This window comes from Oculina patagonica, chromosome 8 (assembly GCF_052425735.1).
Source record: "Oculina patagonica isolate OP01 chromosome 8, crgOcupat, whole genome shotgun sequence".
Taxonomy (NCBI): Eukaryota; Metazoa; Cnidaria; class Anthozoa; order Scleractinia; family Oculinidae; genus Oculina; species Oculina patagonica.
In genome coordinates this window covers 12,949,079-13,093,257 of record NC_135765.1, presented here as the reverse complement: position 1 = coordinate 13,093,257, position 144,179 = coordinate 12,949,079, and the positions used below count along the sequence as shown (strand labels likewise).

The 144,179-nt window shown below is 39.0% G+C and overlaps 5 protein-coding genes across 11 annotated transcripts in view; 2 read left to right on the top strand and 3 right to left on the bottom strand.

Annotated features, from left to right (window-relative positions):
• The window catches only part of LOC144663850 (multidrug resistance-associated protein 1-like), a 26,064-nt gene extending 9,486 nt beyond the window's left edge, over positions 1–16,578 (bottom strand). The window contains exons 1-18 of one of the 2 annotated variants that reach the window (XM_078524921.1): positions 16,507–16,578; positions 13,792–14,114; positions 12,816–12,924; positions 12,673–12,734; positions 11,915–12,046; positions 11,296–11,541; positions 9,159–9,336; positions 7,843–8,097; positions 7,333–7,398; positions 6,553–6,690; positions 5,996–6,136; positions 5,384–5,471; positions 5,028–5,100; positions 4,019–4,145; positions 2,651–2,827; positions 1,797–1,964; positions 1,594–1,677; positions 26–116 (exon numbers count right to left, since the gene is read on the bottom strand). In XM_078524921.1, the coding sequence (XP_078381047.1) occupies positions 26–116; positions 1,594–1,677; positions 1,797–1,964; positions 2,651–2,827; positions 4,019–4,145; positions 5,028–5,100; positions 5,384–5,471; positions 5,996–6,136; positions 6,553–6,690; positions 7,333–7,398; positions 7,843–8,097; positions 9,159–9,336; positions 11,296–11,541; positions 11,915–12,046; positions 12,673–12,734; positions 12,816–12,924; positions 13,792–14,057 (2,401 nt within the window). In that variant the 5' untranslated portion in view covers positions 14,058–14,114; positions 16,507–16,578. The remainder of the gene's footprint in view (positions 1–25; positions 117–1,593; positions 1,678–1,796; positions 1,965–2,650; positions 2,828–4,018; positions 4,146–5,027; positions 5,101–5,383; positions 5,472–5,995; positions 6,137–6,552; positions 6,691–7,332; positions 7,399–7,842; positions 8,098–9,158; positions 9,337–11,295; positions 11,542–11,914; positions 12,047–12,672; positions 12,735–12,815; positions 12,925–13,791; positions 14,115–16,506) is intronic. The other variant, XM_078524922.1, reaches the window with a different exon arrangement.
• Positions 16,579–34,094: 17,516 nt separating this feature from the next.
• Positions 34,095–72,285, bottom strand: LOC144663860 (uncharacterized). Of its 5 annotated transcripts, XM_078524933.1 has the most exons (21): positions 72,182–72,285; positions 65,599–65,701; positions 63,865–63,929; positions 62,569–62,681; positions 59,762–59,830; positions 57,875–58,015; positions 53,769–53,800; positions 53,233–53,327; positions 52,292–52,412; positions 51,496–51,599; positions 49,705–49,945; positions 47,414–47,561; positions 46,677–46,763; positions 45,628–45,792; positions 42,813–42,981; positions 42,280–42,407; positions 40,987–41,136; positions 39,046–39,207; positions 36,749–36,827; positions 35,171–35,276; positions 34,095–34,475 (listed from the first exon to the last, which is right to left on the bottom strand). In XM_078524933.1, the coding sequence occupies exons 2-21, from the start codon at positions 65,673–65,675 to the stop codon at positions 34,370–34,372; spliced, it is 2,358 nt and encodes a 785-aa protein (XP_078381059.1). In that variant the 5' UTR covers positions 65,676–65,701; positions 72,182–72,285; the 3' UTR covers positions 34,095–34,369. The 5 variants fall into 5 exon arrangements, with proteins under 5 accessions (XP_078381059.1, XP_078381061.1, XP_078381063.1 ...); XM_078524935.1 differs by lacking the exons at positions 62,569–62,681; positions 65,599–65,701; XM_078524937.1 differs by lacking the exons at positions 63,865–63,929; positions 65,599–65,701; positions 72,182–72,285 and adding an exon at positions 69,516–69,521.
• A 930-nt stretch (positions 72,286–73,215) lies between these two features.
• On the top strand, positions 73,216–89,307 carry LOC144663117 (vesicular inhibitory amino acid transporter-like). Its single transcript, XM_078524054.1, has 2 exons — positions 73,216–73,324; positions 87,897–89,307. The coding sequence occupies exon 2, from the start codon at positions 87,985–87,987 to the stop codon at positions 89,305–89,307; it is 1,323 nt and encodes a 440-aa protein (XP_078380180.1). The 5' UTR covers positions 73,216–73,324; positions 87,897–87,984.
• A 549-nt stretch (positions 89,308–89,856) lies between these two features.
• Positions 89,857–115,760, bottom strand: LOC144663849 (multidrug resistance-associated protein 1-like). Of its 2 annotated transcripts, XM_078524918.1 has the most exons (28): positions 115,648–115,760; positions 114,178–114,509; positions 113,608–113,716; positions 113,457–113,518; positions 112,554–112,685; positions 111,643–111,891; positions 110,691–110,868; positions 109,585–109,839; positions 108,428–108,493; positions 107,974–108,111; positions 106,885–107,025; positions 105,592–105,679; positions 104,837–104,909; positions 103,946–104,072; positions 103,336–103,512; positions 102,114–102,281; positions 101,927–102,010; positions 101,062–101,152; positions 99,942–100,198; positions 99,189–99,701; positions 97,289–97,488; positions 96,474–96,600; positions 95,581–95,682; positions 94,295–94,441; positions 93,687–93,845; positions 92,782–92,948; positions 92,104–92,298; positions 89,857–91,950 (listed from the first exon to the last, which is right to left on the bottom strand). In XM_078524918.1, exons 2-28 carry the CDS (start codon positions 114,441–114,443, stop codon positions 91,842–91,844), a joined length of 4,380 nt encoding a protein of 1,459 aa, XP_078381044.1. In that variant the 5' UTR covers positions 114,444–114,509; positions 115,648–115,760; the 3' UTR covers positions 89,857–91,841. The 2 variants fall into 2 exon arrangements, with proteins under 2 accessions (XP_078381044.1, XP_078381045.1); XM_078524919.1 differs by lacking the exons at positions 113,608–113,716; positions 115,648–115,760 and having other exon boundaries at positions 89,858–91,950; positions 114,178–114,312.
• Positions 115,761–116,081: 321 nt separating this feature from the next.
• LOC144663846 (multidrug resistance-associated protein 1-like) lies at positions 116,082–143,923 on the top strand. The gene is made up of 28 exons (XM_078524910.1): positions 116,082–116,378; positions 120,357–120,694; positions 121,463–121,583; positions 121,804–121,865; positions 122,213–122,344; positions 123,096–123,302; positions 124,181–124,364; positions 124,994–125,248; positions 125,539–125,604; positions 125,977–126,114; positions 127,096–127,236; positions 127,612–127,699; positions 128,291–128,366; positions 129,178–129,304; positions 129,954–130,130; positions 131,098–131,265; positions 131,977–132,060; positions 132,626–132,722; positions 133,152–133,792; positions 134,750–135,262; positions 136,417–136,616; positions 137,301–137,427; positions 138,263–138,364; positions 138,736–138,882; positions 139,378–139,536; positions 139,886–140,052; positions 140,660–140,854; positions 142,209–143,923. The coding sequence occupies exons 2-28, from the start codon at positions 120,426–120,428 to the stop codon at positions 142,315–142,317; spliced, it is 4,752 nt and encodes a 1,583-aa protein (XP_078381036.1). The 5' UTR covers positions 116,082–116,378; positions 120,357–120,425; the 3' UTR covers positions 142,318–143,923.
• Positions 143,924–144,179: the final 256 nt, after the last annotated feature.

The window sequence follows — 144,179 nt, the reverse complement described above, 5'->3', positions numbered from 1 at the left end:
ATCGGTACCAAAAACTGCTACAAACCATTCTCCTCGGGATTCTGTTCAGATCCGAACGTCTTCAGGAACTCAGAAAATGCTCCTTCATTTTGAAGAAGTTCCGTGTATGTTCCAACCTATTAAATCAACAGATAAGTACTATCTTAACTGGATACCAAAGCACATGAACAACAAATACCACGCACGTGTTTAGATACTTGGGCTTTGCAGCTATCCACTGGTGATTATCACGTGAAAATTGTCCACAAGAGATTCCCCGCATGACTAATTTTAACCAATACACATATCTTTTTAGTAGAAACTCAGTTGTGTTCTATTGGAAATCCGCGAATCTGATTGGTTCTCTCATTGTTTTCTATTCACTGTTATATAATAACCTGAATTCTACGCGCATTTTGATTGGTTCTTACCTATGATCTATTAGAGTACAGACGCGTAGATGACGTCACGCGGTGGTGTGACTCGCGCGCGTGATCAGAGTTCATAGTCCAAATCAGAGTTTTATTATACAAAACAAATAGATTCCATTTTGCCGTGCGTCTGTTCAGTTATAGATCACAGAAGACGTCAAAATGTGGTAAGAACAACAGTGACCCACTCGCTTAGCGGCTCGTGGGCCACTTTTTTGTTCTTTAATACCACATTTTGACGTCATCTGTGATCTATAACTGAACAGACGCACGGAAAATGGAATCTATTTGTTAAACAGAACAAAATCGCGCGCTCGTTGCTCTTATATTAAAAAGGGAAAATTATTCGTCATTTTTCGCTTAAAAATACAGAGTGGTAGATTTTGGACTGCAATCCTTTTGAAGTTCTCCTAAAACATAAGACTAGAAGCCCGAGTTTTCTTTGAGCGATTGTCAACTCGGCTGTGTTGACTATTCGCCCAACACAGCCACTTTTTTTTTCTTTTTTTGTTCTTTAATACCACATTTTGACGTCATCTGTGATCTATAACTGAACAGACGCACGGCAAAATGGAATCCATTTGTTAAACAGAACAAAATCGCGCGCTCGTTGCTCTTATATTAAAAAGGGAAAATTATTCGTCATTTTTCGCTTAAAAATACATAGGGTGGTAGGTTTTGGACTGCAATCCTTTTGAAATTCTCTTAAAACATAAGACTAGAAGCCCGAGTTTTCTTTGAGCGATTGTCAACTCGGCTGTGTTGACTATTCGCCCAAAGAAAACACGGGCTCGTAATCTAATATTATTGTTCATTAGACCTTTTAGTGTGTAGGGCCACTGTATATTTTGACGAGACTTGCAGTATTTTGGCGAGCCCGAAGAACGAGTGAAAATACTAATGACGAGTAAAAAAGGATGGCGATACTTCACACTAAAATGTCTAACAAGAGGTTTACTATCCAACGTTAATTTCTTTTCCCGAAATGCTGGCTTTCCAACGTGTTTGAAACATTCGCGCGCTCAAGAGGAATTAGGAACCGGTTAAACCGGTTTTGTAGAGTACAAATATCATTCCCCACCCCACACAATTCACTTTAAAACTAAATGGTCGCACACTATGGCTCCGTTCACAGACTTAAAGTTAGAAGCGTCTAAGTTAACCTAAGCTTCAAAAAACGTACCTCTGATATTCTTCCATCTTGCAAAACAATGATCTGGTCCACTTGAGGAAGGAATCCGACCCCATGGGTAACAAAAATACGAGTCTGAGGAACAAGATGCGAAATCAATCGGGGGCACCCCCAAAAAAAACCCGGCCAACTCAAAACACAAGATCAGAAACAAATTATGTTAAATTAAATACCAAACACTTATTGGATCATACCTTCTTTCTAAGCTTTCCTCTTGGTCCTATGACTTTGTCAAAGATGTGTTTTCCCACATGTGAATCCACAGCACTGAGTGGATCATCCAACAGGTAGACATCAGCATCAAAATACATGGCTCGTGCCAGGCTGATACGTTGTTTTTGACCTCCACTCAGGTTAATACCCTAGATGTCAAAAATAAACCAGTTAAAGACAAACGTGTTAAGCACGTAAACCCATTTGACCAGTTCATAGTTTGCAGCTACTTTGCCTTGTTGGCGAGTCGGTTCGGCGGTGCGTCGTTTCGTTGAGTCGTCAGTTCGTGAACGGAGTTCGTTGGCCCTTTGTTTTCTTGGTTTGTTTAATTTTCGCTTCGTCGGTTCGTTGGTACGTCGGTCCATGGTACGTCGGCCCGTCGGTTGGGTAATTTCTGGTTGGTTGGTCGGTTGTCTTTGTGCTTCATTTCGTCGGATTCGTCTTTCGCTGGTCTGTTTGCTCGTCAGTTCTTCGGTAAGTTGACCCCTCCATGCATTGTTTTCTTTGCAGTCGGATTATTATGTGGCTAAATAGAAATTAGACTTCGCGAGACTCGAACACTAAATGTAAGTCTGCCGCTCTTGGGGATGGTGGAACGCATAGGCACTGCATTCAAACGGAATGAACGTACAGTTTGCATTTACGAGTAGTTTCTCTATTTTTTTGTCTCTGTAAGAATGTGGATTGTTTCGTATTTCCACCGATTCTGTAAACGTAACCGGTGCCTGGTGGTTGCCATGGATATCTGCGCATTATGCCTGAATCAAGGGTGGCTTGTGTTCTAGTTTAAATATGAGTACGTTTAATTAGCCTTTCAATTAAATTTTAATTGTACCTTTTCACCAATCTCGGTCATATCTCCCCCAGGCAAAATATCTAAGTCCGTCCTCAAAGCACAGTTACTGATTGTCTTACAGTAACGTTTTGGATCAAAACTCCTTCCAAACAGAATGTTATCCCTGAGAGTAGCATTCTGTATCCAGGCTTGTTGAGGGACATAAGCCACAGAACCCTGACAAAAAAATGCCACGTGAAATAAACGGATTGATTATTATACATGTATATTGTAGACACTATCTGTCTTTTTATTGGCTAATGACCTACAGTTAATTTTCGGAGTGATCAGCGCAGATTACAGATTATTCACTAGTCTGCTAGTAGATTAGTGAATGATCTGTAGGTTGCGAGCGCAATGCATGATTTTCAAGGGTGATGTCAAGTTGCCAGATGGTGAGTGACATCGTGCGAAGTAAAAATTTGGCTCGTCGATTCACTTCTTCAGCCAAGCAAGACATTGAAAAACTACTGGACGACAAAGATTCGGAAACACATTAAGATCGATAAACGTTGCGAAAGAACTGTTCCACGATTTCCTTGAGAAAAATATTCAGAAGCCAGATGACAAAAAGAATTAGCACAAGTGTTTGTCGGTATTTTCGTTAAACCAACGTATAATAAAACAATCGCCTAAATGAAATTATTGCGTTAAATGGTATTACTTAAGGCCAGTTTACACAGGCAATTTTTATGTGACAATTATTAAGTCAAAATTGTTATTTGCTCGTATAGACGAGTAAATTGGCCAATTTTTATGCGATAAATATATTTGCTGAGAAGCTGGCTTGTTAGCTTTTATGTGACAAAATTAATAAAAGTTGTCCCATTCGAAAAATTGTTCGTGTAGACGACCCGTCACATAAAATGTAAATATTGCGACGGCATTGGTGGTCCCCAATCTCCCACTGGCCACTGCGCACGCCTTGTTTCTGTACATCTCTGCTGACCAAAGTCATTACTGGCGCACTAAACTTTGAACTGTTGACAAATAATTGTTGTGTCATCTACACGATCAAATATATTTGTCACGTAAAAATTGCCCGTGTAAACCCGGCTTCATTCCCTTGAAAAATGTACAAGCTGCTAGGGACCTTAAAAAATTGTAGGTAAAGTGGGATTTGAATGTGATCAAAGAGCCTAACATGATAGGTGCAAAACAAACCGAAAAGTGCAGGAAACGTCATGTGACTCAATACGCGGTCGCCTATGTCTTTGTTTTTATTTGGTTCTCACCTTATTCAAGCGAACAAGTTTGCCTGTTATCAGCATCACCACAAGTGAAGATGCCTTTTTTGAGATGATCAAATACTCGACTCATAGACTACCTGAATTCGTTGTACAAGAGTCACTTTCTACATCATCTTACCTTGACATAAACTTTGCCCGACAGCTTCTCTGTTTCACCAAGAAGTGCAGAAAGCAGAGTGGTCTTTCCACATCCAACCTGACCAACCACGGCAACCAGGGAACCACGTGGAATATTTATATTGATGCTACAACGAATTATGTCGAAAGCGAAAAGTGTTAGGCCCGGTTCAGACGCCGTACTTTCCATAAGCCGAACTCAATTCGAATTTGGACCGACCCAAATTGACAAAAGTACGCCTCTTGATTCAGACGCCGTACTTTTTGGCCGTTCCGAGGCCGTTCCTAATACAGTTCCAATAATTGAGGTAAACTGCTGGCAAAATACATTATAATAATTTATAAATTAGGGTCGGCACATGAAAAGTACGGCGTCTGAATCAAAGCCGTTCCAAAGGCGTTCCACAGGCGAAATTCTCGGCCAAGCCAGGCGGGAAGAACGGGTGAGCCGTTTCAAATTGAAATAGCCGTTCTAATTTGATTCAGACGCCGATCTTTTCATGTACGTAATTCAAGGAATTAGGTTCGGCACATAAAAAGATCGGCGTCTGAACCGGGCCTTATTTTTTAAAACAAGAAAAGAAAAACAGATGGGGCAAGGGATAGCTAAATTAAAACAGAATGATCAGTCGAAGCTGCTACTCTTTCTTGCCTTTTGCCTAGAGAAGGAAAATGGCAATACGAGATATTAAACACAACAACCATTCATTTTTTTTTAATATTTATAACGATTTGTAGCAAAAATAATTATAATGCCTAAAAACCGTCAATAACACCATTTACCAGCTCACTTTGGCGTTGTTGTCTGCCTTACCTTTGCGCCCTTAGCTACCTAGCTGGAGCACTCAGATTTCAATGCTGCAACCCCCAGAAATCCCTTATCCTAACCCTATCCCAGGTCCTTTTGGACATCATTTTTATTGCTCCCTCTAATGAGCAGAGGAACCCAACGGCTACCACTAACCCTGCCCAATGATCTGTTCCTTTTTCCTTTGTAAGGAGAAACTTACTTTTGTAAGATAGGACTTTCCTTTTTGTCCCAACTGAAAGATCCGTCTTCGACATGAATGGCTTGCGAACTGACTATAAGGCACAGAAAAGAAGGTTAATTAACAACTATTCACCGATCAGTGGAGGTGGCTAGTGGTGGATGCTTCCCAAACCACGAATTCAGTCAACGAGAATACGAAAATGGCCTATGTTGTGATGTCATGTGTTACTATATGAAGAAAAGAATGACAAGTGGTGTTCATAAAAAACGTAATAAAAAAGAGAAGTAAAAAAGGGAAAAAATATCGGACAGAAATCTCTAAGGACAATACAAATTTCCCCGGCAAATGCCCAATGCATTTTTTTTGGAACTTACTATGCTCAGGCATTGTTTTTTCAACATTGTTTGGATCCAGCTCCTCCAGATTCAGAAAATTACTGAGCCTGTTAACAGACACCTGACCCTATAAACAGAAAACAAATACCGTGAGATAGGTAACTTTTACTGCCGCCGAAGTGCAAGAGTTAACATATTAAAGGATTGTGCTTTGGACACTTCTAGAGTTTATGTCTATATAATAAAAAAGAACATTTATTGTTTTTGCCACTCGAACATAAAATTGATATCTTCTCGTCACCGTGTAATATCCTCTATGTCTACGTAAACGAGGCAGCCTTAGGTGGAGTTTCATCCATGAGTTCAAGGCTGCTCAGTGGTTTTGGGACAAACAGCACTAAGGGCAATTATAATGTTTAGTGCACTGGACTCCGAGTCGAGCAGTCTGGGTTCAAGCCCTGACCAGGATCAATGAGTTGTGTGCTTGGGCAAGATACACATGTAGTTTACTCACACAGTATCCCTCTCTTCCCAGGTGTAGAGAACTAATGAGCATACCAGCCAATTAAATGCTTGGGGTAATGCTTTTTTCCCCAGTGTACTAACCATACATGTAAAGCCACCTATCGTTCACTTAAAACTAAAACGGACCTGTATCATACTGATGATGACATTTGGAAACATGGTTATAGGATATCTCAAGATATTGAACAGTGACAGAGCCACAAATGCCTTGTTAGCTGTCAGTTCATTTCCAGTAAGGACGTATATAGCAAATGTTGCCAGGGCAACCTGAAATAAAAATGATATCAAATGATCATGTTAATCTTGGAAATAGAGAAACATAATATCTTTTGAACATTTTATTTCAATAGTTCAGATGAAAATGCAAAGTCAAACCCTGCTAGCAAGTCTCTTTTGCAGTTTAACATCTTGAGGCGGAAAGTAAAGAAGACTGGGTTTAGACTTGTAACGATTCATATTGGACATGCGTTAGCGTTACTACTAAGGGACCAAACAACTTTCGCGCGTGAAACACCGGTTACTTTCGACCGCGATCGTGTACAGCGTTAGATCAAACATCGTTACGAGTCAGAGCAATACAATAGGTCCTGTTTTGCAATTTACACCATCTTAAAATAAAAGAAAACCTAAGAAAGGAACAAAAAAAATTAGACTAAACTAAATGAGAACAAGGATAAGCTTACCATGAATGGGGCACATGTGAAGGTAAAGGCGAATGATGCATTTAAGTATGCAGCATTCCTTAGTTGTCGTAATTCACGCTGGCGGATTTCAGATACTTTGCTCATAAAGGACTTTTCCCAAGCATACAGTTTAAGGACCTGAAAAAAGAAAAAACTCAGGTTGATACAAAGCATACAAGTGAAAATACCCATGTGCTGATTTTTTTAAGTAGTATTTACCTCGCATAATTTCACAGTCTCCTTGACGGTGCAGAGGCATTGCTGCAATACTCTGTAGAAACAAACTCTGATTGAGCTAGTTTGATTGTACATGTATCTCGTGCGTCCACTGATGAATTTTAACCTTCGACAATTTAAATGAAAGCTAGTGAACTGTATTTCCATGTTGCAATGTGTTTTTTCTTCGATATTGTGGAAATCAGTTTTTGTTGTGTGTATTTGTGTAAGATACGTCTATCTCTTTCCATCGAGATCTCAAAAAGGTTTCTTTTAATCTTAAAACGAGAATACCACCTACTTGAAATTTTAATGGTGGGCCCCGTGCAGTGGAAGTGTGTATGGACATACGGACGGGGGTACATGTACAGTACTTACCGTTGTACAGACGGACAATCACGTGATATTTGAATTTTTTAGCGTGATGGGTTTACCTTATTTTCTTAGGTGTGGGACCTCCGCTATACAATGTGTTTATCCCCAGACACATCCTTCATGGTTAACAAGTTCTGTACATGTATGAGCAATAATTTCAGTACTCTATACTCTTTTCATCAACTGTACCTTAATTCCACTTAAGATTTCGTTCACCATTTTAATGCGCGCATCTTTTGCCTCCATTTGTTTTACCTGCGAGTGATTCAAGAATGCCATGTGTTAAGCTGGTCTGTGCACTGTACGGAAATGCATGTGCCCTGCAAAATGACAAAACTGACCTCCCCACCAATTCAGAGGGACATGCAGAATTGCAAGGTCCCCCAATTGCATGTGTCAAAGCTCATATTCCCTTTTATTATCATGGCTCTTTTTCACCTTTGTATCCACAATTTTTTACAGTAAGTGAAGGGTGCATGAAACAATCCTCCTCATTGTCCTAGACTAACTGATAGTCTGATCCCAGTTTATTAGAATTGAACCCCACAAAAATGACTCTAGCACAGTAATAACTGGCCCTTAGCTTGTAGAGAGTGATCGTTATGGGTGTGTGTGTGTGTCGTGGGGGGGGGGGGGGGAGGGGGGCAATAAGAGGAAAGTGTATGGATCAGTGGCATATGGTGGGTGACATTATCTTACCTGCAACTTTCGAGCTATTCTGCTGACAACAAGGTTGAGAGGAATTAACAAAACTAATACTCCCACACCTGCCAGAATGGATGGACCCATTGTATCGTACAAAAAATACAATGCAATCACTATGACTAAAGGTGATGACCACAGGACGTTAACGTAAGTCGTGAGGTCCATTAGACGCTGTGCATCCACTGACATCAGGTTAACCATCTCCCCGGCTGTGGATTCTGTCCGTGCACTACTGTTCAGTGCAAGTGCCTAAAGGTTCAAGTGACGTACATTGTACAAAATAAAAATGACTAGTGTAATGACAAAGCAATGAGTGAAGGGACAGTGGCCAAAAAATGTTGAGCATTCTGAAATTCTATAGCCTTTAACTGACTGAGTAGAAGGGCCCAGGACAGCAAAATATTTGATTCAAGGTCATGGCATATGGACCGAGTGTGGCAAGGTCAGTGCAACACGATCGAGAGCCAAATATTTTCCCATCCATGCTGACCATGTCACTAAGAATTGTACCATTAGTTATACTACCTTTATTGACCTTGGTTTGTTGGGAAGTTGTGAAAATGTAATGATGAATATTTTGAATTATGCATGCAGAATTTAATGAATTGTTGATGTGTTCCATCCAGCCCTACACATGTCAGCTTGCAGCGTCACTTTTCTATATGATTATGAGGGGATTGGTGCTGTTCAGTGGTCTTATAATATCCATTGCTGTGGTTTTGAATCTGGGCAGTAAAGCACTTTTTTATGTCGCTAGCTGATCAAGTGGAGTTAATAAGCTGCATGGATGAAGCATTTGGAGGTGCAGGGATGGCAAAGCAATGTTGTGAGAGCCTCTTGCCAATGCAGCCTGAGTTCAAATTGCCTTGTCGCTCCTCTTTGTGGCATGGGTAAATAAACTATCCATTGTGGAGGTTCTTAAAAATAATAGGAAAATCTGTGGACTGTCTAGTAAATGTTTGTTTGGGACAAAAAGATGTGGCCATAAAAATGGAAGAAAAAAGGGGAGACAGCTTACAGTCCAACTTATTCATAAAGGAGCTATGTCAAGGACAATGCATTTTGAAAAACTTTTTGGCATTTTTTTTCAAGTTTGTCATTCGTAGTCTTTCTTAATCTTTGTCAGTTGAAAAGATCCTTGTTTATTTTCGGCCTTTTATTTCTCTGTTGGTGTTTTTCTGTGCTAGAAAACTATTATCTTGAGGTTTCCCTCAATTTGAAAGTAATCAGAAATTGAAATGTCCGTCCTACAAACCGTGACATAGCTCATTTAATTCAGTCTTTCAGTGAGTCGTATAAGTATAGTGTACCTTTGCATAAACCATTCCAATGATTGCAGTTCGTATCCTCATTCCAAGGACAAAAACAATCTGCCAATACTGGTGGATTATGGTAGACATACAAACTGATACAAGGAACATAGAAACAGCATAAACATATCCCTTCCACGTCTCTTGAGTACTGTCTTGTGTATAGGAGATCAACAGGCTGCAAATGACAAAACAGACAATGGGTCAAAGGAAACAACACATGCTTAAAACATGTGTACCGTTCTGGTCATTTGATTAAAGTATTAACTTATTCTCAGATACACGCCGGGCCAGCAGAGCGCTCGAAGCTGCATCCACGGAATAACGTTTTGCTGTTTTATCCGATAGAGCTCAAACTTTGCACAATGATAGAACTTTTTATCCCAAACAATCGTATGATTTTTGTTTTTTGAATTTAACGGTTTTTGGCGGGAAAATGACGTCATAGTGCCAAAGTCAAATTTTCATTTCCCAGTTATGGCACAAAAAGTACATTACTCTGAAAGAACTCATTGAGATAAAGTGAAATGCGAAAAAAATATTGAAAAAGCTCAATCCGCCTTGAATATATAAGGTTTGGAAATTTGAATTTTCCGCCATTTGTGACCCTCCACGGGAAAACAGTGACAAACACAAAAATTAAAGCTTTTATCTACCGTTTCCCGGCCGTTTCCGAACCAAACTAACCGTCAGTGTTATGATCAAATCAACTATGAAAATGAGCGTAAGAAATATTCCTTTAACTTACTTAAACTTTGTCTGGAAGAAACAAAGAAAGACTTATTTACAAATGCCCATTAAGTTTCAACTTCTTAGTTGCTCTTTGCCTTCTCACTATAACATTCCATAACATTCAACAATTTTCGGCTCACAAAAACTAGTAGCTAATAAAAATATAAAGTCGTTTCCTCATATTTTCGTTTTCGCAAAGGAATGGTAGGTTAAGAACAACACGATCTTTCTTTATAAAGTAGACTGGACACGCTTTTAGTGCTCGCTCGCACGCCTAGTGTGTTGTGGTGAACACACTAGGTCAGCACAACACGCAAGGCGTGCGAGCACAACACACTAGGCGTGCGAGCACAACACACTAGGCATGCGAGCGAGCACACCTAGTGTGCTTGACATGCTTTTTTGTACGGCTACGCACGCTTTATTGTGTTTAGTGTGTCCTGTAAAACAAAGGCTTTACTAATGAGGCAAGTTTCAGAACACGCTTTAAGCGTGCTAAAATCGAAATCTATTGTTTTAGAGTGGAAGCGTGCTGTGAGCGTGCTATCACCTTTGTCCCTGTTTTCCCGTGGAGGGTCACATTTTGTTACTATTTTTAGAAAAACAAAAATCATACGATTGTTTGGGATAAAAAGTTCTATCATTGTGCAAAGTTTGAGCTCTATCGGATAAAACAGCAAAAAGTTATTCCGAGGGTGCAGCTTCGAGCGCTCTGCTGGCCCGGCATGATAACAACTATTTAGTATATGCACAAATCATATTTTTTATGAGCAAAACATGTCTGCAGAGGGCTATGTCGTGGTGTAACAATTTTCTCACATTGCTGGCCTATACGGTAATCATTTTAGGAACATCAAACATTATAGATATGTAATGCGTGCAGAGATACAATGCGCCATGATGTTCACGTAGCTGTAATCCTTTGCACACGTTACAGGCCTATAATTATAAAGTAATATCTAGCAACATAGGCATGTAATGCGTGCAGAGATGCAATGCACCATGATGTTCACATAGCTGTAATCCTTTGCACACGTTACAGGTCCATAATTATAAAGTAACATCTAGCAACATAGGCATGTAATGCGTGCAGAGATGCAATGCACCATGATGTTAATGTAGCTGTAATCCTTCGCACACGTTACAGGTCTATAATCATACATACATAGGGAACAATGCATCCAGAAGCAAGTCTATGTAGCTACAATTATATTCCCATATTGTAGACCTATGATACTCAGTAATTAACATTGCCAGAGCTTGAAAAAAAGGTAAATTTCAGCCACTAAGCCTTAGCGAATACAGACTTTACATGTAGTTATTGCTCATACTTGGCAAAACAAGAATCTTTAATGTAAAAGCCCACCACAAGGAGAGAAAACAAAAGGTGAAAATATTTTCTTACTTCATCAACTGTGGCTGAAGAAACTGAATTACGTCATATATAAGTTTCAGCAGCATTCCAATCAGGAACTGAGGCCCAAACTGGTGCGCCATCGCTCTGAGTAACGACGCTTTCTTCTTTGTTTTCTTGCCCTGTTTCTTTTCAGGCTTCTTTGAAACAAATCCCACTTTTGTTTCATCATTTTCTTCTACATTTAACTTTGCCGTCTCCTGTTCTTGCTGCTCCTCCAAGGGGCATCTTTTTCCACTGCAAGTTTATAAAAAGACATTTTTTCTCTTAATGTGGCTAAATGTAATATAGGCAAGGTTAACAGTGGTCACACCATCCCCAACCCCTTTATACTAATAAAGGGGTGCCTTTTTTGTCCTAATGGTATATAAAAGGGCAAGGGGTTGGACCATGGTCCAAACCCCTCCCTTCCACCCACCCCCCCCCCCCCACCACCACCACCCTCCAGGCCAGCAAGCACCTAGGCCACAAGCTACATGTAGATGGTTTTAGGGAAGTTAACTGCAGGATAAACGATTGTGAAGGAGACCAGTAAAAAAAATCAAGTTACAGTGAAATGGTTACAATTACTCATAAAAATAAATACACAGTCATTAAAACATAACATTACATTGCACATCGCTCTTCCTCTTTGGCCCAATTCTCCATAAACTTGGGAACAATAGTCAGTGACTTATTACTTTTGCCTAATGCCCACAAATCATCATCCACCAAAGGCCTCTTAAATCCTTGATAAATCAACCTGTAATTAAACAAAAGTATTAATATAATTATATCACTTAACATGCATGGGTGTTTTGGAAGAGTGTGTGTGTGTGTGTTGTGTGTGTAAGGGGGGGGGGGGGGGGGGGTGTCCTTTCCCTCCATTGAACACTGTAATTTTACTCCAATTTCTCAGACTCAACCCTACCCTTAGGCTATTTTTAAACCAATTTCTGTTTCCCTCGGAAGTTTGAAAATTCAGGATTCCTGACTGTTGATGTTTCACATAGTTTCTGCATTTCTCAGTTGCTGGAGCCGTTGATTGTTTTAAACCACTAGCTCATGTTAAAAAAGCATGTGTAACTAATTATAAGCTGCACATATGTATTGTGTACAGTACAAGTAACTTAAGTGTTCAGTGACCTCAGTAATGCAATTAAACTCAGCTAGCCTTGGCTGACTAAAGAACTCAAGTCAACTTTCAATTTGTTAAAACCTGTTGAAAACCCTTTGGAAATTCCCCTTTGGAAAGCTGGTTTTGGGCTGGGTGATTTGACAACCAGTTTCACTCATTTACAAAGTTTGATAAGACATACATGTATTTTTGCACGGAGGGCCACAAATTATATTTTGCTAAATATACTCTATAAATACTACCAAACATACCCATTAAGCCACCAAAAAGTCAGTTTTGAGAAGATGTTGGCCTTTTCCTCAGGACATTGGCCCTGTTGTAAGACAAGTAAAATATGAGTTGAACAAGAAGATCAGTCAGGACATATAATTATAATAATTAAAATACATGTTACCCTGTTTGCAACATCTCTTTCAACAGGAGCCTCAGGAAAGAACTTTAAATCAACTTCTGAATTGACCAATGCTGCTGTCAATTCAACATTATGCTCCAACTCTTCATCCCTAGAAATAAAAAAGTAACAAAATATGAATGCATATTTGTCAACCCTTCAAAATAAAACTCCAACAGCTTTTAAGCTGTCACTTGCCAAACAAGCCACTTCTGATTACCCCCCCCCCCCAACCCCAACGCTTTGTGTTAAAAAAAAATCCCCCATCTCCTCTTCTCCAAATCTGAGAAGTAAAATCCACCAAAATATAAGCCGCATTCAGTTGCCATGGCATTAACGGACACCCTTTGAACCACTAGACGTCCATCTACTGGAGGCTTTATAGGAAGTGTTTGCACATGTGGCTGAGATCCTGACAAAGTATTGGCTAACAAAAGGTGCCCACCAAATGGAGGTGTACACTGACAGAGATTCAACTTTATTATATGCAGGGCAGTAATGTTTTACTGGGTACCAAACCACCCGTAGATTTTATAAGCCACTGAGCTTTGGTTTCTTGTGTCGTTTGTTGTTAGCAAGCAGGTTTATTAGTGACAAAAAAGAATTACAAGACATTGCAGTGTCAGATTCAAGTCAAAGTTAGGGATGTTTTGGGTACTTTAATACGTGTAATTGAGTACATGTATTATGTGAGATTGGATTTCAGTACAACTACTTGAACTTTCTGCAAAGGTCACTGGTATTACATGTATTTCGTAAAACAGACTCGGATTATATATTCGGAAACACAATGAAATCAACATTAATTATCTGAGCTACAAAGGGCATTACAATTCAGGTGCATAGAATATACAAATTTTATGTTCTCGTGGCCAAAAATATATCTCATGAGTGAGATATTATTTTTGCCACTTGAACAAAAAATTCATATCTTCTCACCACCATGAAATATTCCCTATAACTATGTACATGTACTTACTCTTCATGGGTCATGTCATCTTTCAGCGGCACTACACATGTGCTAGGAATGTATCCTTTTTCCCCACTGCCGACATGCTTTACATAAAGCCACCAGTCCACATCCCTCCCTAGCACCTCAAACTTCTCTCCTCTTTTAACAGACAGCTGGGCAGACACATCAGGGGCAGTGTCGACAGCCTCTTGAGTTTCGAGATCATCGTCCTGATTGGGGTCATGAACAGACACTGCTATAACAAGCAGATCCTTTTTGGTCTGTTCTCCCATCGTCGCAGTCTGTTTAATAGTACACCATTACAGCCACTTCTCTTCAACAAAAACCTACTGTACAATTTGTATAAAAGACATTTTACCCACTTTCAGTGTTAGGTGCATAGCGGCTTTCTGTCGACATCCATCTTTCGACATGCTAACTGAACAAACAACACGGATCAAACTCGGCCAATCACAGCTTACTAGCATGACCTTCTGACCTTGTGGGCCCATTTGCATGAAACCAACAACAGTATTCATCGGTTGATTGGCTCATTTTAACAGCACGTTGAAAGAGGATGTTGAAAGATTGATGTAGAAAGGTAGTTAATATGCAATCAACACTGAAAGTGGGTGTAAGACAATCAGGTATGATTGTGGCTTACACAAAAACAAAATGATACTATAATGATATGATGGAGAGGTACATTGAAAATAAACTGACGCAATGTCCAGAATCTGGACGTTTGTCATAAGCCAAGAAAGCCTTGGGAAAGATTTCTGCACAGCCCCCTACATTAACTATTTATGCTGTCGCAGTGATCTTGGTATCCCCCAATTTTAGGTACCCCCGTACCAAGATCCCTAGTGATCTTGGTATCCCCTCAGGGGATGCCAAGATCACTAACAGCGTTGAATACAGCAGACTGGGGCAAGTGAAGCAACCCACAATTCCATTCAAAAACCATTTTGCTTTATCAGAATGCTTTGTCTTCATAAATTTAATCGTTCTTAGCAAACAGTATTGACGACTTCGCAAATATTCGCAAAGCTAAACAACCGTTTGATTCAAGTCCGCGTAATTATTCTTAAAACCTGTTAACACCGAACCACGCGCCGAAATCCCTTATACCGGCTAACCTTTAATATTTCAAACATAAAAAGCGCATTGTAAGAGCTTCCAACTTGCTCGGTGAATGAACATTTAAGAAAAAATGCGAACATGATCAAGAAACTGACAAAGGACTGTCACGCAATATTGCAACTCGATATGAATGCGATCGCCAGGCGTGAAAACTGACCTCTCGAGTCTGTGAACTTATCTCTTTTGTTTGTATTGTTATCAGCAAAAGGTTTTATTGCAGGTAAGGGTAAGTAAATACTGGGTTAACTTAATGACTTTTACCTTGTGATTTCGAGTTTCTATTGCGTGACAGTCCTTTGTCGGTTTCTTGATCAAGCATTTTCGCATGTGAAATTTTCATCCACCGAGCAAATTGGAATCTCTTACAATCGTTTATGTTTGAAATATTAACCTGCCTTGAAAAGTTTATCGATAAGCACCATGTGCGTGTTTATAGTATAAAGGATTCCGGCGCGTGGTTCGGCTTTTAGAATAATTGCGCGGACTAGAATCAAACCGACAAGCGGTTTGTTTTCCTTTGCCAATATCTTCAAAGACGCTAATATTGTTTGCTAAGAACGATTAAATTTACGAACAAAGCTTTGTGATAAAGCAAAATGGTCTTTGAGTGGAATTTTGGTTTGCTTCACTTGCCCCAGTCTGCTGTATTCGACGCTGTTAGTGATCTTGGCATCCCCTGAGGGGATACCAAGATCACTAGGGATCTTGGTACGGGGGTACCTAAAATTGGGGGATACCAAGATCACTGCGACAATGCAACTATTTCATACTATCACTATAGTTACATAAACAGCAATCATGAAAAGAACGAATCAGTCAGAAAATTGTATGCATGTAATTAATGAAGGGTCCTGTGCGGAAATCTTGCCAAGCCTTGTGTCAGGCCTTCTCCCCTCCCTCTTACATTTGTACCTTCCCTTCCCACCTCCCCTCAGGAAGGCCTGATACTCAGTGGTTAGCATACATGTCAATTAGATGATAACAGATCTGACTGCAAATTTAGGCGACAAGGGTAATTCAATGTATTAATTTTCGTATCCAGTAGGGCTGTACAGCACGAAAGTTAATTACGACAAACTGATGAGTCACGCTTTCTCAACAGGCTTGTCTCACCATGTACATGTATATCCATCACGATCGACCGCGTGAGAACTTGATCAAAATCTAAATTATATGCAAACTTATTACCAACAGAGACATATTGGACCTTTGTAAAACATATCAACAAATCAATTCAATGCAATGTAAACATCATAGACATAATTTGCAAAAGAATCTGCGGCATCGCAGATTATATTCACAATGTAAGTTCACATCTATGCAAATCCAACCATGATTTCTTTTCAACCGGTCAGTTTGTCAGGCGAAAGGTTAACAATTTTGGACTCAGGGTTACGATTTAACCAGTCTATTATTGATATCATTGACAGCAATTGAGAAGATAACATTGCACCGCTCAATTTTATGTTATGCAGATTTCTAGCGGCGATTAGCAGAGAGCTATGTTCGCGAAAGCACGAACATCTCACAAATGATTAGTTACAAGACGTCTTCGCGAAACTAGAATCGTCTGTTGATCTGCATTTAGGCAATACTAACCTTTTCAGCGCTTAAAACTGTCCAAAACCACTTCAATAGCCGGGACCTTTCGGCACAAGAGCTCGAATGGAGTGTTCTGTTTTGATTGGAGGGACTGGGTTTAGTGTATTGGCGGGAAGAGCCTCGCGCGTCACGCAATCTCCGATATATTATTTATTTATTTCGGATAGCATTACCAAGCATTTCTTCTGACCATGCGAGACTTCATATTTTTTTTTTTTTTTTTTTTCATACATGAAGTTAACTTCACACTTAAACTTTATTTAAGTTAAAAAAAGTTAACTCCAAGAAGAATCGAACCCGGGTCGTCGGTTTTCCAAGCGGGAATCATCCCCACTAGGCCACCGATAGAAATCCAGTCCTTAATGGGGGTCCACGGACCGGGAGTAGGGCTTTCCACAAGTTGCTCGGCAACTTTTCAGGATTCGAGCAACTTTTTTCCCCTTCGAGCAACTTGTTGCATTTTGGGCAATTTCCAGACCGAAGATCTCCGAAGGTTATCCGAGTGTTGTTCAGACGGAGTCCACTAGGAAGTCGAGTAATATTTATTAAAGTTGGACAAAAATCAATTTCCAGAATAATTTAAATCCTATTGCGTTATTTCCTACCCTTAATAAAAGGTAAAGATGTAAGTAATTATCCGTGTTAACACCAACAACAATTTCTTATCAGAGTCTGAGAAAATGAATTTCAAAGTTTACAAGGTAGGGGCAAAATCTCACGTGTAGCCATTTTGTAAATTCGTCTTAAGCGATTCAGTGGAATTCAGCGGAACTTCAAAATGTGTTTTCGATGTGTGGTGTTGTTAGAAAAGATTTCTTTTGATAAGATATTTGAAGCAGTAACAAAAAAGTTTGCAATAAGGTGGAAATAATTCTGGTACAACAATTTCTTATCATGATCAGAGTCTGAGAAAATGATATTTAAAGTTCACAAGCTATGGGCAAAAGCTTACATCTTTTAAGCGATTCAGTGGAATTCAGCGGAACTTCAAAATGTGTTTTCGATGTGTGGTGTTGTTAGAAAAGATTTCTTTCGATAAGATATTTGAAGCAGTAACACAAAAGCTTGCAATCAGGTGGAAATAGTTTTGGTACAAAATTTTGTCCAATAACTACTCGAAGTCCTGGCGGATTTCCTCTTCAAAGGCAATACCAACGTTTCCGAAGATTTACGAAGTTTGCCGAAGAATTCCGAATAACATCTGAAGACGTTTCAACTTTCTGCTCTTTCTGCATTAAAAAACTACAAAACTCGTCAGCAAACATGACGTCATCGATATCTTCACGATTTTTCTCAGTTAAAGAAATCCTTGTTATTTAACAAATTTTCCCCTTAATATGTTATTAAGTTACTTCTTTTGCTGTAAAATTGCATAAAACTGATAGAAATCTTACCCTCAAAGCGAAATTAGCATATATTTAGAGAAATTATCTTGATTAGAAGCAGCGTTTTGGATTTTTTGGAGCAACTTTCGAGCAACTTTTATTATCAGAAGCAACTTTTTTGGATTTTTGGAGCAACTTTTGAGCAACTTTATGAGAAATTACGGGCAACATTTTGGGAAATCTCGAGCAACTTGTGGAAAGCCCTAACCGGGGGCAGTGTTTTCGGGTCACCCGTTGTTGTACGACCGCTCTCATGTGGTTTTGATAGCTCAGTGGTAGAGCATTGGGAGCAAACAGGAGCAAAGGAACTAGCCACACCCCTCACTAAGTTATATAACTCCTGCATCTCCAGTGGAAAGTGGTCAAGTGAATGGAAAAGGGGAGAATGGACACCTGTCTTAAGAAAGACGATCCACGCGACAAAGAAAACTACAGACCGGTTACAGTCCTTTCTGCTGTGGACAAAATCTTTGAGCAGCTGATTAGCAAACAAATCACCTCTCAATTCGAAAGTCGCCTATCAGATTGCATTACCGCTTACCGCAAATCTCATAGCTCCGAGACAACCCTTGTCTCCCTGGTGGAACAATGGAAACTTGCGAGGGACGGGCACCAATGTGTAGCTGTATTATCTACGGATATGTCAAAAGCATTTGACTCACTCCACCCGCGACTCATGCTTAACAAGTTAAGAGCCTATGGTTTTGAGGAAAACACCGTCAATCTTCTACGCTCGTATCTGTTTTACATTCTGATGACGAAGATGAAACCGGCGAGGACTACTTAAATGAGAAGTTCACTCCAGAATGGCCATGTATTTTCTTTACGCCAATAAAAAGTTTATACAAAGATATGCTATCCACCAAAATTTCAGCCTCCAACGTGCGCTATAACCCTACGAAATCTGAACGCCGCCATCTTGGAGCTGGTAATGTATGCGTAACGTCAAAGGGCTCAGCCTGAAGTTTGGCGGGGAAATTTAAATACTCGAAACTCCTTATTTCTTTGTAGTGGCTTTTGTTTGTCAAAATGCCTGTTTGTGCAGAACCATTTTGCTCACACAGAGCTCCAAGAAATACAAAAAGAGGTGTTTATTTTCACCGTCTTCCGATATTTAAAAGAACAATTGCTCAAAAGCGGACACAAATATTTGTTCCGAAAACTATGTGGAAGGCTGCTTCAAAGCGGTAGATCAGAGATCCAGTCTCCTGCGTGGAAAAACCCACAAAAGATAGAAAAAGCCAGACGCAATATAAACCATTTTTAAGAAATCTCCTTCTGTAACTCTCTTCAAACGACATGAAAGCGAAAGGAGGCGAAAGAATAAGGAAAGAATGGAGGTTAGTCATTTTGCTTACCGTATTTTCTCAAAATCAAACACCTCCGGCGTTTATTTCAAACTTGGCGGGGTCCGGTGTTTATTAACGAAGTGCAATTTTCTATTATTTTTTTAGTCCCGAGAACCACGATTTTTCTCGTCGTACCGGCCGACAAACTGCTCTTGGGTCTCCGAGGATGATTTTTACCAAAGTAACAGTATTCAAGATTTGTTACAAACCGAGCTGCAGAACATAAACAACCAATGAGTCCATAAACGGCAATGTCGCCAACGTTCTCCGCAGTTATAAACGTTTACTGTTATAAACAACAGTGCGTCAGTCATGACAACACGAACGCGAACATTGCTGTTTCATTTTGTTTACAGCATCCATCCTAGTTATTTTACGCCGGACTTGAACATAAAAAAATTACCAAAGAAGCAAACCGTACCAGTTTGTCGTAGGAGTGCTATTTAAGAGAATATATTTACTTGTTTGCTCGACCGCAAATAAACGCCGGGACCTCGATCAAACGTCCCCGGTGTTTATTTAAAAGTTAGCATTTTTGACTCGGCGTTTATTATAATGCGAAGCCAGAGTTTTATCGGTGACCCGCGTTTAATCGAGCAAATACGACGACGGCAAATAATTACAGCATGAACAAAAATTGACTTAAATTGACAACAACACTTCTCAGAATAGAAATAACAAAACGGGCTTAGTTGTTAACAATTTTGGATGCAATGACTGGGTTGTACATGTAAATAAATATAGAAGGAGAAAAAGACAGAGAAAAAGATACAAACAAGTAATAAGTTAAGTTAAAATTTTGCTTGATCTAAAATGAAATAATTCAAACATTTCTAGCTCAGTCAGTCAACTACAAAAATGACATAAAGTTCACTTTGGGAGTTGCGATCTTATATTTGATGAAGAAGAGTTTCTCTGGTTGATTAAAAGTCCTCCCTGAAATCAACTAAAAAGTGAAATAACATAAACGCATCATTGGTTGGTATTGCGTCTGGCTCTTTCTTTTTTGTGTGTGGGTATTTCGAATTCCACGTAGGAGACTGTATCTGTGATCTTCTTCAAAGCAGTCTCCCGTATAGCTTTCGGAACACACAAATATTTGTGTTCGGTTTGGCAGTAATTTTTCGTCCCTACCCATTCTTATTGAGTAATTTTTCTTTTAGATATTGAAAGACGGCGAAAAGATTTTTGTATCTCATTTGTATTTTGACAAACAAACGCCACTACAAAGAAACAAGGAGTTTCGACTATTAAAATTTTCCCGCCAAACTTCAGGCTGAGCTCTTTGACGTCACGCATACATTACCAGGCTCCAAAATGGTGGCGTTCAGTGGTCGACTTTTGGGCTACTTCAAAGAAAGATTTCGTAGGGTTATAGCGCACGTTGGAGGCTGAAATTTTCGTGAATAACATATCTTTGTATAAACTTTTTATTGGCGTAGAGAAAATAAATGACCATTCTGGAGTGAACTTCTCCTTTAACCAACTTTGCCAAGGAGCTAAGTACTGCCCCTAAAGATCTTAGGGTCGCCCACCTCAACATCCGTAGCGTAGATGACATCCGTGGCGGTAGATCCGTGGCGGTAGATGACGAAGAGAAAGCTAACCTAATGAACACTTATTTCTCCTCCATCGGCGAGAAATTGGCTAGATCTGTTGAACCACTCCCTTTGAGACCCATAATAGAGGAGGCAGTTCCACGCTTATCCGACATACCTCTATCTTGCAGTATTATCGAAAAGAAGCTATCGTCTTTGAAACCATCCAAAGCTACTGGCCCGGACGGTATTTCACCAAAGCTACTAAAGCTCGCCGGACCATCCGTCGCCGCGCCACTGACGAACTTATACGTGCGGAGTATGGACCAGGGAGTCTACAATGACTGGAAAATAGCCCGCCTTAACCCAGTATTCAAGAAAGACGATGAGACCGAAATAGGAAACTATAGGCCTATCTCCCTTTTAAGTGTACCAAGCAAAATCCTGGAATCTTGTGTTTCAGACGCATTAGTTAAACACGTCTTGTTAGATAATCGCCTACTTACCAACAATCAGTGGGCCTACGTATACCGTAAGGGATACTCAACTGAACTGCTGTTAGCCCATCTTACAGAGACTTGGCGACGTGCTATTGATTCAAAGAAAGTGGTTGGTGTTGTCTTCATCGATTTTTAGAAGGCATTTGACAGCGTATCACACTCTATTCAAATCCACAAATTGAAGCATTATTTTGGAATTGATGGTAATCTGCTTGATTGGTTGAAGGACTATCTTAGCAACAGAAAAAATTTACCGTCATGAACGGAAAGAAATCAGATTATGCACAAGTTACCTATGGTATACCGCAGGGGTCGGTACTCGGACCTACTTTATTTAATTTGTACACGAGCGACCTACCTGATTCAGTCACCTCAGGTGACGTTTATATGTACGCGGACTATACATCAATCTATTGTGTGGGCAACACGATTGACCATGTCACCACACTACTTAACGATGCCTTGAACGAACTACTTTTATGGTGTAGGGTGAACTCTCTTTTTCCACACCCTAAAAAGTGCGAGGCTATAGTTTTAAAAAGAGGAAGCTTCATTGGTCCCTTAAAACCACTACGCCTTGGAGACCAAAATATTGACTGGGTTACCCATTCCAGACTTCTCGGAGTGACTATCGACAACAAGCTCACATGGTCACGCCACATCTTGGTAGTTAAGAAGGCGTTTGCACTAAAATTAAACCTCATCAAAAGAAGTAGATTCCTTCCTAGAAACATGCTTTTAGACCTGTATTTTAAGATCATTTTGCCCGGCGTGTACTATGCACTGCCCATCTGGGGTGGTCACAGTAACAAAGACGGCTTTAAGTCACTTGAATCTTTACATTGTAAAGCCGCACGTATTATTTTTAATTTCTTGCGTGATATGCCCTCTGAGGAAGTTTTAGAAAAGGCGAAAATGGGACTCTATCTTTTATAAGTACAAGCTTGGTTTAGCGAAATTAGTATACAAGGTCTACAACGATTTAACACCACCAGATATGCGCCATATCATTGTAAAAGCGGAAAACAAGCATGGACTAAGGAACGGTTACAAGGTAGTGGTACCGCGTTTTTTCACCAACGTTATGAAAAACTCAATCGCTTATAGGGGATCCGTTATTTGGAACGCCCTGTCACAACGACTACACGGTAAAACTAGTAATTTTAAGTCGTTTTTTAACATAGTAAAAGGCAAGAACATTATTAAAAATATTAGCTTCGAGGCGTTATCCGCGCAGACTGTCAGACTGAACGATGATGTTTTAAAATTGTTAATTGTTATTATAATAGTGATTTTTTTCTATTTTCTCAATATTTTTAGGATGTCTTTTTAATGTCTTTTTAAATTTTGAATTTGTACACGGCCCCACAAGCTTTTATCTTTAAACTTTTTTAATATAATTATATATCCCATAGAAAACAGGTAAATGTGAAAATAGATTAGTGTGTATCAATCAGATAAATCTGCAGCTTACTTTTATAAGCAAATGCCAGGGGGGGGGGGGGGGGGCAAAGACTCGCGGATTTTTCGTGTTACCATCATCGCCGAAAATTTGACGTCACATCCGGTAAAAAATGGGCAAAAATGTCGAGCACATCGCCTCCGCGAATCGCCGAAAATAATTTTCAAGTAGACGTGTTTGTTTCGTTTTTTTCGAGTGGTCAGCCTCGTTTATTTTGGTCCATGTAGTCGAGGGAGGTTGTAGGGACATTGCTTCGACTATTTGTGGACAGATGTCGATAAAAGAAACAGCCTTACTACAAAATTGATGGCAAATAACGACAGTGTACTTTGGTGTCATGGCGGAAATTTCGCTTACTCCAAATAATTGACCTGCCGACTTTTGGATCTAGCAATCACGGATGTGGCAAAAGTGATGATTTACACGTAAGCGACAAATAACAACCTAAACCTTGGTGTAAACAGTCATAAATGTTCAGCGTTTTATTATAAATTGTTTACCGTGACTGGTATTACAACTGCATATACATGATATATGGTCCCTTTTTCCCCACCCCTTCCCCACCTTTCCTTCCCGCTTTTATTTCGCCCAATCCTCCACAGGAGAAAGAAGGAGACTACACAGCGGAATATATATTTTTAACTGACATTCACGGGAGACGGATCCAACGACGCCATCTAAGGTTTTGTGTACAGCCAACTCTCTCTGAAACGGGTACCTTCGGGACCGGCTCCAACTCAGTTCGTCTAAAAGAGATCTCCGTCTTATAGGGATTTTAACGTCGTTTCAAATTTTCCACTGAAGAAGGGACAAGAATTTGAACAAGGGTAAGAACCGGATAAAAAATATGAAACAAAGCGAAGCAAGGCAACAGAAGAACTTTCCACCCGGATTTCATGCAACCATTTAACAACTCTCTCGAACGGTGGCTAACTGAAGTGAAACTTTATTACAAGTTCAGCCCAAAAGTTTTTCATTTAGAGCTTATGTTAACCCTATTCAGACCGGGGGGGGGGGGGGGGGGGGCTTTTGAGGCCCGCGCTGACTTTGAACTTTTATAACTTTTTTAAGATTAAATCAAACGCTCCCAAACTTTCTGAGTTTTCCTAAAATTTATCTGGCAACAATTTGGTAGGGTTGGATGATGCGTCATGAACTTGACATCACCATGGCAACGGCATTTTGACAGGCACGTTTTCCCAAATTTGTAATTTTGCGTGTTTCTGTCAATAAAAATCAACTTAAATGGAATTATTTTTACATTTTTACGGGTTTAAAGCACATTTTTATTGATTTTGAGTACTTTGCGATAATTTTGGGTGGTTTTCTGGCATTCTGGAAAAATTTTGAAATCCAAGATGGCGGATCCAAGATGGCGGCTGTTTTGAAATCATGATGTAATTGTCACGTGATGTGACGTCATAATCTCACGTGACTTATACCAAAAGAAAGATTTTCGGACATACAATACATCCCCCCCCCCCCCGGTCTGAGAAGGTCCAAAAAAGCCCGGTCTGAATAGGGTTAAAATGATAAAAATAGTGCCTCAACCAATCACCAAAAAGCAGGGTGCTTTCTGGTCACGGTGGTTGTCGATTTCATGTGCCGGAAGTTACTCAAGTGTGAATTAATTATCTGTATACCGCAGGACAAAGGGCCGACAAATCTCAAATGGCGGTTTTCGAAACGAAGATTCGCCGGCCGTATCGATTTATCTTCCACTGCTGCTAAGCTTTAAGTTGATTTAAAGCAAAGTACTTCGTAATCCTGTTTACACTGATCAGTTAAGACTCAGGACTGTTTTCAAGAATGCATGGAAAAGAACTGTCACTTCAAGACGTGGAAATCAGTTACAAATGGCGCGTCAAGAAAATTGGATAACAGCTTCGCCGAGGGCTTAGGTTTTGTCGTAAATGAGGAAAACATGATTTACAATGTATCAGCGAACACCACGGTATGCAAGTCTATGTTTTTATTTTACTCAGTTGAAGTTCACATGGGGAAAATTAACCTTTGCGTGGAATGTTTACATAATGTTGACAATGTTGATAAGATCAACAATGTCACGGTCGGTTAAATTAACGAATTTTAAGCAACTTTGAGATCTGAAAGCATCGCACTAAATCATTTCTCCAGGAAATCCTTTTAGTATCGAAAAGAACAATAATTTATCTGTCTAATACCAATTTTTCGGCCATTTATTTCGCTTCGCTCATACTTAAATAAAGCGATAAGTTTGACCTATTTTGAATTAAATCAAAAGTGTGTCGAATAAACTTAATTATATTTTGTAAATAAAAGGACTTTAAGAGCAGAAATTGCTTTCGACGTACTAATTTGATGTTATTCTTCGATATTAAATAGGTATTTTTCTTCCAGAGTGCTTTATTTTTCGACGCGAAGCTAACAAACTCGGCATAAATTTTGAGCTCCGAAAGCGTCAATTTTGCTGGATTTTAGAATTATCGATTTTCTCGAAAACAAATCGATATTTAGCCAAACAAAGTATACTGTGATTTATTTTATATTAAGGCCTACCCATGGTAAGAGAATGAGCGAAATCCATTACAGGGCTCTTGCCAAGAATTTTCATTTTTGTTTGAAATTTGTGCATATGTCCTCTTAAACGTCAGGAAACTTCATCGCCTCTGCATGCAAGTCCCACAAGAGTAGAAGAGACCATTACACTCAATACCTGAGAGTTTTTGCCGCCATATTTGCCGAGAGAACAGAGCCTTCTAACTAGTAATCATTGTGTTCTTATGCTTGTGCTTATCCTTATGTCGACGTTTTTCCGCTTGGCACAAACATGCGTACGCTTGTGCTTGCGTCGCTAGTGAAAACCAGGCTTAGGGCCTGTCACGAACCTATATGTTGAATAACTTAAATGACTCCCAATATTTCCCCAAAAAGAAAGATTTATTTGTTCACAATGCCTTTAAACAACAATTTAAGAAAATTTATAAAAATGCGATTTTTCATAATGTTTATCACCGCTGTTTGTGTTATATTTTTAATCAAGTTACGATGGCCTAAAACCAAGAGTCTTTAAGAAGGTGTGTTGCGGACATTACAGCAAAAAAACTCAGAGACTCAAAGGGTAGTGCAGAATGCAATATGGCCAATCAATTGACATTGTTATAATAATTACCAGTAATGATTGAGAATACATACAATGAGTACACTTTTTCAGTTTAAAGCACTGTTTCATGTTTTCTTGTAAGATGTTGAACGACTGATCGTGATACATTTCGATTTTGACATGAAGCAAATCACAAAATCATGTGAAAGCCCATATACAGGATAAGGATTTCCTTGAAGCAAATCACAAAATCATTTGACAGCCCATATACCGGAGAAGGATTTCCTTTAGTAAAAGGTCACACACACGGCCGATCAATCAATGTAAAATGAAGGTGTGTTAAAGTGCCTATGAAGTAAAAAATAATTTTGCTCAATTTGCTTGTTTATGCCTTAGTTAGCACGAATATGCGTGTTTAAGAGATCAAAAGCGCTTTTTTCTAGTATTTTTTGAGCCTTGAAGTTTGGATTTCGCAATTTGAAGTGGGTCCTTCTCGCGCGCGGCCAAACGCTCCGGTTTCACCGGAAATGACGTACTTAGTGGTTCTAAAGACACCAGGATTATGGCGTAAAGAGAGCAAAGAGGGCTGGCGAAAGCTATATTTCGGCTTTTAAGTCAAACTAAGGCAATTGCGCAAACGAAACTGCAACAAATACACTTATTTCCTTTGGTGAAGCTTCGCAGAGTAAATGGAAGCGAAATGTCCATGTGTATCGTAAAGCTATTCGTTCACTTCTGATGAAAACGCAAGAAGAAACGAATTCTGTTCCGTCGGCAGTTCAAGGATCGATGTTCTCAGCACAAGCTCTTCCTTGCCACAAATGAAACGATAAAGTCATGAAGCAAAGAGAAAATTTATTAAAAGAGTTGCCTCTGTAAAGGATATGGTGGTCTCTATATCATTCTGCCCTGACTAGCCGAAAGAAAGATTTAGCATTCGCGCCAGGAGTTTCCCGGCGCGCCATAATAAACAAGACGAAGGACTTTTAAAATTGAAAGTCTATCTGTTACACAGCTGGGTACAGTATACGTGTTATTCTTTTATTATGAGACTTCGTTCCTCAAAATGTAATTTTGTATGGTTAGTAGATCGTTTTATCATTCGTAAGGTAGCAGTCGTTTCCTTTCCCAAACACTTGAAACGATCGATCGCCAGAGGCAAACTAATGCATCTGTGAAAGAAGCAAATTATGGAATGTAAATTCGACTTGAGTGAGTTAGAAATGCTTGTTTGTTTTTAAGTAGCGCGCTTCGAATGTTGTCATTCACGTCTGCATTTCCGGTAGTATTCTATGGCGAATGCACTTTTAAACAATACACTGAGATCTTGCAAAATCTTGGACAAATTTTACGGCTGCCTTCACCGGAATTATTTGCCGATAAACACGCACTGTAATCAGGATTTATCGTATCCGGATAAAGACGGTTGAAAATATACCGTAGAGCTAACGAACCATAAAGAGCAACAACTGCAGTTCTGTTTATTCTTTAAGAGGAAATTTTGGTTTCGTTCAAGTCAAAAAGTGCTAATCTTGAGTTTGAAGAAGTGTTATCTTGCCGTGTTGTCAAGTTTAATTGTCACTCTCACGCTTCGGAGAAATATGTCAGTCCACTGTACTTTCCCACACAAGAACACAATCAAAATGAAAGCGAGCAACTGATCGCTATTTGTATTAAAATCACCAAATCGCGATATAATACCGAATAACCGCCGGGATAGGCGTACCGTAACCTGAATTTACACATTCGACAAGCAAGCAACCCCGGCGCGGCAAGCAGCGCTCGTGTCAATTCGGAAGCCCATTGCGACACTGCGAAACCAGTCACAAAATCAAAGCCCGTCGATGTATGTGCTTTTGGAAACAATAACAATTCTAGTTATTCATTTTTTATAGGGAATTTCTCATTTGAATCTGCTTTGCCAAACTTCGATCGTCCTCGTCGACCAGCGCTTGTGTGAAAGAGCGCTTATTCGGCTTGCGGCGGTTGGACAGGTCCAACTAGCTACTTCAGTCCATTTAGTGTCACGATATTTCGTTGTGCGATTCTTTTCTGCTAGAAACCTGCTCAGCCAAGTCCGCAGATGGCAACATATCGTTCTTTTCGGACAAGATTTCGATTTATCAACGAAAAAGCAGCAATGATCTCAGCTGAAGTAGTGAACTTCACTGTGTATCAATAAAATCTAAGTGTAAACTGATCCGTGGAACCACTAACTACGTCATTCGAGCCAAATTCGTGCCCAGTCTCCGGACCCACTGTTTTGTCTTACCGAGGGCACTTTAGACGGCAAAAAGTCCGATTTCTTTCTCTTTGACATTATTCTTTTTTTAGCTTTTCGGAAAGTAGACATAATAAGCTACCAAAAAAAGCAAAAAAGTTTTTTACTTCATAGGCACTTTAAGGAAGCCGGCTTCCCGGGCCGGCTTTTTCCAGGTCATGCTCCCGCCACAGTCTGGTGAACACGTCACACGCTCACTCAAGCATGAAGCCGAGAAGCACGTAGTGTGAAGATTTCTTTCACGAAAGCATGTTCAAACACTAAAGAGTTTTTCGCTTTCACACGAAGCCCCTCTCGGGCAGAGATTTTACAAAATGATACGGAAGTTAGTCAACTGATGAAGAACAAATCAAAGGAAAGGAAGTGTCGGATGTAACATGATACCTTTGTTTTTCTCTTAGACTGCTGTGATGCCTTACAGTCTCATTAAATTAACGCCACGGATTCTACAAGAATTCTACCGCATTGAAAAGCACACCATGTTAGGCTTTGATACAAAATTTCTAAACACGTCACTCTCTGTTATTTTAATTTTCGTTAGTTTGAATTCAGTTTGACATTGAAACAGCAAACGTGATATTTGTGCTTTCCGTGCAAAGGTTTGTAACATTATACCTTGTTTTTCTCTTAGACTGCTGTGATGCCTTAAAGTCTAATTAAATTAACGCCACGGATTCTACAAGAATTCTACCGCATTGAAATACACATCACATTAGGCTTTGATACAAAATTTCTAAACACGTCCTGCTATTTTAATTTTCATTAGTTTGAATTTCCGTTTGATATTGAAACAGCAAACGAGATAATTTTCCTTTTCCTTGAAAACGAATTTAACATGATACCGTTGTTTTTGTCGAAAACGGATGTAACGTGATGACATGGTAACGTAATTTATTTTCTGCAAACAGGGCGACATCGATTATAATACAGATATTATCGATTAATTAAAGAATTCGGTTTTTCTGAATTATGAGATGTTACAACAGATCATCTTTTCTAAGAAAACAGCGTTGCCATAACAATAATTATTTCACATGAACTGCTGTGACGCCTTAGTGTCTAATTCAATTAATTTGCGGTTTAACTTAGCGCCACGGAGTCTACAGGAATCCTTCCGCAGGAAGAATTACGTGATGTTCATGACGTCTATTAATCTGCGCATGCGTTTAGCACAAAGTATTTTCTTCTAGAAAGAATAGTACCACAAGGAGAGCATAGTGCTTTTTGAAACAAATATATACCTTTGAGCTCTTCAATTGTGTCGTAAATAGACTTCACATTCTACCAACCACGGTCTGTTGCTCCCCACCCCCTACCCCCTTACAGAAATAATTAATTAATTGATATTAATTAATTAATTGGTGATTAAAAGTTTACACCATAGTGCTTTAGCGCCTGAGGGGTTTAGCAGACGACAACCCACCAAACCATCACAATAGTGCATTCTGCACTAAAAACTAATGGATTAAGTGATTTCCCTCAAATTAATTTTCCTGTGAATAAAAAATCTTACAAGAAATAATTGTACTTTCAAACATAAGAATAACGAAACTTTGCGAGTGTCTTGAAAAAGCTCTAAGTAATCTACTCTGTTTGATTATATAAACAAAAAAATTGTGTTGCGGACATTACAAAGAATCTGTTGCGGACATTTCATTTTTTGTGAATATGTTTCAAATCATATTTGTTTTAATCTGTTGGTAATGCTGGGTACTTGTATTTGTTTTGGAGCATGTTATTTATGGATATAAGGTTCTAGATATATTTTTTGTCATTTGAAAAGGCCATCCCAATAAAATGTTTCGTTTCCCATCGCCCGACCGACCCATTTTTTTTCGAAAAGTTAAAAAAAAAAATCCAGATTCACTAGTCCAAGAAGCAAGTACTTCAATTTACAAGCACACAATTGGTATAATGTGATGTCTGTCTTTAATAGACACCGATACTACGTTATTTAAAGACTGTTTAGACATTTGATAAGGAATAAGGAACGAAAAGACCACGTTTTCGAGTTGACTTTGTAATCAGGCTTTTTAACCTAGCAGCCCAGCCTTTGCCGGAACCCAGAACCCTTCAAGTGTTCATTCATTCTTTTTTTTTTTGCCCGACCGACCGACCCACCATCACAAGAGACGGGGCGATGGGAAACGGAACATTTTATTAGGATGGCCAAACCAGTTTATGACATCAAAGCTTTTGCATACTAGAGCCGGATACTATCGAGTATTTGACCAATATGTTTGGTCAGGAAGGGATGACGTTGATTGTGTACTTTTGTTTTTTGTTTTCTTTGGTCCATTATTGCACTTGAAAATGCCGGCCCTTTTTTGTTCCTAGATACCCAATGAGTGATATTGACAAAGTACTCAGCTAGCACTGACTTGATCTGAGATATTGAAACTCGACCTGTGGCGTGGTGTGCACCTGACTGAGCAGGACTTTTTGCATTTTAGAAGTGGCCAGACCAATAGGACTTTGTGTTGTTGTATTACATATGTGGATTAACACTTTAAATATGCAGTTGTTTGTTATGTACTTTGCTCGGGACATTCATAGAATATTTTCAACACGCAGTCGTAAAACTGACTCAAAGCTTTAATCGCAATGCTCGACGTACAGACATCTTCACGGCTCAACTTGATACGCCTACGGTCAAAAACTGAACAAAATAAACCTAATTTAACATTACATTCGGAAAAAATAGGAAAAATAGGAACTATGCAACCAAAACTTACATGTTCTGTGCGGTTTGGATGGCAAAACCTGTAGCCAAACAACACTGCAAACAATCCGCCCGACACGAAACTCTTTCATAGACAAACCATGTGCGACTGAGTCACGCGATTTGACACAGTCAGGCCAACCGTGCACAGTCCAGGGGGGCCGAAGACTCGCGGTTTTTTGTATCAGAATCATCGCCGAACAAATTACGTCACATCCGGTCCCAAAATGGCCAAAACTGTCGAGCGCCACGTCGCGAAAAGGTGTCGAAAAAAATTCTGAGGCAGACGGAGGTGTTTTGCATTTATGGAACCGACAGTTTCATGTTATTTGTACTATGGGGTTTAAAGAGGTTGCAGAGGCATTGCTTCAACTGTTTAGGGAAAGATTTCTATAAAAAAAAGATGCTTTTAGTACAAGTTTATTTGAAGGATAGTAACGGCGAGTGAGGTCCTGTGTCATGGCGGATTTGTCACAAACTCATAATCAAGTGCCGTTTAAACGTTTTGATCTAGTAAGTACTACTGCTGTGATAACGTCAAGTGAAATAGCCTTTCCCGAGGAAGACATCATAAAAATCAACACTGGTGGTTACAGTTTTTACCGTACCCAAATTCTAAAGTAGCCAATCAGAAGCGCGATCTACTGTCCTGATATCCTACGATATCAAGTCACTGACCTGATATGCCACCATATCACGGTCACTTTGAAGTAAAGTAGTGTTACTGTACGATGAATTGATAAGAGGTTTTATCAACAAAACAGAACTTCGTAATTTAAATTTAGCGATGTTTAGCGGTCGTAAAAAGATAAAATATTTCCCGCCAAAACTAAACTTGGGCGCGCTCGCCAATTGCGCGATGTTTGCCGACGAGTACTGAGACATTCAGACTGAAAAAATGGAGTCGGAATTTTTAAATTTTTCGCTTAATTTTGGTTTTGAAAATTTAGAGAATGAAACTCTAAACAAAGAAGTGGAAAAAAGGCAGAAGAGGAACTTGGTAAAAGTGTTGAAGACCAAATCAACACATTTGCAGTACGTACCTCTGTCGCTTCAACAGAGCGATAAATACAACCGGATTTTTGGCTAAATTTGGGTACGGTAAATACCTAATCGTACCTTTTTGGTATGCTTCGGCTGCATATCAGGCTCGTTTGGTCTCGCCATGGGTATTTTGGCTCGACTGCGTCTCGCCAAAATACGAACCATGGCTCGACCAAACTCGCCTGATATGCAGCCGAAGCGTACCAAAAAGGTACGATTAGGTATAAGTAGTGTACACTTCGGCGATATCATTATCACAAGCTGTTTAGTGCAAGAAGACGATTTCGCTGGAAGTGATCTTTCACAATCTCTAAACACGTGTCGTTCAAACTTTTGGATCTAGTAATTACTGATGCTGTGATAACTTCGAGTTAAATAGCCTATCCCGGAGATACACCATTGAGGAAACACTGGTGGTATTGTTTGCAGTGTCTAGCAGCAACTAGCATCCCATTCAGAGGTTGGGGGTAGCCTCTTAATGCTACAGACTAAAAATCTGAATACATAATTTTTTGATAGTTTTAGCGTATTTTTGCAATATTTTGTTGCAAAAGAATGGCACTTTGAGTAAAAAAAATATGAGGCATTTAAACACACTGACTTGGCCTCAAAATGTCGGAAATCGCATTTAAGATGACTTGAAATTCAAACTTTTCCTGGAGAGGATGCCGCCGGACCCCCATACAAGGGGACCGCCTTCGGCAGTCCTAATATCGAACCCCCCTCTGTTAAATCCTGGATCCGCCCCAGCTTATGTTCACTCGAGGTCCAATAGAATCGGAAAAGAAAGTGTCACTTGAGGCACTGAAAATCAAGATATTTGGCCCTTGCTCACTACCACGTATATTTACAACCTCGTTCCCAAAAGCCCTGGGAACGAGGTTGGTATATTTAATCTTATTTTCTCTCCAGATATAGCAAAACCTGCCAGTTAAAAAACCAGAAACGTACAGTTTGGAAAAATTCCATGACGTGGATTCAGCGTAATGCTTACTCCAGGACCAGAGGAATCGAATGAAAGTGTGTCAAACTTGGCAATTAAAATGAAGATTTTCGGACCTTAAGTGTCATTGTCAGTAAGAACCTGGCAAGCTCCACAGATCGAGGTTGGCTGATTCCCCTCAAACTTTCAGCGCTTTTTCTCTTTTGGATAAGATTACGATCGGTGCTATTCTTAGTAAAATAAAATAAATTCCTTCGGATTTTGACCACCCCTTAGTTTTTGGAGCAAATTAAGCAAGATACGGTGGCAAATTCATTTCAACTTCCACGGCTAATTTTACTAACGTCAGATAACCCTTGATCATTTTTACGACTGTTACGTATTGTCCGTCATATAAATAACTCATTTCTGTAATATAAACGATTTTGTATAAAAAGCTTTACTTTGGCTCGACTCCGGTCCAAATATTAGCATTTTTTGGTTATCAGATTAAAGGCAATTTTTTTGCAATTTTTTTAGCCAATTTTCTCCAAAGTGCGGCAGTCGCCTTTGAAACAAAACATATCTTTTATGTGTCCGTCCATAAGTCTAAATAAATCCGCAAACTCTCATTTGGCAAGTCAAAATCCCGTCGTGTGAACTTCCTCACAAATTGACCTAATTAGCATAATTTGATCTATAATGTGCATAATTGTTGATTTCCCAGAAAATTGTCACGCTTTTTGTTTCATGTTGAAGGTGTTTATTAACTTCTTTCTTAGCATTAATAAGCACGATAGACTACTTTTTGAGAATAGTAGGTATATTTAAAAGAATTTTCGCACTTACAAAGCAAAAATTCTTTCCTACAAACTTCCTAGAAATTTGACCAAACTTGATTTGTCATCGAAATTCATGTCTCCCTGAATAAATTGTCACGCACGAGTTATTACATGTTGAAGGCGTCTATGTTCTCTTCTAGTGTTTATGACAATTCTTTTCCAGTTTAGTGGGCATGCTTACATAGAGCTTTTTCGATTGTTTGTCTTTTTATTTGTCATTTTTCATAAACATCCCTTTTAACCCATATAATTCTTGGACACAGAATATCTGGCTAACTTTCTTTAAGTAAACCAATGTTTGTATTATGTGATAAGATAGAGCAGCATAAATATATTTTGAAAAGGTGAAAATATTTTCTGTGAATTAAAATACAATACGTAGGTCCGAAACACAAATTCAAATACCTTTTTTTCTTCGAAATAAGCAACCAGTTGGTTGGTTTTTTCATAGCCTCTCATGCTTGTTTGTGATAAAGGAATTCCCCTCATACTCTAATAGCTATATAGATCATTTTAGTCTTTTTTGCTACATTGTTTTGAATTTCCCTTTTTAAACGTTTTAAAATAAAAGGATTTAAATAGGCCAAACTCCATAGCCTCCTACTGAGTGGGTTTGGTCAAGATAATTGGTAATTTTAATCAGCACAGTGTATTAGCTTTTATTAGCTTTCTGTTAGCACAAGTTTCAACTCTCAAGGGACCACATCAGGTAACATTGATTTCAGAAGCCAACTCATAATTGCCTCAACCGCCAGATTGTGATAGTTGATTGGCAGCTGTCAGAGTTGCCCAGGTCCTTTCTTTTGCTTGAAACCACGCGTTTTTCCAGAAGATTGAATCTGAAACAAAGAAAATAATCTAAAATTTACTTATGATGAAATTAGGAAACTAAAAATCAAGAAAAAATAGATCTTTAAATGAAAGAGTAACGCGAGCGTGTTCTTTGTTTAGCTTCGCGGATTTCCAATAAAAACACGGCTGAGTTTCTACTAATCTCTGATATAGAACACACCTGCGCGCCGGTAGCACTTTTAAAAAAGGACGTTCGTGCGAAAATCTTCCAACATTGCAATTTTTCATAATCTTTCTCCATAAACAATTAGCGCGAACGTCCTTGAAATAGAAAATGTTCTTGATGTTTTGGACTGCAATCTTTCAGAGTTTCCACTTAAATAATTAGACTACGCGCCCTCGTTTTCTAATCGCAATGTGGTCAATTGCAACTCGGGCTGGAAGTCTTACTTTTAAATGAAGCTGCCAGAAAGAAACGTGTTATCCAAATGGTAGCGTTTTCAAGTATTACCGAGGTTGTAACAAATTAAAGTAATTTCAGCATGTCGGCAGCTGCGAGTGTTTTTAAGTCTAGAATAATTTTTATGTAAAAAAGTGACTTTGGGTGAAAACTTCAAAATAGTGTACGTGCGTCTTCTGGCTCTTAGAAATTTATAAAACCGGTTCAATAGACAGAAGTTTTGAGGTTTTTAAAAGACTTTAAGTTACATGTATCGCCACCTCGTTATATTATTTTTCTTACTCGTTTCCCAGTATGGCGTTAAGCGATCCCATGTCCCAGCCGTCGTCTGTCTTGATCACGACCAGGCCATTCGGTTGAACTATTTCCCACAGGCGAATCAACCAAGCTGAACAAAGGCAAAAAATATATAATCTAAAATAAAAAGACTCCACCATACAGATGAAGCAAATTCTGTCGCTTAAAGAGGGCTCTCAGCCATCACCAAGCAATGAATGCAACAGTCGCACTTTAACAAGTCTAGTAATGGAAAAGCAGTCAAGACGCATTCAAATAAAAGCCACAAAACATGCGTTCAGGTGGTACTGTTCATTATGTTGTGCAATGTTTCTCTGAGTTTTAAGGTGGCTGAAAACGGTTTTCGCGCACTATTTGGATTCAATGCCAACGCTAGTCAGACCGCCCGCGCTCAAGGCTTCGAGACAAACAAAATTCAAATGCTGTGCGTGCGCTGTTGATCAAAAAGTTGTGATCGCACGTTTTATTGTCTTACTAGAAAGGCACGATTTCTAACGAACCAGCCATTAAAATTTTAAGACATTTTGCAAGGTTGTACGCCAGAGAGAAAGAAAAGTGCTGATAATAAAAAATCCGAAATTTGACAAAGGAACTTTAAAACACTTAGGATATTCGTGAAACGATAAAACTACGAAAAATCAAAATTCCCTCTGTTAAAAGTTTACTTATTTAGTGTTAAAATCTCAAATTTTTTCCGAGTTCGTTGTACTTAAACAAAAAAAAAATAATGTAAAGACTGGATTTTCTGAAATTGTGCGGAATTCAATATTTTTGGCTGATTTATAGTAAACTGGGTTGCCATGGTATCGAAACAGTGTCTTGAGTGACACGCAAAATTGACAAATTCAGTGGCTGATCTTGAAACCTGTCAGGTTTGAGCGTGAGAGCAATAAAGGATAAGTACTCCAAAGATTGAAAAACTGTGTTCAACCACCTTAAGTCTGTTTGATGAAAACCTAGTGTTTGACCATTTAAATGAAAGCTATTGAGCACTTATTTCATATGGTATTGTTTATTATGCTGTGTAAAGTGGCTCTAAGTTCTAAGTTCGTGGATGAAACCCTTGTGTGTTTCCATTCAAATGAAAGCTACTGAGAAGTACCTTCATGTGGTAATATCTTTTTTTTTTTTTGCTGTACAAAGCGGTTCTCTCTTTTTTTGGTTAGTACGTCATTCTGCTCCCTCGAATGGTTTTGAGAACCCTCGCTTGCAACTTGGGTTCTCTTCCCCATCTCGGGAATAAAATGACGTGGCTTTGATCTTTATCAGAGTAAAGAGACACAATAGAGGTAGGACTACACCTGAAATCAGCATATATAAACCGTAAAATTCCAAAAATAGCCCTGGGATTTTAAGATTCCTTTCAGTGGTCTTATTTTCCAAAAAGGCATTTATACGAGGGGAGGAGGGGGAGGTGGGGGCCGGGCTTATTTTCGGATGGAAATTTGCGTTTAATAATGTTTAGGTTTTTCTTAGAAAATCCTTGGATGCGTACAAGAATATCACATAGTTAAACACTCTATGTATGGTACGCTGGTTAAATATAAGATGCACAGCCATTACCTTTAGGATTAGAAAGGCGATGAAGGCATGACATAACAATCAGGTCATAAACACCGATCTCATTTGGCAACCATGTAAACTGTAATTAATGTACAAGATTTGTGAGCAAGATTACTTCTATATAGGCACGCAATGTGTGCATATTAGAATTCATTGACAGTGCATGCGTGCACACGGATGCATCGAAATTATTGTAATGTGTTCTTAACTCGTAAAGAGAGAGAGGAGCTTAACAAAGAGGGGGGAGAGGGACTTATAAGAGGGGGGGACTTACAAAAAATTCAACTTCACAAAGGGATTATTAGAGAGAGAGGCTTAACAAAGAGAAGGGGGAGGGGGACTATTAGAGACAGGAGCTTAACAAAGAAGGGGGAGAGGGACTTTTCAACGAGGGGGAGTTATTAAAATATACAACTTCACGAGGGTTTATTGGAGAGGGGGGCTTAACAAAGAGGGAGGGAGGGAGGGACTTATTAGAGAGGGGGACTTACAAAAAAATTCAACTTCCTGAGGAATGATTAGAGAGAGAAGCTTAACCAAGAGAGGGGAGAAGGGGACTTAGTAGAGAGGGGGACTTACAAAAAAAAATCAACTTCCTGAGGGATAATTAGAGAGAAGGACTTAACAAAGAGAGGGGGAGGGGACTTATTAGAGACAGGAGCTTAACAAAGAGAGGGGGAGGGGGGCTATTAAGGGAGAGGAGATTAACAAAGAGGGAGGGAGGGCTTATCAGAGAGGGGGACTTACAAATAAATTCAACTTCCTGAGGGATTATTAAAGAGAGGGATTAGCAAAGAGGTGACGGGAGGGACTTTTTAGCTCACTGGATTGTCTCTTAACTTTGTAATTGGCCAGAGTAATTACATTGGTTTCGGTTTTATGACACTCAATTGAAGACTTCTCTAATGTTTCCATGAAAAAGTAACAGTTTACTATACAAATTACGTATAATGAAAGCATTTTACATGATATTTAACAATTATTCCATGAGCCCGCGTTGGATACGAGGTGGTAAGTAGCCAAGGAGGCGCTAAGCGCCTCGTTGGCTATAACGACTCGTATCCAACAAGGGCGAATGGAATAATTGTTTTATTAAATTCTTCTCAAGTTTAAATCGACTGGACATTTCATTTTGATGTAAACAAAGTGATAGTGTGAGGAGGCGCGAGAATTTCTGGCGCGGTGTTCACTTCTTGAGTTGAATGAAACATACGAGGAAAGCGAGCGAAAGAGTTTTCTTCTCAAGAATTTTCTCGAAAAATCCCCTCTAATGTCGTCTAAATATTCTGGAAATTGTGACAACAGTTAAGATTTACGAGAAGATCCGAAGCAAAAGCTTTTCTGGAAACTAAAAGTCTTGTGCAAGTCGAACGAAGCAAGTGTTTACATTTTACTTCTTTACGGCTCCACGGCTGTCATCAAGACTGCTATATTATTTGAAGCGAAATTGAGCTCAAAGTGGAACAGGTTTATTGAAGTATAAAAGGACAAAACTAAGATTGAAAGGTAACAAACTTTACTGAAGTGCTGAGCCTAGTTTTATGACGTACACTGAATGAAACTGTGTCAGTTTGCCGTTCATAAATTATTTGCTGCTTTTCTACTTTATTCACTCGCTCTTATTGTGCGTTTAAAAGTATTATTAATTAAACTTTTCGCATCTATCCTTTTGTTTTGCGTAGTTAAATTTACTATGGCATTTCTGTGGTTTTTGTAGGCACCGCTGATTATTTCTTGTTCATAAAGCTCACAAAATTTGCTGTTTTCAACCATTTTTCTGATGGAACTGTCGCTTCTCGCAGAAAAATTTTACACTGAGTGGCACTTACCGCACTCATTTCCCATATAAGGTCAAACATAGGTATACGAGCTGATAACCGGGATTCAGTAAACCAATCAGAAAGCTAGAAATGCAATATCCGAGGTTGAGAATTTAATACTACAAGCTATATATGTGATTTGCAACAGTTTAACGTACACAGCATAATTAATCATATTGTCAAGGGAAGAGAAAAAAAAAAAGAAAAAAAAAATTAGAATTTTAAGAATATACACACGGTGGTAACGATTATCAACAACAAGTAAAAGTAAAAGTAAAAGTAAAAGTAAAAATGCTTAAACGATGAAAAACTCTGTTTCGACAGAATTCTATCGCTCTTAATGGAATAAGTAAAATTAATATAAAAAGATAAAGTTAATAATCATAATAACCAACTCACTAAGTCTAATGGGCTAATGAAAGTGGCCATCGAAAAGGAATAAATTTTATAGAATTCCCCCTTTCGCTGAACACGTACCTGGCGGAACTGTATGCGATCAATGCTGGTTTTTAAATCGTTCAGCGGAACATAGACAACAGGCATGCGTAAGTCTTCGCGACTCTTGATCTCAACTGTGTTTTGCCTCTGAATGTTGATTGCTGCATCAAGTAAGCGGCCACTATGATCAACAGCAACAACCTGAAAATAGGGAGCTTGTAAGCGATGTGTCTGTGACATACTAATTATTAGAAATTTGTAGGAGTGCAGATCTAAGAATTTTAAATGGAAGAATAATTGGTGATTTATTGGGAAGATCCACTTCTCCCGGAAAATCAGGGATAAGTTTGGTTGATTATGCTATACTGTATGTGATTAAGATTTATCCTGTCACATATCAAATTTCATTGGAAGAGAACCTTCCAGTTTATTGATCAGATCACAGCCCAATAATGACATGTGTTACGCCGCAAAATGTAGTAATCGCCGCAAAATGTAATACTAACGCAAAATGTAATAACAATCGCCGCAAAATGTAATAATAACGCAAAACGTAATAAAATTGAGGCAAAATGAAATAAAGTCGTTAACGCAAAACGTAATAACTTTTTAACGCAAAATGTAATAAATTTTCTAACGCATAATGTAACAACGCAAAATGTAATAACTCTAAAATAACATGTTTGTTTCCTGAATTAGAAGAATTGTACTCAATAGTTTACCTCGTGTATTCCATATAGGAATTGTCCCTCCCGGACCGATTTCTTTCTGGCAGTCACTTTAGAAGATAGGAATTTTTTACCCCCGTCAACCCCGCTGTCCTTTTAGATCGGATTTGGGAGAAGATGGAGCCTTGACTCTTAACCGTCAAAAGGTTGGGTCATTAAAATGTAGCGAACCAAACGTGTTTCATTAGAGCTGGTAAAACTGGTCTTTTAGCCTCCGAGACAAGTGAAAACAGAAAGGGGCGGTTTAAGAAATACACCCCACAAATCCGTCATAATAGCAAAACAGATACAAGCAAATAGTCGTCTTCGTTGTCAATCGTACGTCAGTTTTTGTCACCGACAATCCTATGCAAGTAGCACTTTCTCATCGAAGAAGGTAAACAAGAACGTTAAAGTGAATGGTTAATAGGATCCCTGACAGCAAGAATACTTTGTCCTCTGCCTTTCCAGTAAACTTGGAAAATATAAAACACACTCTGATTTCATAATATTATCAACTTAAAACTTATTACAACCACCGAAAACTTCCTTTTTCCGACGTTATCTCTTAAATCCATTTTAAAAACAAAACAGCCATTGTCCTCACAATATTTCAGAGGCCAGTAGGCAGTCTAAATTCCATTTTGAATTGATTGTCAAAAATCTATTTTTTTTAATTTTAAACTAGAAAAACTCTATTTGTGGTCTGTTTTGTCGAGGCATATCCCAAGTATGCAAGTTGAGTTAGACCGGAGCTTTTCTTAGAGCAGTTTTCAATTGAGTGTCGTAAACCAAACCAAAGTAATCTGGCCATCACAGCGTCCAGTACCATCACTCGGCATCAGTGCTGTCAGACGCGGAACGTGCGGTCCGATTGGTGGTCTCGCGAGTGGCCGCATCACTGCGTGGGCACCCGCACCCCGCTCTAAAGCAAAGGAATGGTACGTCTATAATGCTGAATTTGCATAAAACCAACAAAAAGTTAATGTCACTGAGCTTAGCTACACGATTTCAATATATATATATAAATTTTAGTGTTATTACATTTTAGAGTTATTACATTATGCGTTAGAAAATTTGTTACATTTTGCGTTAAAAAGTTATTACATTTTGCGTTAACAACTTTATTACATTTTGCCTCAATGTGATTACAATTGCGTTATTATTACATTTTGCGTTAGTAATGCATTGTGCGGCGATTATTACATTTTGCGGCGTAACAACATGGCTTTATGTTTTAATACGGTTAATAATCTAAAACTGTCAACAAAACCTTTTCCACGTGCTTGCTCAGTTCATAAGAGAACCGACCCACAGAACACATCACGTCCAGGGCAATTTTTGCAGGACATTTGTATTTTTGTAGGACTTCACCACATATCTGCGCAAGCTGTTTGCTGGCGTGGTCGTTACTTTCCACTCCCTAAAAAGGAGAACACAACAATGCGCATTAACTTTTCACTTAGAATACAAGCAAAATATTCGCAAACTAAAATCACATAAAACAAGAAAGGCGAAAGTACAACTCAGTAGCTTTCGTTTGAATGGTCACAAAGCAGGGTTTTGTACACTGATTAAAAATTTATGGCCACCTTCAACAGCTACACACTGGTGAAGCCCCATCCTATTTAACTGACAGATTTTGCAAAGTCGAGGCAAGAAATCCTTACAATATTAGGAACAGTGAATTAAATATTAATTTACCATTACCGAAAACTGATTTTATGAAAAGGAGTTTTCTTTACGCTGGTCCTAAATTGTGGAATTCCTTGCCTAATTCGACCTAATTCAATTAAGTCAGCCAAAACTCTTGCAGCCTTTAAAAGAGGACTGGAAGATATTGACTTTGATATGTTACTATCTTCTTATTGATAGTTTGTCCCACTTTAATATTTATGTGTTATTAAACTCTATTTAAATTTTTAAATCTTACTCGGCTTTCATGAAAACCAATTGTAATTGATGGAATTCCGAGTTTAAATAAAGTTTCACTTCACTTCACTTCACACACATGAGAGTACTTTCCGTAAGGTTTTATACGAATGTTCACACACACAACGGTTCCATCCACAGACTTGAACATTTGAAACATGTTGTACAGGAAACAAACAGTTTCCCATGAAAGCACTGCTCAGTGGCTTTCACTTCACACACTAGGGTTTTGTCCACAGACGTAAAAGATAGAACCACCTTATACAGCATAAGTTACAGTACCACATTAAAGTACTGTTCAGCAGCTTTAATTTGACTGGTCACACATTAAGGTGTCATCCACGGACTTAAAAATTAGAACCATCTTGTACAGCACAATAAACACAGAGTATCACATGAAAGAACTGCTCAATAGCTTTCATTTAAATGTTCACACACTAGGAGGTCATCAATGGACTTTAAAGTTAGAACCAGGTTGTACAGCGTGATAAACAGTACCACATGAAAGTGCTGATCTATAGCTTTCATTTAAATGGTTGCATAGAAGGGTTTTATTAGCACAGACGTTCAATCATTTTGAACCGATTGACGTTGTAAAGGTGTTAAATCCATTACAATGTGCGTTGAAACTCACCAAAAGATCGCCATAATGTGACACCAGTTCGTTGCTCAGAAATTCCTCAGTGTCATCAAAATATTGCGAGTTTGAAGTGCTGAAATATGCCGTGCCTTTGTCAACTCCAGGCAAGGTTACAGGGTTATCTGCAATTCACGCAATAACCAAATACTCAGTCGAACCTCCGCTGAAAGAGCCCTACTTGGAGCAAACAACCTGCAATGGGGGGGGGGGGGGAGGGGGGTAGCAATACTTCAAGCTGCTTCATGCTAAGAAACTGGAGTTTAGTACACTTATCGCTTCCCACCACGGAAAGTTCACTTGATCCAAAAGGATCACTTGAGCAGAAAGTTAACCCGTCTGCTTTGTCTTATTCAGTTAGTAAATGTTTCGTCATGGGTTCTTATTTTGGGAAAAAAAAATGTCTTACAGAGACAAAACATGTTGATCGACATTTTTTCCAAACCAGCACGAGCGTTTTTCTGGACAAAGCTTCCCGATTCTGATAATGTGAGAAGGTGGGACTGTTAAAAATTAAATGCCATACTTACCCTCTATGCCAAAACCAAGTACAAACACGGGAGTTCCTACCAAACGCACAGGAGGACTGTTATCGACTGAAAGAGCAACCCTGAACCCAAGGTGCTGAAAGAAATGGCGACGGAAATAATAGCGACCAAACCGTGATGCACCAGTTCCAGTCGTTGCCCAGCTTCCGCCCTTAAAGGCAATGGGGTTATTAGATACATTAGTAGAATTCTACTAGTATACTAATGCAAATGCTGCAATCTGATTTGCTAAGCTACTGCACACTATCAGCCATTAGCATAACCCAGCTGCCGTCTATTGGCAAAACGCGCGATCTGATTGGCTACACAGGCGCCTTCTATTTAACAATTAGACGGCGAGCTCGGGTTTCTACCGGCTGATATGGCGGGGGCGCGCCCCGTCCTGCCGGTGCCGGGCGGCCTCATGTTGCCCCACGACGTCTCCTTGCTTGATTATGGAGAATTCAGCGACTAGCGCGCCTCCGGGCCTTCTCGGATCATGTGGCCCTGTGTGCAATCAGATTGCCCCCGTGGTCAGTGTGGTTATGCTAACGATCGTTAGACGGCACTTGGTGCGCGCGCTAAGTTTTTTTTTTGCGGAATTTTATCAACAAAACATTCAAATAATCAACTCTAGCTATATTTTGTGTTTAATAGCTCGGCAGCTGGGTTATGCTAAAACAATTAGACGGCTCGCTCTCGGTTTCCACCGGCTTTTGATAGAAACCTCGAGTTTGCCGTCTAATTGTTAATTAGTGCGAGGTGGCCGAAGGTCGTCTACAGAATGGCGACATTTTCTCGTCTCTCCGAAGTTTCGGAAGAAGTTTACATCATTATTGGAAATATTATTGGAAAATTCAATTCCAAAGAAGACTTAAAGAGGGAGCTTCACGGTTAAAACGTCAAAATTTCTGAATGAACTGATGAGCGTGAGTTCACAACTGAAAGTTTTAAATCACAATTCAGTCCGCGCGCGCGATTTTGCTAAACCGTAAAGTTTAATTATATTTCATAAGCAGAAAAATAATTATAAATCATTAATTGAAGACACATGAGTTAGAATTCTACTAAAACAACTCGAGCTCATAATTTAACTGTTAATTAGAACGGTTCACGGGAGGCGATCGAATAATAAAATAATAAATAATAAATAATAAATAAGTGTTTGCTATGGATTTTTTCTTTCTTTGGTCTGTGATTGGCTTATAACACTCTTGGAATGTACTTTAACCAATAAGAGAAAACAAGCCAATTTGTTAACCAATCAGAAGGCAAACAAACCCACTGATCACTTGATCAGCACTTCTTTGCACTTGTTGCTTGTTTTTCGTAAAGCCGTGATTCGCTGAATGCGTTGCTTGCGTCTGTTTTGAATGGCAAGTTGTGACAATTTAAATCGTGAAGTGGTCAAGAAAACACGTTTGCTTTAAGTAGAAGTGATACTGTAAACCACATATAATAAGAAGCTAGAATTTTCGAGGTCAGGCTGAAAATGTTCCTATATTTTAGCTTAGGGTACTCTTTCACAATTCAGACTGATTAAGTTCTTAATAGGTTCTTATTTTTCAGAGGCTGTCGCAGTGCAACAATTGGCAGTGGGTTACAGTTGAGTGTCTTTACCCTATTCAGACCGGGGGGGGGGGGGTGGGGGAGAGGAGGCTTTTGAGGCCTGCCCCATCTTTGAAGATGTGAAACTTCTAAACGACTTTCCTAAATTTGTTCTAGCAATATTTTGATACAAGCAACATGTGACTACTAGCTTTGACGTATCCATGGCAACCGGATTTTGACAGCTTTTTAAAAAAATTGCATTTTGGCGTTTTAATCAATACTAAATTTCAGTTTTATTATAGTGTTTGTGTTTTTATACTTATTTGGAAATAATTTACCTGATTTAATACTATTTTGAGTTAAATACTTACTGTAAGTTGCTAAAATCCAAGACGGCGGACAAAATTTCTAACCGGATTATATCTCTCTGTAATATCATTATTACCTTACATTTTCCAGCTTGAAGCATTCTTTCATAAAGGACTTAAGTTAAACATTCCTCAAACTTTGAGTTTTGGCATATTTTATGAAATAATTTAATTTAAGCAAATTCAAAATGGCGAATGCAAGATGGCGGATCCAAAATGGCGGCTATATCAATAAAAATACGTCATAATGACATCATTGTTAGTGCTGATGACAACCAAAGTATGCTCAGAAACAAAACGCTTATCAGACTCGTTGCTGTTAACAGTTTGTGGTCATACATTCAACTGCGATGGAAATATTAATAAAAAACTACTTTAGCCAATAAAATCCTACATGTGACGTCATAATGACGCCATTTTCCGTGACGTGATGACGTGATGACATCATTTTTCACCCTGTGTTAATTTGGTGATCAGCGGTTTTAAAGTTGCTTGTCGGGGTCCAGGAAGGTCAGAAAACTCGGTCTGAATAGGATTAAAACAAAAATCAAAAAAATTATCTGGCCGAAAATAGAATCAAAAGAACCAATACAAACTCAAAGGAAATACACGTGAACGGTACGAAGCGCGGGACTGACGTGCGCGAGCCAGTCCCTATTAGTTTTAGTTTTACTGTATCAAAAGTGGCTTGAGTGTCTTAACCTAATCACCAAGCATAGTAACGCAAAACCAAAGCAAATGCGAATTAATTTCGACACCTAATTGAAAATCGCTTTATTTTTGTGACGGTAAATGATTTTGGTCAATTTTACCTTTCCCTCCTAAGGTTCCCAGCGCTTATACGGTTTAGCAAGTTTCACTGTAAAGCTAAAGACTAAAGTAGTACTTTCAATACACACCATAATCATGTTGTGTCTTCCATCAAAGAAGGGCGCAGAGAAGTCATTATAAAGAAAATGAGTCCTAAAACCATCTAAACCATTAAAGTGATCCTCGCACCACTCCCACACATTTCCAAAGACATCACAAAAGCCAGTATTAGATGGCGGGTACAGGTTTACAGGCTAAAATAACATCAATAACATTAACCATAACAATAATGATAACGATAATGACGACAATAACGGTAACGATAAAAAGAAAGATAACGACTATGATAAGTGAGAGAGTTAGTAGGTAAAGCAAGTAAATAAGTAAGTAAGTAAGTAAGTAAGTAGGTAAGTAAGTAAGTAAGTAATTTTGTAAGTAAGTAAGAAAGTAAGTAAGCAAGCAAGCAAAGCAAAGCAAAGCAAAGCAAGCAAGTCATTTAATGTCAATAACACGGAGAGATTTAATCTAAGGGTATCTACAGGAAAAAGTTAGGAGTAAGCTAAATAATAAAAATAATTCAAATTAATAAAACAACGTAATATCACGGCCCCCCCTCCCCCCCGGTCCCCGTCCTCCCCCCCCCCGGCCGTCCTCGTGTTCCCGGGGCGCGATAAAATTTATCTTCGAGTGTTTAAATCGATATCTCACGCGTGCGCTGCGCTCACTCGTGAGATATCGATTTGGACACAAGAAGATAAATTTCATATCTCTAAGCATCATGTATTATTCTATTTATTATATAAATCTACTAATAACGAGGTTTTTGACAATTTTCCGAAGATTTTCCGAAGATTTCCGAAGATTACCGAGGAAGATCTGAAGATATTTCGACTTAATATTGATAAACTTTGGCTCATTGAGCATTGAAACATGGCAAACTCTGCGAGCTGATTGGTCAAAAATGATATCACACGTGTGGATGTCACTTTTGTCCACACATGCGTGAAACCATTTTTATCGATTTGCTACCACTCGCAACACCACTGCAGTTTATACAATAAAACACGACTTCATGATTGATAAAGAACTGCAGAAACTTTGCCTGGTGCTAAGCTGTTAGAGTTGGAAACAAACTCACAGTAGATGAGCCATACGACATGTCGATATTTGCTTCGATTTTATCTTGGAAGATGATGTCACAAGCGGTTCCAGTTGATTGAGATTTCTGTTGGATTACAAAAGATCACCACCATTACTGGTTACACACTACTGATAGATACTGAAACATGAATATAAACCTCTCCTAGTAGTAGAAATTTCGTGAGTGACTCTTGGCTTGAAATTTCGTCAAAAAGCAAACGACATATTTACATCAATGGAAACCTAAAAATAATGTTCCAGCTTTGTTAAAAAAAGACTACATTAGCCATCTGAAGTGGCAAAAAGGTATTATCATGAATTATGCAGGCAGGAGATTCTGATTGCAAATTGGAAAAGTCGGGCGAACTCTTTGAAACTCTGCACAAGTGTATTGGTTTAATGGATTAAAATTAATTGCATGTGTATACTTCGCCCTCCCTTCACTTCGCCTTGGTGTTGTAGGCGGATTTCGTCGAATGAGCGAAGCTACACTAAGTCATAATTTTAGCTCCGTTATTACCACAAATCACCGTTATAGTGCCCCTTCAAATGATGTGTGTGTAGAAACCAATCCCTCAGTCTACGATGAAGTGCCAAATTTAACCGGGCCATGTGGTCTAAGAAGGGGTTACGGCTAGGGTTCGTACGTGCAAGCGTAACAACGTTCCCGGGGATACGATCTACTCTCAAAACACTTCAAATTTGATGTTTCTGTAATAAAACTCATGATTTAACCTGCGATCCCCGCATGACATGATGCTCAGCTTCTGTTGGTAGACGATAATCTGAGCCTTTCCAGGCACAGAATGCTTTAGCCTCGTGGTAGTTCACTTCTACCGGCCAGTCCAGGGGCATATCCATCAGTTCATACATTGAACGAAACCTATGGTCGTTGAGACATCCCAAAGTCAGATTTTTAAGAATAGCTAACATCCGTTGCGCATCCGTAATAACACATTTTGCCTTCCTGTTTACGTTTTAAATTATGAGTATTACTCAGCTTTATGCATAGTATGATCAATGTCTGCGTCAGACAAAGTGGCTGATACCGCCGGAACTTATCCCGGCCGGTTTCCGTGGCGTGAAGCAACGAGGAGGGTCACTAAGGGGTTAACCGTTAGGCATAAAACAGCTAGCCGTTAGGCGCAAAAATCGAAAAAAAAAATAAACCGTTAGCCGTAAAAAGTGTTAATCGTAGAAACAAATGAAAGTGAAAGTCTTAAGATCTCCTCTCAACAATTTTTTGTGTCTTGGCAAACTGGAAGTGTAAAAATGTAAACCGTTAGCCGTAAAAAGTGTTAACCGTAAAGTAAGGGAAAGTGAAAATCTTAACCCTATTCAGACCGAGGGGGTGGGGGGCTTTTGAGGCCCGCGGTGACTTTAAACTCTTATAACTTTTTTAAAGCTCAACCAAGCGCTGCCAAACTTTCTGAGTTTTCCTAAAATTTATCTGGCAATCATTTGGTAGGGTTGGATGATGTGTCAGGAACTTGACATCGCCATGGCAACGGCATTTTGACCGGCATGTTTTCCCAAATTTGTAATTTTGCGTGTTTCTGTTAATAAAAATTAACTTTAATGGAACTATTTTTACATTTTTACGGTTTCAAAGCACATTTTTATTGTTTTTGAGTACTTTGCAGTAATTCTGGGTGGTTTTCTGGCATTTTGGAAAAATTTTGAAATCCAAGATGGCGGATTCAAGATGGCGACTGTTTTGACATCATGATGTAATTGTCACGTGATGTGACGTCACCATCCCACGTGACGTATACCAAAACAAAGATGTCCGGACATACAATACATCCTATAAGTTTCATTGTGATTGCATAAACATTCTGGAAGTTACATAGGGGGGGATTCCAAAGTCCCCCCGGTCAGAGAAGGTAAAAAAAAGCCCGGTCTGAATAGGGTTATGATCTCCTTGCAAGACTTTTTTGTGTCTTAGCTAACTGGAAGTGTCTGCCGAATATGTTTCGTGACACAAGTTAACAAAGGTTTCGACAGCTCTGACAATTTTTAGGCCTTTTTCAGTCTCTTCTTGTATGAATTGACTATGGATATTTTGAAGGCTATAATAAATATATATTACGCTGAAGAAGAAAAGCCCATAGAAAGAGACAAGGCCAGGATGAAAGTCGAGGAATGACGTAACTCATCAACACATCAACGAAAATCAATTACTAACTTTTTGAAACAATGAAATTTAATTTTTAACACTTCTGTTAAGCGTAACGGAAAGAAGTTAACCGTTAGTCGTAAAAAAAGCGACAGGTTTAAGACGGAATCCACTAGGAAGTCAGTAAGGACCACTCACCGCGCCCCCGGCCGCCCCACCAGTCCACGCCCGCCGCGCCCGGCCTCGCCGCCCTCCACCCCCCTCCGCACCGGGCGCCCACCCGGGCTCCACCCCCACTCAACTGTTAACCGTAAACGCCACCACCCCATTGAGACCCTCAACAAGGAGTATTTTTACTTCCCCTTCCCAGCATTGAATTTCTCAAGTACCCTTTATACATCTAGGTGGAGATAGGCACTGTGAGAGTAAAGTCTCTTGCCCAAGAACACATGCAACGCATGTCTCCAGAGCCGCTTGTCGCTGTTAACCGGCTGAGCCTGGCTTGATTTCCACAAAAGGAACAGTCAATCAAATAAAACGTTATAATATCCCTTTGTTATACAAGAGTTTGAAACGGTTGATTTGACTGGCTCGATTTGCAACTCCTTTTGTTCAAATCTGGCCAATCAAATCATGTGTCCCCAGGGCCACTTGTTTCTTTTGCACAGGCTCAACCGGTTAAGAGAGACCAGCGGTTCTGGGGACGATGATGCGCTGGGACCAATGCCAACGTTCGAACCCAGACCGCTTGATCTGGAGTCCAGCTGCACACTTACCTTTAAGTCAGTGCGCCTCTTACTGTTTGTAACCACTACACAGTGTTACCGCTAAGTAAATCTACACAGTGTTACCACTAAGTGAATAGAACCTAACCGAGAAAACCCAAAACCACCAGAGTCTAACTTACTTGTAGGAGCATTCTTTCGTCTCAAACCCTTCCGCATTCGCTGAGAAGTTGCCGCCGGGGACTTCACCACTTTGAACTCCGCTCTTATTACCATTTCCTAACAAGCTGTTCCGATTGTCATCTGTTGACAGGTTACAGTGTGAGTGACTTGCCAAATCTGCACCGCAACCAGATTTGCAGTTTTTTCCACAAACCCAAAAAGTCGGATGACGTGCCTTGCGGAACTGTTTCCACTTCCAGCCTGAAATGCATTAAACAATCATACTTGTCATAAAGATACTGTTGTGCAGAAGTTTTCGGGTCTTCCTCGGCAGTCTGTAAAATATAGGCTCTTGTGTTTGAAAATCTACGGCTTAACTTTGCAATCTCGTTAAGTTGTCGCTAATCTTCTAAAAATTTCAGGGTAATTTTGCGCTTTTCGAGCCAAATTTAAGGAAAAATGCTCTCTGTCTTAACCCTATTCAGACCGGGCTTTTTTGGACCTTCTCAGCCCCCCCCCCCCCCCCCCCCCCCCTATGTAACTTCCAGAATATTTAAGCAATCACCATGAAACTTATAGGATGTATTGAATGTCCGAAACTCTTTCTTTTGGTATACGTCACGTGGGTTAGTGACGTCACATCACGTGACAATTACATCATGATGTCAAAACAGCCGCCATCTTGGATCCGCCATCTCGGATTTCAAAACTTTTCCAAAATGCCAGAAAACCACCCAAAATCACTGCAAAGTACTCAAAATAAATAAAAATGTGCTTTACACCCGTAAAAATGTAAAAATAATTCCATTTAAGTTGATTTTTATTAACAAAAACACGCAAAATTACAAATTTGGGAAAACATGCCCGTCAAAATGCCGTTGTCATGGTGATGTCAAGTTCCTGACACATCATCCAACCCTACCAAATTGTTTCCAGATAAATTTTAGGAAAACTCAGAAAGTTTGGCAGCGTTTGGTTAAATCTTAAAAAAGTTATAAAAGTTCAAAGTCAGCGCGGGCCTCAAAAGCCCCCCCCCCCCCCCGGTCTGAATAGGGTTAATCAGAATTGGGTTAATTTGCTCACTATTTTGTTAGGGCCTGGTAAAAGGAAGGCGCAAATATTCGCAAGTTAAACTTGTACAGAATTGCGTTAGGTGGCCACACGGACTCGCAATATTCACTCGCAAGAGCACCCAAGTTGGAATTAAAAAATAGCCATTACGATGCGGTCAAAATGTAACCGAAAAGCAAACGAATGGCCAGCTTTCAATAGCGTTGACCAACGGTGAAAAACTTGCGCTGGCTTGCGTGCAAATTTAATAACGATCAAAGTGAACGTATCACAAGTCAACGCAAGTGCAGGCAAATCCTGTTCAAACAGAGTCGACATCTTTTGTGATGTTTTCAAAGGCTTTTTATGTCAAAGTTTTCGACTGGCGAGCTGTTATTTTGCATTTTACGGCATTTGCCTCAACTAAATCTCGCCGGTTTATGAGTTACTGCAGAATATTCTTTTTCAGTTTGCCAGAAGTTTGGTCCAAAAGAAAGTTTACTCGAGAAAAAGCTCTATGTTTCTTGGTCTTGGCCAATAGTTTCTTACATAGTCATAGCCTTCATAACAGCAGTATCCGAGATTATTTCATGGCATTGAAATTTAATTTTAATTTAAACAAATTTCCCTTAATATTTCTTTCAATGCCACGCTCGTTTCTTTTTTTGTTGTTGTTGTAATTTCAAAGGCATGCCATTACAAAGTGAGACCTAAGTACATCAAAAACCATTCAATTGAAGTGTAATAGTAAAAAGTTTTACCTTCTTCAGTCCAGAACTTGCAATTTTCATAACCTTCGTCATTGACAAACTCCAAGTATTCACGATTAGTAACGAGATACTTGGAAGCTTTGAAAGGTGGTACCCTGAGGAATGACGACACACATTACTTCCATAGTAAAAAAATAACAATGTATAAAAATAAGCATTTAGTTCTACTTTGCACACAAACAAAAACAGTCAAAGTAAAAGACAAAACAGACACACACATAGGAAGACACACAGACAAAAATAGATAAATATTCTGTGTAAAGATATACGCCGGATAGTTTTATAAATTACACAGTCCTGAAACCATGATTATAGCAAATGGACTTTTTGTAGTATAAAGCAGAGATGGAGTCAGAGTCAGAGACATACACCGTAGGCGTACAAGTAAAAGTAAAGCCAATTTATGAAAACGAGAAAGGGGAAGACGCAAACGAAGAGACAGACGAAGACGAAAACGGAACGAAGACGAGATGAAGACGAAAACGGAGACGAAGACGAGACAAAAAACGAAAGTGACGAGAGACACAAACGAAGACGAACACGAAAAGAAGACAAAGACGAGAACGAAGACGACGACGGGTCGAAGACTAAGAAAAAAACGCAGACGAATACAAAAACGAAGACGAAGACGAAGACGAAAAAGAGACACAGACGAAGACGAAAACGAAGACGAAGACAAAGATGAAACGAGGACAAGGACGACAAGGACGATGATGAAAAACAGTGAAATGGTAATAGTTTAAAAAATTCCAATTTTACTTATGTATCTCTGTCATACCCAACTCACTTAGTTTTCCATTGCCCATATTCGTTGTCCCAGCCATATGATGGAAAATTTTCTTGTTTTCCAATATTCACATACTCGCACTGTGTTGTTTGAATCAGTGGATTGTCAAAAACCGGAACGCCTGTCGGAAATGGAATTACAAGACATGCATTCCGTAAGAAACACCTGGGTTAATGTGAAAGAACAGGGAAAATGGAAACGTTCACAAATATTAATCAGGGAGGCCTAAGGGGCATTAATAGCAGATAACGGTTCTGTTAGCCAAGCGTGACCGAGCCCAGCATGACATCGCCTTGCGTGACTAAACCAAGTGTAAATAAGTTGGAGCTGGTTAAAACATGGTTAAATACAGTGATCCCTTGAAATTTTACGAAAAGTATTTGACATTATTTCTTTTTTTTACTCGTCACTAGTTAGTTATCCATTCTTATGATCTGAATTCCTGGAACAAAGGCCTTGTATCCTTCTAATCGCAATCCATGCATGACTACCTCCAGTAGATGCATATAAAAAAACCTTAGGATAGAAATTTCCCTGGGCGGGGGGGGGGGGGGGGAGGGGGTTCTCCCTATAATGTCGGAAATTTAGAAAACACACCTAATAGGAATCAGAATCTTGTTTTGTGTGCGTGGTCCAAGGAAATTTTTCACCACTTAGAGGTACCAATTCTAATTAATCAACAAATGATCTGGCAATGTCAATTTTAATAGTGATAAAGACGACTCTTTCCAAAACCTTCAAAAAGATTAAAGATATTTTGAATAATTAGAAAAATTTCAGAACTTATCTTCGTGACAAATACGGTTACGGTTTCATTTCCATTCAACTAATGTGCAAAAGGCCCTTTAGGTAACAATCCACAAACGGAAACGCCTAAAAGGTAAGACGAGTTTTCTCCCTCCCCCCTCCCCTCTCCCCCCTCTACCCCGGGGAAAATTTACCTGTTGTCACTGGCCCGCACATCCATCCTGGTGGCTTTTTGACAAGTTCCAAAGGCATCTGACGAATCAAAACTGATGACGTCTCGAAGTGGAGTCTTGGAAATATAAAAAGGAACGTTTATGCTCAATGAAAGGTTACAAATATATACTATAAATTTCCAAAGCCAAAAAGTTGAACTGACTTTAAGATCAATCAATGGAGTACAATGCTATTGTTTTTAATGGTGCGTCCAAGATGGTTTGACACACTGCAAAGGTTTGGTACCACTCTCGCACAATAACTTTTTAATGCATGGGGCTCAAATTTCTAGGGAGAGGTCGTACTGTCACACCCTTTCAATATGCCGACTGCTTATGACGTTTTCTTTAAACAAAGATTCGTCCATTGGGCACTTGAGAAGCGTTTCCGGTTGAATATGGCTTCAGCCACTGGGAGGGTCCAGCTACACCGGCCAGCGTAAATTTAAAAAAAATGCTTTGAGCTTGGAACGAGTTATAACAAAATTTGACATTTCTAGGATTGACTGAGGCCTTACCGCTCGTGCTCAATTCCCATGAAAACAGCCCACTGAAATTAAAAAGAAGAGTGACAAAAACACCATCAGTGAGAGTTTTAGTGATTGACAAATAATAGCCCTAGCTCGGGGTAGGGTCACTCTATCGGCTTGCTTAGATAAATAGGGTCACGCTCCCAATAGTGTCAATTTGCGCGGAATCAAGATACAAGATGCATGTAAAAGCTGGCTATATTCTCGGGAGTGTATGTGTGTGTGTGTGTGGGCGGAGGGAGGGGGGAATCAAGAGTATTTTATATGGAGAGGATCCTCCCCAAGGTCCAAACAGCCACCCTTTGATATGCCATTTTGACAGAAAAGGTAACCTTTTCACAAGACATTCATAGGAAATTATATCCCTTTCACATATCTATAGTAACTATACTGCAACCCTTTTCTTAATTTTTTTTCTTCAAAAGCCCCTTATTAAATAGATTATGCCAAGCCTAAAAGAGGGTCTGAATGGGGTTAACCGACTACCGACAAAACGAGGAAAAAATTACCGATTAGCGACAAATAAATTCTAACCGACAACCGACATGGTCCGACGTTATACGGACGTTTTTATTCAGAAAGAACAGCATTTTGAATTTATGTCTAGCTTAGGAAATGTCCAGTTCAGAAGTAACCACACCAATTCAAAATTTTGCCAATTATAAAGTTTCCTGTCACCTTTTCGAGCAGCAGCGGGGGTTCATTTGTAGAACAGTGGCTGGTAATCGAGGCTACAAGGCGTCCCGCTGTTGTATTTTCACTGTGCGTTGGTCGATTCATGCGGTGACAGGCCATGAGCGGGATTGTTAAAGTGATCGTGAGTCTTTTTCGAAAAGGCGAGGAGGTTGCCATCGAACGCCATCGTAGCCGGGTTCCGGTGGACAAAGAAACTCATGCAAGGAATCTCTGAAGCGCACATCTAGATGGGCAGCAAAGTACTACACGCATGACAAATCGTACTACCCGGTCCCTCAATCTGCCATGCCCCTTTCTGCTATAGCTACCATGACATTTTGCCAAGTGTGGACATAACACCAGGTATGGAAGGACAGATCAGAGAGTGGCTAGAGAATTATAGACCAGTACGCCAACGGACGGTTAGGAGAGAGACCACAAAAGATAAAGCTGGTGCCTTGCCGCCAGCTGTCTACGCTGTTCATCGCACCGACAACGAGTCTGAAGAGAGACTTCGATTCCAACAATGTCTCATCAGCGAATTCAGTACCACAACGCGTTGTTAGCATACAATTTGTGGACGAAGGGGATGTTACTGAGGTGTTTGAGGATCACAGAGAAGTACAAATTGACGAGTATGAAACAGATTCGGATGACGAGAAATCAGATCTTGAAGAGCATTTAGGCTTGTCAACAGAGCGTGTGTTACTCGATCCGGCAGGGCTGTTCGTGCGTTTGTGCGTCTCGACATGTGACGGTATAAGATAATGAGAGTTGTCTTTATGGGTGTTCGAGACGATTTGTAGATTTCTTCAAAAGAGGATATTGTGACAAAGAAGTGCAGCTGAAGTATGTAACTAAATTTTAAAGAAATTGTTTTTTGACATCGGATGTTGGTTTTGATTGAAGCCCACCAAGTTTAAGTTTGATTTATTTTAAGTCTAAAATCACTGAAGATCCATTAAACGCTGCAGAATGATACGTATGGCAACGAAATTTTGGCAAAAAGAAACCCAAAGAAACCTCACATTAAAGGCACGAGAACAAACTTCCGTATAGTTAGCAAAACTACGAATCCCAAGGGCTAGAGTAGGTGTTTCACACTTTGTCTGATTTACCTCTCTTAATAACTTCGATGCCCAGTAATCGACAGGAAACAAATTCACATCTAGAATAAAAGCTTTGGTAATTTCATCGGTACTAGACGAACACGTTGCTAAAAAAACAGAGTTAACGAGGTTTAAGTGCAACCAAATAATGAATTATTACAAATTTTACATCTCGTCTTGAGTTTAAAGTCTTAAACTGGGTAAATTAAAAAACAAATATTAATAATTAACTTGCACTTTTAATCATTAACTGAGATTTACCGACAACCGACAAAGGTCGAAAATTTTAACCGACAACCGACAAAGTAAAAAATTTTTAACCGTCTACCGACATGTGGACCCCCCATTCAGACCCTCCTAAAAGCGGGGCTCCGCGGCTATTTACTTTTATTCAAATCTGAATTAACTGACCATAGTCAGAAAAATACGACTAGAGCCCGCAATCCAATGAAAAAGCATTACCAGGTCAGCAGTCAACGTTAAAAAAGCACGCGACCTCGATGAATTCAACACCTTAGCCGGCGATATGGTCATGTAATAATGGTCAGCGGATACCTTGTTTTAACAGCTGTCGATTGACAATAATGTAGAGGACTTATATCAAAACTGTAAGATGACGTTAGCCCTTTTCCTGAAGTGCAATCTCGAGCCCAGAGTCCGTCTATGTCGGTCAGCGGTACGGGACGGACTCTGGGAAACTGGAATTGATCAGATCAATTTTAGGTCGATTTCAGGTAGAACCTTGGTCCTCCGGTTTTTATTGCGCATGCTCTCAGGTCTAAGCGGAAGTAAATCGAGAAAGTTGAACTATTTCTAACACAGTATCGACAGAACTGGTGTTTATCGAAGCAACAAAAGTAACAAAAACGTTCTGCAGTTAACAAAAGAGAGAGTTAACAAAAGAGCGTCTGGTGTTTGATTTCCGTTAGTCTCTTTCTTGAGCATACTGCTATATTTGTTTTAAATCAAAGATCTTGTTTGCGTTCCTGGATTCCGCCTGTGAAGACTGCGTGCGTGTGTCAGTTGTTGTTTTGCAGACGACGGCGAAGAAATTTACATAATGCACAACGCACGGACAAGCTATTGTTATGTTTATAAAAATTTTTGTTTGGCAACTTTCGTATATTTCAGAGGCTTCTCGCTAACAGCGCATCTTTTCATGATAGATTGCATGTTTTCGAGCAAATAATTTTTTCCTCGTCGAATGGCGGTAATATTAATAAAGACGTTTAAGGCCACACCGGTCAACGCTATTCAAAAGGTATAATTAGCATTTCGGCGACTCAGCTCGTGCACACAATTGCAATTCACGCAATTCACGTGCACACAATTGTACAATTCCCTTTTTTTCAGCAAAACAAACGACGCGTAATGTTCAAATTCTGCGTTATTAGTTATTATTTTGAATCGAGCACTGTCTGCAATATTTAGTTTTTCAACCGTAACGGAGATTTGAATAAAAACAGTAATTCTAGCGAGATTTGTAAGTCAACTATAAATTGAGTTTTCAATCGACCTTGTCCTTGGTGACGCCGTCATTGTTGTTTTAAAACTCCGTTCAGAATTGACTTTTAAAGGAAGTCCTTTTTTATTCATGGTATCTTTTGAGTTCAAAAATGGTAGAATTAGAAAATACTTCATTTATGTAGCGCCATATCACGAGTTCTTAGGTGTTTTACAAAATTAAGGTGATACATCTGAACATTTGACCATGGAAAACAAAAAATGTTTTTCCAGGGTTTCTGGTTTGGTTTACTTCCGGGGAAGATTTTCAGACTTCCGTGTTGATTTCTATTGTTCTGTGAGGACCAGTAGGACACTGAATTAAAATTCAGTTTCCCAGAGTGAGTCCCGGCGACCCTACCGCTGACCAACCGCTGACGGATCGCGGAGCCGGGGGTCACTCGGGGCTCGAGATTGCCACGCTTGGGCGACGAACGTCGTTCGTCGTAGCGCACCCGCGAACCGTACCGCTTGCCATTATGGCCATGAAAAATCAAATGTATGGTTCTCCCATTTCTGTTGATTTTCTTTGGGTGTGGGGCTCCGCTCTGTGGCCCTTCGGGCCGCTGGTTGCGAGCTTCTATCGTCCATCGTCTGTTTGAGTTATTTTGAATGGCCCTTTTACATACCAAAATGACAACCTTTTCTATACTTCAACTTGTGAAATCTTTTCCCGTTTATATACTTACAGCCCGAGAAAGGTATCCCTTTAGGGTGGATCCTCCCCGAATAGTCTGCAATAGGGAATTATCCCAGACTATCTTATGACAGAGTAAACATATTTTAGGATAAACTTTTGCTTCGTACCCATTTGCTCTCCTGGGTTACAGGCAACTCCAGTTGATTGTTCTCGATGATATCCAATAAGACTTGACGCACCAGTTTACGATACTCTGCAACTTCAGAAACTTTCGGCCACACAAACTTTCCTCCCATACGGTAATTCTCCTGAAAAAAGGCAAGAAGCAATCATTCGCTCAATGGATTGTCGCAAGTTCATGACACTTCGTTGGGTGTCTGTTAGATGCGGACTGGATGGCTGCGGATGGCTGATGCAACTGATGGAAAAATGCGGGTAATAAAGAGAAGACAAGAACGAGAAAAAAAATAGGATAGCCATGGGCTTGGGGTGTTCTAACTTGGGACAAAAAATCGGAATTCTATTTTAAGGTTTAGCATAAAATGCAGTAATAAGCCCTCTCCCCGATAACTCCCGTGGATTTAGGCCCATCGTTCCGCGGACAAAAAAGATATTTCGGTTATATGCACCACGGCCAACCCCCCGGATTTAACCTCTTCCTCGTCCTAACCTTTGCCCAGAAGTGAAGTGCTTTAACTTGAGGAGTCAACATCGTGGAATAATAATTTTAATTGCTTTTAAAAAATAGAAATTCTACTAAAGTTCTGCCGGGCTATTTGTTCGAATATAGTAAATCGTAGCCTCCCACGCAGTCGTTTTCAGGGGCTATCGTACCCCTACAAACGACTGCTTGGAAGGCTAAGCAAATGGAAGCCCACATACTGATGCTGTCTGACACTGTGTTATTTTAAGCGGCTTTGAAATATATAACATCATTGAACGTTTAAGCAAAACAAAGATTTGAATTACTTCACCTTTCCAAGTTTTGTTTTAAGAAGCTGCTATAGGTTTGCCTTTTGATAAAGGTTCAAAACGGTTACGACTGAAGCCTTGAACAAATTATATAAACATAAAGCGGGAACGAGGTTGAAGGTAATCGTTATATTGTCTATCGCTCGACAACGTAAAGCGACACCGCCTAAAAATTGAGGCTAAACCTTTTAAACACCGATATTTATAGCCATGGATATAACTAACATTTTTAGTTTCAACCAAAAATCCGTGAAACTTCTTTGACGTAGCCCCGGCACTTTTTAAAGGTTTTTCATTGTATTTTAATAATAATAATAATAATAATAATAATAATAATATAATAAAATAATAATAATAATTAAATATTTATATAGCGCTTTTTACATGTGCTGATCAAAAGCGCTTTACAGTAATTTCATTAAAAACAATACAAAGAATACATATACATAAAACAACTAAAACCTAAAGATAAAATGTGATAAAAATTTAAAAAGATACATTAAAATGCTGATCTAAATAAAAATGTCTTAAGTTTACTTTTAAAAACACCAAGTGTCGCAATAAGACGCAGGTCGGCAGGCAAACTGTTCCATAAAGCGGGTGCCGATGAAATGAAGGACCTGCCGCCAAGTGTAGGGCGCATTGTCTCCCGTGGAACTTCTAATAATAGGCTACTATTTGAGCGTAGCGAGTATGAGCTCGCTTGCTTAACTTTCACTAAATCACTAAGATAAGATGGCGCAAGACCATAAATTGATTTAAAGGTAAGAATTAAAATCTTAAACTTAATTCGATGAGCAACAGGAAGCCAATGAAGCTCGTAGAGGGCTGGAGTTATATGTGAGTACTTTGGTATGTCCATAATTAGTCTTGCAGCGGCATTTTGAACACGCTGTAGTTTGGAAATTTGAAGGTTTGGCAGTCCATACATTAAGCTATTACAATAATCCAGTCGAGAGGTAATAAAAGCATGAACAATTGTACGTAGACTATCAACAGATAGATATTTCTTAATTCTTCTTATATTATGTAAATGAAAGAACGCTATGACATCAGTAAGAAAGATACGCTGTAATGCTCACCGTATCATCCCATGACATCTCATCTACGCCAAGCTCGAACAATGTCTCAAAGTGGAAGTTAATCCTTTTCTAAAAAGAGCAAATAAAACGTTCACTATAAATAATAAGTTAGTTGTTATAGTGTTCAATTGAACGTTGAAAATACACCCAAACATGATAAAGTTTGACACTTAATTTTTTTTTTAAAAAAATTAAAATTAAATGAAAGGTAAAATCTCTTTTAATTTTGTTGCTTGGTCTGGTAGGAAACTTTACTTTGAATAAGTGTTTAAGGTAAGAGATAAGAAATTTGAAAAGATCGATGCGATTGTCAGAAGGTCTTATCGCACAAGCTCCGTATTATTGTGCAAAAATTTATTAGTATTTTTTTTTTTACTGTTTTGTTATTGTCGTGGACGGAAAACTATAAAAGTTCTTAGTCCAAAAAAATGTGCTAACTATAACAAGAGGGATATTTCAACGGTTGGTCATTTTAACGGCTAGAACATTTTTTTCCTAGTTGGAATAGTTGGAATTATGACCTTTTCTTAATATTTAGAGAATAGTCGTTTGTATTTCGCTGCACTATACATATTTATGACCCCATTTGTGCACTCATACTTCTAAGAACAACTTCCAATATTTTTTTTTGAAAACCACTCTATAGCAAATGATAAGATTCATACCTTAAATACTAGATCTGCATCAAATTTACTCATGAAAGATAACAGGACAGACTACGGAAAGTAAAATTATTTGATAAAGTTGACACTGGCTTAAAATATGTGCAGGACGTTTCGGCTACTGCTGTAACCTTCTTCAGCAATATGTAAATTTAAAACGGCGTCCCTGGTGTTATAGGAATAAAAAACTAAAAAATGCAGAAAAAGGTGATAAAGGAATGTACTGAATGAAAAGGGGGTGGAATTCTAAAAACGCGACTAAAAAGGATAGAATAGGGGGTGGTATGCAATTAAAAATTGTTAAGTTTCTTATAAATGTTCGGGAATGCTACGTGTTCATTAATAGCGTTTCCATCTCGGACTGAATGCCACGCTTCGAGGAAAAGTCTTTGTCTCCAAACTGAAGACCGGTCGATAATGTCAACATTTTCCAGATCAATTTCATGATCGTTGAGCAAATGGTGTTCGGCCAATAGGGAATTTCTGTCCATTGTTGTTATCGCTTTAGCATGTACGTTCTTTGATGCGTGTTTTGAGTGCGCGCGAGGTCTGGCCAATGTAAACACACGCACAGTCTTTGCATTATCTTTGGGTTTTTTCAAAATATTGGCGATGGAACGGATGGGCTTGTGAGCCAATTTGACGTAAAAACCTTTGAGAACTCTTGAGATTCTTTCAGAAACACCCTTGGCGTACGGTAGAACAACCAAGCCTCGCTGTTCAACAACGTTAGCACCACTTTTTTGTTCAGCATTAGATTGACGACCATTACGAATAAAATTGATAGGATAATTATTCGCTGCCAGCGCTTTCAATACACGTTTAGATTCAGATGACACTTCCTCCTCAGTGGATGGGATGTTCTTAGCCCGATCCATGAGAGTGCGTACAACAGAGTGTTTATGTTGCGTATGGTGGTGTGAATTGAAGTCTAGATAGCGGTCGGTATGAGTGACAAAAAAGTGTTGCCAACGTTGTTGAACAGCGAGGCTTGGTTGTTCTACCGTACGCCAAGGGTTTTTCTGAAAGAATCTCAAGAGTTCTCAAAGGTTTTAACGTCAAAGTGGCTCACAAGCCCATCCGTTCCATCGCCAATATTTTGAAAAAACCCAAAGATAAAATCAGCGAAGAGTCGTCGAAAGGTGCTGTATATAAAATCAAATGCAAAGACTGTGCGTGTGTTTACATTGGCCAGACCTCGCGCGCACTCAAAACACGCATCAAAGAACGTACATGCTAAAGCGATAACAACAATGGACAGAAATTCCCTATTGGCCGAACACCATTTGCTCAACGATCATGAAATTGATCTGGAAAATGTTGACATTATCGACCGGTCTTCAGTTTGGAGACAAAGACTTTTCCTCGAAGCGTGGCATTCAGTCCGAGATGGAAACGCTATTAATGAACACGTAGCATTCCCGAACATTTATAAGAAACTTAACAATTTTTAATTGCATATACCACCCCCTATTCTATCCTTTTTTAGTCGCGTTTTTAGAATTCCACCCCCCTTTTCATTCAGTACATTCCTTTATCACCTTTTTCTGCATTTTTTAGTGTTTTATTCCTATAACACCAGGGACGCCGTTTTAAATTTACATATTGCTGAAGAAGGTTACAGCAGTAGCCGAAACGTCCTGCACATATTTTAAGCCAGTGTCAACTTTATCAAATAATTTTAATCTTATCATGCCTGGCTACAAACCAGATATTTTTAGACTACGGAAAATTTGTTCCTTGAGTATCGATGTGCTATGGTATGTAACTAATTACCAGTCGATTTAAAGGATTCAAAGTGTTACAGAACTTTAAAAAAAATTTTGAAAGTATATACCCAGAATGAATTATTTTCTTAATTACAAGTTTATTCATTTTCCGTTTTGTATCTAATCGGTATATGCGCATAAACTTAACAAAAAGTGCTTCATGAAATCTTCTCGCCGTAGATACTGAAACGTGACACAGAGTTCAGAAGTTAAATATTTTTTTCAGCTTTTTCTTAGTTTTAGCCATTACCAAAATAAATCCTAAACATTACTTATGTCTTTACCGCCAAAGGATTGGTTTCCATACGCTTGGCTTGGTCAATGACTTTAGTTTTTAGGGAATCAAAACATTAAACAACACACAGCACGCACGCACCTTTAAGAGTCCTCCAAGTACAAGTTTATTGACATAGACAGCTGCTGTGTGGCCAAAGTAAAATATCAGAGGAAGACGAAGACGATCAGGGCATTTGTAAAATGCCGACTCATCTAAAAGAATAAATTTATTATACAGAAATGTGTTACCTTGATAGCTAACCAATACTATTTTTTATATATAAGGAGGCTATTGTTTAGGCTCAAATTATACGTCACATTTCAGTCGCGTTGAATGTAGCTCATTTCAGTAAACCAAACTGAAACATGTAGCATTCTTTCGACCCGGGGGGAGGGACACTCAACAAAGTGATGCGGGGAGGCTCCGCCCCATTTCTGGCAGAAAAGGTAAAGGTCGGTTTACACGCTACGATTTGTCGGCACGATTTGTTCCAAGCACATTTACACACTGCGATTCGTCTGCCCGATTTTTGTTGCCTATTGAAATTGCGAGGATGGAAATCGGCCCAATTTCTAAAATCTGTGGCATCGCCACAGATTTTTAAAAAGTCGAGTCGATTTTTATCTGCACACTCATTTTCTTATCGTGTAAACCGGCCTTGACCCTTTATATACCTTCCATGGAAAATAGTTCCCCTTTCACATATCTACAGCAGATATACTGGATCTACTTTCTAATTTTTTTACTTGAGTAACCCTATCAAAATACTTCAATTAACGAATCAGCCGTAAGATGCATCTGTTCAAGATGTTTTGAAATACCTTCTTAATTACAGTAGAACCCCGGTAACTCGAACTCGGATAACTCAAATAACCCCGCTAACTCGAACTAACTTCCATTTCCCTTGGATTTAACTCGAACTCGGATAACTCAAACACCCCGCTAACTCGAACTAAATTTTGTTTCCCTTGAACAAAATTTGGGTCAAATTTACCCCGATAACTCGAATTGCGGTTCAGAGCAACGAACAGATCAAGTATTTGACAGCCATTTTCCACTCTTATCATAAGAATGTATGGTCTTGTTAGAGTTTCTGACAAGATAAGTTCAATTTGCACTGTACTGTATACTAAAGCGCTGAAAAATCAGCAAACTATCAATTATTAACTTGGCAAATTAGATATTCAATCGACCCCGATAACTCCAAACCCCGCTAACTCGCACTGATTTTTGTTTCCCTTCAGAGTTCGAGTTACTGGGGTTCTACTGTACCTAAATTACATTTTTCCCTAACCCTTCCTACACTTCAACACTCGAAATCCCTACTTTTCATATACATTCAGCAACTCATGTGATAGTTTATCGCTCGCCGGTTATCCGCGGTATTACATTTACCTTTCAGAGCCAAAAATAGCGTCTCGTACAGATCAAAAGAGTTTTCAAAGTATTCCTTGATTTCCCTAGGAAAGAATAAGAAGAATAGAACTTTAAAATAGAAATTCCGTCAGAATTTTCCATAATTTCTCTAAAGACAAGGTTTTTAAAGGAACAAGCCGTGTAGCCATGTCTTTAAAGAATAAACTGCCGTCGGGAGCAAACTTGCCGCTCGCAGTGTTTGCTCAACCTCGTTGGGAACCATTTGAGCTCTCGTACTCTGATTGGTTGGGTCGTTCTACGCTAGATGTTGATTGGTTATATTTTTCACATGCGAGGAAAGCTATACGCGAAGCGGATCGGACGTATCGCTTTTTTCACATGTGAAATATAGCAAATATAGTAATCTATTTCCAAGATTTATTGCCCAAAATGTAATAAATGTATTTTTTAAACGACTAAAGGCAAGTTTACACGAACAATGTTTATGTGACAATGTTTCTTTGCTCGTGTAGATGAATAAAATTGACTAATTTATATGTGACAAATATATTTGTTTGCAAGCTGGCGTGTTATAGTTAGCTTTTATGTGACAAATAAAAGTTATCACGTACGAAAATTGCTCGTGTAAACGACTCGTCACATAAAATGTGGCAAATATTACGTCAGCATATGTGGTCCCCGATCACCCAATTTCCCACTGGGCACTGTGCGCGCGTGCGTATCTCAGTTCGTATCTCTACTGTCCAAGGTCATTACTGGCGCACTAAACTTTAGAATGCCGACAAATAATTGTTTTGACATCTACACAATCAAATATATTTGTCACATAAAAATTGCCCATGTAAACCCATCTGAAGATAGCTGATAGGGGGTAAAAAACTAAAATCAGCATGCTTTATTTCCGGTCGAATATTCTTTTTAGTGTTGGACTGGGTAAAGTTTCCACTGCTCTTTTACGACTAGTTTCGAAAAAGGAGTATTGCTGTTGGGATTAATGTCACTATGTTGATCATTTATTCAGGTTCTGTAAACTCCTTAGGGAATACTTTTCAACTTGTGTTAGCTTTCATCATAACGCTATTTGTTTATCCTTCCTGATTAGATGCCGAGATCTAGAAGGATACTGCCAAAAATCGTCATTTTTTGGAAAGAGAATTGCACGATGTGATTATTTTTGCATTCATCAAACATTCTGGCTTGATTTTGCATCAATTTCCGTTATGTTCTGACTTTGTAACTGAAATGGTGAAATCCAAGATGGCGGATCCAAGATGGCGGATCCAAGATGGCGGCTATAATGACGTCACGTGATGTCATATGACATCACAGCCAACAAAAAATATGTCATCTTGTAGAGTTTGCTACGGGCTTTCTACTCAGTGCTAAAATATTTCGCTGCGCCTTAATAGGACGAAAACTCTGGGGAGTGGTTTCCACCCCCCCCCCCCCCCCCCCCTTGTACGATGGTGGGGGTATGAATTTGCTTGTACGTCTGAGCTGTAAAAGCGAATCAAAAACTGGCAACATTGTTTCGAGAATTTTGTCGGCACTCGCGTAAAACCCCTGCCGTTGACTTTTACTTCTAGTAGAGCTTGTTGATCCAGTAACTGACAGAATTTTTTTCTTTAAAAAAAGGCAATGATTCAACATAACGCTTCTTGCCTCTTTGGAAAAAAATTCTACCTGCATAAGCATGTATGTAATTTATATATATTTTTTTATAAAAGGCCCGGATTTAATCACGCTTATTACCTCTTTGTACAAGATGAAAGGTCACAGGGCTTTGAGCTACGGAGAACACATTTTCCACTTGGTTGAAATACTACCATGTTTGATAACAAGGATTCGACTTGAACTGAACGGAAAACAGATATAAATTAGTAATAATCTTGAATTAAGAAGCCTACATCACAAAGTCGTTTTAAGAAGGGTCCTAAAAATTGATTTTAAATATCTCTTAAAGAGTGATTATTGTAAAAGGGATCCCAAAGTAAACACCTCTTTATTCCTCTTAATTAAGGTTTGAGTAGCCAGTATGCAGGACGCGTGTCACATATCAACCTAGTAAAATGGCCTAGCTCACAACGAGTCTCATGTAGCTCAGTTGGTTAGAGCGCCCAACCCGTATCTGGGAGGCCATGAGTTCGATTCCTGTCGGGGACTCAGAATTTTTCTTTGTCCCATGCTCGTGTCATGTAGAACATCTTATCTTTATTATTATTATTACTGTAATTACCGAGCTTAAAATTTACCATCTTTATCATTTACTACAAAACAGTAACAGGTTTTCAAAAAGAAATTAATTGTTCTCTGCCACTAACGTACCTAGTTGTAGTGTTGTACATTTTTGTTACAAATGTGACTAACTGAAAAGAGGCTTGTCTTTCAATATTTTCCTTCAAAGCCAGCTAAAGCTACGTTAGAGGTATGATGAGCAGCTTTCTGTCCTTCCAAAGAATGAATATGGTGAGGATGTTTTGTCTTTTTTGGGAGGAATTTCATTAGTGTGGAAATGGAGGAATACATTTATATAACGGCGTGACGTCTTTGTGCATTGTCTATAACTCATGAAAAAAAATGACTGACAGGACTTTTAAGCGTCTGAGTACAGCTTCACTAAGACCTCGAAAAAGCAGAAAGGTCAAGTATGAAAGTATTCAATGAAAATAATACAATGGCCTTCATTTCCGCTTTAAATTTTTTTTTTTTCATTTCGTTCGTTCGATTGAAAGAAGTTGTTACTATTTAAGAATAGAATATGAAATTAACTGCTGAAACTTACAGCATTCATATGCAACTGGCCTCTCGGGTCAAAATTTGTAAACTGTTTGTTTCAATCCCTTTTACCTCGTCCAGCGTAAGGTTCTTTATATACATATGCGACACTCAGGTGAGAGGAGAAATCTTTTTTTCCATGGAATTCTCAAATAGTCCGGCGGCTTAGCTCGAAATTTTAGTTGAATTGTGCACTTTTTGATACAAGCATGAAACTTGGCACAATGAAAGTGGTCACCAACAGAAGTTTTTTCAGATATAGTGCCAAGCCCGAAAAACGCCGGTTTCCATGGAAACCGTAATTTATTAAAATCAATGAAATTTCGTGAAATATTTGTTTGTCCTGGTTTATAGACAAATACTATTATGTCAGGTAGTGGTACCAAGTCGCAAGTACAAAATTTTAGAAGGAGATGCTGTAATTTAGACTGTTCACAGCCCTCTATATTTTCCTAGTTTCTTCTGTTAGCGAACGGTTCTCCGATCGCGAGAGAACTGGACGCTAGCGCAAAACGAAAGACGCGAGGGAGCAGAGGGCAGGGAATGAAAAATCTTTTCCCATGCAATAATTTCCTAGTAAGTTATTGGTATCAAAAAAATGGTAAAAATTAGCAATTGTAAGCCTAATTTAAAGCATTCATATCTGTATTTATGAAATAAAATCTACAATAAAAGGTTTATTAACTACAAGAAGAAGTACTTCGTGGGGAGGGGCCTCTTAGTTGAAAATATCATTGCTGTTTACTAGCTGAAAATAGGAAATTGGCGTTGGCACTATATCAAGAATTGATTAGTATGTGAATGCTTGTAATCCTGCAAAGTTTGGTGCTTGTATCAAAAATCGCACAATTCAGGAGCTAAGCCGCCGGACTAAAAACCAATCGTTCTTAGAGTGAAATGGATTACGTGTAAAGGAGTGTATGAAGTTTGAATTTTTTCTGTCCGTTTAGAGAGCTTCGACAGTATCTGAGTTTACTTTCTTAAAAGAGATATCTTGTAAAAGTTTGTGTATGAACCATCTGGTGTCCGTAATTTGATTGTTTGTACTTGCTATAAGCTGACTTTTTTCAGTTGGTCAACTCTTTAGCGTGTCTTGTTATAATACATGGTTTCAATAATGGTTTTGCTTTGCATATTGTTGCAAAAGCATATTAGATATATTTTGGCTGTGAAAAAGAAAGAGAATTTCTTCTGAAATAATCAGACATCATTTTCTATGATCGATAGACTAGTCGGCTACAACTCACAATCATCTTGTTTTATCGAAGACAACTCTAACTCACACTCTGTAAGTAAATATTATTTCTCTTTTAGCGTGATCTTAAAAAAAAAGGATTCTAACATTAGCATATTTTTATTCTTCTAAATTATTTGCGGATCGCCGATCTATCAAGACGTTTAAAGTAGCCCTGCCTAATTAAATTTTCGAAACCAACAGGAACAGGTTTTCAAAAAAAAAAACATATATATTCCTTGCCATTCGCTTGACGGTTGCACGCCAAACCGAGAGAAACTACACAACGTACCTAGCTGTTAGTGCTGCTATTTTCTGCACAAAAGGCTTGTCTTTCAATATTTACCTTTTGAGTCAGCCAAAGCTTCGTTAAAGGTTATCTCTCTGTTAAAGAACTGGATGTGATGTGCGGCTTTCTGTCCTTTGAAAGGATTAATATAGTGAGGATGTTTTGTCCTGTTTTTGGGAGGAATTTTATTACCGTGGACAGGTAGTGCATTGTCTATAATTATTTCATGATTAAAAAGACTTACAGGACTTTTAAGCGTCCGACAACTTCACTAAGATCTCGAGAACGCAGAAAGGTCTGGTATGAAAGTATTTGAATGAAAATAATACAATGGCGAAGTCATTTTTTATTTAGTTCGATAGAAAGAAGTTGTTATTATTTTAGAACAGAATATGAAATTAACAGCGTTCGTATGCAACTAGCCTCTGGGGTCAAAATTTGTAGGCTGTTTGTTTCAATCCTTTTTTTCGGCTCTGGAAGTCCAGCGTACGGTTCTTTACAAACATATGCGACACTGGTCAGAGGAGAACTCTTTTTCCCAAGGAATTCGCAAGAACAAATATCTAAAGTGCAAAAGAAAGACAAAACGGTACATGGATTTTCGCATCCTTGACGACGGAAATGATTTTTACAAGCACGTTAAAAGGCCACAAAGTCTACAATATATTTATATCATAGTGCATATTATATTCCGTTATAAATAAGATGAGTTTGACTTTCTTAAAAGACATACCCTGTAAACGTATGTGTATGTACCATCTGGTGTCGTTGTGTATTGCAAAATCCGTTAATTTGATTGGTTGTACGTGCTATAAGCCGGCTATTTGCCGATGGTCGACTTTTCGTGTGTCGTTATAATTCAGGGTTTCAACAATGGTCTTGCTTTGCATATTTTTTGCAAAACCATATAAGATACATTTTTGATGCCAGGGTAGAAACAAAATTGCTTCTGAAATAATCAGACAACTCACGGCGCTTTCGTTTTCTCCGATCGATAGCCTAATCGGCTACGACTCGAAATCATTTTTTTATTTCGAGAAAAACTGTAACTCCCACTCTGTTAATTAATTTAATTTCTCTTTTAGGTCATTTTCTAAAAAGGGATTCTAACATTACTACCTTTTTATTCTTCTAAATTATTTACAGATGGACTTTCTGTCAAGAAAATCAAAGTAGCCTTGTTTAAACTTGAGAAACCAAAAGGAACAGGTTCTCAAAAAGGAATTATTGTCTGCCACTTGGTTGACGTTCCTACGCCAAATCGAGAGAAGCCACATTACGTACCCAGCTGTTAGTGTTGTAAATTCCTGTTACAAATGTAGTCAAATGTGACTGTAATAGTGCAAAAGAGGCTTGTCTTTCAATATTTACCTTTAAAGTCAGCAAAAGTTAGTAACAAATGCTTTCTGTCCTTTGAAAGGATTAATACGGTAGGGTTGTTTTAGACCTTTTTGGGGGAGGAATTTCATTAGCGTTTATGGCGAGGAATGCATAATGTATGACGTCATTGAACATTGTTTTACCTCATGAATAAAATGAATGACAGTACTTTTAACCGTCTGAGAGCTTCACTAAGATCGCGAAAAAGCAGAAAGGTCTAGTATGAAAGTATTTGAATGAAAATAATTATACAATGGCACTCATTTCACCTTTTAAGTCATTTTTTTATTTCGTTCGATCGAAAGAAGTTGTTATTGCTTATATTATTTAAGAACAGAATATGAAATTAACAGCGTTCATGTGCAACTAGCCTCGGGGGTCAAAATTTGTTGGCTGTTTAATTTGTTTCAATCCCTTTTTTCGGCTCTGGAAGTCCAGCGTACGGTTCTTTACAAACATATGCGACACTGGTCAGAGGATAACTCTTTTTCCCAAGGAATTCGCAAGAACAAATGTCTAAAGTGCAAAAGAAAGACAAAACGGTACGTGGATTTTCGCATCCTTGACGACGGAAATGATTTTTACAAGCACGTTAAAAGGCCACAAAGTCTACAATATATTTATATCATAGTGCATATTATATTCCGTTATAAATAAGATGAGTTTGACTTTCTTAAAAGACATACCCTGTAAACGTATGTGTATGTACCATCTGGTGTCGTTGTGTATTGCAAAATCCGTTAATTTGATTGGTTGTACGTGCTATAAGCCGGCTATTTGCTGATGCTCGACTTTTCGTGTGTCGTTATAATTCAGGGTTTCAACAATGGTCTTGCTTTGCATATTTTTTTGCAAAACCATATAAGATACATTTTTGATGCCAGGGTAGAAACAAAATTGCTTCTGAAATAATCAGACAACTCACGGCGCTTTCGTTTTCTCCGATCGATAGCCTAATAGGCTGCGACTCGAAATCATTTTGTTATTTCGAGAAAAACTGTAACTCCCACTCTGTTAATTTATTTAATTTCTCTTTTAGGTCATTTTCTAAAAAGGGATTCTAACATTACTACCTTTTTATTCTTCTAAATTATTTACAGATCGACTTCCTGTCAAGAAAATCAAAGTAGCCTTGTTTAAACTTGAGAAACCAACAGGAACAGGTTCTCAAAAAGGAATTATTGTCTGCCACTTGGTTGACGTTCCTACGCCAAATCGAGAGAAGCCACATTACGTACCCAGCTGTTAGTGTTGTAAATTCCTGTTACAAATGTAGTCAAATGTGACTGTAATAGTGCAAAAGAGGCTTGTCTTTCAATATTTACCTTTAAAGTCAGCAAAAGTTAGTAACAAATGCTTTCTGTCCTTTGAAAGGATTAATACGGTAGGGTTGTTTTAGACCTTTTTGGGGGAGGAATTTCATTAGCGTTTATGGCGAGGAATGCATAATGTATGACGTCATTGAACATTGTTTTACCTCATGAATAAAATGAATGACAGTACTTTTAACCGTCTGAGAGCTTCACTAAGATCGCGAAAAAGCAGAAAGGTCTAGTATGAAAGTATTTGAATGAAAATAATTATACAATGGCACTCATTTCACCTTTTAAGTCATTTTTTTATTTCGTTCGATCGAAAGAAGTTGTTATTGCTTATATTATTTAAGAACAGAATATGAAATTAACAGCGTTCATGTGCAACTAGCCTCGGGGGTCAAAATTTGTTGGCTGTTTAATTTGGTTCAATCCCTTTTTTCGGCTCTGGAAGTCCAGCGTACGGTTCTTTACAAACATATTCGACACTGGTCAGAGGATAACTCTTTTTCCCAAGGAATTCGCAAGAACAAATGTCTAAAGTGCAAAAGAAAGACAAAACGGTACATGGATTTTCGCATCCTTGACGACGGAAATGATTTTTACAAGCACGTTAAAAGGCCACAAAGTCTACAATATATTTATATCATAGTGCATATTATATTCCGTTATAAATAAGATGAGTTTGACTTTCTTAAAAGACATACCCTGTAAACGTATGTGTATGTACCATCTGGTGTCGTTGTGTATTGCAAAATCCGTTAATTTGATTGGTTGTACGTGCTATAAGCCGGCTATTTGCTGATGCTCGACTTTTCGTGTGTTGTTATAATTCAGGGTTTCAACAATGGTTTTGCTTTGCATATTTTTGCAAAACCATATAAGATATATTTTTGATGTCAAGGTAGAAACAAAATTGCTTCTGAAATAATCAGACAACTCACTACACTTCCGTTCTTTAATCGATAGTCTAATCGGCTACGACTCGATATCATTTTGTTATTTCGAGAAAAACTCTAACTCGCACTCTGTTAATTAATTTAATTTCTTTTTTAAGGTTATTTTCTAAAAAGGGATTTTAACATTACCACCTTTTTATTCTTTTAAATTATTTGCGCATCGCCTATCGGTTAAGAATTTCAAAGTAGCCTTGTTTAAATTTGCAACACCAACAGGAACAGGTTTTCAAAAAGGAATTATTCTCTGTCACTCGCTTGACGTTCCTACGCCAAATCGACAGAAGCAACACTACGTACCTAGCTGTTAGTGTTGTAAATATTGGTTACAAATGTAGTCAAATGTGACTGTAATACTGCAAAAAAAGGCTTGTCTTTCAATATTTACCTTTAAAGTCAGCCAAAGCTTCGTAACAAATTATCTCTCTGTTAAGAACTGGATGTGATGTGCGGCTTTCTGCCCTTTCAAAGGATTAATGGGGTAGGGATATTTTTGTCATTTTTTGGGGAGGAATTTCATTAGCGTTCATGGGGAGGAATGCATAATGGCGTGACGTCATTGAGCATTGTTTAACTCATGAATAAAATGACTGACAGGACTTTTATGCGTCTGACAGCTTGACTTAGATCTCCATGCCACAAGTAGAGTGAAAAGTCTAGTGTGAAGTTATTTGAATGACAGTTATACAGTTGTGTTCATTTCAGCTTTTACAGCGCGACTACTGTTACCGGGGTCACCCAGGCAAAGTTAACCAATCACAAAACAGAACGGGAACAATAGATTCCAACACGTGAACACGTGAACCTGTCAAAAATTAACCAATCAAATTGGTTTATTTTTGACAGGTTCATGTGTTCACGTGTTTACGGTTGGATGATTTACAATATTCAAATTGAATTTGAATGTTTGAAACGAATAGTGCAATCCGTTCGCCGTTACTCAAAACTATTCCGGAATTCTAGGCGGCACGAGCTGAGTATTTTGACTAGTCAAATTAAAAAGGGATGGAATCGAAGTTATTTGAAAACCCAACGCCACTTAGCCAAAATTGGTACTGATCTGTTTTCGTGGCAAATGAATAAGTTAAAATTTTGTTTTTCTGTATTCGACATTTCATTGGCCGAAGTACAAATGTTTTAATCTATTGTTCCCGTTCTGTTTTGTGATTAGTTAACTTTGCCTGGGTGACCCCGGTAACAGTAGTCGCGCTGTAAAAGCTAAAATGAACACAACTGTATTATTGTCATTCAAATAAGTTCACACTAGACTTTTCATTCTACTTGTGGAGATCTTAGTCAAGCTGTCAGACGCATAAAAGTACTGTCAGTCATTTTATTCATGATATAAAACAATGCTCTATGACGTCACGCGTTATGTATTTCTCCCCATGAATGCTAATGAAATATCCTCCCAAAAAATTACAAAAACATCCCTACCCTATTAATCCTTTGAAAGGACAGAAAGCCGCACATCACATCCAGTTCTTTAACAGAGAGATAACCTGTACCGAAGCTTTGGCTGACTCAAAAGGTAAATATTGAAAGACAAGCCTCTTTTGTAATAAGTCACACTTGTAACAAGAATTTATTAGGTACTTGTGGCTGTTGCTTCTCTCGATTTGGTGTAGGAATGTGAAGCGACTGGCAGAGATAAATTCCTTTTTAAAAACCTGTTCCTGTTCGTTTTCCAAATTTAAACGCGGGTACTTTGAATTTTTTGACAGATAAGCGATCCGCAAATAATTTAGAAGAATAAAAAGGTGGTAATGTTAGAGTCCCTTTTTAAAAAATAACCTTAAATGAGAAATTAAATTAATTAGCAGAGTGTGAGTTAGAGTTTTCCTCGAGAGAACAAAATGATTCCGAGGTCGTAGCCAACTAAACTATCGATCGTAGAAAACGACAGCGCCGTGATTTGTCTGATTATTTCAGAAGCAATTCTCTTTCTACCTTGGCATCAAAAATATAGTCATTCATGGTTTTGCAACAATATGAAAAGTAAGACCATTGTTGAAGCCCTGAATTATAATAACACACGGGAAAAAGTCGACCATCGGCAAATAGTCATCTTAAAGCACGTACAACCAATCAAATTAACCGGATTTTGCAATACACAACGACACCAGATGGCACATACACATACGTTTACAGGATATCTCTTTAAAGAAAGTAAAACTCATTTTATTTATAACGGAATATAATATGCAAAATTATATAAATATATTGTAGACTTTGTTGCATTTTAACGTGCTTGTAAAAATCATTTCCGTCGTCATGGACGATTCGAAAATCCATATACCGTTTTGCCTTCTTTCTCTCTGGAAATTTGGTTTTGCGAATTCTATTGGAAAATTAAAAGAGTTCTCCTCTCACCAGTATCGAATATCTTTATAAAGAACCGGACATTGGACTTTTTGAGAGCCGAAAAACAAAATAAAATGAACAGTTTACAAAGTCTGACCCCAGAGGCTAGTTGCATACGAATGCTGTTAATTTCATATTCTATTCTCAAATAGTGACAACTTCTTTCGATCAAACGAAATGAAAAAAATATTTAAATGTGAAATAAATGCAACTATATTATTTTAATTCAAATACATTCACAGTAGAACTTTCTTTCTAAATGAAACATGTAAATAAATTATAGAAAGCTTTCGACACGCGTCTCTGAAATGAAAGAAAAATTCGTGTCCCAAACTAGTTTGCCTCTCTCCTTGCGCCTGGCGGTTTGCGCTTATTTGGCTTAATAAATTAAAATTAATATCTGTTTCGTAACCCCGACTAATTCGGGGATTTAATGCCATGAAACACACAAATGTCTCGAAAGAAAAATGTCTCTTCGATTGACCGCGTTCGATCTACTCACAACAAAAAGTTGCCACGTCTCCGGCGTGGTTGCCACTATATGGTGTAGTGGATATCGCGCTCGACTAGTAACGGGGAGACGCGGGTTCGAATCCTACTCGGACACGAATTTCCCTTTATTTCAGAAACGTGTGTCGAAAGCCATCTGTAATTTATTTACATGTTTCATTCAGTGTTTCTAAGGCTTTCTTGGTATAATAAAATTTACATATGTTTCGTAACCCTTATTCATTCGGGGATTTAATGCCATGAAACACACAAATTTCTCGAAAGAAAACTATTTCTTCGATTGACCGCGTTCGAGCTACTCACATCAAAAAGTTGCCACGTCTCCAGCGTGGTTGCCCCTAGTAACGGAGAGACGCGGGTTCGAATCCTGCTCGGGACACGAATTTTTCTTTCATTTCAGAGACGTGTGGCGAAAGCCTTCTGTAATTTGTCTACATGTTTCAATCAGTGTTTCTTAGGGTTTCTTGGCTTAATAAAATTTATCACTTTCTTTCTGCTTGTGGAGATCTTGGTGAAGCTGACAGAGGCTTAAAGGTCCTGTCAGTCATATAGTTCATGAAATATAACAATGCTCTATGACGTCACTCATTATGTATTCCTCCCCATGGCCATACACGCTAGCCTACGTAGCTGGCGGTATTGTTGGGTATTAAAGCGTATATTAAAGCGTTGTAAAGCGCCCACCAGGAAGCGGCGAAGCCGCGACAACGAGCGGCGCAGCCGCGAGTGGCTTAGCTTTTCCTCCGCAAGCCACTCGCGGCTGCGCCGCTTGCTGGTGGGCGCTTTAATTAGGCTTTTGTACATTATGCTAGCATTTTTTCGAGCATTTTAGTGAGGCAAAAGCATTGAGCATTATTCGAGCATTTTAGCGGCATTTTCCTGGAAAATTGATTTTTTCCCGAGAAAGTATAAAAGAAATTAATTTTTTTAGAGAAAATGAAGACTAAAACTCAAAATTCAACTACAAATAACTTTCTAGAGATAGTCAACTACTTTCTGTACTTAGCCTCGAAGATGATTACGAGGATAAGTTTTTTTTGGCTGTATTTATGAACTTGTACACGTTGTTGTGGGGGGGGCATGGCTTGCGGAATGGCATAATTATGCGGAATGTAATTTTCGCGGAATGACTCTTTGACATAAATAATACTGAAAAGCGCGCCAATTGTTTAAGAGAAGCCGCCTTGTTAAATACTACGGGCTCAAACATAATGGAAATCGATTGAAGATAGCATAGAGTCTTTGTTTTTTCGAGATTTTCACGTATGATTTTCTTCACGGATTCTACTTTAAGATGTTGGTGGCCAGTGCTTCCCCAATGCCAAGGCTTTCCCATCCTGTGGACGGTTCAGTCATAGGATAAAACAGCGACGGAAAAGCATGGGATTTCACGAGTTTAAGTATATGAAAGGGTATGGAAATATGTCATTTGGCTATTTAAAAGGGCCTTTAATTAAAATATTTCGAACAGACGCAATTTATGACTGTATTATTTTAATTTATTAAGCGCTACATAAAAATGACAAGAAAACGTCCTATTTTAAGTCCACGCCATGTCTCTTAGGTATATGAAAGGGGTACCTTTTTTCAGTTAAAGGTATAGGAAAGGGGTACAATTTCTGTCAAAAATGGTATATAAAAGGGTAAGGGGTTAGAACTTGGGGCGGAGCCTCCTCGCTTTTTTAAGTACCCCCCCCCCCATCCCCCGGGGAAAGCATCCGACCGTCTAAAATCGAGGGGGACATTGGGGGTTGTGGTATTGCGGTATTGACTAATTTTTCATACGGTATTTCGGTAATTTTAATCTTGAATTGCGGCATTCGCTGTTTTCACCGTTCCCATAATACATCTTGTTTACCCCCCAAAATTTTTGCATAAGCATTGTTTTCAATTTCTCTGGGGACGATTGCACGTCACTGTAAATCCCAAATAAATAAAACAAGATGTATTATGGGATCGTGAAAAAAGCGAATTGCGGTATTCTCCAAACTTGCGGGATGCGTTTTCTTAGCGTTTTGGTCGACGATGGTCGGTATAAAAACTTATACTTCACCTTTTCCCGGCCATTTTTAGCCGTTTCTGGTTGTTTCGCAAGCAAGGTGAAACCGAAAACGTTCAAATTCACTGTTTTAACAACAAGTTTAAAGTCGTGTCATTGTTTCCACTTTCTCACCGCTCGTTTTTGCCTCGCTTTTTGCCCTTACGTCAACAATCCCGCCAGCTATGCAACCTTACTATGAAATTGAGGTATCTTCCGAATTTCTTTGCGGTATTGCGATATTTGTTGATTTTTTTTTTGCGGTAATGCGGTGTTCAGCACCCCCCCCCCCCCCCCCAATATGTCCCCCTCAAAATCTTACGAGCCAAAAAATGCCTCGGATACAACTTGGTCTACTTTGTGTAATATAGCGGTAACCATTTACACGCGACCCTTACCTGCTTACTGCATAACCAAAACACCGAGACGGAAAGTCTTGTTTTGGCGCATGTCATCTCGAGTAGAGCGAAATTTGCATAAAGTGACTGCACGGTAAAAACAAGATGAAACAAGCAATCGTATTTCAAATCTTGCTCGCATTCATTAAGGTTTCCGGCGAGTAATTATCACTGCCTACTTGTTGTGAGTACACTTGGTTTTCTTTTTGTCTAAGAAAAGAAAATCATCCGCTTAACATACATTTTATTTTACCGCAAAGACCACGAGACACATCGATCAAATGGACCTTATCACGGTTTTCGACGGTTTGACGAGTAGGCACAGTGAGTAGAAATTACAGTGTTTGTATGGGAATCCCTGGAAATCCGACGGCAAATATCTATTGCCTATATTTTTCCGCATGATTGACGCCGTTACAATACAATAATACAATACAATCTTTATTTAACGTGGTCAGCAACACTTAGCTAAAAAGCTAGTTTTCAGGTGCGCCACGAAATAAAAATAGAAAAATAAAAAACTTCTAGGAAGTGTATAAAAATGAATTAAACTATAATTAGAAATAACTACGAATTACAATATTGTCTAACTAAGGTTAAAAATATAAAAATTTAAAATTTACAAATTTTCGCGGGAAAAACTATAGACAAATGTATGCAAAAATTAAAAACGTAACTGAACGCTTTCTAGCCCAGCTACATCCTTCAAACTCGGCGAATAAAAACTTTTCCCAAGCGTCTTAACTTTACAATTCATAAATTGTCCAGAATTCAATTGTTGTAATAGATATTTGCCGTCGAATTCCCATATTAACACTGTAATTTCCACCACCTTTGCCTACTCTTTAAGATGGCGTCGAAAACCGTGAGATCTCAGGCCTATCCACTGCGGTGTCACACCAGCAGAGGAGCCGCATCACGAACTTTTCATCACTGTAATAAAAAGCTAGAAATATACCAAAAGGAATTGCCGTCAATGAAACCAATATCTTTCTCCCACCCCTAACAAGTTTTGATTCAGAAAGAAACGATTCCTGGAACACACATAATTTCGCGGGCGGCTAATTAACAATTAGACTACGATCCCGAGTTTTCTATGAGCAATTAGCATAACCACACTGACCTACTATTGGTAATCGCGCAATCTGATTGGCTACACAGGTGCCTACTATTTAACAATTAGACGGCAAGCTCGAGGTTTCTACCGGCTGATAGTTGGCGAGGGGCGAAGCCCCGAGCCAACTATCAAAAGCCGGTAGAAACCGAGAGCGAGCCGTCTAATTGTGTTAGCATAACCCACTGACCGACCTATTAAACACAAAATATAGCTAGAGTTGATTTATTGAATGTTTTGATTGATAAAATTCAGTGAAGACTAAGCGCGCGCTCCGAGAGCCTTCTACGGATCAATAGTAGGCACCTGTGTAGCCAATCAGATTGCGCTATTTCCAATAGTAGGTCAGTGTGGTTATGCTAACGATCCGTAGAAGGATCTCGGAGCGCGCGCTTAGTCTTTGCTGAATTTTATCAATCAAAACCTTCAATAAATCAATTCTAGCGATATTCTAAGTTTAATAGATCGGTCAGTGGGTTATGCTAACACAATTAGACGGCTCGCTCTCGGTTTCTACGGCTTTTGATAGTTGGCTCGGGGCTTCGCCCCTCGCCAACTATCAGCCGGTAGAAACCTCGAGCTTGCCGTCTAATTGTTAAATAGTCAACAAGGCGCAGCCGAGTTGACTGTCGCTCATAGAAACGAGGACGAGTAGTCTAGTTGTTTTAGTAGAAACTCTAAAGGATTGCAGTCCAAAACCTACAATATTGTGCACTTTGGAGACAAAAATCAAGAAAATTTACCGCTTAAAGAGCTACTCGCGCGCGACTGTTTTCTATTTAACAATTAGACGGCAAGCTCGAGGTTTCTATCGGCTGATAGTTGGCGAGGGGCGAAGCCCCGAGCCAACTTTCAAAAGCCGGTAGAAACCGAGAGCGAGCCGTCTAATTGTGTTAGCATAACCCACTGACCGATCTATTAAACTCAGAATATCGCTAGAATTGATTTATTGAAGGTTTTGATTGATAAAATTCAGTGAAGACTAAGAGCGCGCTCCGAGAGCCTTCTACGGATCGATAGTAGGCACCTGTGTAGCCAATCAGATTGCGCGATTACCAATAGTAGGTCAGTGTGGTTATGCTAACGGCGAATAGAAATCAGTGGGAGAACCAATCAGATTCGCGGATTTCCAATAGAACACAGCTGAGTTTCTACTAACAACAAATAGCTAACAAATCACTTGCTCTCATTCAATACGTTGACTTTTAAATCTTCTATCCTCGTCACGGCAAGTACACTCTTGTTATTTTATAAGAATCTAGTTGATTAGAATATCGAGGCTGAAATTTGCGAATTTTTAAGAATATTTCAAGAATAAACCTGAGGCTGAGGTTTTGAAAAGAATATAATTTTGAGTTGAAAATTTGCAAATACAATACAATGAAATATGTTTTTAACTGAACCGTATGAAATCTTTTATTTCTTAACTAGCCAAAAAACGATAAAAACCTGCACTAGCCAAATATTCGATGCTTATGATAACGAGAAGCGATGGAACACGTGCACAATATAACACGATACATATCTGGACAACAAACGCTTGTAATTGATTACACAATACCTGCTAAAACGGAAATGTCAAACGGTATTATCTAAGAATGTTCATAAGAATATTTTCAGCCTTAAATCGGTAGAAAAATAACAATATTCAGCCTGGGACGGAAAAACAATATTCTTATCAGATAAAAAGAGTATAGCGAAAATAATTTCTCTGGTTCTATTCGGCGTAAATCGGTGATTTTGAAGGCCGGGAAAATGATCTTTTACAACGACGTTCCCTCGTCCATGCTGCTCAGTCCTTGATGGTTTGAGTCCGCAGTATTTAACAAGGCGGCTTCACTAAAAAAAAAAAAAATTGGCGCGCTTTTCAGTATAATTTATGTCAAAGAGTCATTCCGCGAAAAATTACATTCCGCATAATTATGCCATTCCGCAAGTCATGCCACATGCCATTCCGCTAACTCATTCCGCCTAGAGAACAGATTATGCTGTGTTAATCCTGTGTAAAATGGACAATAATGAACTAAGGCTTGCGGTTCTTGGAGCTTGCTTTTGAGGTTTCATCGTAAATGTTTTGGTGAGTACGTACAAAAGCTTATTTTATTTCTAAAATTGCCTAAAGTTGCGTGACATGTAACTGGAGGCTTGAAATTTGCATGAGCGCAATACTTTGTTCGCACAAACAGCATTGTAGTTACCAGCATGTGTCTTCGTTCGGGAACAAAACAGTGGAGAAAAATAGGCCTTATCACGGTTTTCGACGCCATCTTGACGAGTAGCAAAACCGGGTAGAAATTACAGTGTTTGTATGGGAATGCGACGGCAAATATCTTTTACAAAAATTGAATTCTGGATATAACTTATGAATTGTAAAGTTTAGATACTAGGCAAAAGTTTTTATTCGCCGAGTTGGATGGATGTAGTTGGGCTAGAAGGCGTTCAGTTACGTTTTAATTTCCCATACATTTGTCTGTATTTTCTCTGCAGATTTACGTTCCGGTTCGATGAGTTGACGCGGTTCGCGGGAAAAAAAATATAGACAAATATAATAATGGAAAAATTAAAAATGTAACTGAACGCTTTCTAGCCCAACGACAACCTTCAATCTTGGGGAATAAAAACTTTTGCCAGGCATCTTAGCTTTACAATTCATAAGTTGTCCAGAATTAAATTTTTGTAAACGATATTTGCCGTCGGATTCCCATACAAACACTGTAATTTCTGCCCGCTTTGCCCACTCGTCAAGATGGCGTCGAATACCGTACTATACCTGATAAGGCCTATTCTCCAAACAGCTAATAGGCTTCATTAGAGTGCAAAATATTAGACTGTTGTGGATTTTACATTGTCAGTTCCCAAGGCAAACTTGAAGTTATCCGTCATTTTGTTTGTTCAGTTCATGTGTATATAAATAAACATGCACAGAGAGTTTAATTAAGGTCGCGTAGGACCCTTGCTCATTAATAAATTCATTAGTCAAATTTCTTGTTGGAGTGCTATCTTGTAAAGCTTTAATTCGCTACATTTTGAATATCGATTCCTCTAAAATTTAATAAGGATACTCAGGGATGATGGAATTACATCATGATTGTCCTTTTACTGAGAGATGACCGTTGTCTGTGATGTTACAAGCCCTTAAAGTTTAACTGAAGATAATGCGATTTTGTGTCCAAGTTTTCAGCTAGCACAGCGCACCAAATTAAATGATTATATAGCTTAGTGATAAATCGTAACTTCTTTTGTGTTCCCACTAGAACGAAATTTTCGATTTCAAAAACTGCTACAAGTTAATGGCTTCTAAGAGCGTAAAAATGTGAAATCTAAACTTTGAAACATAGAAGGAAATTTAAAAATTCGCTCTAGCCAGAACACAATAGAGTACACCAAGTTTATGTTCCTCGCGAATCAACTCTTGAAATTCTATATCGGCGGAGAAAACTTGGACACGAAATTGAAGGTTTTGAGGCTTCCGAAGACCTACCGAGTCAATGTTTACAACAACGTGTGACATATTCAAAGCTGTGAATCTATTTATGATAATTTCTTATGTTCCAGCGCACGTGGCACAAAGCTGAAAACAATAACTAGTAATTACTTGTACAAAAGAGTTTAAAAACAAACATTCTCATGAATATTTCGTTTGTTGTCGGCTTCAGTCGTCCGGCAGTTCGTGCATACTCTTTAAATAAATACATACTAATGATTGCAAGGGTCCTGCGCGACCTTAACGGGCGGCATATCTTATCGAACAGAATCGAACCAAAATCGTTCGATTGGGTTCGGTAATCGAACAAAATCAAACATCTCCATGTAATCTGCTATGAGTTTGATTATCGAACCAATCGAACAATATCGAACGTAGTACAATTCATAAGTTACCCAGAATTCAATTTTTCTAAAAGATATTTGCAGTCGGATTCCCATACAAACACTGTAATTTCTACCCGCTTTGCCTACACGTCAAGATGGCGTCGAAAACCGTGAAAAGGCCTATTATGCTGTGATACTTGTTTCAAGAAGTGAACAGTTTTCCAAGAGTGAAGCTCGAGGAATAATCGGTGGCCTTTGATGAGAAGTAAATATCCAAGAACAAATATCATTGCATATTTTGAAGCCAAATGGAGGCTATTGCAGGGTTGGTCAGGGAAAATAAAATTCTTCAAGGCCAGAAAAAGGCGAGGGAATTTTATTTTGAATCAAAGAAAATTGACATTTTGAAGAAAAAAGTCAGGAAAAATAGGAATATAACACTGCTGATTTCATACAATTGATTTCTGGAAGAAACGTTTCAGGTCATTATGATCTCAGTAACGTTCCTCGGGTGACATAAACTAACGGTTAAACCCTTAATTTAAAACTGATTTTTTTTTTTAAGTAACGTATCTTAAGCTGCGCACTCTTGAGTATTCGCGCCAACTGAATATCGGCAGTTTTGCAAACAATTTCACCGAAGAAAGACAGAAGATTCATTTACATGACTTATGTATTACTTAAACAGATAAAAAAATATGAAAAGGTTACATAGTCCAGCATCTACTCACCAGCTTAAACAATTCCTACTTGCGGAATCGATCAGCAAACCTAACTCGTTGATGGCAATCAGTAGAATATTAATGATGCATAATGAAAAGTAAATTTCCTTTATCTACAATTTAAATGACTTCATTAACAGTCCGTCTTCTTACTGAAGGGTTATTTTATTGTTAGAAGAGAGTATTCGCGCCAAATGAATCTCGGCAATTTTGTAAACAGTTTCACTGAAGAAAGATAGAGGATTCATTTACATGACTTATGCATTTGTTAAACAGATAAAAAAAGATGAAAAAGTTACATAGTCCAGCATCTACTCACCAGCGTAAACAATTCCTACCTGCGGAAGCGATCAGTAAACCTAACTCATTGCAATTGATGGCAATCAGTAGAATAATACATAATGAAAAGAGTGAATTTCCTTTATTTGCAATTTAAATGACTTCATTAGCAGTCCGCCATCTTACTGAAGGGTTATTTTATTGTTAGAACCAACGGGAGTACCGCTATCTCGATATATTTAATCATTAAAAAGTTGTAATGTGTTAATAATAATGCCCATAAGTTGCCAAGCAACTTGTCAACAGTTATATGCAAGGAGTCCTAATTTGTTTTCGCATTCCGTCGTACATGAAGCGAAAAAGAAAATCACCGAGCGAAACATATTATTTTTTAATAACACATGACAACTTTTGAATGATTAAATATATCGAGATAGTGGGAATCCTGTTGGCTCTAACAATCAAATTACCCTTCAGTAAGACGGCAAACTGCTAATGAAGTCATTTAATTAAATTGTACATAAAGGAAATTCACTTTTCATTATGTATCATTCTACTGATTGCTGTAAACGCGTCAGGTCCTCTGAGCTTCTGCATCGATTCTGCAGCTATAAATTATTAAGCTGGTGAGTAGGTGCTGGACTATACAGCCTTTTCTTTTTTTATCTGTTTATATAATGCATTAGTCATCTAAATGAATCATCTATCTTTCTTCGGTGAAATTGTTTACAAAATTGCCGATATTCAGTTGGCGCGAATACTCTCGAGCGCGCAGCTTTAGATACGTTCAAGGGTTAATTTTAAATTAAATGTTTTATGACGACAAACGACAAGAAAGCTGCCGTGAAATTACGACAGCGACAAAGATAAAAGCAAAGTGAACAGCATTATTAAATTAGACATAAGTGATTGGTAATGTTATGCTCATGAAAAAGCGAGGGAAATCAGACAAATCATGTGGGAACAAGTAAAGTAGGTTTCTGTTCTAAGAAGTAACAGTAAGAAGTTTTGCGACTTTATTGCAAATCGCAATAAAGTTTTCCCACTCTTTAAGTCTTGACTAAACCAACAGGAAGGCAAGTATGAATAAATGTAACGCTTCAGCGAGTTTGGATCACGCGACTACGAACATTTGATAGTTCATAAATGTACTCCAGCGATTCGAAATTGTAAAACTTGAAACAAACCCCAAATTTGGCACATTGACTCTACATCATTCTATTTGCGTGTTTTCCGCGAACAGTTAACAGCTTTAGAAGTATTGTCATACATCGCAACCCTTCAAAGGAACCAGTCGATCGAGAAAGACAAATCGCCCGAGGAGTTCTTCAGTCCAGTGAGAAAGCTAAACAGAAAGAAAAGCTAAACTGGGTGCTTAAGGTTGCTGTTACAATAACTCGGAAATAGCCTATTCAAGACAATTTTAATTGCATGCTGAATACTTTCAAGTGTTTTCACGCAGTGTGATCTTCTGCATCGATTTTGCATAGGGAATAGTACCACGCAAGCTGAATACCTTATTACAGGAAATTAACGCTTCACGAAATTAACACGAATTTCAAACATTCGCGTTAATTTAAGTTGCTTTAATTTTTGTGCCGTTAATTAAGTGGAGCGTTAATTTCCATGACCTAAATTTCCATTACTTTGGCCCAAATTTCTTGATGCAGTCCAGACGTTCTTGAATATTAGGAAAAGGTATCTCTGAAACTGTGAAGAACGCTTGAGGCGGTGAGATTCTTTCGCTTAACACCTGCACCTAGGATTATAAGCCTAGTGCTGAAATAAACTTGCTTCTGTTGTCTCAACAAGTTTTTTCTTTGTGTTCGTCGCGTTAATTTCTTTCATTTTGAAATGTTACCCCCTCTTTCGCGTTAATTTTCTTTATTGCGAAGTAGTTTTTCATTCAATTCGCGTTAATTTAAGTCGCGTTAATTTCAAATACCTTAATTAACACAAGCGTTAATTTCCTATAATAAGGTAACTAGTGGACCAAAACATCACTTTCGGTAACCAAAGCGACACGGCTAGTTGAATGTAATAATATAATTATGCAAATAACGTTCCTAATTTCCGAAACAACTGGATATCATAAAAACAAGTTAGATTTCCGACTATGATGCTAAAGGCGGTTCAACTTCAAGTTTCCATACTTAACAAAACAAATTAAAATTAAAAGATAGAATATTTCGATTACAGTGTTTTGCTTGACCGTCTTTCTTCTTAAATAATAAGTTGTAATAGCTAACCACAAACAAAGACTCAAAACTAAGAAGAAGTAATTATACTCCATGTTCTTTTTCCGTTAGACGTTTGTACATGAACTACTTAGTATTTTATTAAACTTTTCATGGATTTTCACGGTCCTTTTATTCATATTGCTTTTCTTATCAAATATACTTTCAATGCATATCTCTCATAACTGCCAGTCAGGTTTTCGTCCTGTTCACAGCACTCTAACGGCCTTGCTTGAAGCCACAAACATCTGATCTGTTAACATTGATAACGGTTTACTAAATTGCGTTGTTTTCATCGACCTCAAAAAGGCGTTTGACACGATTGACCACGAAATTATGTTGCGCAAGATGTCGTTCTTTGGTGCTGACCACAATACCCTCAAGTGGTTTCAATCCTATTTGGGCAATCGAAATCAAGTGTGTAAAGTCAATGATAATCTCTCAACTACACGCACAATAACCTGCGGTGTGCCACAAGGCAGCATACCAGGTCCTTTACTATTTTTATGATTTGCCTAACTGCCTGCTTAACGCCTCTCTAAGAATGTTTGCAGACGACACTAACATAACCTTATCTGTAAGAAATTTAACTGATTTTAAATCAGATATTAATGCCGAACTTAGTAACCTTAATTGTTGGCTGAAAGCTACCGAACTAAGCCTAAACATAGCAAAAACTGAATTAATGATAATAGGATCTAGGCAAAGATACCAATCTCAAAGTAACGAATTTGATATTGAAATAAACGGGGAGAAAATCAAGAGGGTTGATCATACAAAATCTTTAGGACTTATTATTGATGATCGACTCTCTTGGTCAATAAAAACACGTTGAAAAAATATCTAAGAAAGTTTCCTCATCTATAGGCGCTTTGAAACGTGTAAGACCTTTTATCTCTACAAAAGCTGCGGTACAAATCTACAATACCTTAATACTACCGCATTTTGACTACTGCAGCCCCGTTTAGGATTGTTTGAGCAGCCAGTTAAGCGATAAACTGCAAAAACTCCAAAATCGCGCAGCCATAGTGATTACCAAATCGCCTTATGATACGAGCTCGAACCTCCTTTTGAAAAAACTCAAGTGGGAACTGTGTGGGAGAAGTTATCTAAACGTCGTCAGACGCAAAATAAAGCATTGATAATGTTTAAATCAATACAAAAACTTGCCCCAGAGTACTTGTACCAATTATTCACTACCCGCCGCGCAGATTACAATTTAAGAAATCTCGAAGGTAAACTTGACCTGCCCAAGCCACACACAAACTATTTAAAACGAAGTTTTAGTTATAGTGGGGCCCTTCTATGGAACAATTTGCTCCAGCAAATGAGGGATGTTGGTTCCATTGGGCACTTTAAGGTGGCTTAATACAGTTTTGAGAGGGCAAATCAGTGCAATCTACAACTCTCTTGTACAATCTCCAGAAACGTTTTTTTTCTTTCTCTTATCACTGTTTGTTACATCCTAAAACCATCTAATGCGATATTTGGAAAATAAAAATGCTAATAAACAGCTTAAATGGACGGCCGAGTGATTGAGAGGGGACTGGCACTAGTAGTTTAAACGGCGTTTTTCTCAAAATCTACCCGTACGACCCTACCTGAAAATTTCAGAAATAAGAAATTGGCTTTGATTTATCATTCATGCAAAATAATATAAAAATCTGTAAGACAGATGTTTCGCAAAATAGGAAACTGTGATATTTTGCCGATTTTTAAAATAGCTCAAAATCTGTCTTACAGATTTTTTCAAAATTTTGGCTGTGTACGTGGTTCACCCCTTAAATTTAATTGTGAAAGTTTCATAATAGGTTGTACGGTAGGTTTTCGAGTAAATCTGGATCAAAATCTGGCTTTTACGACCTCCAAAGCAAATCAAATTGCGCGTGCGAGCGCGCGCTAATATGACGCCATGCATCGCGAGCGATAACGAAAGACAGATTTAGAACTTCTCTGTCGGTTGTTTATGCACCATTTTGTCGTTTTGTTTTCCGTCCCAGGTTTCATGACCTATCTGAAAGTATTTTTAAGTTTTTTTCGTATACAAATTGGGTAAAGCGTGGTAAAACAGATGGAAATCCTTTTCGTTTCTGTTTAGAGTTGCTAGCGCCATTTTAGTCCGCGCGAGCAATAATGGCGTCAAGCAGAAAACCGTAGCGCGCGCTATTGAGCCACGTAAAAACTGTATGCAGCCACCTTAAACGAAAAAATAAATCGAATCTCTGACATATCGGATTCCCACACGGCAATCATCTAAAACAGTGTTATGCTAATTTTATAGATTAACTGATGATTCTTTTTACCGTGTGAATAAATAAGGATTGACTTGACTTGACTTGACTCATATGTCAAAGAATAATTGTTAAGTAGCACAGCAACTTTGATCAGTCAGCATAGTGATGTAGGTGAATAAAGCCTGAATTCGTTTAGATTAAACAGGTTTGTTTCGCAGGTGAAAAACGTGATTATATTTTGCTGTGACCTCTCGACAAAGTAGAAACCTGTTGTGTTGTGATAACTTATTATTGATTGTTAATAAAAGTTGTTGGTGTGATTTCAGAAGTAAAACAAATTTTAAAACATTTTAGTTAAAAGATCAATTAACCTTCAATGGTCATTTTTTTTTTTCAGATGTACGTTACAACGTAAAAGCTTCGTACACAAAAAGAAAAAGACCAGAGCTGATAAACAATTGGAGCATTGGGATTGAAGCAAAAACATGTCCAAAGCAAATCAATCTGTCTCCTATCATTTGCTTAAAAACGACTCAGAAGAGCTTCCGCTACAAGTTGATGAAGAAGCATTGATCTCAGAAGAAGACTCAGCACAACAAGAAAAAGAGCCCACGGGAAAATCTTCCTTTTGGAAAGCGGTGGTGAACCTTATAAGTGACATCGAAGGCACAGGCCTCCTCGGCATGCCGTACGTGATAGCTCACAGTGGCCTGGTGGCGATAGCGGCATTGCTTGTGATTGCTTTCATCACCTACTATACAGGCGCAATATTGATAGACTGCCTTTATGAGAAGAATCACACTGGCGAAAGAGTTCGCATCAGGTCTAACTACAAGGAACTGGGGAACGCCTGCTGGCCTCGTTTTGGAGGTACCATAGCTGCCGTTGTCCAGTTGATTGAGCTCTTTCTTCTCGCGTCTTTGTACCTTGTCTTGTGTGCCTCGCTTACAACCAGTATTTTTCCGGGGCTACCGCTGTCCGATAAGGTGTGGATGCTCATTGCAGCCGCAATTGGACTTCCAACAATATTCGTAAAGAATCTTTCCCAGGTTGCCTGGCTAAGCTTACTAAGTGTGATAGCTTTAACAATAGCTGTAGTCGCTGTTTTGGCTTTTGGAATAGCACATCACTCCACATGGGATGTTAAAGATATCTTAGTTTTGGACGTTAATGAGATACCAATTGGTCTTGCAATTATAATTTTCAGCTACGTTTGCCATCCGGTTTTGCCTGGCGTCGAGGCAAGCATGGAAAACAGATCACAGTATCGCTCTATGCTAGCACTGTCCTTCTCCATTGTTGCAATCGTTAAGATCGCGTTTTCTGTTTGCGCTTTCTTATCGTTTAGCTCAAATATCCGAGAGGTAATCGTTAACAGTCTTCCCATGGGAGTCATGCGAATGCTCGTCAACGGATTTTTAATTTTAAACGCTTTGTTTTCATATCCTTTTGTAGTCATAACCATAATCCACATCATCGCGGAATCCGTCACGGTCGACTCATTACCGTTCAAAATTCCTGAGATTGTTTGGTTTATTGGTATTCGACTGCTCACCAATTTCCTAACACTCCTGCCTGCAATTTCAATTCCGCACTTTGCGCTTTTTATGGCATTCATTGGAAGTTTAACAGGGTCTCTTGTTGCCTTGATTTTCCCAGCAATTTTTCACATCATTCTGAAAAAGGAAGAGTTGAAATGGTATCACTATATCTTTGACGTTTTAGTAATAGTCACTGGAATTCTTGCCAGCTTATTTGGTTTATTTTTCACAAGCAAGTCTCTGGTTCGAGCTTACAGTTCAACTTGATATGTATCTGTCTGGCAAAATAGCCTGGAACACTCAAGGAAATTAGAATTTTATAAAGTTTTTAAAGATGAATACGCTGCATCTGATTATCTACAACAGTTGAGAAATTTTAATGAAAGAAAAAATCTCGTGAAATTTAAATTAAGTAATCACAAACTTATGATTGACCTGGGAACAGGGCTCGTACTCTTTTGGGCTTTTGAAATTTCATGACTTTCCATGACCTTTTCCATGACTTTTCAAAATTTTCCATGACGTGAATTCAACCATTTTTCTTGGAAATTTTTAACGATTATTTTGATTTCGGGTATGTTCCTCTTTTCTTCACAGAAAATAACCTGCCTTATTTACTTTGTACAATCAATACCATTTTCCATGACCCACACTTAAATTTCATGACTTTCCAAGCCTGGAAAATGAAATTCTAAAATTCCATGACTTTCCAGGTTTTCAATGACCTGTCAGACTGACCAAATACCCAGAGCAAATAGATTATGTTCATTGTGCAAGACTAATCAAGTAGAAAACGAAACATATTTCTTATTATATTGTAGCAAATACTCTTTAAAAAGGCGGGCATTCTTAAAACGAATCCATGAAATAGTACAGACTTTGAAAGGGAATCAACCTCAGAAAGCATCAAACTTCTTATGAACTCTAATGACTATCATGTTAATAAGCTAGTGATGAAGTTTATTACTTCATGTATGAATATACGTGATGCATTGTTATTATCAGGTGAAAATGATGTAACTTAATTAAGTTTTAATATGATATAATAGGATCGTTTTGTTACTTTTATGCTAAATATGCTTTTGCAATACTGTAAACGGTAACGGTCATACAAATAAAGTAATTTATTACTATTACTTGGAAAGAATTATGGCCTGGGGACTCCATATGTCTTCATTGTGTTCCCCAAAATACTTTCAATCCTACTCAGTGCTGGTCCTCTAGTGTGGTAGTGGCTACTGTTTTTGGGGCTAGAGGGATTGTTCCTGTTGTTTTGTTCTATTCAGTGTTCTCTCGAAGGGGAGCGAACCATTTAAGAACATCTCTTTTTCAAGATCAGAGCTGTTTTCGACATAACAGCATTTGAACCTGAAATGAGGCATGGCAACTACAAAACGACATAAAGACATGCCGGAGTGACGAGTCGAACGTTTTGTCGGCGATTTACCTTAGTATAAAGCTCATTCACGTGAAGACGTGTTCAAAGAATGATGCATGGAACTAGATCACAAAATACTGTGAACTACTTTAATCCGACTGACATCATTGAACCAAAAGCCGTGAAAATGACTGAGAGAAGAGACTGAGAGAACTGTAATAAAGTGGTCGTCGGAAGACAGGGGTCTACTGTATACCGTATATAAAATTCTTTACAAACTTTTGTAGGTGAAGACAGGTGCTGCTTTATTTTTTTTTCGCTCTTTAAATGCGTGTAAATGTTTAAAACGCGTTCCTTTAAATTACATGTATTTCTTATTATAATACATTTCAGTTCCTTCTGATATATTTCCAGATGTTTCTAACTTAAATAATAAAAAAAGAAAACCTTTCTAACATTTTAAGCTTACAAGCGATATTAGGTATACTGTTTTATCTAAATAAAATATGTGCACCAATAACTTTATAAAAAATGACATACTATACACACGTCTTGGACAAAAAATAAATGTATACAATTACATTTACTAGTATATGATAATTATTTCTGCATTGGGTTCCATTGCATGAAGCGACTAGACGTATTGCTATCTACCCTCTCACCAACCCACCCTCCTAGCTGTAAGGCTTGTCAATAGCAGGTATCCTCAGTTCGCCAGGTTCCCATTCCGGCATACACTAGCTCCCTAGTGGAGAAAGGCACTATGGCAATAAAGTGTCGTGCTCATGAATACCACGTACAGTTTCCCCGGCAAAGGTTGATCCCGGGATGCTAAACAGGAGTCCAAGTCGCTAACGATTAGATCACTCCTAATCCTACAGCTAAATATGTGCAATTGAGCAAACTAAGCACTGAGATCCTAAACACACACAAAACTACCAGAACTACCTAAAAATACCGTATTATCGTCGAGCTTACAGTCCAGCGTCTTGCGCCAGCAGTAAAAACATTAATTTTCTAATTGAACAGCTTGCCAATGAGTCTTAGACTAGAATTACAGTGGTTTCCCCCTTCCTTTCTCAAGGACTAACATTTCAGGAAGAGTTTTGAAGATATTTGCGTTCAATTCGCTTGAGTTCCTATACCAACTATAGTTATTGCTGTAATATTTCACTTTAAAAGTGACGACGACGACGACGACGACGACGACGACGATGATGATGATGACGATGATGAGTTGCCAAACGTGCTCTAACAAAGATTTGATTTTCCACACTTGGCCTCAGTTACCACTGCCTGTTTCAATCTCTGATTGGCTAACAAGACTACTTGCGGGCGCACTACTGTGTTGCTTAAGTTTCAGATAAACGCTACTCATTAAGACAACTCTAAGATACGAAAAGATTAGTAATATTAAAGAAAACTATGCTAGTCCAGCGTCTTGTGCCATGCTGTAAAAAATCCCTCCCTGAGCCAAGAGGTTTTCAGGACTGTCAAATTCCACCAGGAAACCTTTGTCTAGAACCATGATCCTGAAACAGAAAAGATGTGCTTATAAATATGAAGGCAGAAGCTAAGCTGGGCAAATACTAGGCCAGGTTGTTCCCTTCTGTTTAAGCGTTTCTATTGTTTATGTTCTCTGAAATTGCCGTTGTACTAGAATTGTGGAAGATTCAGTTACACACCTGGTATAGTCCATAATGGTGTTGAGCCTGTGTGCGATGGTAAACACTGTGGTGTCAGCGAACTCTCGCCGAATAGTTTGCTGAATGAGTTCATCGGTTTCCAGGTCCACCGCGGCCGTGGCTTCATCAAGAACCAGGATCTTACTTTTACGGAGCAGCGCACGCGCTAGACACACCAACTGCCGCTGACCAACACTGTGGAAAAGGAATAAAAAGTGTCTGTGTGGAATTACGTTTTGATGTTCATTAACTCTGGTTGCTTAGCAACATCGCTGACCACCGTAGGCTCAGTCAATTTCCGGACATGTTTGCCCTGACTTTCCCTGACAAAACGACACTTCTCTTGATCAAACAAATGCAAAATGCCATATGTTTAAGCGGCCTCAAGCCTCCCCTTACAAAAAGGAGAAGAAAGACTATGTTTTGCAACTTAAAAAAAAATCGCTGAGAACACATTGACCTAAAAATTAATGGACGGTGTTATAATTTCAATTTTCTCTGACTTTTCTTAGAAATGTAAATTTTTCCTGACTCAAAATAAAATTCCCTGAGTTTTCCCTTGCCTTCAAGAATTTTTTTTCTCGGACCATTTCCTTACCAGTGACAACCCTGCTGAAGACAGGATTCTTCTTGTTTGAAACTGTAAAGAAAAAATGACTGTATAACTAATGAACGTACCTAAGGTTCCCTCCTTCTTCGCTAATAGGATGTAGAAGTCCTTCTTCTAATCCTGACACAAAGCTCTTCAAGTGACTCAATTCGAGGATTTTCCACAGTTCTTCATCCGTGTGGCTGTCAAATGGATCCAAGTTTAGACGGAGATTTCCACCGAATATTACTGGATCCTAAGAAAAAAAAAACCACATATATAAATAAAAAAGAGCGCTGAAGCCCTCATTAGGACATTGATGACAAAAAAAAAATAACTACAAAATTTCAATCCAGGTTTTAGGCTATAACTTGCTTGCCTAAATTGATTTGTGCTTTGCGTGTGGCTGTAAGACGATGGGCGGGCCTCACAAGAGTTATGGTTAAAGATGACAGAAAATCTTGGTGCAGAGAAGTTGTGAACATAATCCAAAATCATGATTAGGAGTGTCGCAGTGCTGAATAAATTGGGATTTCATTTTCTCTTCATGCAATATGGAAGAGAATACGTGAAAACCGTATCCGAGTTCATTCACATGCATGCAAACACACACACACACACGCAAGGGCTCGCCTAGTAGCGACAAGTAAAGTGCTCGTAAAGAACTTCCATGTGCATGCTATACGTGTCTGTATTTTATTGAAGTCCCAAAGATACTGAAGATTAATCTTAGCGATATCACTGTCATCAAGACAAGTTCTTCCATACGCTCTCTCAAGAACACGAAACAAAGTTAAGGTGAACAAAGCTATTGTATTGCTATGTGCATTACATGTCAATAGTATTTTCTGTTGGTGGATTTCCTGTTAGTTGTGTCCATTGGCATATAGCTATAAAACACCCGCCAGTTCTCCGAAGAGTACACCAATAACTACATTGCTTTTTGCCCGTCATGCGTGCCTATATTTATCCCTGTTGAAATGTGCTTTATTACCTGTGGAATGATAGTGAGCCGTGAGCGCAGATCCTGGAGTCCAATCTTAGCAATATCAACACCATCAACGATAATTCGTCCACCAGCTCTCTCAAGAATACGAAACAAAGCTAAGGTAAGCGTTGACTTGCCAGCTCCTGTGCGACCAACGATACCAATCTAAAGGGAGAATAAGCAGAAAATACATAAACTGCATCATGAAATAATAATGACCATCCTAAAAGCCTTTTGTTCTTTCTCTGTCTGCAATATATCGACGATTGCAGCCATGAAACAAAACATCAATGAGGAAGCGACTGAAATCGTCAAGAGAGAAAAATAGGGTCTTAGGAGGGTCAAAAATTATAATAATAATTATAATCACTTTGGCTCACAGCATTATTGCAGGCAATACACCTACCATTTACAATGCTGTGAGCCTCAGTAATTATCCATTAGATAGTGACGGTGGGGTTTAGTTTGTTTTTGCAGAATTTCCAGCGCAAAGCCATCTAACTAAACACCCGATTTAAGTAGACTTTTTAGTGTGGTTTACCAACACTAACACAAACTTAGTCAAACGTGATAAACAAGTCTAAAGACAGACAGCGAATTACTAAGTTAACTACCTTTTCTCCAGGCTTAATATCACAGTTGATCTGTTTAAGTACAAGAGGTAATCCTTCTCTGTATTTCAAGTCATACTCTTCTATTACAATGTTCCCTGCATCAGGCCAGCCATCTGGAGGACGATTGTCAGGGATGATCCACTCCGCCTTGAAGAAAAAAAATAACACACTGGATGTCAGCAAACCTTTGCTCACGACACTCGCCATGGCGGTAGCAACCAATGACAATAGCAGCAACAGAAGAAGCAGTGACAGCAGCAGCAGCAGCAGCAGCAGCAGCAGCAGCAGCAGCAGCAGCAGCAGCAGCCGCAGCCGCAGCCGCAGCCGCGGCGGGAGAGAGAGAGAGAGAGAGAGCGCAGCGCTAGCAGCAGCAATAACAACACAACAACAATAATATCACTTGACTAAATTAAGGGCGTTCGCGCGAACATTTTTTAGTAGATAGATTTTTGTGACATTTTTACTCTGATCAAAAAATGAGTTACTTGTGTCAGGAATGCAAAAAAGTGGGGGTTACGCGTACATAATTTAGCATGGTCTACGGGGTTTATGCTTAAAAATATCGAAGAGGCACACGATGTTTGTCACATTTTGCCGCAGAAGTGCTTTTGTTGCACAAATAATTACTACATTTTTGTAAGACTTAACCGTGAAGGAGGCGTTTGAAACCAACTAAAAACGTAGATAATCGTTAAAAAAGTGATCCCTTGAAAAGTAGGGATCACCGACGATCCAAGAAAGAAAACTGACCTTAATGCGCAGATACTGACAGTTTATCAGCAGAAGAATGTGAAGCAACCACAACATCGACAACAAAAACAACAACAGCAACAGAAGTAGCGGCAGCAAAAATAATAACAACAACAAAACGATAACAAAACTACTTCGGTTTATAGAGCGCTTTTCACTTGAGTGTCGAGAATAAATTGCGTTTGCTTTGGTTTTGCTTTGCTACGCTTAGTGATTGGCTTAAAAATCTCGCGCCACTTTCTCAGCCAATCAGAACTAAAACCAAAACCAATCGTGACTCGCTCGGGCACGTTTTCCCGCGCTTCGTGCCGGCTACATGTAATTGCTTGGAGTTTTGATTGGTTCACTGGTTTGTCTGTGTCCTTTGTGATTGGCCGGAGTAATTACTTTGGTTTTGGTTTTACGACACTCAATTGAAACCTGCTCTAAGAAGAAAGTTTATACTTTGGTTAATAGGAAGCAAGTTTATACTTTGGTTAATAGGAAGCAAGTTTATACTCAGTTATCCTGCGCAAGTATTGGCCGTGTTGTGTTACCTCAGTGGGGACCTCGGAATATTCCTTGACTCGCTCCACGGATACAATGTTCGTTTCCAGTTCACTGCTCATCCGTACCATCCAGTTCAGCAAATGAGTAATCTAAAATTAATAAGAAAAAACGTTAGACACTGATGTTTCCGGTTAGGTTTTACTTGTTTTGTTTAGTGCTCAAAAAGCTTTTAATTGGCATCGTTGACGGTTTCTCGGAAATTATGTAACTAAAAGCAAACCGGGTAGAAGGCCAACAACTTCAGCAACAAGGTAAGAAAAGAGGAAAAGGAAGAAGGAGGCCGAAGAAAAAAGCGAAAAAAAAAGTGAAGAGAGTCGCAAGGGGTGTGCTTGATTGTACGCATGTCCGAGCTAAAACGTCGTAAAACGCGAAGCTGGACTGTGGTGAAATGCAAGGTACGTTTTCATGTTTTTAATGTCGTTTTACGTAGCTTGGGACTAATTTAGCTCATTAATGACAAGACAATGTCAAACACGTCTTAGAGATGTGTTCTTTTTTCTCGAAAAACTCCAGGAGTCAATGGGTTAAGTACAATATATAATTTCATTATTTTCGATTTTGGTTCGTGAAATTCAGTTGGTCGGTATATGTGCGGTTTGTCGTTACACTGTATATATAACTCGTTATACATACTAGTTATGCAACGATTTCGAGTGGTATACTATGGAATTTCCCACGAGTCACTTGTATTTTCTCGGTATACCATAGAAAATACGCTCACTAAATTTCGCCGAGAATACAATCGCAGCCAACGATGGGAAGGTTGGGTTGAATACCGTCGAATATACAACGGCTTTCCTATAATCTGATTGGCTGTATTTTCTATGGCATGGTATAAAAAGCAATAAACGATATATGCGGTGTCAAGAAGAGCACAAACCTGCAGAGCATAACTGATTGACAATCCCACAAGACCACTTTCTATTGAGTCACGGCTTATGACTGCAAACATGGCGGCGAAAAGAATGATAAGGTTGCCAAGAAACTCCAGACGTAGAGCAAGCCATCTGGGAAAAAAAAAAATACCCTTGCTGAGAATTAAACAACAAGTTTAAATCTCCTTGGCAGGAATCGCAGCCGTTGTTTGGGCTCGTCACGCAATGCTTGTGGAGAAGCGTTGCGTGACGAGCCAAGTATTGGCAAAGGAGAGTGCAAAGGTTTCAACTTTAACGGAGATAAGGGGAGCTAAAAGGCTCATAGCGTGTGCATTTAACTCTCATTTGAAACCTAGCTAAAGAAACCATGCGTATTTCCACCCTACTAACCATACCCTACCCTTCACAACGGTCAAACGCAAAAATTGACGTCACGTCCGGTTTTCGGCGCCCCGAACTTTAAGAATTTGACTCGAAAGTGTGCAAACGTTTGTAGGAAATTGTTATAGAAATAGTACGGTGGAAAAAAAATTCAAGCTGGGAAACCCAGTGGAGATCAATTATCAGATTATCCATCCATAAGCAGCGTATAAACCTTAACTTTCCAGGAACGGCGTTTACTTTTGGCTTTAAAGCGAAACCTTTTGGGAAATTTAAGACTTTGTATGGAGAATTTGGGCGGGAATTGCACAGAAACTGCGCATGCACGCGGCGTTTGACCGCCGTGTGACCCTCCCATTTACTACAACCACTAGTAAATGGAATATCTCCACATTGATCAAGATCGCTTCTATATACGAATAAACAAAAACTGTATTACCTATTAGCGGACGTTCCCGGATAGAAAGCCACGTGATTTTCATCAACCCTGTAGTAATTGTCCCGGATCAAGCGATGTTGCTGGCTGAATGCCCGTATGGTGCTTGCGCCATTGATTGTCTCGAAGAAGTTATTGAAGATCGGTGATCGGCTCACAGACTCGATTCTCTTCACCTGTCGGGAAGTGGCCACGTATACTCTCTGTAAATTAAAAGAAAAAAGATAGCCTCATTTTTTTCTTTACCAAAGAGCATGATCAATCCCGATGATGATTGTGAAAAATATCAAGCATTAGATTACCAAAAAAACTAAAGAATGTTTAAGAATATTATTTAGTTCCTGAAGATTTTCGATGACCAAAGACTGTGGAAAGACAGTTTAGTCCTTACGAAGATTCACGGACATAAACAAACATTAGACTGATATGATAATAATTATATCGGCCATTTTGAAATTGGGTTTAACGCCGTATTAAATTTTTTTAGTTACGCAACGGAATGAAAAAGATACTTTACGAATGCATGCTTATGGTAGTTAACGGAAAAAAAAAAAAATAAATAAATAAATAAATCGTTTCTTTGATTTCTGAATTCACTGTAAAACGCCCGTTTTTGACCTAAGGTAAAACTTTGACTGAACTGATATGGAAATACGTCCCTTCCAATGAAAGCTATTGAGTAAGGTGCTTTCATGCGAAACTTGATAATTATTATGCTATACAAGGTGGCAGAAGCTTTTAGCCTGTGGATGAAACCCTGGCGAATGACCATTCAAATGAAAGCTATTAAGCAGTTCCTTTATGTGGTAATTTGCTTAAAGGAGAAGTTTACTCTAGAATGGCCATTTATTTTCTTTACGCCAATAAAAAGTTTACACAAATTCGCTATAACCCTACGAAATTTTTACCAAAATTCGACAACTGAACGCCGCCATCTTGGAGCTGATAATGTATGCGTGACGTCAAAGAGCTCAGCCTGAAGTTCGGCGGGAATATTTTAATAGTCGAAACTCCTTCTTTTTTGTATTTCTTGGAGCTCTGTTTGAGCAAAATGGAGATGCACAAACAGGCATTTTGACAAACAAAAGCCACTACGAAGAAACGATGAGTTTCGAGCATTTAAATTTTCCCGCCAAAATTCAGACTGAGCTCTTTGACGTCACGCATACATTATCAGCTCCAAGATGGCGGCGTTCAGTTGTCGAGTTTTGGGAAAGATTTCGTAGGGTTTTAGCGCACGTTGGAGGCTGAAATTTTGGCGAATAACATTTCTTTGTATAAACTTTTTATTGGCGTAGAGAAAATAAATGGCCATTCTGGAGTGAACCTCTCCTTTAAAAGGTGGTTTTAGCTTTTAAGTCTGTAAATGAAGCCTTAGAGCCTGAAAATGCACACTTAAACTGTTGAGCAGTTACTTATGTGGCGCTGTTTGCAGTTTTTGGATGAAGCCCTGGTATATGACCATTTAAATAGTAGCTGTTGAACAGTACTTTCATGCAATACTGTTCAATGAACCTTCAATGTGATGTAAACGAAATGCTTGTTTTAAAGGGGCCATGTCACGCAATTTTAGGCAATTTCGGCACTGACCAACTGGTCATAGAATTAACTGAAATATCACAATGACGACTTAAAACTGTAGAAGAACTCAAAACAAACACAGAAAGGCGAAAAGGGGGCATGGATGGGCAAAATTCGAGAAGATTAAAGCGGATTGCGTACAGTTTATCCCAATTTGTATGAAAGTGTTATTAACAATGCTCGAAAATCATCCTTCTTCGTTATGTGGCCGTGATTTTGCCAATAAAAGACTTTTGCTCTGCAAATATAAAGTTAAAAGCTCTTAATTAACGAAAATAGATGACATTTACTAAAATACCATAACTAGCCTCTTTAACTTTACCTGAATGAAAAGGTACAAGAATCCAAGGGGCAGAATCACAGCCAGGAAGATGGGAGTTGCGAAACTGATTGCGATAATAGTGCCAAGAACCATGCAGAAGGTCCTTAGAAATTGCGCTAGGGACATAGGAACCTTGTCATCGATTGTACTGATATCCTTAGAGAAGCGGTTTACAATCCTCCCCAGGGGAGTGGTCTCAAAAAATGACATGGGCGAGTGCATGATGTTCTCCAGAATATTCTGGTGAAGATAGCGTGACGCAATCTTCGATCCCACAGCCAAACACAAGGATGATATAAGCACACTAAGTGCTTGAAAGAACCCAAGGCCACCGTAGACGCCAAGGTACATGTCACGTTCATCATCTGACGTAACGTTACTCGAGCTCCAGCGTGCCAACCAGATTCCTGAAGTAACGGAGGCTATTTCGGCGAGGACTGTAAACAAGACAATACCAACCGCCAGGGAGACTTTGACCGACTTCGCGTATGCCCAGAACACTGCAAACTTTACCTGTTAATAGTTAAGGAAAAAAAATCGTCACAGCAAAATAGTACTTTAAACTTTTCATCATCATCATCATCATCATCATCATCATCATCATCATCATCATCATCATCATCATCATCATCATCATCATTTTCCACAGCAAAGAAAGAATGCGAGAGAAAATTGCGATTGTTTTCGCCCGTTCAACGATCGAGGAAAAAATACAAGGAGAACAACACTAGGTTTACGAGCTTACAAACCTACCCGGCCAGTTTCAGATTTTTCCTCTTCAATAATCTTGTCTTGTTTTTCCTCATCTGGTCTGGTGAACTGACAGTCAAGGTCAGCGGTGTCAACAGTGACGACAGACAAGCTATCCGCTCGCTTTCTGCGGAACGGCTGTCCATCCAACACACTGTCACGCCTCTCTTGGCGGCTGTCACTAGGTTGAAAGCTGAAGTCTATCTCGTCTGTGTGCTCTGGAACGTTCCTCAACAAAGATTCAGTTCTGGGATGTGGCTCTGTCAATCAATCAATCAATCAATCAATCAATCAATCAATCAATCAATCTTTTCGTCAGTCAGTCAGTCAGTCAGTCAGTCAGCCATCCCAGTAGAAGAAAGAAAGAGTTTGGTATGTAAGGAAAACCACATAGAGGACGATCAACATTTTGTAATGTATTGCATAGGGTACAAGTGTATAATGATGTTAGAAAAGAGCTTCATTTCATCGTGTCACAAACTGATTCTCGCTTTGTCAATTTAACTGATCATGAAAAAATGTACCTCCTTAAATTAGAAAATAACGCTACCTCTAGACTCATAGCTCAATCTATCTATCTCATGGTTGAAAAAAGAATTTTAATTTTTAAATTTAAAGTTAAATCAATTAATAGTTACATAATTGTTATCGTATTGTAAAAGTTTGCATTGTCAGGCACAACAAACATGTACTGTTACTGTCAGTCAGTCAGTCAGTCAGTCAGTCAGTCAGTCAGTCAGTCAGTCAGTCAGTCAGTCAAACAAAAAATCAATCCATCAGCCAATTAGCCAGTAAATCAGCAAGTAAGTCAACCAAATCACAATTATCGATACTTAGTAAAGTAATCATTAAGTAGCTTGGTCCGTCACTGTGTCATTCGGTCGGAGGTTTCTACCTACTTTCTTTCCTTTTTTTCCTATTTCTCAATCTAAACTGCAGCTTAAGCTGTATCATGCGAACATATGGGGTAACGCACTGTCTTTAAAGTAGTGTTGTTCCACGTAAACGAACCAATTTATCTACTTGAGTTAAGCGAAGCACTATTAATGCTTGAAATAGCTGGTTTGATGAGCCAGGTAACATCAAATTAAATGGCAAATCATTGGTAACAACTAATACTAACCATTCTCCTCTGGATTTTGTTCAGATCCGAACGTCTTCAGGAACTCAGAAAATGCTCCTTCATTTTGAAGAAGTTCCGTGTATGTTCCAACCTATTAAAAAAATGCATTAGTATGAATTCCACATATCACGCACGTGTTTAATTGCCTAGCTTTTATGGTATCAGCTGTGTTAAGTTACATATAAATTATTAACGTTAACTTGGGCGTGAGCTCATCCCCAGGGGGGGGGGGGGGTACTCTGGCTTGTAAATGACGGGGATGATCGAAGGATTTTTTTGGGTTTGAAATTTTCGATTCCGTTACTTTTTTGGGTTGGAAGACTTGGCAAGTATTTTTTTGGGTGACTTGATTCAAAAAGGGGATTTTTTTGGGTATTAAAAACAAACTAAATTGCCTTGGCGCGGCCTTGGCGTATTTGTGGTATGATGAATAATCAAACTCGATCGAGCGTTATTGCCCCTCCTGGCAAGTTAGGGATAATTTGACAAGGGATTTTTGGGGGGTTATTTTTGGTCCGGGGATTTTTTGGGGGTCCTGTATGTACATTTTGGCAGTTCTGGATCATTCGATCATCCCCGTCATTTACAAGTCGGAGTACCCCCCCCCCCCCCCCCCCCCTGGGAGCTCACCCCCATTCCAGAAGCATTGAATGACTCAGAGTATTTCTACTCCTCCCTGGACGTGATTCTAGTCCATCTCTGAGTTACCCACAGCATTAAATTTGCGGGTACCCATTTATACACCTGGGGGAAAAGGAAACTCGAGAGTCTTCCCTAAGACAAGTGTTGTACATTCCACAGACTTAAGAAGTAAGAGCCACCTTGGAATTTAGTGTACAAGTTCATCTATTTTTATAAAACGTACCTCTGATATTCTTCCATCTTGCAAAACAATAATTTGATCCACTTGAGGAAGGAATCCGACCCCATGAGTAACAAAAATACGAGTCTGAGAAAAAAAAATCAAAAAATTAATGAATATTTGAGATACAGCAGGGAGACACAAACGAAAATAACCTCAAATGCAATGCCATGCACTTGTTGGATCGTACCTTCTTTCTAAGCTTTCCTCTCGGTCCTATGACTTTATCAAAGATGTGTTTTCCCACATGTGAATCCACAGCACTGAGCGGATCGTCCAACAGGTAGACATCAGCATCAAAATACATGGCTCGTGCCAGGCTGATACGTTGTTTTTGACCTCCACTCAGGTTAATACCCTAGATGTCAAAAGCAGACCAGTTGAAGACAACCGTGTCAACCGTTTTGACAGGGTTCGTTGATTCACAGGTACATGTACATTGAGTTACTGGCGAGTCGGTCTGGGAGTTCATTGGTTTATTGGTTCGTGTACAGTTTGTCAGCCCGTCGGTTTGTTTACTTGTTAGTTTGTCGGCGTGTTGGTTCTTCGGTTTATCGGTTCGTTTTCAGTTAGTTGACCCGTTGGTTTGTTACCTTGTGTACGGTTGGTCGACCCGTTGTTTGCTTGTTAGTTGATCGATTCGTCAGTTCGGCTGGCGCGTTCGTTCGTGTTTGCTGGTTAATTGGTTCGTGTACAGTTTGTGGGCCCATCGGATTGTTGGTTCGTCAGTTTGTCGGTTTGCCGGTTGGTTCGTCAGTTGGCTTTATGATCGATTTGTCAATTCGTCAATTCGTCGGTTTGTTTGCCCGTCAGTTTATCATTTCGTTGACTCGTCGGGGTATTGTTTTCTGTTGTTGCTTAATGTGGCTAAATGAAAAGATTTAGGCTCGATAATATTATATTATGTTAGGATTATGTTAGACCAACGTTAGCCAGCGGCTCTAGAAGATTGTGACACGCCAAGGGGTTGCAAACAGGGCTTGCAAGAGCCTTACTTTTATTTTGTTTGTTTGTTATTGTTGTAGTTGTTGCTCTAACTGCGTCAACGTATAGTTTGCATGATATTACCAATGCAAGTCCTATATTAGTGTCTGTCGCGTTTATGGTTGTAATAGATACCTCCGCCATTCCTCCAATCACGAGTAACTTTTTTCTGGTTTACAGGAGTTACGTTAAGGACAACCTATCTTGAAAAAATTGGCAAGTTTTTTCAAGTTTGTCCCTCGTTATCCGTGTTAATCTTCGTCAGTCGAAACAATCCTTGTTTATTTTCGCGTTTTTATAACTCTTTTGTTGTTTTTCTACATTACGCAACTATAATTTTGAGGTTTTCTACAAATTGGAAGTGATCAGAAAAATGACTTAAAATATCGTGACATTGCTCCTTTAACCTGAATACTTTAGCTTCGTACCTTTTCTCCAATCTCTGTCATATCTCCTCCCGGCAGGATATCTAAGTCCGTCCTCAAAGCGCAGTTACTGATTGTTCTGCAGTAACGTTTAGGATCAAAACTCCTTCCAAACAGAATGTTGTCCCTGAGAGTGGCATTCTGTATCCAGGCTTGCTGAGGGACGTAAGCCACAGAACCCTGACGAAATAAAAAAAAAAAAAAAAATAGAAAAAGTGAAAATAATACAGTTAGTGCTATTGCCACTTAGTCATTACTAAACTTGCCTAAAATTGCGTGACTTAATGTATAAGCTAGGGACCTGAACTACCGTCCGTAAAACGGGATTTGACTGTCATCAAAAGGCCTAACACTATGACTGAACAGCAAACCAAAAAGCGCGGGAAACGTCACGTGACTCAAGACGCGCCTGCCTTTTTGGATTTTACCCGATTCAAGCTAACAGGTTTGGAAACAGTTTGCATGTTATAAGTCGTCTCACTAAAAGTGAAGATGCCTTTCTTGAGATGATCAAATACGCGACTCATAACTGCCTTTTTGAATTTGCTACACAAAAGATTTAAAAAAAAAATCTTTTTCTACAGAAATTAAAAGCCTGTGAAAAAAATCCTACCTTGACATAAACTTTTCCCGACAACTTCTCTGTTTCACCGAGAAGTGCAGAAAGTAGAGTGGTCTTTCCACATCCAACCTGACCAACCACGGCAACGAGGGAACCACTTGGAATATTTACATTGATGCTACAACGATTTAGGACGAAAAAAAGTGAGGAAAACAACATAGGAGGGTAAGGATTGTCAAACTAAGAAAATATAATCAGTCAAAGCTATTAGCTTCGCTCGTTTTGCGCAAAGACAGAAAAATAAATAAATAAAAGGAGTTGCACTATGTTCCCATTTCCACCCGACCACCGAGGCAAACACGTGCCAACACTGATCCACTTTTGTTGACATTCATACTACTTACCAATTAACAATCTACAACACTTTCCCATGGCCTGCGCTCTTATAGACCAAAGAAATGACGTCATAAAAATCAAGAAAAACGACGAGCCATTAGGCGAACAGTTTCAATGCAAAGGTTTGGACATTTGGTAGCGTCATTTTCTATGGTCTACAAGAGTGTAGATCATGGAGATTTGTGGTCAATTTGTTTTTTTTTTACCCTAATAGCAGGGAAAATTTACCAGCGGATTAGACGGAAAACCAGTACAAATGCGCAAGCGTGTGGCAGCACATACGACCGCTTTCCGGTACTTGAAGCCGTCGAAAGTGTGGTAATTTCGTCCTAAACATCCCAGCTGCCTTTTACCACTCGCTTGTTTTGTTGATTGTGTCTTTTGGAAAAGTCGCGTCTATATCTCAAGTTTTCAGAAATTTGCCTTGCGTTACATTACAAGTTACGTGATTTTAATAGTCTACACCCTCATCAACCATAACTTTCAACCAATGAGCGCGCGAGAATTTTCTAAGTGATGGCATAAACAAGCCTGCCCAAAACTTACTTTTGTAAAACAGGACTTTCCTTTTTATCCCAACTGAAAGATCCGTCTTCAACATGAATGGCTTGCGAACTGACTATAAACCACAAGAAAGAAAGTTAATATGCAATTGAACATAAGTTAGTTGACTTGAACAAGTAGCTCTTTTTGGGTTGTCGATTCTCTCCGCCAGAAGTAACAGAGGAGAGAAAAGAAAACCGGGAATGCTTCTGCATTCACAGGCTACAAGAAACCGTTAAGCACCTATATGATCTCACTGAGTCTGAAAGAGAAGAAGTTTTAAGTGACTTCAACGGTGTTTGAGCCTATTACCTTTGCGTTAACCCGTGCGGTGCTATTGTAAGCAGATCGAAAGGTCATAAATTTTCGTATTCTCCGAATTGGATTGGAACTACCATGGCTAGTAATGGGAATACAGCATTCTTAACGTGAGTGTCAGATAGACAAATCAGTCGAAAGTACAACCTTTTACTAAACGATTGGTCTACGAGCCTGTGTTTTCTATTACCGAATATTCAACGAGGTGCAGCCGAGTTAAATTTGACTCACAGATTACACAGGCAATTTGTCCAATTGTTTTAGGAAGGCACAACAAAACCTACAATGTTATGTATTTTTAAGCAAAAGATCACGAATAATTTTCTATCAAGAACATGAATATTATATTGTAATGTCAAATAAATTTCCCGCACGAGGAAAAGAATTACAAGTAAACCCGACAATTCCACAAAGAACTTGTAAATAACTTAGTAACTTACTATGCTCAGGCATTGTTTTTTCAACATTGTTTGGATCCAGTTCCTCCAGATTCAGAAAATTACTGAGCCTGTTAATGGACACCTGACCCTAAAAAAACGTTTTAAAAACTCCTTGAGAGATAGGTAACTATCTATGTAAACAAGGGAACATAAAGACTGTTTTTCACTCGCAACGGATCATCGTCCCCCCCGGCGAAAGAGGTTTGACTGGAAATGACTCCCGCTATTACGGACAATCGCTATAACGGACACTGAACGACGCTCCGAGCGTGTCCGCTATAACGAGAGTTGACTGTAATTAGAGTCATAAGAGTGCTTACGATCTCAGTAGTGCAATTCAGAGTCTAACGGGGTTATATGCTTGACGAAATCGGAGTCGGAAGAATCAGAACGTTTCCATTTTCTCCCCATCACGCTTATGATGATTCCATCGCTTAGAACCGGAAAACTAGACTGTCGGTGTCACAAGCGGAAGCAGAAGAACAAACCAATCACGATGCTAGTTCTCAGAGTGCTTCCTTTCTGCTTGCGCCTTCAGCACCTTTTTTACAGGATCAAAAGAGGAAGTGTCATCACAGGCAGACCACCCTACGTGTTCGTGGTTAATATTCGCTCACATAAGACTAACAAAAGAAATATGTTGAAATCTATGAGGTTATGAATAAAGCTCTGAAACTTAAATTTCTAAAAGAATCTCGTTCTAAATATTTCAATAAAGGTCAATCAAATGTTAATCGACTCGTGTGTGGTTTTTTCGTGTCCCTGGGCCGTATTAAGCGTTTTTGTCCTATGTTACGTTTGGCCTTTTCTCCTCTTAACGGTCTTCGGCCGAACGTAACAAGTACTTTATACATAACCTCATAGATTTCAACATTTGTCTTTTGTTAGTCTTATGTGAACGATTATTAACTACGAACACATAGGGTGGTCTGCCTGTGGTGTCATAAGCTGAATTGGAAACTGTGTTTGATTTTCACCGCTAGTGGAAACTAGTCTATAGGAGCTTCTCGGCAGAGTCGTCCAGGGGTTCAAGGCTGGCCAGTGCTTTGGGGATGTAGCCTTGGTTTACACCCCGTTGCATTCTTGGGAAAGACACTATACTCTCACAGTGCCTCGCTCCATCCAGGTGTGAAAAACTATCACTAATCAGCAAGTTAAATACTTGACATTATACTGTGATGGCCAAGCATACCACCTGGGGAAGGGGGGGGGGGGGGGTATCTTTTGATCCAGAGACAATATAGGGCCGCCTATCTTTCACTAAAAACGATTTTACAAATAAAATTAGCTGACCTGTATCATACTGATGATGACATTTGGAAACATGGTTATGGGATATCTCAAGATGTTGAACAGTGACAGAGCGACAAATGCCTTGTTAGCTGTCAGTTCATTTCCAGTTAGGACATAGATGGCAAATGTTGCAAGGGCAACCTGAAATAAAATATCATATAATATCAAATGATCGTGTTAATCTTGGAAATAAAGGAACGCTTATGTTTAACTCATTTTCTTCTAGATTTATTTGTTTTCAACCGTTTGGAGCGTGAAAAAGTTACATTTACATCGTCTAGAACTTTCAACCTCTTCAGGGTTCTCTTCAGGACATGATAATGAATATTATATAAGTCACTACGTTAAATATGCTGGGCAAGTAAGAAAATAGCACATGAACATTGATTCCCTAAGGTGCTGTCTAAATTGTCTTATTGTTTGAGTTTCTTAGGATAATAGTATTTACTTTTTTATTGAGGACAAGCAGGCACAGCATTCTCCAAAAAGAGAACTACCGTTAATTTTCGTCATCTCTGCTAAACTGCGTTAAACTAAACCATAGTTAATATAGGGAAATGGTTAGGAAGCCCGGCAAACATCAAAGGAGCAAACAAAGAGGCCAAGATTTATGTTGGAAGGTCCACGACCCTGCACATCTTTTGTTTTGCGCTCATACACTATGCATGAATTACGTAATCGCAATGTTTTTATTGGTTAGTTACATGAACACACGTAACCACCTATTGTATTTTGTTAGGTTTTGTGCAGGGTCAACCCCCAAAATAGCGAACAAAAACATACAACAAAGAACTTTGTCGGGATTCCTAACCATTTCCCTCCATTAACTATAACTAAACGATTAGTTAGCACTACAATAAATAAACGAACGAACAAACGAACGAACGAACCAACGAACGAACCAACGAACGAACCAACCAACGAACGAACCAATGGACGAACCAACGAACGAACCAACGAACGAACCAACGAACGAACCAACGAACGAACCAACGAACGAAAGAACCAACGAACCAACGAACGAAACAACGAACGAAAGAACCAACGAACCAATGAAAGAGCGAAAGCAATCAATAAATAAAATCTCACCATGAAAGGGGCACAGGTGTAGGTAAAGGCAAATGAGGCATTTAGGTAAGCAGCGTTCTTTAGTTGATGTAATTCTCGCTTGCGGATTTCAGATAACTTGCTCATAAAAGACTTTTCCCAAGCATACAGTTTGAGGACCTGAAAAAGAAGAGAACATTTAAACAGTTACATGGCACAAAGGCTTAAGTTAACCCTTGCACGGATTCTTTTTTTTTTTATCTTCTTGGTTTGATTTCGAAATGTCTGTGACGGTACGGTGGGCGTTGTCATAAGAAGTTAGTTATCGCCCTGTTTTCCCTCCTACTAGTAGGGGGGAAACTTCGAGAGAGTTTGCCTGTAAGCTCTTGAGCGACAATTCAAATGATAGCTTAGTGGCTGTTTTTCCATGTGAAAACAATTTCAAAATTCTTTACTTCTTCTTAAGAGTACAATGTACTCTTCTCATCAACTATACCTTAATTCCACTTAAGATTTCGTTCACCATTTTAATGCGCGCGTCTTTTGCCTCCATTTGCTTCACCTGAGAGAGATTTGAGAAAGCCATGTGTTATGTTGGTCTGTGCATAATTGATAGAAGGGAATGGTTATGACGCCGGGGAAACTTACAAGGGGCAAACAAAACCACTTATTAAGGCCCCCAGATCCAGATGCAAAAATCCTTCGGAAAATGACTCTTCCAGAATAAAAGATCATGGGCTAATGATTTTATTAAGATGAAAGCATTATAATTTTAGGCTCCTGCTATAAGTTTTTTTTTTTTTTTCAATTTGTTTTACTCTGTTAGACAATGCGACTGTAAGACTGGTTTGGGTTTTTATATCATTCAGTGTGGTAAAGGCGTTATGCATGACACATGATTTGGCTAATAATTAGCGTGTGACACGTACGCGAAATAAGCTCAAAGCTGGCCATGGTTCGTGAATTGCCAGCCTAGTAAGAACATGATCTGATTATTTTCATTATTTTAAGGACCGTGATACACGATTTCGGCAGAAACGTTCGTGAAAACCAAAGATAAATTAATTAACAGTACTGAGGCAAAATAGACAAACGATATGAATTATGAAGCCGTAGACAAAGGACGCATTATGTATCACCTTGATTTCTTTGCTTTAGGACTTGTCTCACACGGAGGCTATTGAAACTTAAATGCTACGCATATTCCCTAACCAGTTAAAGCTCATTTTCTTTGATAACGTATGCCAATTATTGGTCAAAAAAATACAAATGATCTGTGATTTAAAGGAAAATAGCTATAGGCTCTTGATTCGTGACTAGGACCCCCTTTACCACCCTGACTATTATGTTTAGTCTTTATATGTGTTTCAGTCCTTGTATATGCACTAAGAGTTTTAGTCACAGTTTTCCATCCAACCTGAGGTCATGCCCTGCCTCCCTCCGAAAAGACTAATCAACCACCCAACCACCCCCCCCTCCAACCACCTGATCCCAGGTTAAATTTCATCCAAATACAAACCCAACTTCCCCCCCCCCCCCCACCTGAACCTGAAATGGACATTGAGCAGGTATATAAGCCCAGATATTTTTTTCATATATTTTTCAGAAAATTTTTAACGGTATTGCAGCAATGGTAAAAATATTAGATATTACCTGCAATTTCCGAGCTATCCTGGTGACAACAAGATTGAAAGGAATAAACAGAAACATCACTCCCACACCTGCCAGTACAGACGGACCCATTGCATCGTACAAAAAATACAATGCAATCACTATGACTAAAGGTGATGACCACAGGACGTTCACGTAAGTCGTGAGGTCCATAAGCCGCTGTGCATCCACTGACATCAGGTTTACCATCTCCCCGGCTGTGGATTCTGTCCGCGCACTACTGTTCAATGCAAGTGCCTAAAGGGTGTTCAAAAGTGGCAAACATTATACAAAATGATAGTGTTACAGTAAACAAGTGAGGCAGAGGCAGTGGATAAAAAATGTTGAGTATTATTAATATGGCCTTATTGACTGAGTAAGGGGGGGGGGGTAGGCTAAGAAAGTATTTGGCTTATTAAGGTTATGGCATACTGAGCAAGTATTTTGCAAGACATGCATTTTTTGGAAGGACCATTCACCAGGGTTCAAAATAAAATTTCGTTTTTAGCCTGAATTTGTCGGCCTTATTTGTCAAGCCTCATTTTTTCCCGGCTGTTAAAGAGCCATGCATTTTTAAGGGACACAATCCATATGCATATATTACATACCAGGTTTGCAATGCATTCTGGGGCGATTTTAAACAGAGTCGGCCATCAGTTGCAAGTTTTACGGCAAAACGCAATGTAACTTTTTTTCTTATTTTGAATGTTTGAGAAGCAAATAAGATATTCCAATATAATTTTCTGGAGGGACACAATACCTGAGAAGGGCAGCCCGTTATTCATCTTAACACAAAAATGAACTAAACCGTAAAACCAGAAGTTTTAGTCGCCAGAAGTTTATATCGCACTTTCTAGCCCTGTAGCTGCTTTATTTTCTGAAACGAAATGTTTACTTCAACATTACAGCAACTTTGATTTCAGTTGGCCGATCAAGGCAAGATATTTTCTATTTCTTTCGTGAAAAGTAGCCGATCGTAGCCGGCAAGTGTCGTGAAAATGTCGGCGACCACCGACAGCCGGCTTCTATTTTGAACCCTGATTCACCACTCCTAGCTGGCCATCTAACTTATTCCTAAAGATACGTTGTACACATTAAGTACAGTGTACCTTTGCATAAATCATTCCAATGATTGCAGTTCGTATCCTCATTCCAAGGACAAAAACAATCTGCCAGTACTGATGGATTATGGTAGACATGAACATTGATACAAGGAACATAGAAACAGCATAAACATATCCCTTCCACGTCTCTTGAGTACTGTCTTGTGTATAGGAGATCAGCATGCTGAAGATGACAAAACATGCAATGGGTCAGCTAGAGGAAACAAAACACTCTTAACATAAAAGATGTGCACTGTTTTGCTGCATTGTTTGAACAATTGCCAATAAATAGTGGCTTAGCATCAAAAGCACACTGCATGTGCTGTAGCTGTAACCCTTTGCACGCATTGCAAGCCTATAATTAACAAATTAGTACCAAATCATATGGACATGCAATGCATGTAGAGGGTACAATGCATTCAAATGTATTTTTGCTGTAACCATGTGCACGCATTGCAGGCCTATAATCAAACAAAGAGCACCACATCATATATAGGCAGGCAATGCGTGCAGACAGCACAATTCATGATCTAGATGTCTATGTAACTGTAACCCGTTGCGTGCATTGCAGGGTCTATAATCATAAGTGTAGCCACTGACAATGGGTACAGAAAGCACCATACACTCAGATTTCTAATGTGGTCGATACCCTCTCATGCACTGCAGTTTTTATAATCATACTCAGTAAGACCAAGGATTATAGGCATGTAATGTGTACAGTGAGCATGCATTAATGACATATGAAATCAGTTAAAACATTGACGTGTTGGCCCTTATTGGAGGTATGTCAAAGCTTGCCAGATGTTGCTGGCTGATTGGCAGGCTGCCGTCAGGCTCAAGTGGTAGATACTGTTCACAAATACTTGTCTGTACATGTAACTTTATAAAAGGCCTGCTCACCCTACATATTTTTAGTTAATATCCCCCAGTCCAACCTGGCGAAAAACATCCTACTTACTTCATCAACTGTGGTTGAAGAAACTGAACAATGTCATATATAAGTTTCAGTAACATCCCAATCAGGAACTGAGGTCCAAACTGGTGTGCCATGGCTCTGAGTAAGGACGCTTTCTTCTTCTTCTTTTTCTTGTCCTGTTTCTTTTCAGGCTTCTTTGAAACAAATTCCACTTTTGTTTCATCATTTTCTTCTACATTCAACTTTGCCGTCTCCTGTTCCTGCTGCTCCTCCAAGGGACATCTCTTTCCACTAGAAAATTATTTAAGAAATGTACTAAATAAATTAGACAACTTCTCTCAGAGGGAGAGGGGTGCTCATTTTTTGAAGCTTGTCTCAAGAAAGGGGGAGGGAGTGTCAATTTTTTCTATCACTTAACTTTGGTAATTGTGAAGTGATAAATAAATCATCTTGAAGTATGAGTTGGGAAGGGCGGTGGCCTAAGGATTAGTGTGCTGGACTTAAGATCAAGCAGTCCGGGTTCGAGCCCTTGTTGGGGCACCGCGTCTTGGGCAAGACACTCATTGGTGCAGTACTGTCAAATTTACCGCTGGTGGTAACCCTGCAATGGACTAGCATCTTATCCAGGGAGGAGTAGAAATATACTCTTAGTTGCTTCATGCTACTGCAGACCTGGCTTGAACACAGACCCCTTACCTAATACCTTACTTATATTTCCTTCAAAGCTTGCGAGCGCTGCATGATTAATTGAATTCATGCCTAGATGTAACAATCTGTGTTTATTCCTTTTGTTGTGCAGGGCAAGGGTGGAGGGGAGCTGGGGAGCTTAAAAGAGACCACCTGCATGGGGCCTAACTGATTGTCAGTGTTTTCAAAGAAACTAAATGTAGTAACAAGACTGAATTGGAATATTAACATGTGAGTAAAATGGAGAAAATAGAACTTCACATTACATTGCACATCGCTCTTCCTCCTTGGCCCATTTCTTCATAAAAGTGGGAACAATAGTCAGCGACTTGTTACTTTTGCCTAATGCCCACAAATCATCATCCACCAAAGGCCTCTTAAATCCTTTAAGAATCAACCTATTAACAAACAGGATCAATATTGTCCATACCCTGGTGAAAATCTTTTTAAGATCCTCAAGGATCTTTAAAGATCTGCGCAAGGATCTTTGTGGATCTTGACAAGGATCTGCAAGGATCTTCATCCATATCCTCAAAGATCTTAAAGGATCTTTTAAAATTCTTGCAGGACCCTGCAGGGTCCCTGCAAAGATCCTTAAGGATCCTTCAAGATCCTTCAAGATCCTTTAAGATCCTTAAGGATCTTAAAGGATCCTTAAGGATCCTTTAAGATCCTGAAGGATCTTTGCAGGGACCTTGCAGGATCCTGCAAGAATTTGTACAGAATTTGTCCTGCAAGAATTTTACAGGACCTTTGCAGATCTTTAAAGATCTTTGAAGATCCTTGAGGATCTTCAAAAGATTTTCACCAGGGTAATGTTCGCTTTATAAAATATATACTAATATACAAGGCCAAAAAGAGTTAAAAATGGTATAATTAAAATGATAAAACCAAACGTTTTCGGCTGAAAACGTTTGGTTTTATCATTTTAATTTTACCATTTTTAACTCTTTTTAGCCTTGTATATAGTATATAGGATCAATATTAATAATAATTATTCTCAGGGGAAAACACCATAATATTTAAGACTCCATATTAACAAACTTATCGCAAAGATGCAATGGGGCAATTATTGTGTCCCACCCACAGCTACTCCATCACTCTTATCAACTTACCTAATTGCTAAATACAGAATTTACCGAAAAAATATGTCACAAGATCAAGCTTACCCATTAAGCCACCAAAAAGTCAGTTTTGAGAAGATGTTGGCCTTTTCCTCAGGACATGGGCCCTGTTGTAAGACAAGTAAAATGTGATTTGAACACGAAGATCTTTCAGAGAACAGAAAATAGTTAATTCAAGCGTGATAAAATATGTTACCCTGTTTGCAACATCTCTTTCAGCAGGAGCCTCAGGAAAGAACTTTAGATCAACTTCTGAATTGACCAAGGCTGCTGTCAATTCAACATTATGCTCCAACTCCTCATCCCTAGAAATATCATTTGATTTTAGTTTTTACTAATTATTTTTAATTACTACATACCAAACTAACAAAAATGAATGTATTGTCAACCCTTCAAAGTAAGACTCCAACAGCTTTAAATTTAAGATTTTGCAAACAGGCCACTTCTGATTACCTACCCCCCCCCCCCTCTCTCTCCACACCCCTTTTCAGTTCCAAAAAATTCTTTCACCACCCATTTTCTCAAATCTGAGAGGTAAAATCTCTTCAAAATTGAAGCCCCTTTTATAAATAATTATAGTAACCATGGCTTTTTTAATGGACACTCTTTATAAAACCAGCAAGGAGAGGTGTCCATTTATGGGAGACTAAAATTGTACAAATTGTGTTTGTGTAATGTTGCTGAGATCGTCACAGTTAAGTGTCTGCCAAAAAACAGGCGTCTGCCTTAAAGAGGGATCCCTTGACCGAGATTCAACTGTACGTACTCTTCATGGGTCAAGTCATCTTTCAGTGGCACCACACAAGTGCTAGGAATGTATCCTTTTTCTCCACTGCCAACATGCTTTACATAAAGCCACCAGTCCACATCCCTTCCTAACACCTCAAACTTTTCTCCTCTTTTTACAGACAGCTGGGCAGAAATGTCAGGAGCAGTGTCGACAGCTTCTTGAGTTTCAAGATCATCATCTTGATTGGGGTCATGTGCAGACACTGCTATAACAAGAAGATCCTTTTTGGCATGTTCTTCCATTGTCACAGTTTGTTAACACTGATACACCATCAGTACAGTTGCTCTGGCCTCTTCAACAAACACCTACTGTAAAAGGATATATGAAAGATGTAAAGGCGACAAGATATGATTGTGGCTTACACTTTGAGTAAGCCACACAAAAAATAAAATATCACAAAAAAATCTACATGTATTAAATTTTATTTAAGAAAAAAAAAATGTGATCAAATACCACTCAGGTATAAAATATCAGACATTAAAAAAATGAGGTCTGAAATATGAAGTTTCAAATTTCAGAGGTAAGGTCTGAAATATGTTATTGGTAGTCACATGTATTTTCATTGACTATAAACAAATGTACATGTATGCACGTTTCAGGCCTGTAAAGAGATACACTGGCACGCTGTATCCTCATCAAAACTTCCATGTATAGGTTACCCTGACCTTCCGCCGGGGCCTATATACCCTCTGGCTCTTGGCATATTTTTCTACTGTTTGAACTATAAATAGCATGAAAATATGTAGGCATGCATGTTATTCTGGCAACAAATTTAGACTACAAGGGTAATTCGATTTATTCATTTTTGTTTCCATTTAAGACTGTACAACTCGAAAGATTTAACATGACAATACACATTTATTAAGTGTGTTAAAATAATGAGTCACGGTTCCCTCGGCAAGCTTTTGTCTCATCATGTAGCTCCGCGACCGCGTGGAATCTCAATCAAGAACAAGCATAAACTATATCAAGAAAAAGGTACCAACAGAGAAATATTGGACCTTTACAAAACATTGCACAAACGAATTCAACGCAATGTAAACATCATCGACATAATTTGCAAAGAGATCTACTGAAATATAATTAAAACTCTGACAGATTACAATGTATTATGTTAGCTTACATGCAAATCCAGCCGTGTTTGATTTTGAACCGATTTCTCAGGTGTGCGCCGAGGAAATTGGCAGTAACTAATAAACTCCACTTGAAAGGTTAACAATTTTTGACTCAGGGTTACGATCTGAGATGTTTATTGTTATAATTATTGACAGAAATTGAGATAACATTGCATCGCATAAACTTTTATGTTATGCAGATTTCCAGCGGCGAAGCAAAGATCCATGATGGCCAGAGCACGAACATCTCTAGCAGCCTTACAAATGATTATTTTTAAGACGTCTTCATGCAACTTAAATCGCCTGTTTATTTGCATCAATGTGAACTAACCTTTTCAGCGTTTAAAACTGTCGAAATCCACTTGAGTAGCCGCCGGGCACTGTTTTGCAGGAGCTCGAGTAGGGCGGACAGGGGAGTGTTCTGTTTTGATTGGAAATTTGAAGACTGGGTTTGAGTGTAATGACATCACATTTTGGCGGGAATCGCCCGTAAGTCACGCGATTTGTTTTTTTTCCTAAACATTCGGCTTGACGAAAAAATATCATGATTTTGTAAGAGGCAAATAGTCATGTCTTCGCATCTCTCGCAGGAAATTGCCTCAGAAATCGCACAGTCATGTAAAATCGGCTTTCACCTACGCCTAACACCCCTCCCCCTCCCGCCTAACTAAATTGAAAACGTCCCAAGCCCCCTAGTATCAGTAGAGTTGTCAAAGGCTTGGCTACCAAGGTTTGATGCTGGCCCAGGTTATTCGCGGTCAACCTTTCAAGGCAAGTTTTGATCCAAAACAAAGAAAAAAAAAATCTCCTGAGAATAACATAAGCTGCAAAAAAATCGCAGATTGCCGGTACATCACGTTTGTTTTATCGTTTCGAATTTGTTATGTTTCTAATAATGTTAACTAATGAAACATAACTCGGACAGGAAGGAAGGATTTCTACATTCTCCTGCGTCGATTGCATATCGATTTCGTTGAAGGCCGGTTGGTCATTTGATGGTCACGGCATCCCGGCTTTCAAATACAAAGCTTATTTAAGATTTCTACCAGCGGGGAAGTCTTGGTAAGTTTTTGTTACTTCTTTGTTATTTTTGAAAGCGCTTAACTGTGTATTTAGCTTGGTTATACTTGTATAGACCGTCTGAACATAGGGAAATTGACGAAGCTTTTGTAAGCTTTATGTTGTATATACAGGCTTGAATTGTGTCTGCTTGCGTTCATCGACATCAAAGTTCAAATGTACAATGTCCAGAATTCAAGTAGTTAATCGTTGTTTTTAAAACGCAAAGCAACATGTATGCAAATTACAAAATATTCTTCTTTATATAACGGGTAACGTCGGTAACGTTATGCAAATCGTGATAAAAGTCCCGAAAGCTAATCTGGCATAATATAATGCGTATTGACATTGACCTTTCTCGATGACTATTGACTTCAGAACATCATTTCGCACCAAAATCAGCTGTAGATCGATGCCTTTGGGCACGTTATTATATATAAACAAGTTAAAACAATCAATGTAAATTATCCTAGATTTACATTTAAAGCTGATTTCCAGTCCGTACTGCGCAGACTCGGGGTTTGTTTACGTTTTTGTTTTGAATTCGTTGAAACGTTACACTTCGGTGACAGCATACATGAAGTTTTTTTAGTCCGCCATTACAGTTCGCTTCGTTCAAGAACTTCCGATGAGCTGAAACGTCGGTTTGAAATAGCGTCAAGGTTCTTCTACTTGTTATTATTTGTTCTGCAAGGATATCTGGCGTTAATAATGAAGAAACAGATAAGTTTGTCACGTAATTTTTAGTTTTGCTTTGTTTGTGAGGCTCACATAAACATTGCAGCCGAGATTGCGCAGTATGGACTATAATTCATCTTTAAGTTATGATTATTTTAAATAGTTCCGATCCATTGGGTGAGTTATACATTTTTTTCTTTATATTTAAATATGAATCTCATATCATACAAGATCTGTATCCTTGAAAATTGAACTGAACCTTGACAAAAATATATGTAATATTTCATTTAGGGCCCGGACGCACTGGACTGACAAAATTTGTTTGGCTCTACCAAAAATCTCGACAAATTTTGTCTCTACCAAATTTTGAATTTGGCAATCGTGGACGCACTTGAAAACACCAAATTATTTGTTAACCACAAAGTGTCAATCATGTTAAAACTGTACACCTTCGATAACTTTCCGTTCGCTAAAAAGAGTCTTACTTTCCGGCCGATAAGAGCCGTATTTTTCGCTTTTAGTACAATTCAATAGTCTTGACTCGCCGCGTTTTGATTTTGATCAGCAGCGGTACTTGTACTCGGGCGGTTTGAAAATTGTGCCAAGCCAGGAGTACTTGCATACCGGAGGTGTAATGGAGAGAAGATTTGCAAACCATATATATATTATAGTTGTTGTATGGAGTAGATGGTCATTATAATCTTTGCCGTCCTCCACGTCGAACTGTCGAGAAAAAAATAAAATATTTTGGCGGAAATCTGCAAAGCGAGATCAAAAATACTTGTTTGACGTTTTCCTATAGATTACGGCGTGTTAATTGAAAAATCTGTCAGATTTGACGCTTGACAAAAATTGGTCCTGCTCCGAGGCAGGACGACGGCGCCTTTGAAGTTTGGTAAGGCTTGACAAAATTTGGTAGATCTGAAAATCACCGGGCGCACTTGTCTCCCGGAACTGGTGACAGATTTTTTCGCAAAATAAACACAAATTTGCCCAGTGCGTCCGGGCCCTTACTGGTAAATAATGATGGCAACTTTCAAGGCAATAAATTTCTGAAGATAAATAGTGCTTTTTTCGATGTTTTTGCTTGTTTACAAGCTAAAAACGTAGAATAGGGGTTAGTGGACAAAATTTGGAACCACATATTTGTAAACTCTCAAGGGACTTTTTTAATTTCTCAAGGGACTGTTTTAATTCCTCAAGGGATTACTTTCCGCTGTGGGTGATCACTTGCGATCTCATGAAAAAAACGTGACTTGTCACATTTACAAACGTTATATAACAATTTTAAAAGTGACATGTCAGCTTTCTTATCTCAACGCACATGTGTCTGAAAGGCGATCTATAAAAAGCGTCGCACAAACAATGGATTGCGTAACTAGAACACGAATAAATAATCACTAGCACTTACATCCTTTAAAAATTACAAACGTCAAAAATAAACCATACCAAAAAACTCGCTCTTTTCAAAGATATTATTGAAGTTAAAACAAATGCGAGAGATGGGGGCTTCTTTTAGCTTAGGAGCGGTTAAAAATTAGGCCAAATTTGGTCGCTACATGCAAGCGCAACTCTATTTCGTCATCAGCCTAGGTCGTTAGGGACGTGACCTCGCGTTGACAGGGAATGACAGCAATGTTGCATGAATCGGCTTTACAACATGCGATCGTATCTACGCAGTTTGAGTGGAATTTCAGTCAAAGACAGCAAAATTCTTTCTTATTTCATCTTCAAATATAATTCGAAAGCATTCACTGTATATATGGCTTTTGTTTAATCCTGGGTCTTGATATCCGACCCTTGCAGAGCCTAGACAAAACGCAGCTTGAGTGTAACGATTTGTTTACGCTGCAATTATATTTTGCTGTTTCATTTGCTAATTTTGCTTTAATTCTGCCGTAATCGACTGCACCTCGAAAGGTCCTTGCAATTTTAAACTATAGAATTGTCAGATCTCGGTGACATTTGCACTGTTTATTTGTGTAATGTTAAGGAATATGTGTATAAATACCCGGCGCGGACGAGCCATTTTTGACAAAATTATATGGCTGCATTTCCTCCGCGAAGATAGGAAATTGTTAAACTAAACTACAAAGAAACTGTAATGATAAAGTTCGAAGAACAATGCACAGGATAAACCTTCGACTCGTACTTCATGCAAAAACGTCGATATTCGAAGAGACTTTGATTTATTATTTTAAATCCACCAATTGAAAGCAGATCTTTTAAAAGAAAGGCATCTGCAACACTATCAATCGTAAGTTACACAGCAAACCTTTAGGACAATTTACACGGGTGTGCATCTGTTGTAAGGATATCACAGGTCGATTTACACAATGTGATTTGTGTTGTAGTCATGGCATAAAATTAATGTGTCGCATGCGATGGTCCTATGCAAAATTGTACCGTCTAGGGGTGCTGAATGGTAAAAGCAAGTTTTTTTGCGAGATGGTGAGACTGATATCTTTTCTGCGAGCCTGAGACCTTTTTAGCCTTACAAGAAAAAAATAGAGACTCTGCGAAGGCATCAAAGAAAAATTTGAGACGACAAGACCCCTGAAATTTGGCTAAAATTTTGTGAGACACCCATTTTTGGAAGGACAATACACCATGTCACCCCTAATTCTGCTCAGTAATATTCATCCAATACTCGCACTTTGCACTTGAACAACTACATCTGGAATGCTTTCATCCTTGCCCACTTGATGTTTGCTTAGATTGTACAACTTTATCTCATACAACAAGCTTACAAAATGATTTCTATAACACAAATTGTTTAAGCTAATCCTGGGAACAATCAATGACATACAACTTGCTTATGATTGTTGCTTGACAAAAAATGTATCATAGGATTTTAAAGTATGTTTTAAAACCATACCACAAATTTTTTAAGCTTCAAACTATCATGGTGTATACAGTCAATTCCCGCCTTGCGGACACCTTGCTAATATTACAGACACCCCATTATTACAGACAAGAGTTTTAAAAGTCCTGGCAAGTAAGAATAACTGAAAATAACCCCTGCTACTGCAGACTTTCACAACTGTGGACACCAAATTGTGGTCTCGAAAGTGTCTGTACTGTTATATTGTGAATTGACTGTATGATGATAGTTGTATTTTCTTGCATGAAAAGAACAGCATGCAGTCACAGCTGAAATGCTTGCAACAGAGCTGAATACCCTCTTAATTGCTCGATACCGAGAGAGGCTTCTGCTTATATGGGAGGTACCCAGAATGGAACTAGCTAGCTACAAGAAACCACAAATTGGCTTTTTTTCTTTTGAATTTGACTTTTTTTTAGATATGCCCAAATACTGCTCTCTGCAAAGTCTTACTGGCACAGAAGGATATACACACATGCGTGTAAGGCATGGCAACAGTAGCATCAAAGAAAGTAAAGGTGGTGGCTATTTACGATTTTGACCCATCACAGACTGATGGTGTCTTGACGCAAGACTGCCTTAAGAATGCACCGACTGCTCAAGCTCAGTTGCAATTTCACAAAGGCCAGTGTTTTGAGATCCTGACCAAGAATATCAAGTCTTGGTGGTTATATGTCAGGTGCGCCTCAAGCCAGAAAGAAGGGTTTATACCCAGCATCTGCGTTGTCCCAGTAAGGGATGACCTGGATGATGAAAAGTAAGTGCTACATCAAAGTATGTGTGTGATTAAGACTCCTACATGTACACGTTGCAGGGCTGTAGGCAGGGGAGGGGGGTGCTGGGTGTGTTCGCATCCCCTCCCCCGGCCTCTCCCTTGTGGGCCACAAAGGACAGCCAAGTCAGGGAGTGAGGGTAAAAGTCACTCTCAGGATGCAGGAAATGAGGAATTCAACAACTTGACTTATTTCAAAATTTCCTTAAAAACAATACCCCCCAGGGGCTCACCCCTTGGGACCACAGCTCACCCACCCATGCAAAATCCTAACTATAGCTCTGCCGTGGCCTCATGGTCTGCGCACTAGACTCCAGATTGAGCTGTCTGGGTTACAGCCGTAGGGGGGTCATTGCGTTGTGTTCTTGGGCAAGGATGTGTTTTACCAAACATGGCTTTATCACAAACATTTTTCCCTCAGAGAATTTGGGGGTAGAGTTGCGGCTGTACTCCATTTTTTTTTTTTTTTTTTTTAGCTAGGCAAGAGAAATATTTGGTCAGTACTAAGGCATGAGCAGGTGCGAGACTCGTGCCTTGGGCCTGAGATTTGGCAGATAGTGGGGGTAATTCACTTTTTCATTTGGGTGTAGAGTGTTTTACATTTTTTTTTTTGCCAATGACAGAATCCCTGGTGACCCCAAAATTAAAAAGTTGCACCTTAGTATTGTCAGATCTTATACAATGTATCTAGGGCTAGACACTGCCCTCCAATTAATCCACATGTGCTTGAGCGAGGCTATTTTGAAATTGCAGGCTTCATTTTCTCTCGAGTGGTGGTGATGTGTCTCCTTCAATGGTTAATGAACAACTGGATTCAAAGTTCTTCCCAAACATCCCCAGTACGACAATACAAGAAAAGACAGCATCAATTAGGGTATGCATAATTTAGTTAATATGTAATTATTCATTGTTAGTCATCTGTTTTTTCCTTTGTTTGTTTATTTGTTAAAAAGTGTAAAGTTCTGTAACTAGTTTGATGCTAATTTGTTTGGTAGCCAGAGCAGTGTAATCTTCCATTATTTAAAATGAATATATATTCTTTTAGTAATGACTACTTATTATACACCTCATCAAATATTTTTTTTTCCTTGTAGAAACCATGCCCTGAGGAAAAAGCTAATTTCTTTTCAAGATTGTCATTTTGGTGGCTAAACAGGTACTTTGGTCGATTTTTAATCACAATTAATTTTCTTTTTAGAATCTGTTCTTCCCTTTCGTTCTTATTTCTTTTTTTTCTTTTTCCTCATTTTTTTCAAATTTGCTTGTTCGTTTGTTCCTTTGCTCATTCATTGGTTCTTTCGTTCATTGTTCATTCTTTTGTCAAGTTTGTCTGTTTATTTGTTACATACATACTTTCTCTCTTTCTCCTCTTTCTGACTCTCTATAAAAATAATGTGGAATCCACATGTAGCTGTTGTCTACTCTTCCCTGTACATTCACGTACAAAGAAGAAGTCTTTTGAAAAATTAATTGGTCTGACCTTAATAAATTTTTTTTGTTCAGTCTGATTCTAACTGGCTTCAAGAGACCACTGCAGGACAGTGACTTGTGGTCATTAGAGGAGAGGAGTCTTTCATGTAACATTGTACCAAGACTTCACAGAGAGTGGGACAAGGAATTGAGAAAATGTCATAGGTTTGTGGCAGTTTTTGTTAGTCATTACCCCTTTAACCTTTTTTCACCACCCCCTACCAATACTCAGGCCTTCGCCAATTTCCTTTCCGAAATACATGTAATAAGTATTAAAGGGGCAGTGTCACCAACATTAAGTGCAACTTGAAAGTCCAATGAGTGTGTTGATGTTTATTGGAAATCCACTAATAGTGGCCTGGCTTTGCTAAAATTGTTAAACAGTGGTGTGGTTACAATGTATTTAAATGTAATGTAAATTAATGTTGTTTAAAGGGGTCATGTACTCAACTCTGAGGTAGCTAGTTTACAGGCAGGCCACTGAAACAGAGGAAACAAATATTATAAATGAACATAACATGATTAAAAATCCCAAATGGCAGGAGGCAGACCAGTTGGCTATAATTATACCAAGCGTGACGGAGGATTTGAACTCGAAAACCATTGATCACAGTTGTTACATGTAATTCACATATTGGAGAATGAATTTATGCCTTTTTGTTGTAACAGTTGTTCAAGACTTCTAGTGATACTGTCCCTCTAAGATGACAGTGACATATTTTCACTATTGAATAAATTTTATGTTGACACCTTCCACAACAAAATAGTTGTTATCTATGTTTTAAAAGATTATCATTTTATCACTTTCCTCCCCCCCCCCCCCAAAAGAAAAAAAAAAACGGAAAAGAGAAATAATTCAGTGTTTTTTTTTTTTTCTTGCTGTCAAACAAAATCAAGAGTACTTTTCACATTTCAGGAAAAACAAAACACATCAAACTGGCGAACAAGAATCTGAAAGGATCCATCTTCGTGGAACATCTGATGTAGCTTTTGCTGAAAAGAAGTGCCATGAACCATCCCTGATCAAAGCTATGATCAGAGTATTTTCACCCTACTTTGTGATAGGAATCCTCTTTAAGCTGATCAATGATATGCTACTGTTTATTCAGCCATATCTTCTTGGGTAGGTAGAGTCTCACCATGCAGTTGTAGGGCTGATAACAGGGGCATAGCTAGCTTTTTGAAGAGTTGTAGGCCTGGTCAATCAGCCCTTAAGGGTTGCATTTCAAAAGGGGGGGGGGGGGGGGTGGAGGACCGCCGAAGAAGGTTTTTGGATCAAGACTCTCGAAAATGCTTTCTCCTCCGCTTTCTGCTGTTGATATGTGTATTCCCAGCACCTAAACTATAACATTTCATAGGAAGGAACTGCGCCGTTTTCACTCATTCCAAAATAAATGCACTTATCTTTTACGGCGCATGCAATTTTGCATTTGTCTGTCACCTGGCTGGTCTAGAAAACCCTTGAGTTTGCACTTGCTAGATGAACCTTGATCTCATTGCGAAAGGGTAGCTGCGAAATATATAATGCTAAGGTTGGTTACAAATTGCTTTCTTTTTATCTTGAAAGCGTTTTAGCCTGAATTTTTGTCCCTAATAGCGGGAGTCACTTCCAGTCAGACCTCTATTTCCTTCACTTGGGATCTGGATTTTGTCCGTTATAGCGAGTGCCTGTAATAGTGGGGTGTCCACCAGACGAGAGTTGACTATTGTCACCATAAATTATGCCAACATTAAGTTCCAGCATTGCGACATGCCTGAAGATAGACAGTTAGTAATGAATCAGGGCGGGGAAGGGCCTTCTCTAGGCTCGATTTCCAGCCGTTTTTCGGGAAAATGAGCCCGCGCTCCTCCCCTCCTCTCTCTCTCGGGGAGGAACAAAGACCGGACTCGAGGAGGCGGCGGAAATCGAGCCTAGGCCTTCTCCCACCCTGGTAAAACTTGAAAATGGAAAGGTCACGTTACGATTTCTTTACCATGATAACATTTGCTTGTATTTTTTAGACTCCTTATAGAATACACAGAGGATAAAGGGAATGATGCAGACAGATGGAAAGGTTATGTGTATGTTGTCTGTATGGTGGTCGTAGCGACCCTTCAAGTCACAGCGGTGCAGCATTCACTTCAAATTGCATTCAAATCAGCAATGAGAGTTCATACAAGTATCATCGGTGTTGTTTATGCTAAGGTAAGTCTTCTATATCAAGGTTTGTGAACATTTGATTCGCTTAATAAGCTGTGTTAGTTCACTCTTGGTGTCCAGGCAATTGAAATCCAGTGTGAACAGTGGTGAAAATGTTTGCTCCCATAACGAACAGAATGCAAGCAACGAACAAACGGATAAACGAGATTTGATTGGTTTTACGAGCGCAAACAAACGCTTGTTTTATTGCATTAGACAACAAATTGAAATAAACTAAATTTAGACTAGATTTCAACTCCGAACTTCAGTAATGAAACTGGTAGTTTTTACCATTTTGGAGGAGATATGTCCAGAAATGCACGCAGTTACGAAAATTGCGAAAATCACAAAATTTCGCAAAAATCGCAAGAGAAGCATAAATGAGGGTCGAGGAGGGCCCTCGACAAAACTGCGAATCGTAAAAATGGCAAGAGAAGCGTAAATGGAGAGACGTATTCAACACAGAAAAAGTACCAGACTTTAGGAGATTAATCATTGAATGGTAAATTTACTTCGACGAAAACCATGTATCTCACAACACCGCTAGGACAACTTACAAAAATTGCTGAAAATTCATTTTATTCTGATATGGTTGAAAAAGAAAAAAACGTTCCTTTCTCCTGGTGAATGCCTAGGCCCTGTCACTGAGTAGCCCATCCAGAAGAATCTCCACAGCTGGAGAGATGGTTAATCTCATGGCAGTAGATGCTCAGCGTGTAATGCAGCTTGTTCAGTCCCTCAATCAACTCTGGTCTGCACCATTCCAAATCTGTGTCGCCATCTACTTCTTATACGTCACCATGGGTGTGGCTGTTCTGGCTGGATTAGGCATGCTCATACTGTTAGTACCGCTGAATCTTCTCATCACGCGATTAGTCAGGAAGATACAGGTGATAATTTTGTTTCCTATAATAGTCGTATTTATATATTATTTTGGTATTTTCCGGCTGCCTTCTTTCTGTACGTCACAAATGTATGATAGGACAGTTTGCTTTTGATAACCCAAAGTCTTGCGAAATGCCGTCGGACTTTTAAAAAGTAATCGTCATATAAATTTGTAAAATTCATTAATATTTCAACAGGAAAGTATTCTGCGTATTCTGTATCAAAGTAGGGGTATTTTATCTTAGTATTATGTGCAGAAAATTGTTTGTTTTAGTTGCAATATTTTTATTTTCAGGTAAAGCAGTTGGAAAATGCCGATGAGCGCATTAAGCTGATGAATGAAGTGCTTAGTGGAATAAAGGTACATCTTCAAAAAAATGAAACCTTAAGAATACCATGCAAGAAGGGACTTTGTGTTTATTGATATATTCGTTGGTTGGTTGGTTCGTTTGTTCGTTCGTTCGATTGGCTGGCTGGCTGGCGGGCTGCTCTGAAAACTTCGTGTACACCACAGTGATTCAATGTTTGTCATTCCAACAAGTAGCGTTGTTTTTCATACTCGTCCAAATTTTATCGTGGTCTGTTGCCCCAAAAAGAAAATTGTTCCACTTTTTGTACGAATTAGTCGGCAGTGGACATGCCTGAGCTCTTGCCCAACGTTGTCGCGTCGGTAGATTTGCTATCGTTTTCTAGTTTCTTTGTACAAACTTAAGTGTATTTTCGTACATTCTAGGTTCTTAAGCTGTATGCCTGGGAGGAATCATTCATGAACAAGATCACTGCGATCAGAAATAAAGAACTTCGTCATCTCACCAATAGTATGTACCTTGGTGCTGCGGTCTCCTTCACTTTCATCTGTGCTCCATTTCTGGTAAGGAACTATTTAAAGGTCCCCACAAATGCGGCTGCATCGCTTATTGCGAAAACGCTGCTTTCCAAAATCGTTTTTTTTTTTTGGCCCACGAACGGGGAAACATTTTCTACGCAAGCGACCTGTGTCTAAAAAATCAAGAAACATTTTCTTTTTTGCTTCTCGGGAACAAAAATGGCAACAATGTTTCCTTAACAGTTTTAACAGCTGAACTGAACTGAGTGCGCTAGGCCAGTATAATTTGTGTCCAGCACTCTTCTCTTGTTAAATCTCTGTAGATGTAGCCCACCAAACAAAAAATGGGGGCAGCCCCCCCCCCCCCCCACACACACACACACACACACATTTCAGTGCCAAAAGTATCGCTACTGTAGCGTAAAATTGGTTTGTCAAGACACAAATTGCTTTATCAGGATCGTTCTTGACGGGATAATATGGTGAATATGCCAAAAAGCAGCAACTGAACTGCCTAGTTATTCATTGTAACAAATCTAATACGGATACACCAGACACTGTTAAAGACATTTTGGGAAATTTGCGTAGGGTATTAGGGGGGGGGGGAGGGGGGGTATGTGCTTGGCTTGGAGTACGATGAGCCCCCACGTTTTAAAGCGCTCCGCCGCCTCTGTTATACACAATCTAAAATCATGTTACAGGTTTTGCAGTGGAAGGCCCCATGGAATTGAAATGGACAGAGTTTTAGTGGATTTGACTTAAATAGGGGATAGAGAAGATGAGTTGAAGATTTGAAATTAAAACTTTTGGATGGGCATAAAAGAGGTTACTGCCAACCGGATGTGCACTTCCCTCGGGGATTTTCTTTTTGTGGCGTGTTTAAGTTTGTATTCCAGTTTTGCCTTTATCTAACCTTTCATTCCATTGTTTCACTTTAGTAGAACCAGTACTGCTCGACTTTTTACCAGAGAACACTTGTATCTGGTGTATAAAATAACGTTATTTCCTGTCTGCTTTTCCTTTCAGGTTTCTCTGGCCACATTTACTGTGTACGTTTTGCTTGGAAACGAGCTGACTGCTGGTAAAGCTTTTGTAGCGATCTCCTTGTTCAACATTCTACGTTTTCCTCTTTCTATGCTACCAAGGGTGATATTGAACTTTATTCAGGTATGTTCAGCAGATCAAGGTACAGTATTATACTGTACCTTGATGTAAAATGCATGTATGTATACTCTGCAACTAACTGACATGCTACGTTCCATTGCACCCGTTTTCAGTGTAACGTGCATAGCGACTTTCTATCGATATCCATCTTTCGATATCCATCTTTAAACAAACAAGACAGATCGAAATCCGCCAATCACAGCCCACTACCTTCTGAACTTGTGGGCTCATTTGCATGAAACTAATACCGGTATGCATCGGTTTTGATTGGCTCATTTCAAAAGACCATGCCTAAAGATAGATGTAGAAAGATAGCTATGCACGTAACACTGAAAGCGGGTATAAAGCTGTTTTTTTTTTTTTTTGTTTTTTTTTTAGGCTCAAGTTTCATTCCATCGCCTGGAACAGTTCTTAAAACTTGATGAACTAGACCCCGAAAACGTCCTACGGAGCATGCCGTCACAATGTAAGCTCTAATGGCATGTAAAAGACTAACATTTGCTATTGTATTGATTTATAACAACAAAATACCTCAAACTAAACTGAATACACAACGTCCTGCCCGAGCACACGTCATAACGACATAACGACCGTCATACTGCAAACCCTTAATCGGGGTCGCCCACTACCTCACGGAACCAGACATGTCATTGTTCTTAAAACAATGACTATCAGGTCACAAAAGCCCCTACTTCTAGAAAACAATGGGTAGCGTTTTCAATAGGCGAATGGAAAAAGAGGATCCACAGAGGTAGTGGCTTACTGCTTGATCGAGATGACTGCTGATCACTTGTGTGGATATCAGCTATATGGCCCTCACAGCCAGCTACTTGGCGTCCCTTTCCCTCTCAACCACTCCGTCTTCCCAACGGTGAACCTCTCTCCTCCTACCCCTTTTCCCGAGCGGAAGTTATGCAACTGCCCACTCAGCATACATGGGAACAGCACCAGGATATTGGACAGTCACTTTCTAGACTGGATGTCGAGTGTTAGACCCTAATCATTAGGCCAACGTTTTGTTAATTTATATCTTTATTTTTTTTTTTTGTATTACTAGATTCAACCCTTGCATGCCGTATTGAAAATGGAACCTTTTGCTGGGACAGAACCGAAGACATTCCTGTTTTAAGAAGGTAAGACAAATCTTAACCTTGGTGTTAAACATCCCCACAAAGTCTGGCGTAATCTGTTTGGAGCCAAGCGGATACATCTTTGTTTTTCTCAAAGTAATGATGTCTCTTCTCAACAACGCAATGAGTTCGATGTGGAATTGTTGGCTCGGTATTTTTTCTTGAACTTTTTCCTCTTTATTTATTTTCTTCTCGCATTCAATTTAGTCTAAAACTTGGAATACGTGTGTGAAAGGGTTAACCATATGGGGTTCTATTACCCCAGAAGGTTGAAAGTCATCCTAACAATCTAACAACTTTGCTGTTTGACAATGTATATAAAAAAGGCATTTTCTCCCCCTCTAGTTATTTCTCTGAGTTAAGGGCTTTGTGTTTTCTTTCGTTAAAATACGCAATTTCTTCAAAATTATTGGCTATTTGGTGTAGATGATTGTATTATAGGCTTCTTTCGATATATTAAAATTCAGTTTGGTAGCGAGGCGTAGAGGACACAAACAAAAGAAATGAATAAACATGCTTGTCAAATTTCTTTAGCCTGTGTTCTCTAGGCCTCGTTACCAAGCTGAATTTTAATATATCAAAAGAAGCCTATTGCGTCCGGATTGCACCACAAGGTGTAAGAAACGCACATGCAGCAGAAAATGTTAAAAGAGATACAAAACTAGCCCACTTCTGCAGGCTATTCTTGTCTCCCCTGCGCTCCCCTCCCCCTCCCCTCTCCTCCCCCCCCCCCCCCCCTCACTGTTCTTTTAAACTTTTACCAACATGGTATGTTTCTGAAATGCGATTAATTCCAATTTCCTGTGTTTTGAAGCATCAATGTAAATATTCCAAGTGGTTCACTTGTTGCTGTGGTTGGTCAAGTTGGATGTGGAAAATCTACTCTGCTTTCTGCTCTTCTTGGGGAAACGGATAAATTGGATGGAAAAGTTTATGTAAAGGTATGGAATTTTACAACCAAAATAGTGTGGTATTAAGATTAGGTTGAATAATTAGGAGACGTTTTCGTGTTAAAAGCTTGATTAAACGACCTTCCTGGTTTTAGGCAAGTTCCCCACCGATCGGGGTATCCGGAGAATTTTTGACAGGTGTGGTTCAGTCAGGCATAACCCAAGCACTGCGATCGTGTTTAATTCACGTCGTTATCATGGAAATACTTGAGGTCGCTTAGCAACGTCTGTGCCAAATACAACAGGCTCGATCATTTTTCGGAGACGAGCTTCCGGTTGGATGTGACTTCTGTTCTCCATTTTGACTCTAACTTTTCAAACTTATAATAATTCATTAAGTTAAAACAAAAAAAAAATCATAACCGTAAAGGGTTTGCGATAATAATTCTCCGTTTACTCCGTAATTTTTGTTTCGATTGCGAAGATATATCAAACACTCGAGACAATGTTTCATCGACTATCCAAACACCTCGAATTTAGTCAAAAATACTCCGCTGGGCGTCGTATTTTCAACTTTTCTCGGTGTTTGGATATCCCGATGAAACACTGTCGCTCGTGTTTGATATATTACAAAAAATATAGTTAAGTTTAGTCCTAAGTGCGTTGCTCTAAGAGTATTCTTTTCTTGTCTACTTTTCAGGGAACCACCGCTTACGTTCCTCAGCAGGCTTGGATCAAGAATGCGACGCTTCAAGAAAATGTGCTCTTCGGTCAGTCACGTGACTCTCAGCGGTACAAGCACGTGATTAAAGCGTGCGCCCTGGACCCTGATATCGAAGTTTTGCCGGCAGGTGACATGACGGAAATTGGCGAAAAGGTGCGAAACATTATTTTTAATCTTTGATCATCTTTTGTTGCAGTGTTGTACTGTCTACGAAAAAGAATTCGAAGGTGCATTTCCCATTGTGTTCGATTCTCTACCAAGCTTAACATCGGAGCTACATCATTCATTCCATAGCACATACCGACAAACTTATTGTTACAGTATGGAGGGAGTTTGTCGCATTTAATTTCATGGAGCTCAGTGATAAACTGATATTTTTATCTAATATTGAAAAGTTTAGACATATAGTGGTGTATATTAAACTAGATACAGTACAACAAACAAGAATAAAAAGATACACTTTTGGGAACCTAGTAGCATGTACCTCTACCTAGCTTTTATCACGGTGCTGTCAAATCCCGTCTTGCAGACACGCTCAACCAAAAGTTTGAATTATGTTACATTTACAAATTTAGAAAACCGAGAAAACTTATACGATAAAATGTAAAATATTAAAAAAAAAAACACGAGGGTAAAAATCCAAACTTAAGTACATTAGAGACAACAAAACTATTTCTAAATCTATTAGTCTAAAAAACAGGATTAAATTGGCGTGACTTTTTGAGGTTATATCTACTAAAATTCCGTGGGGGCAAATTCCTCAGCCTACTGTCATTGTTCTCTAAAATGCTGTTAAACATTTTGTCCGTCAGGGCTTGCCTTCGACCTGACAGAGTGACTAGACTTGCCTTATCGAGTGCTTCACCATACGAAATATACGGGAAAATAATACGCATCGCCCTCTTTTGCACTGCTTCCAGCACACGAGAAAGATACGCAGGTAGACTTTCATTGAAAACTGGACAGGCATATTCATAAGGCAGGCACTCCCGTTATTACAGACATTAGTTGAAGTCCCAACGAATACGAACTTATTTACTGAAAATAGCTCCCGCTAATACATACCTTCTATTGGGAGTTCTAAACGTCTTATGACTGCTATTTTTTTGTTATTTTTAAGGGTATAAACCTTAGTGGTGGACAGAAACTGCGAGTGAGCTTAGCTCGTGCTGTGTATTTCGATGCGGACATTTACTTGTTGGATGATCCACTGAGTGCCGTTGATTCACACGTTGGAAAACATATTTTTGATGAAGTTATTGGGCCTCAGGGATTGCTGAAAGAAAAGGTATAACTAAAATTAAAGATCAATGACAGAGGAAATGGAAGCTTTAAAGATTGTGCCGCTAATTAAAGAATTGTGCCGCTAATTTAGACATCGGAAATGGCCATTATTTTCGGTGAAATACAATGAAGGAACATTTTAAAAACGCAGCAAATACAAAGGAAGGTACTGATGACCAAAAGTGAAGAAGATTGGAACGGATTGCGATTGCGGTTTTTGAAATATTGTTGGTCTGAACAGTTTTCAAAGTTTATCTCGTTTGCTTGTAGCTTTAAATTATAACGCCCGGGAGACAGATTTGGTTGGAATACAGCTATGGTTTTGTCATTAAGATCGACAAAAGTAATTCCTTGCAAACATTAAGTTTCGTAGCAAGTATTTGGCAAAACTTAATAAAATAAACTTAACTCAGCTGCGACACAGTCCCTTTAACACTGGGCACTTGTGCTCTGCACCAGTTATGCAGTCATTGAAATGCACAATAAAATTACAAGAAGATTTGCCATCAGCAAACTAGTGGAAGAAACGTATGTACTTGAAAACGTTGACAAAACTACGTCGAATTCAGTCCTTCGCATGTTGTGCAGAAAGCAGAATAGGGAGTCTTCTACTTGGGGACAATGTCTACCATAAATTCTAACTAGATATATAGAACAAATGTAAAAAATGAAGGAGCATTGTTTTTTTTTTTTTTTTTTTTTTTTTACTTTTCAGACTCGTGTACTTGTGACACATGGCGTGCAGTATTTACCGCATGTGGACCAAATCATTGTTCTCCAAGATGGCAAAGTTTCAGAGGTATCCTTGGCCTTACTAACTTTTTCTGTTTGTTTATGCGTTTTTTTAACAAAATGAGTTGACGCTACAACTGTATTCAAACATTTTAATGTTAGCTTCCGTGATACTGTCCAGCAGGGTCTGTTACTTCATTAAGAGCGTACGAAAAGTCACCCTAAACACTAAATCCCATTTCCCAGCCCAAATTTTGCACAAATCCGATTTCCCCAGCCCAAATTTTGCATGAATCCCATTTCCCCAGCCCAAATTTTGCATGAATCCCATTTCCCAGCCTGTTGTTTTTCTAAATGTTCAATATCCCAGTCCCAGTTTAATTGTTTTTCTGTGTGTGATTTCCATTCACAGCGACCCAAATTCCATTTTCCAAATGAAAGTTTGCCCAAATCCCAGCTTCCACTTTACCCCTTCAGACCCCTCTTCATGAAACTTCTCTTAAACTACAGCCTAAGAGAGTGAAAGATCTGGAAAAAAAATGTGACCAAAAATAAATGGCTATATGGTTAAGCATGTCTTAAAAACCAAACGTTTGAAAGTTCGCTCACATGTTTGTGATTGTTCACTGAAGGTGGGGACGTACACGGAGCTAAAAGAGTCACAAGGGTGGTTTGCTGAGTTTCTTGACACTTACGCTGGAGAAAATGGCTGTCAAGAAAGCAATCAACGTAAGCGGTGTTAATTAGCCATGTTCAAAACGAGCAGGGGACTGGGTACGAATATTCAATATCGATTGGATTGAAAAATTGGGCCTGTCATCTGAAAGAGACAGGCCCAATACGGGCGCCATTTATGCAATGGGTCAATTATGAGGTTAAATGAAATTTAGACAAATTAAAATCGGCCAATGCTGGTCAGCGGTCCGAACAATATGTGGTCGATGAGTTCCAGGGCGATATCATTCTACTTATTCTTTGCACTGTTAAGTTTGCGTACTTGTCTGCATTTCATAGACTGAGATAGTTCCAAGCAAGGTTGTCAAACTGAAGTTTTTGTCGTAAAACTGGTCACCCTCTCAAATCCTCTTAAAGCAGAAAGCTAGATTTGTTGGTATCTAAAAGGGAATTTTTCTTGTGTATCTGCTATTTTTTGGATAGGGAGAAAACAAGAAAGTGGACGAATTGATAGTCATGGTGCATCTCTGCAGACACATAAACAACCCAAAAAGGTGACGTACGCACGATCCGTCAGCTGTCATCTCCTTGGCAACGAGCTACATTCGGGTAACCAGGCCGGAAAATCTCTGAGTGAGGCTAACCTAGCGAGACTTGTTATTGACAAACACGCCGGAAAACTTTCGCCAGTAAAACAATTACAAAAACTTGAAAATCGCAACAGCTTCGCTAGTATGCATTCTTTGAACAGCTATTTATCTGGGTGCGAAGGGATGGACGCGGATTACCTGGTGGAGGACGATTCTTTCTTAAATAATGAACAAGATGAAGATGACGGGAAGCCGTTAGTCTTTACGCCAAAGTTGCAGCATCAGCAAAGCGTGGCTAGTGATGTCTCGTTAAATAGTGTGTTGTCGTCGGTAGAAAAGGACACAGCAGGCCCTGTTGACTTACCAGTGTTTAGTATTAAGGAGCCTGGAGATAGGACTGTGGAACAAGCGAAAGAAAATCAAAGTTTAATTGAAAATAGACCATCAGGCAATACGGAGCCTGCTGCTGAAAAAAGAGAGAAAAGAGGCGGGACAGGTAGAATAACCTCAGAAGAAAAGTCTCAGACTGGAAAGGTAAGCTTGTACAATGTGACCGATTTATATACTAGAACAGAGATGTGGGCTTAACGTGTCCTTCCATTCCGAGATGGACTCCTGGGTCTTTGTTGTTGTTGTTGTTGTTGTTGTTGTTGTTGTTGTTGTTGTTGTTGTTGTTGTTGTTGTTGTAGCGAGGCGGTACTTCTTCCCGTCCCTCTAAGGCTCTTTGTACCTAGGAGTATAATTTTTTTAAGCTTCTTGTATTTTTTAGTTAATAAAAAATGCCCTGATTAACTGTAAAGATAAATACACCTAATTGCAATAAGGTTGTCATCGAAAAAAGTGAAAAAGTCAAAAAGGAAAAAGTCAAATAGGAATTAATTAAGCGCATGCAAGAAATAAATTTGAACAAATGGCCTCGAAATGCCTCAAAATAAGAATAAATCCATTTATCTTGTTACAGCATGAAAAAGTGGACTCAAAGTATGCAGATAGAAACTCGTGAATTTTCTGTAAATGCTGCCAGTTATGAAACTACGCTAATTAATTCCTATTTACCTATTTTCTTTTCTTCTTTTTTCTATGACAACGTTATTGCAATTAGGTGTATATAGCTTTGAAATCGTTAATTCAATCAAAGAAATTATCATTTACTAAGACACTAAAAGTTGTTCTGCCAAGCATGGATACGTGATCAAAATCTCCGTCTTTTTTTTTTTAACTTTCGTCATTTCTGGCCCTTGTCAGTTGCCTTCTTTTCGATCATCACACAACGCTTCTGTGTAAAGTGCGTCCCAGATTTGCACTTAAATCTGAGCGGGAAAGGAAAGTAGCTTTCTCACAGGAGACAACAGCTCTTCTTCGGTGCTACCTTTAAAAATTGAGTTACCCAATGGCTGTACTTTAAACTTGGCTCGAATGACTTAGAAACAAGATTTTAAACACTTTGAACCAATCAATTTTCACAAATCTTTCTTCATTATTTCTCACCAGGTGAAGCTGTCAGTTATAATGGCGTACGCGTCTAGTCTGGGTATTCTATGCTCGTTACTTTTTCTCTCCTGTGGTCTGGGTGCCGAAACCTCCATCATCGCGTCACGCATATGGCTAGCCAAATGGAGCTCTACTAATGTCACGACATCGCAACAGCGTGACACATTTTTAGGCGTCTATGGTGCCTTAGGACTCGGCCAAGTCCTCCTCGTTAGCAGCATGTCTCTTATGCTGGCATACAGTTCAATGAGAGCTGCAAGAAAATTACACCAAGGACTTCTTGTCAACATAATGCATTTGCCCATGCAGTTCTTCGAAACAACACCCATAGGAAGAATTGTGAATCGCTTTTCAAGAGACGTTAATTCTGTGGATGATAAGATTCCTCGTTCTCTGGGAATGTTTATAAGAACGTTCTTAGCTACGCTTGGTACTATTTTTGTGATCAGTTATTCCACGCCACTGTTCCTCACGTGTGTGTTACCTCTGGGTGTTTTTTACGTGTTTATTCAGGTAAGTAGTAGAAAAGATGCATTCTAGAATTTCACAGTTCATTGAAATTTACAAATTAAGATTGAATGTTAAAAGGGGCCGTGAGGTTAAGATCCATTCTCGTCCCCAGAGTCCACGACCTTTCTTGGTCGGGGCCAGGGATCGAGACCTCTAGTGACCTCTGGCCGGTCCCGATTAGTGAGCATGCGCAGAGTACTCGTTCTGTATTTTCAGCTAATCAGATTTGTCAGATTTGACAATGGGTCCGTGAATCGCGGACTTCCGGTGTTGGAGCCGACCAGAGGTCTTCATTCCTAGCAAAGGCCAGGACGATCGTGGACTCTGGGGACGAGGACGGTTAAGAACAATGCTAACTTGGGAGGGAAGTGACAGGACTCTCATAATTAAAAAACATGCAAGGATTCTCGTCAAAAATTTGTAAAAAAAAAAGAAACGTCAAGGTACCAGAATCCATTTTAGGGGCCTGTTCCCAAGTTCATTTTAACCCCAAAGAGTCTCCAACGTGAACTGCTCTGTTGATGAGTGACTGAAAGTACCATCTCAGAACAACTTTCAGCTTTGTCTGAAAACTTTCCCTAGAGAAACGGTTATATCTACCAACTTTGTAATGGAACACTTTAAAAGGGCTTTGTCTTGGACTTTAAAAGATTTTTGAACAGCCAAAATGTAAATTTGTGTCGTAGGAACCTAAAAATAATTCATTTTTACCAAAAATTGCTATATTATATCGCTATTAACAAGCGTCTTTTGCTGCGGATGGCTCGGATGGAAAAAAAATTGCAAATTTTAATAACCGAAGTTTGATTGCTATTCACAAATTAAGGTTATATCTTCCTTTTGAAGTTGAAACCACTAATTTCAGAACAGTTTAGACCAAAAATCTTTGAAATCCCCGTAACGTAGCTAAGCGATACAAAATCACGATTGTCAAAGCAGTCATAGCGTAGGGCCAGTCCACCACGGACTGGAGGAGTATCAAAGGCGCTGCGAGTAGACATAAAATATTTACACGATATAGACTGAATTGCGAAAACGGGTTAAGTCACGCTTTTTCCATCTAGGTTAAAGTCAAAACACACAGCAGAGACATAAGGGAATCAAAGAGCCACCTTTGTTTGCCTTCATTTTTAATAATTATCATTTTTCTTTTTCAGAGAGCGTTCGTATCTACGTCGCGTCAACTAAGAAGAATCGAGTCTGTGAGCCGGTCGCCCATCTACAATCACTTCTTTGAAACCATTAACGGCACAAGTACCATTCGCGCTTATTCACAGCAACAGAAGTTTGTTATGGAGAGCTATCGACGAGTGGACGAGTCCCAAGTGGCGCATTATCCTGCTATTAGTGCAAACAGGTATCTCCTTAGGATATGTTTACACGGGACCGGTCTCAAACGGATTCGGTCCGAAAAGCGAATGGAATAGGCCTTCTGTTTACACGGGAACCTTCTGGAAACGATCCGGAACGGATCCAAAACTGAGCCTGTTGTTTTACAGGTCTAGTATTGGATCCGTTGCTGAAAGGTTTCAGAACGATCCCGTGTTAACACCTGGATCGGTTCCAAATGGTTCCATGTAAACAGAAGACGATCCAGCCCGGAACGGGTCTGGCCCCGTGTAAATCCTTAGTGATATTTGGAAAAAGTCATACCCTGAAATCCTATTTATGGTTTTCATCTGTTCTCGTCAAAATTCTAAATTCTAAACTGTTAATTCTACTAAGAAATTTCTTCGTCTTTATAAAAATGAATTTTGAAATTTGTGATGTCACGGATGAACATGTTTCGTGACTGGCACGTAAAAGCAATCAGCACAGAGTAAATGCTTAAATCGCAACACAAAGGGACATGTCGCTGCGACATGTGCTTGCAATAAGGCCCCTCGTATGTTAGAACCTTTTCCCGATTGGGAGATTTTCTTTTTCGATTTCGCTTATGACTTCGTCGCTTGCAATAAGGCCCCTCGTATGTTAGAACCTTTTATTCCGATTGGGAGATTTTCTTTGTATAATATTTGACTACTATCCATTTGTTTTAAAGGTGGTTAGCCCTCCGTCTGGAGTTTATTGGAGCTGCTATTCTGTTTTTCGCTTCATTATTTGCTGTAATTGCCAGAGAGACCATAGCACCAGGCCTTGTGGGACTGTCTGTAGCATATGCGTTACAGGTTTGTTTGAACTTGATTTTCTCTTTTTTTTCTTTTTTTCCTTTTTTTAAAACGGTTAAATGGAAGCGTATTTTTTTTCTTTTCATTGCCATGTTCTTATGTCCCCTGAAGGCTGGTTTCCATTATAGTAACTGAGTCGGAGTCGGAGTCGTAATCAGAAGCGCATAGCGTTGCGATTTAGTGAAAATAAAACTGACGGAGTCGTAAGCAGAGTTTCGATTTCAAAAAAAATTTTTTTTTAAAAAATTTTTTTTTCTTTCAAAATTATTTTTATTTTTGGGTTTTTTTTAAATTAAAATTAAATTTTTTTTTCGATTTCGCTTATGACTTCGTCGCTTATGATCCAGTGACAACTACATACATCGTCGAAGTCGCAAGCAAAAAGAAAGCACTCGAACGGCATGAGAACTAGCACTGTGATTGGTTTGTTTTCCCGCTTCTGCTTGCGACTCCGACAGTCTAGTTTTCACTGCGACGGAGCGACGGAGTCATAAACGAAATCGGAAGAAATTGGAAACGTTCTGATATTTCCGATTCCAATTTTGTGGCACAGCTTAGGACTCCGATTTTTCGATTTTCAATAGGTCGTAAGCACTCTTACGACTTCGGTTACGACTCAGACTTTGATTCCGTCGCTAGTCAAAACCAACCTTGAGAATTTAGCAGCAGATCAAGGCATAAAGATAAATAAATGACAACTTTCTTTATTATTCACCTGATGCAAGACATGTAAATGCGCTGCTAAACTGCGCACGTGCGAATAAGAAGGCTTGAACGAGCTACATGCTAAAGGGCTACGAGAGAACGTTTTAATTGTTCGTTTGCTCGTTTCCAGATCACAGGTGCATTGAACTGGATGGTACGGCAGTCCAGCGAAATGGAAACTAATATCGTCGCAGTGGAAAGAATCAAGGAGTACACAGTACTTACCAGAGAAGTTTGTATTCTGTTGCGTCCTCGTTTACCCTAGTTAAATATATTTACCTTCCAAGTTCATTCTTTCATCTCGGGATTTCATATTTCGGGACCAAATACGTCGAAAGTATTCGGGATTTCGGGATCATTCCCGTCGGAAGTTTCAACTTCGGGATTTCGAGACAAATCCCGTAGGAGGTTTCACATCGAAAGTTAAGTCTTCGTTTTTCATGATCATTAATTTGCGCAGGAGAGGTTTATCTTCGAAATAAATGGCGGAAAAAGTTTCGTTTTCAGGATTTTGGGAATATCGCGTTTCAGTGTAAATCATTTAGTTTAAGAAACACTCTAGACTCGTATTTTGATCACAACTACGTTGATTGTGTTATACAGGCCGATTGGATAATTCCTTCTCGCCGTCCCCCTGACGAGTGGCCCCACCAGGGGAGGATAGAGATAGAACGGTTTGACCTGCGTTACAGAGAGCAGCTACCTCCAGTGCTAAAAGACATCAACTGCGCCATTGGAGCTAAGGAAAAGGTAAGTATTGTGTGACATTGCCTAGTTGGAATCACGCAATCACATAGTCCATTGGTTTTATTAAAGCCTGGTTTACACGGGAATTTTTTATGCAACAAATAGATGGCACAATTTTTTTTCACGAGTCCAAAGTTTAGTGCGCCAGAACTGACCTTGGTCAGCAGAGATACGCACGCACAGTGCTTAGTGGGAGTTTGGGAGATTGGAGACCACACATGCTGACGCAATATTTGCCACATTTTATGTGACGAGTTGTCTACACGAGCAATTTTCGTGTGTGATGTCCAACTTTTATTTGTCACATAAAGCTAACTCGCCAGCTTGTCAACAAATATATTTGTCACATAAAAATGGATCAATTGTTCTTTGTCATAAAAAATGCCACATAAAAATTGCTCGCGGTGTAAATCCTGCTTAAAAGTGATACAAGTGCGTTTCACGTAATTCCCACTGTGTTTTACGCAAAGCAGCTACTGTTGTCTTTGTCCCCAACAGATTGGTATCGTGGGTCGTACAGGAGCTGGCAAGTCAACGCTTACCTTAGCTTTGTTTCGTATTCTTGAGAGAGCTGGCGGACGGATTCTTATTGATGGTGTTGATATCGCTTCCATTGGACTTCAGGATCTGCGGTCACGGCTCACTATCATCCCACAGGTAAAAGGGGGCTGATTTTATCACATGACAGACAAGACGGAAAAGAAACAAATGAATCACTTCGCTTTATAAACGTTTACATCTTTCAAACTTTTTGTCTCTTAGTCGAACCTCTCCTTACGGATACCTTCATAATGCAGACACTTCTTTATCACGAAGAGTTCAATTGGTCCCAGATAAAACCAGTAGAGTCAACTCTCTCTCAGACAGGCTGTCAACTTATTTCTTTAATGCCCCCGCCCCCCCCCCCTCTCCTACCCTTGCATACCTCGTAAAGTTTATTGTTTTCTGAAATGCTTTACCCGCCGTCTCACCCACCTCTAACAGTTTCTGCATTGTGTCCCTACAGGACCCCGTGCTGTTTTCTGGTAGTCTTCGAATAAACCTGGATCCATTTAACAAACACACAGATGAAGAGCTCTGGAATGCACTTGAAGTAGCTCACCTGAAGAACTTTGTAACAGGACTTGAAAAAGGACTTCAATTCGCCATTCTAGACGGAGGGGATAATCTCAGGTAGAAAGTGTTCACAACTGTCCGGTTTCTTTCGCAAATTCATCACTCGACCACAAGTTACTTCCAGTTAACTTCGAGATCATAGACTCTTGTATTTCTTTTTTCCGCTCGAAACAATAATTGAAATTCGGTAATAGAACTTTGCCTGTGACTAATTGGGTAGTTAGCACGTTTTGCTTACGAACGCCTTAAAAATTGCACACACATACTTAAATGGGTTCCTTGTTTGAAATATCTCAAAAAACCTTAACTTTTCTCCTTCATTTATCTACTAGAAGTTTAACTTTTCGTTGTAGCTTTATGAAGTCCCCTCAGATGTTGTTACAACCATAATTAATAGGTAACAGGACTGCGTGTCGTCCAGTTCTGTAAGTCATGCTCGTGATTAAAAAAAATCAGACTCCCGGTCGTCTGATTTTGTTAATCTTTCGAGGTGTGATTATGGCCGAATTTGAGTCCACTCAGTCCTATAACCGTAATGTATCCCTCTCACCCAAAGCTGCCAATTTTCTGTCACTGATTGACTCTGTCGCGGTGTATTTGGACCGTATTTCCATGTATATCCATTTTATAACCACACTTTTATTGTTTTTTTTTTCTTTCGCAGCGTTGGTCAGCGGCAGTTGGTGTGTTTGGCGCGTGCGCTGCTCCGTAAAAGTAAGATCCTGGTTCTCGACGAAGCCACGGCCGCGGTGGACCTGGAAACTGATGAATTCATTCAACAAACGATTCGGCGTGAGTTCGCTGACCACACAGTATTCACCATCGCGCACAGGCTCAACACCATAATGGACTATGATAGGTAAAAGATTTACATGTTGAAACGATTTGCCTAGTTTTAGGCAGACCTTATACCTAGCTGCAGTGAAAACGTTATCTAAGAAGCAAACCGTTTCGAATTCTATTGCGATTCAATAAAGATACTGACTGGTATTTTTCACGCTTAAAACAAACTTCTTTGGATGACGTGACTTAGTGACAAAGTCTCACGAAAGAGGCCCCTTTAACACTAGAGACACGACTAAACTTAGGGCGCTTACCATTAGTCAGAACTGGCTGGCCAGACGGGCATATTCGAGGACAGAATTCCACTGTTAGTCAGATTTGTCCTGTCAAATCAGTCAATGCATAAATATTATACATCGTTGTGGTGGATTTGTGGAAAAATCTCACGAAAAAGGCCTATTTCTGACGAAAAAGGCCCAGCTCTGAATAATGGTAAGCGCCCTTAGACTTTTAATTATGCATCTCAAATAGTTTATGGACAGCCCCTCTTTTTGGTTAGTCGGTCGAGCGTGAAGCGAGATAAAGCGCTCTTGGAAAAATGGCTGACGAATTCTGGGGGATAGACACGCGAAATCTATCCCCCAGCTTTCGCGCAGCCAGTTTTCCACAGGTGCTTTATCTCGCTTCACGCTAAACGAACTAAAAACGGAGGCACTGCTCGTAGACTACATCTCAAATAACCTACTCGTCTAGTGCAAACACAGCACGGATACAACTTCAGAAGAATAACTGGCTTAAATTTTATAAGTAAAAGGATAAAACAGACGAGTTATGCGCCTAAAATAGTAATTGTCTTTAAAAACTCTTCTTAGGCAAATTGTGGAAATGTGCGTTTGGAAATTAGAGACGGCTGCGCGCACGCTATCCAAGTACAGTCTAATGAAAATCTAATTCAAACAATCGTTGCAGAGTTTGCCCTATAAGACCCAATGCAAATATGACTGCCATTAATTTTCGGCTCCCAGAAGAATCATTTGTCAACAAAATTAAATGACTTTAACTTAAAGATAAAGTCAAAGTAAATCAGTGAAGTTTCAAGGCTATACTTTTTTTCTAATGGGAAATTACAGGGACATTTATATGGCCAAAAACATGAAAACGAGGCTAGGCAGGCCAGGGTGGCTTTTTCCATACAAATCTCTTAAAATTGAATGAGTCACAAATCTACAGCTCTTTAACCAAAAACACTGAACCTTTCAGTCTAGCATTTTGTTCCATATATTTTCAAGTGTCACCATCAGCATTTTAGAAACTTGACCAAACAAAAGAAATGAATGACAACCTATTTTGCTTAAGGTCTATGGAGCTTCCCGGATTCACGCTTGACCGTCTTTGGTTTCTAACCAACTGTTTTTTTTTTTTCTTTTTAGGATCATGGTTTTAAAGGATGGATCAGTCGCTGAGTTTGACGCGCCGTCTAATTTACTATCAAGAAGAGGATTATTTTACTCCATGGCTCGAGATGCTGGCCTGGCTTAAAGAGAAGTTTCGTCATGTTGCTAATGAGAGTCGAAGCAGGGACATTGCTCTCAAAAGGCACTACAATGGACTCAAAGGTCTTGGCTTTGCAATGAACCTGAAATATTAGAAGATACGTTGTCGGGTTAAAATCGGGATAAAGCGTTTTACGAATTCTGTTAAGCAAATAAGAAGGCTTAAACCATGACCATGTAGTTCTCTTGATAACCATTACGCAGGTGACAAGAGGAGTATAGAGACAGGTTGGTAAAGTGGTGGTGGAGAGGGGGTAGCAATCACGAATCAAGGGTCTATTTTCAAATGAAGAATCGCATGTATTATTGAGACACTTTTTACTAATTTCGTTTATAATGTACATTATTGAAGACAATGAGCTTCAAGTGATTATTTAATTTGCGTGACTTAACCTCTCAAAAGCCTAGTAGTAAAACAATTTGTCCTGTTAGGAGAGCTTACAGTGTTAGGCAGGTCCTAAAACGCATAATATATAAATTGAGCCTAAAGGACGCGTACGTAAATTGATTTATGAGTAGGTGATTTATTTCCCATCTTCACGAAAGTTTAAAGACTGAATCACGAATCACGGTCCTCAAAATAAGCGTATCACGCGCCAAAGCTGACACGCAATTCACGGATCACGACCTGCTATTTAAGCTAATTTCACGTGCCACGCGCTAATTTTTGCTCAAATCACGCGTCACGTATAACCCCTTCACCACCCTGAAGAGAAACGAGGGCCGTGTCGCGGAATAATACTATTAGAGAGGTTAAGCAAGACGTTATACGGCAAACGCGAGCTTGCCTTTCATTTTGTTACCTTTTTATCGAATATTACAATTAATCCCTCATAAAAGTATGGTAAAAATCCCACATTTATGACACAAAACTATTCATTTCCGCGTACGAAAGGCAGACGGCACAAAAGTTGAATTTTTGCTGTTCGCGGGAAAAATAATCGTTATACTTAATCTCTCTGTTACTTAGGGTGCTTTCGATTGGGAAATCCGGGTTTGTGTATTCAAATCCGAGTTTCGGATTTCCAAAAACGCAAAATCCAAAAACTGATATTCGATTTTGGGAACTTTTTATTTAAAAAAAAATGCAAAAGTAGCCGTGTGCCATTTGAAATGTTGAAATCCGCGAATCCCAGTGATTCCTTCTCCCATTTCTTTAATGGAACACGACTGCGCGCTCGTTGCTCTCAAAATGATAAATTCCTATAAACTGTATTTTTGACTCAAATGTGTAAAGCCGTTGTTTTTGGAATGAAATTCGTAATAGTGTAGTCTAAAACAAGTAGACTACTCGCCCAGGTTTTCTTTGAGCTCTTTTCAACTAGGCTGCGTCTCGTTGGATTTTTGCTCTTAGAAAACTCGAGTTCGTCTTCTTAACATAAACATATGTTTAAGTCGTCATCTGTGCACAAACTAAATTGAAATATGTAAGCTCACCTTTAAAATAATATTTTTAACTTTATCAGAAATTTATACAAACTTTTAAAGTTCTATTTTCAATGACTGTACACGAAATTGCATAGATTACTAATTACATACATACGTTAAATTAAAATTCAAAAATATTATGAAGTTTACCCGCTGTTTTATATCTCTGAACTTGTCTTAGCTCATAGTTATTAAATAAATCCTGATAAGGTCTTGTTGCGTCTCTCTCCTCCGCAGAGGCCTGTTATTTTTTCGTACGGGCTGGGAAATGGGTTTGGTCTCGCCAAAATACGAACCATGGCTCGACCAAACTCGCCTGATATGCCGCCGAAGCGTACCAAAAAAGGTACGATTAGGTATAAAAAGTCGACAGAGCAACTATAGGTTGAGAAGCAAGTGGACTAGTAAGTTTTCAAGAGA

Bases quoted from the DNA above. Each gene is read 5' to 3' on its own strand.
- LOC144663117 (XM_078524054.1), top strand. From the start codon at position 87,985: ATGTCCAAAGCAAATCAATCTGTCTCCTATCATTTGCTTAAAAACGAC.
- LOC144663849 (XM_078524918.1), bottom strand. From the start codon at position 114,443: ATGGAAGAACATGCCAAAAAGGATCTTCTTGTTATAGCAGTGTCTGCA. The intron at 113,717-114,177 runs GTACGTACAGTT...TGATATTTCTAG, and splicing joins GATGACTTGACCCATGAAGA to GGATGAGGAGTTGGAGCATA. The intron at 100,199-101,061 runs GTTAGTATTAGT...ATTGATTGACAG, and splicing joins ACAAAATCCAGAGGAGAATG to AGCCACATCCCAGAACTGAA.
- LOC144663846 (XM_078524910.1), top strand. From the start codon at position 120,426: ATGGCAACAGTAGCATCAAAGAAAGTAAAGGTGGTGGCTATTTACGAT. The intron at 135,263-136,416 runs GTAAGTAGTAGA...TTTCTTTTTCAG, and splicing joins TTTTTTACGTGTTTATTCAG to AGAGCGTTCGTATCTACGTC. The intron at 136,617-137,300 runs GTATCTCCTTAG...TTTGTTTTAAAG, and splicing joins CCTGCTATTAGTGCAAACAG to GTGGTTAGCCCTCCGTCTGG.
- LOC144663860 (XM_078524933.1), bottom strand. From the start codon at position 65,675: ATGGTAGTATTTCAACCAAGTGGAAAATGTGTTCTCCGTAGCTCAAAG. The intron at 63,930-65,598 runs GTAATAAGCGTG...ATTCTTTCCTAG, and splicing joins CTTTCATCTTGTACAAAGAG to GGAAATCAAGGAATACTTTG. The intron at 34,476-35,170 runs GTAAGAAAAATA...TCTTTGTTTCAG, and splicing joins AACGCCATACTGGGAAACGA to ATTCAATCTTCTGGAAAAAC.